The sequence below is a fragment of the Barbatula barbatula genome, assembly GCF_947034865.1.
Source record: "Barbatula barbatula genome assembly, chromosome: 13".
NCBI classification, from domain to species: domain Eukaryota; kingdom Metazoa; phylum Chordata; class Actinopteri; order Cypriniformes; family Nemacheilidae; genus Barbatula; species Barbatula barbatula.
In genome coordinates, this window is record NC_136776.1 from 23,543,845 (window position 1) to 23,663,036 (window position 119,192).

Below are 119,192 nucleotides of genomic sequence, written 5' to 3' on the forward strand. Positions count from 1 at the left end.
CAAGCACAGGCTTTGAGAATATGTAGTGGGTCGTTTAAAACATCGCCCATATCATCAATGCAGGTGGAAATGGGTGAAATGCCTTGAAGAATGAAATTAATGATGGCATACTGGGTTGATATACAAGGATATGTTGAAACACATCCGGTAAAAAGTGTATTAAAAGATGGTTGGGAACATAGTAAGACAAATGTGAGGGCAAGGATTATAGGACTACAGAATCTGAGTTACAGCAAGACGGTCCCAATTTCATTCATTCCCCCCTGGTGGTTCCCCTTACCAATAGTTGACTTCAGTATACAGCAGGAATTAAAAGGAAACCTTAAGCAAATTCCAGCAAGTTGTATAGTACAAAATTACCTTGAGAAACAATTTCCGGATTCTGTATTTATATATACAGATGGGTCAAAAGATCCTGGTACAGGAATCGCTGGTGCAGCAGTATATGTTCCAATTAATGATATTTATTTTAAGAAGAGAGTAACTAATCATGTGTCAGTTTACACAACTGAACTATTGGCAATATTATTAGCCATACAGTGGACAGAAAAGAGAAGAATAAAAAACAGTGTCATTGCATCTGATAGCTATTCAGCTCTGAAAAGTATTAGATCTGGAAGGTCATCAATAAGAATGGATATTATCAATGATATATTTAATAAGATGTTTGAATTAAAAATGAAAGGTATAGTTTCGTTTGGGTCCCTGCTCATGTAGGGGTAGAAGGAAATGAGAAAGCTGATATTCTGGCCAATCAAACGTTAAGAACAAAGCAAGTCGAACTATAAATTCCTTTGAGTAAAACTGAAGCAAAGACACTTATTAAAAATGATGCACAATGGGTATGGCAGGTAGCATGGAATGAAAGTGAAACAAGGAGACACTTGTATAAAATACAAAATCATGTTGGTGTGGGGAGAAAAGAGCATAGGAAAAGAAGGGAAGGAAACATTATAACACGGCTTAGAATAGGTCATACTGGGCTTAAGCCCCCAACGGGGAATGCACTTTTTGTAACCATAAAGAAACAGTTGAACATGTTATATTTCATTGTGAACAATGCAATGATAATAGAGTATAATTTTTCCGTTAAACACCATGATATTTCCTTACCAGGAATTTTAGGAAAAACAGGTGATAATATATACGACAATATAATAAAGTTTGTAAAAGAAACAGGGTTAAGCAAAAGAATATAGGTTACATATGTTGACACAGTATTTACTTTTTCATGAATAATTGTATTGTCATATCTTATTATTTATTAATAGTAGTAGCCGTATTATTTATTTTTTTAAGTTATCCATGTAATCCGTGTTCCACACTCCAGTCCAGTCGGTGGCGGTAATGCACCTTAAGATGGTTTGCCAACCGCCGTAGAAGAAGAAGTAGAAGATCATCCGCTTTAAAATGAAACATGAAGATCATTATAGTTCCTTTATTACTCGTGTGCGGTAAGTGACTGATTTAAATCCGGACACTCGTAACCTGATGAAGTGTGTGTAGAAACTGACTCTATTTAAGTAGTCGGTACCAATACCAGTAAAATGACACGGTTCTGAACCAAATCGAAACGCTATTAATAAGGCTCATTGTTAATATAAATGTATAAAAAGCGAAGCCAAGATCATTGTTGCTGAAACTGTTGTGTGTTCACTGAGGTCTTTCATGCTGATGAACATCCTCCCATACAGACAAATAGATTAAACTTCAGCAGGTCAAGTGACTGAACACACAAACATATGCAATATTAAAATCTCTGTGTCTTATTCTGCATTCACACAAGATTACCTTCATTAAGGTAAATATATATACTAATAATGGATGCAGCAGATTTTTCTTTAGTTTCAATTTGGGTTATCTATCCAAGACGTACACGTTGCTCCACATCTATTGTTTTCGAGCACATACTGTAGGCCTGTATAAAATAGGCACTGTGAACCCCACAACAATGAAGGTCTGGTGGTGTATTTAACTGGACATGGGGCACAGCTCTTGTGTTATAGCTACCAACTCTTTTTCATTTCATCTGGCCATAGACCTCAGTCCTGGTTGAAGTTCCAGTATGGCAGATTAATATGGTGGAGTTTGTTTTTGCATGAGAGCAGAAGATTTGTTTTTTGAACAGTGTCCTGAACAACTTCAACCATTTCCCATTAAATCCACTTTTCATTTTTGTAGCTCAACAATCTTTTGCTGGACATCAGAACCAATTATTTGTTTTTATCCATTGTGATAAATGATTAAGGGGTTTTGTGTCACTATAGTACATGAAGTCATGACTGGACAACAATGTTTCTTGTCACATTGGTGTGCTCAGAAAATTGTAATATTAATGGAAATATACTTGGCAGATATTCTAGGGATACCAATAATTGTGGTTAAAGTGTAATTTAAGAATTCAAATTGTTTTACTTGAATGAAATGATGGAATTTTGATTATTTTTTTTAATTAAAGATCAAACGAGAGCCAATGCAGAATATTTTTTACAGCCTCCTTTGCTCATATTTACCAAGCGTGCCAATAATAGTGGTGGGCACTGTATGCGAATTTAGTATATATGTGATAAGACTTGATGATGGGATGTGTGCACTAACAGATTTAATGTCTGAACTACTGTTTGTGTTTGTGTGTCTGCAGGCGTCTTTGGTGCTGCAGATGTAGTGAAGTCAGTGTCAGTGATGGAGGGACATTCTGTTACTCTACACACTGATCTCACTCACATACACACAGATGATGTGCTACGGTGGAGATTTGGAGAAGGCGAATCAAGGGATCTTTTAATTGATATTGTTAACAACTGTATAAGATATAACGGTCCATTTAAAGACAGACTGCAGATAGACAGTCAGACTGGAGACCTCACCATCACAAACATGAGAATCAAACACTCTGGAGTCTATGAAGCGCAGATCAGCAGAACTAACACAACATACAAGGGATTCAGAGTCAATGTCACAGGTACTGTAAGCACAATGAAAATGAATTGATTTAAAGTAATTGCTTTACATATTAAATTCTCAATGATCTCATTTGCATATGTGTGACGTCGTCGTCATGTTGCATTTGCTCTCAGAGTCAGACTAGTGTTGAGATATCTCTGAATATACTCTATTTAAATTGTATTTAAGTGCCCAATACGCTGAGTTGTTCTCATTTACATATTTTATTTTGTCAGACATGTAAATTAAGTTTAACATAGTAATTCAACGTGACTTAACAATAGTTGGCTACATGTTAACCGGCAGCAACTTCCACCAATTGCCTCATCGTCTGCAAAAATTTGCAGGGATCCTTTAAGGGATCCTTTACGCCTTCGAGTTGTTCCAAATCTTTATAAATGTCTTTGTTCTGATGAACACAGAGAAATATATTGGGGAGAATGCGTATAACCAGACAGATTTGACAAATGTCTTTCTCTGTGTTCATCAGTATCACTATCACTCTATTTGTTTAGTGCAGTGCACCCATCACCTCCGACTTGTTCTTATGTCTAAACAGTCAGTGACCCATTTTGGGAAAATGCTATTTGAGACATTAAAACACGATTTCTACTAATTTATTGAGAATTCAACTGTGGGGCTGTGAATTAGAGACAATCCCAAAATGTATTTTTCAGTTTAGGGTCTGGATTTTTTTCTCTTTCTGCTCATGTATGCTCCTTTGTAGCTGCGTGCTCTCTAAACTCTCCATACCTGCACATTTTCGTTCTGATAACATTATTATACTTTAACTAAAAATTATTATTTTTTTACATTTGAGAATCAATTCAGAATCTTCTTTGTCATCTGCATTTCATGCCTTAAATAATGGAATTGTTCCGCCACCCCTAATGCAAATGGTTGTTTGTAATGATACAATGTCCTTACATCCTCAGTCCCATCCCTTTTGTTTGATGTACAAAAACCACTGAAGTTACAAAAGTGAATCAGTCAGGAGCAGGGAGTGTTATGGAGATTAGTGTTCAATCTGTAGGAGAAGCAATTTAGCAGCAGAAGCGTACAGAACTGTGTAAGTGTATTTAAATTGTCTTGTTGAGTTTTAGTACTGTGTTAAACTGAGAAATCGCTTTGTATTTACTTCCGCTCTGTCACCTGTTGAAACCGCGTGTAGTTTCGTTCCTTCGTTCGTTCTTGGACAAGTTTAATTTGTTTGCTTTGTGTGCGCATGTCATCTGAGGGCGGGACTTGTTGAATTAAAGTAATTAGACGGGTCTTTAAAAAGCGTCTATCCACCGCGGCAGTCGGTCGCGTGCAGCCCTCATCGCGTGAAGACCGAAGAGAGTAAAGACATCGACTCTACCTGTGCGCGACCGAAGAGAGTAAAGACATCGACTCTACCTGCGCGCGACTCCACCGAGCCGGGACACACCGACAGGGCACTTGAGTATTGCACTTCTTTTGTACCCTTTTTTGTTTGTATCAACACTTGCACTTTTGGTCTTACTTGTTTGCACTAATACTTAATCCTTTATTGTTATCTTTAATGTTTCTCACTATTTTCTTTCTGCTTCTCTAAAATATGTGTTTTAAAGTCCTTTCTGTTATCACAACACGTAAATCATCTGCCGCATGCCGAAGGCGACGCAATGCTAATAATCTTCACAATGTATCACTGCTAGCAACTTCCCCTTCTACTCTCCCAATAGGATTGTGGAACGGCCAATCTGCTGTGAAAAAAGCTGATTTCATTACAGCTTTTGTTAAACATTCTGGTCTTTCCATTGTAGCACTTACAGAAAGATGGATCAAACCAGAGGACTCTGCCACTCCCGCTGCCCTCTCCCATAACCACACTTTCTCCCACAGCCCTCGCATCACAGGAAGGGGTGGAGGCACCGGTCTACTCATCCCCAAAGACTGGAAATTCAATTAGCTAACACCCATGTGTGACAACAGCTCCTTCGAGTTTCATGCTGTTACTATCACCCACCCTGTTAAAAGTCATTTTGTAGTTATATATCGTCCCCCAGGTCAGCTTGGACATTTCTTGGAGGAGCTGGATGTGCTTCTTTCATCCTTCCCTGAGGATGGTACTCCCCTGGTGGTACTAGGTGACTTCAACATCCACATTGGAAAGCCACAGGCTGCTGACTTCATCAACCTGACCGTATCATTTCACCTCGAGCAGGTTTCCACATCAGCAACCCACAAGTCTGGAAACCATCTAGATCTGATCTTCACAAGGTACTGCTCCTCTCATCACTCTCAGGTCACCCTGCTGCACACCTCTGATCACTTCTTCGTCACCCTCGACCTCACTGCTCCGGATAGCGCAGATGTCTAACCGATGGTCACCTTCCGGCGCAACCTGCGGTCTCTCCCTCCCTCCTGTTTTTTCTCTGCTGTCTTCTCTGCACCCCCCCCCCTCTGATGAGCTCTCTCTTTTGAATACAGACAATGCCACAGACACTCTGTGTTCCACGCTTTCATCCTGCTTGGACAACCTATGCCCTCTTGCACCTGGACCAGCCCGTGCATCCCTGTAGGCTCCCTGGTTATCGGATGTACTGCGTGAGCATCGCGCCAGCCTCCGGTCAGCTGAGAGAAAATGGCGCAAGTCAAAAGACCCTGCAGACCTCTCTCTCTCTACCAGTCTCTTCTCTCTTCTTTCTCTGTAGATGTCACCTCTGCAAAAACAGATTACTACCACTCGAGGATCTGCAACTCTCCGGACTCTCGAACGCTCTTCAAAACCTTCTCTGCTCTCCTCTGTCCGCCTGCTCCCGCACCTTCATCGGAGTTAACAGCTGCTGATTTTGCATCGTTCTTCGTAAAGAAAACCACTGCCATCAGCAGCCAGTTCTCTACGCCACGACCTGTCGAACCCGCCCACATCCCTGACACGTGTGTGCTCCCCGCCTTCTCTCCTCTGTCTGAAGCTGATGTCTCCAAGGTCATTGTTTCCAACCACCCTACCACCTGCCCACTGGATCCCATCCCCACCCATCTCCTCCAGGCCATCTCTCCAACGGTTGTGCCTGCTCTGACCCACATCATCAACTCTTCGCACAACATTTCCCACAGCGTTCAAAGAGGCCCGCATCACACCGCTTCTAAAGAAACCCACCCTGGACCCTACACTGCTAGAAAACTACAGGCCTGTCTCCCTTCTTCCCTTCATCGCCAAAGCCCTGGAGCGAGCTGTGTTCAACCAGCTCTCCTCCTTTCTCATGCAAAACAACCTCCTGGACAGCAATCAGTCTGGGTTATTCCACAGAGACTGCACTGCTCTCAGTCATCGAAGGGTAGGTCATTCGGAGTATCCTGGAGAGATGAGGTCTCCACGTCCCAACAGCTCAACACGGGGGTGCCACAGGGCTCAGTGCTTGGACCGCTACTCTTCTCCATTTACATGACATCCCTCGGCTCGGTCATTCAGAAGCATGGCTTCTCCTATCACTGCTATGCCGACAACACACAACTCTACTTGTCATTTCAACCGGACGATCCGACGGTCGCTGCTCGCATCGCGGCATGCCTGAGTGACATCTCGCTTTGGATGAAGGATCATCACCTGCAGCTAAACCTTGCAAAAACGGAACTGCTTGTTATCCCGGCCAACCCAAAGATTCACCACAACCTTGCCATTCAACTAGGCTCATCAACGATTACACCGTTCAGCACAGCCAGGGAGTGGTAATCGATGATCGGCTTAACCTCACAAGTCATGTTGCCAGCACCACCCGGTCCTGTAGATTCATCCTCTACAACATTAGGAAAATTAGACCTTTCCTATTGGAGCACTCTACGCAAGTCCTAGTCCAGGCTCTTGTCCTGTCCAAACTGGATTATTGCAATGCGCTTCTGGCTGGACTTCCTGCTTGCACAATCAAACCTCTCCAGATGATCCAGAATGCGGTGGCAAGAGTGGTCTTCAATGAACCGAAGAAAGCTCATGTAACTCCGCTCTTCATCAGGTTACACTGGCTCCCTGTTGCCGCCCGCATAAAGTTCAAAGCTATGCTCCTGGCCTACAAGACCAACACCGGATCTGCACCATCGTATCTCCACTCGCTAATGCAGATCTATGTTCCTGCCAGATCACTGCGGTCTGCAAAGGAACAACGACTAGTGGTACCATCCCAAAAAGGAAAAAAGTCACTCTCCCGTACCTTCTCTGGATCTGTTCCACATTGGTGGAATGATCTACCAGCTGCTACAAGATCAGCAGACTCGGTTGCCATCTTTAAAAAATGCCTAAAAACGCATCTCTTCCGTCAACACGTCGCTGATTGATTTTTCCTAATTCTCTTCCCTTTCCTTCTTTATAAAAAAAAAATATATATATTACTAACCTCACTATTCTTAGCTTTTATACTGTGCTAGGCTTTAATGGACTAGTTTGATGCACTTATGTATTTTGTTGCCTATGTTGTTATAATTGCTTCCAATGTTTCCTCATCTGTAAGTCGCTTTGGATAAAAGCGTCTGCTAAATGACTAAATGTAAATGAGTGTTAGGAGCAGGTAGTGTTTGTTTTATGTTGTATGATGAACATTCAAAGCTAGTGCATGGATCTAATGCTGTAACACATATGTGTTAGTTCCCCTACTGTTCACGTGCACTCAAGACATAACAGACTACTTTTACAAGGATACTTGCTAATATTTACATTTATTCATTTGGCAGATGCTTTTATCCAAAGCGACTTACAAGTAGAAGAGCTTATAAATTTTTTTTGTCATTTTTGATAATTTTGTGTGGATGTGCCCATTCAAGAGTAAGAGCAAGATGATCTCACACTTATCCCGGTCCATCTTGTAGATGCTCCAAGTGTTATCAGTCCTGGTGCAGGTGAAGTCATGACAGTGTCAGTGAATGAGGGAGATTCAGTCACTCTACACACTGATGTCAAAACACGGAGAGGTGATCTGATACTGTGGAGGTTTGGAGATGAAGGTCTTCTCATAGCCAAAGATGATAAAGAAGACAATAAGAGCTCAATATATGATGATGAGGGATTCAGAGGCAGACTGAAGCTGGACGATCAGACCGGATCTCTCACCATCAGTGATGTCAGATCATCAGTTTCTGGACTTTATCAACTGGAGATCAGCAGCAACAACAAACAAACCATATACAAGACATTCAGTGTTTCTGTCAAGGGTGAGTATCTACTCAGCTTTCCTGTATCTCAGTGGTAAGAGCATTGCATTAACAATGCAAGGTCATGTGTTGGATCCCAGGGGATTGCAGATACCAATGTATAGGATAATGCTATGTAAGTCGCTTTGTATAAAAGCGTCTGCCAAATGCGTAAATGTAAATGTGAATTTATATCAGTTCAAAAGTTCATCTTTTGCGATTTTGAAGTTTCACACACACGACAGTGTTATCAAAACGATCTGCATTTATACGGATCCAGGAGAATGAATAAAAATGCTGTATTCCCCTGTTTAGGCCTTTTAGGTTCCTCGCCGCCGTTTGCAAACTGGTTTGCCTGGACGGGGGTGCTGCTAGAATTTTATAGTTTTATTTAACTAACACGGCATATAGGAATTGATAGTATCTGATATCTGACCTGTATTTTGACTTGCATAACCTTATATGTTTTGCTTATAGTCAATATGTTTTCTTGTACAGCTGCTTTGTATCAATGAAAATAGTGAAAAGGGCTATATAAATAAAGCTGACTTGACTGTATTATGCATGCCAGGACAGTGGATGGCACTGTTGCGCTGTAAAGAAACACAATGTGTCTGTGCACATGCATACCCTGTTTTAAGCTTAAAGCACTTTTAATACACTTTGTCGGCATATACGTGTGTTTATGTTTGCCGTTTATAAATACTATAACTCCATTGTTCGTAGTGGTGCAGTAAATCTACTTTTTGCTGGAGAAATAATAAGTATGTTGCATAGTAGAAAAACACGATATGGAGGCCGACATTATTGTTTTGGGAATTCTCACGCATGCTTACAGACTGAACGCGCAATACACATCTGTATGATGTCATCGTTGTCGATAACACCATCATTTTCATAAACGTGCCCTTCGACACACGCTTTCAAAAGTTTGCGTTTTTTCTTCCCAAACATGGTTGCCGTGTAAAACACTGAAAAAGTTGAAAGTTTTTACTAGTTGAAACCAATGGTCTTATGTAAATTGCCCTTAGGTCTTTCATCTGGCACTCCCAAGCAAGAACAATGTTTTAAGATCAAGGCTCAAAAACATGGCAGAAAGCAGAGAGTTACTTACTCATTTTGATGCGTTTTTCACATTTCTTGTGTTTGTCTTTAGCTGTTATGACAGGAATATGTGTGTGTGTTTAACAGTGTGTTTATGAGTCTTGCTCTCTCTCTCATAACAGATCGAGGTCTATCTCCAGGAGGTGTAGTTGGAATAGTGTTTGGTGTCCTGCTGTGTGTTGCTGTTGGTGTGGTTGTGTTTCGCCGCATTAATTATGAACAACAGAAACGAACGGGTGAGTTTCATCTTCAGCTGATACTGTAATTACAAAACATATACACGTATATTTGATGTGTTAATATGGCTGAATAATTAATCTACCATAAACCACACGCGATTTGGCATATGTTTTTTGTTTTGGCTTCAGCAATAAATGAAGTTGTATTTGATGATTGTTTATTAATTAACTAAATTAGTTGTTTAACAGTCTGAGTAATTAAAGCTTAAAATCACAGATCTGCTGTTAAGTGTTATGATTGGTCCTGTACAGTTTACATGAAATTGTTCCGTTTTCATTTTTTGAAAACTAGAATACACTACACAATTCAACAGGTGCGTTCAATATTTGTAGTGCGGTTCTTTTGGTCAGGACCAAAAAAGAAAAAAAACGATTCAGTCCTGATTCGCTTAGCATTCAGACTAGCATTTTAACAGCAAACCTAAAGATATTGAACCTAACAGCTTACATGTAAAGTCGCATCGTGATTGGGCAGCTTTTAAGATATATATATTTAAATTATACTTACCGGACATCCAAAAAAATGCTGTGTGGTGGGTAATACATGTTCAGTGTATGCCTGAGCATATGAGGGTATTTTTAGCAAGCCGGTAATTCGCAAAGATCTCTTGAAGTGTTTAACGCAGTCAAAACGGCGCCAGGACTCCCTCCCGTTACATTCGCAAGCACAGATCTATAGATTAACATTCCTTTTATATTACCAAATCACGAGATTGTCGGGTCGTATAAAAATAAACTTCCTGGTTTTGGTTCAGATGCCTCTGGTCCGTGTTGCGTTCATGTTTAAATCGAACCGCGCAAGAGTTCGTTTGAACGGGGCAGAGACTGATTTTTTAAACGGTTTCTGTCCGTTTGTTTGGTGTGCATCGGCGTTCACACTTACACAAATAAACTACACTAACACAGCAACCGCACCAGAGTTCGTACCAATCGAACCAAATGGCGTATGAGAAACACTTCTAAAGGCTCAGGTGTTGCGTGTCACTTCCACCAATCAAAACGTACCACGTCATCGGAGTACCGCGTTCCAGTGGGGTAGCGCTTGACTAACTGCGTGCACCGATTGAGAAAACTGTTTGTCATCATCATCATCAATCAATGACTGATTAATCCATGCATCATTCCTTTTATCCTTATATTGGGTAGAGTTATCATGTGCGTGTGTAAGGTAATATTTTCAATAAATTTAAGTTATAGTACGAGATTTGTTTATTGCTGAGTACACGTAACAGGTGGCCTGTTATGCTGCATATATTGTTGGTTTTCCGTTAATATGGTCTTATTTACATGTCACGTGACCTAGGCCATTGAAGCAATTTTGACATCCTAGAGGTGCCTTCTGTTGGTAAAGTTATGCAGCAGCACACACTTGGGTTAATAGTTATTTATGTCGTTGGTGTTATCAATTACACAACGAGATGGGTATGTTAAGTAACACTTGTGATGATGCAAATTCCTGTACATTTTCAGGATGCTTATTTCTTTATTTATTTTTCATTGTTACAGAAAACCACAAACACATGTATATTCACCCAAACTTGAAGTAAGGCAAAGAAAATACTAAAAACAAATTCCCCTTATACTAAGCCCCATCTCACTCTGTTCTAACCGATTGCCTGCTGCGTTTTGCACCTATCCCATTAATATAATCCCAACCGCTCCATTTCAACACCCTTATTCGGGTGACTCATTTCATGTGTTTGTTGGATTCCTGCATGTCAAACCTATGACCTTGGTGTTACTCTGACAATGTCGATGATCTGGACCTGTACACAGAGTTCAAATGTTCATATTTCTCTCTCTTGTGTTTCTCTCTTCTATGTGCTGCCGTTACATCTTGAGTACCTCTCTGTGTTTCTCTCTTCTATGTGCTGCTTTGAATGACACAGTGAGTAAAGTGGAACACGGTTCTGTCACTTTATCCACCGGTGTTACTGAACTACAGTCAGATGATGTGATCCAGTGGAGGTTTGGAGAAACTCTCATAGCTGAAATCGATAGAAAGAACCACACATTGTCTACATATGATGACGTTCTTGGTGGGAGATTCAGAGACCGACTGAATCTGGATGATCAGACTGGAGATCTCACCATCACAGATCTCAGAACAGACCACACTGGAGACTATAAACTGAGAGCATGTGGTTCCTCTACTTTTGATGATGTACATTTGAACCTTCATGTCAGGGGTAAGCAAAGCTTAAGTTTATGTGATGATTATAATGTTTTTTGTATATGAGGTTCTTATGTTTTTCTTTTCTATATGCTGCTGTTGTACATGAAGAGAGGAGAGAAGCAGTCGTTTTGGGAGGTTCTGTCACTCTTTACACGGATGTTACTGGAATACAGACTGATGATGAGATTCAGTGGAGATTTGGACCTGATGAAACTCCCATAGCTGAGATCACTGGAGAGAATGAACCCTCATATGTCTCGACTGATGAGAGATTCAGAGACAGATTGAAGATGAACCCTCAGACTGGAGATCTTACCATCAGAGACATCACACCTGAACTCTCTGGAGATTATAGAGCAAAGATCCACAGCAGAAGAAACGAAAGAGAAAAAAGAAAATACAAGGTTGTCATCTCTGGTGAGTGCATTTGTTTTATTGATTTATATCCGACATGAGGATGAGAGATGATGCGATCTCTGGAAACAAACTGTAAACTCTCCAGCATAAAAACGGGGAACACGGAAATCATACTACTAAAACGTCTCTTTTTTTGCATATTTTCCTTGATTATGGTTTGATTATGGTCTATATCACCCACTGACATAGAGCTACAAGGCAGTAGGCAGTAGTTTGTTCAACAGAAACGTAATATTCTTTATTTCCAACAAGATCAGGGAAGAGTATGGGGAAAAACTAGAAGTTCTTTGAGTATTCTTGCAAGCTCCGTTTAGGTCTGGAATGGAAGCAGAGTAGATGAATTAGTGGAGGAGTTCAGTCTACTCGCATCTTCTTCTATGGGTGGTTTCTCCCATTGTTGGGTTGTAGTGAGGTTGCTAAATTGCTTGTTACATCGTTTTCTCGTCTCCATCTGTCCACACCTGTCCACACCTGCGACTTCTCGTCAGAAGCGAGAGAATGATTCCACCCATCATTCCAGGAGCTGTCCATGGTCCTGAAGTTCACTGCTGCACTCCATGGTGCATAAGTTCACTGGTCTTTTCGGGTGCTGCTCTCCATGGTGCTGAAGTTCATTGGTCTTTTCGGGTGGTGCTCTCCATGGTCCTGTAGTGCACTGGTCTTTTCAGGTGGTGCTCTCCATGGTGCTGAAGTTCACTGGTCTTTTCGGGTGGTGCTCTCCATGGTCCTGTAGTGCACTGGTCTTTTCAGGTGGTGCTCTACATGGTGCATAAGTTCACTGGTCTTTTCGGGTGCTGCTCTCCATGGTGCTGAAGTTCATTGGTCTTTTCGGGTGCTGCTCTCCATGGTGCTGAAGTTCATTGGTCTTTTCGGGTGCTGCTCTCCATGGTGCTGAAGTTCACTGGTCTTTTCGGGTGGTGCTCTCCATGGTCCTGTAGTGCACTGGTCTTTTCAGGTGGTGCTCTACATGGTGCATAAGTTCACTGGTCTTTTCTGGTGCTGCTCTCCATGGTGCTGAAGTTCACTGGTCTTCGGGTGCTGCTCTCCATGGTGCTGAAGTTCACTGGTCTTTTCGGGTGCTGCTCTCCATGGTGCTGAAGTTCGAATCGATCGTTTGTTTAAAATAAATATCCATATTGACAATGTTATTAACGTTGATGTCCAGCTTCTGTCACCTCTCGAATGCGTGTGAACCAGAGGCTTGTTTGTAGATGCTATCCTGATGGAACATCAATTTGAGTGAACTGTCTCTTAAAGGATATAAGAAAAGATGAATTAGTTATTTAATCACAATAGCTCACAGCTTCATGTGTTACTGACAGTATATTATCACATTGATTCATGTTTTCTGCGTGTTTCAGTGTTCGCTTACAAGAGAGAATCTGTCACTCTACACCCAGACATTGAAATACGGAGAGACAGTGAGATCAAGTGGATCTCGCAAGATAAAACCATTCTGGTAACTGGAAACAATGAAGAGGGAGAGATCAACTATACAGATGATGAGAGATTCAGAGACAGACTGGAGATGAATCATCAGACTGGAGAACTCACCATCAGAGGCATCAGACAGACAGATATGGGACTTTACACGCTACAGCAGATCAACAGTGATGGAAAGACCTCATACAGAATATTCCAGGTTTGGATCTGGGGTGAGTAACTCAAGATTTCTGAAAACGCATAAAACATCTCGACAGAAAAGAAAACCTCACCTCACACCAAATGCCTGGGCCCAAATGTCCTCTAAAAGTACTTCAAAAGGATCTAGTGATGCACTACCTCAGATTTCCAGTAGCAGGTCATTCCAGAGGCCATGTGCCGCCACCCAAAAAGCCAAAGTACCTTTAGACTTCAGCAGGATTAAGGGAACTTTGATAGGAGTTGGTGCGATGACCTCAGTGGCCGTTTCCAGAAAAGATGTATAGCCAACGGGCCTGTGGGGGTGACGTCTGAGGCTGAGACTGGTCTGAACCAGACATATTATTACACTTTTATTGTTTGTTATTTGAAGTCTGATATTAATAAGCTTTACAAATGTATATGTGATGTTATTAAATGAACTGATTCTGCAGCTGACTGAAGATATGATTAACATGTGCAGAAAAGACTTATATATGTTTCATTTGTGTATATGATTCTTAACAGCCGACCCTTTATGAATTTTGAACAAGCAGAAATCGAGTGAGATTGGGTTTGTTTGCTTTTCAACACTTTTCTTAAGTGACATTTGACAGCTGATCCACATGACAACTGTTTCTGTGCAAAACCCTTTGTTAAAGGGACAGTTCACTCAAAAGTGAAAATGTTGTCGTCATTTACTCACCCACCTGTATATGTTTCTTTGATCCTATGAACACAAAGGAAGATATTCTGAAGAATGTCAGTAAGCAAACAGTTCGTGGACCCCCCTTTACTGCCGTAGTAGGAATACTATTGGAGTCAATGGGGGATGAGATTTGTTTGCTTACTGACATTCTTCCAAATATCTTCTTTTGTATTTCTGCTTTCCTGTAGATCAGTGGTTAGGCACTTGCAATGCCAATGGCCATGGCATGGGTTCGATCCCAGGGGATTGGACATAGTCAGAAACAGATGTATAATACAATGCAATGTGAGCCTAATGCATAAATGTGATGTCAATGTATTTAGCAGAACCAAGAGATTCATACAGACTTGGAACAAAATCAGTTAACAAAGCACAAACTTTCACTGTAAAAACTGTGTTTTGAAGCTCTTACAGTGAGATTTCTGTCCTGAACAGAAAACAATGAAAAGATATTAGCTTGTGTTCAAACTATCCTGAGGTGCACACATCTAACATATGAGTGTGTGTTTTCTGAAAGGTGCATCAATTCACAAAATGAAAATATGAATGTTCATTTCTGCACTTCAGTGACAATTATTAAAAGAATGTAGAGATATAAATGTATACAATTAATCACTGTATACATTTATATTATTTTGTAAATGTCTTTTCTATGGCATATTGCTGTTTTTTCATCTCTTTACTGACAGATTCAGCTGGAACAGTAGTGATGCCTTTACTGAATGAAGCAGAAGATAGATTTTGATCAGCTGACAGCTGCTCATCATCACTTCTGTTACATCATCATCCACAGTAACAAAACTGTTTTACAACCTCATGATCCGTCCTGATCAAACTTGAAATAAACTCCTGTGTGCTAATGAGCTTTTTGAAGATGAAGTTAAAAGATTTTGATAAACCGTGAAACAAAAATTCATTTCATTTACATTTAATCATTTAGCCGACGCTTTCATCTTATGCGATTTACAAAGAGTTCAATAAGCGATATGTCATAAAAGAGCAATAATACAATAGGTGCTAATACAAAGATATTAGTTTCAACAAAAGCTAGACCACCACCTATTGAGAGAAGAGAAGGTTAGTTGTTAGTAGTTGTTGTTTAACTGAATAACTCTAACCTTATCACACTTTTTAAAGGGGGTCATATGGCACGAATAAGTGTTATTCTGAGTCTTTGGCGTGTCATAAGTTGACCATGCATGTATTAGACACGTAAAATTGCAAAAATGAAAGTATCAGAACAAAAGATGCCTTCTATCTTAAAGTGAATGTTCACCCAGACCTGCCTGAAATGCCTTGTGTAACCACACCCCCATAAATCTACATCAGTTCATGGTATGATTTGACTAAGACCGCACAAATGTTAATGCACGTAAGGTGAGTATACGTGTCAAGACAATTGAAGAGGAACCTGATGTTCCAAATATGGAACAGGCTTATTAGAAAATGTATACAAAAATAGAAATGTGACACAGTAATACTTGTATTGTGTTCTGCTTTGAATGAATCTCGTTTTAATAGATGTCATACATGTACATGAAACCGTATTGATAAACGTTTGTGCCTGATCAGTTTAATGGATAAAAATGTTTTTGTTTTAATAGTAAACATGCTAGTTTTTTTACATGATAGCTTTGATATGTGTAACCGAATATCATTTTTTTGCTACTTTAAAAAAGTTATTATTTATAGTTTCTAGATACCTCTCAGAAATAGTCATTGAATTAGTAACTGTGTTACATCATTATAAAAGTAAATAATTACCAGGGAAAGTAACTATTGCGTTTACTTAAAAAAAAATTCAAATATGTCACAAAACTTGGTTGCCCCATTATTAAATATGTTAAATGAATTAAATGAAGGCTAAAAAGTATAAATGACTTGCATAAAACATTTTCTAATCATGTTTAATCACGTCTACTAATGCTCTTCATGTTTTGACTGCTTTCCAGTTTGATGAATGTAAGATGGTGCATGCTTAAGATTGCATTTTAGGAGATTAAATATTTAATTACTCGCAATTCTTGTTTGACAGTGGAGCGCAAAGCACAGTTTCACTTTCACTTTGGAAATGTTATAGTTCAGTGTTACCCGCAGCAGCATAAGTGAATGTTTCAGGTCCTTTGGGTAAGAGACCTGCAGATGAAAACTGCTCAATTATTGTAATTCTGCCTTCTCTTATCAGTATTATCGGTTGATTACCCCTTACTGAAAAAAATGTATGCTGTTTATTTATAACGCCGTTATTTCCATCACTGCTGAAGAAATTAATAAAAGTTCAGTTGAAATTTGTGTTTTTGTGTTGGTGCATACACTCTGTAAATTCAGTGGAAAATCTCATATGACAGTTTTCAGATATTAATATGAGAGTAAAATGGATTGTGCACACAACTGAAGTTGGATCTACCAGTAGTTTCAATTAAATCATACATTTCAGTATTATGAATTACAATGGAGTGTTGTATACTGAAATCTATAGTTTACAGTGATAAACACACATTATTCATTTTTATGATCGTGACTACTTTAAGAGCATTAATGTAATAATTACAGAATTATTCTTTTCCTCCTTTGTACACCCCTTTCCATAAACTATCTGCTACATGATATAATTTGAATATCTTTTTACTTTTCTTTTTATCTTTTTATTCAAGTAAAACAGTTATTGGCAAGTTTAAAACTTTAGAGCATCAGTGATAATACATTTATGTGTATCACTGCACAATAAAAACTAACCCTAACCCTTAACAACGTAAACAAAACATTTAAACTGTTTGGAAGCAGATCTCCTAGATGTGGTAAATGCCTCACTTCTCTCTGGAAGTTTCCCAAACTCCCTGAAAACTGCTGTTGTCAAACCCCTCCTGAAGAAGAGCAATCTGGATAAGACCATATTAAACAACTATAGACCGATCTCAAATCTTCCCTTCATAGGTAAGATCATTGAAAAAGTTTTCTTCAACCAGCTGAACAAATTCTTAAGCTCAAACGGATACTTTGACAATTTTCAATCTGGGTTCCGCCCACATCACAGCACAGAGACAGCGCTCATTAAGATAGTAAACGACATTCGCTTAAGTACTGATTCAGGCAAATTATCCGTGCTGGTCCTACTCGACCTCAGTGCTGCATTTGACACGATCGATCACAACATACTTATAGACAGGCTGGAAAACTGGGTGGGGCTTTCTGGGATAATCCTAAAATGGTTCAGGTCATACCTAGAAGCAAGAGGTTATTATGTGAGTATAGGTGACCATAAGTCTGAGTGGACATCCATGACATGCGGAGTCCCCCAAGGCTCAATTCTTGCGCCTCTCCCATTAAACCTGTACATGCTCCCAATGAGCCAAATAATGAGAAATAACCAAATTGCTTACCACAGCTATGCAGACGACACACAGATATACTTAGCCCTATCGCCTAACGATTACAGCCCCATTGACTCCCTGCTCAAATGCATAGATGAAAAAAATAGTTGGATGTCCCAAAACTTTCTTCAGTTAAACAAAGACAAAACTGAAGTCATTGCGTTTGGAAATAAAGATGAAGTTCTCAAGGTGAACGCGTACCTTCACTCTAAAGGTCAAACAACAAAAAATCAAGTCAGGAATCTCGGTGTGTCTCTAGAGTCAGACCTTAGCTTCAGTAGTCATGTCAAAGCAATAACTAAATCAGCATACTATCATCTGAAAAATATTGCAAGAATTAGATGCTTTGTTTCTAGTCAAGACTTAGAGAAACTAGTGCATGCTTTCATCACCAGCAGAGTGGATTATTGTAATGGACTCCTTACTGGCCTCCCCAAAAAGACCATAAGACAGATGCAGCTCATACAGAACGCTGCGGCAAGGATTCTGAGCAGAACCAGAAAATATGATCATATCACACCAGTCCTCAGGTCTTTAAACTGGCTACCAGTTACATATAGGATAGATTTTAAAGTTTTATTACTGGTATATAAATCGTTCAATGGCCTAGGACCTCAATACATTGCAGACATGCTCATTGAATACAGACCCAGAAGAACACTCAGGTCATTAGGATCGCATCAGCTAGAAATACCAAGGGTTCTCTCCAAGCAAGGAGAGTCTGCATTTAGCTATTATGCGAGCCGCAGCTGGAACCAGCTTCCAGAAGAGATCAGATGTGCTCCCACAGTAGTCACATTCAAATCCAGACTCAAAACACATCTGTTTAACTTTGCATTTGATTAATGTGCCACTGTGCCTCTGACCGTCCGACTGTTTGTGATGTACTTTATTTTATTGATTATCTATTCTAAACTATATTTTATTTCATTTTTATTCTTAACTGGTTAATTTTTATTTTTCTTATTTCTTCTAAACTATGTTATTTTTTTTTTTATTCTTAACTGGTTACTTTTATTTTTCTTATTTCTTAACTGTTTTATCAAATGGATATTTTTTAATTTCTTCTATGTAAAGCACTTTGAATTGCCATTGTGTATGAAATGTGCTATACAAATAAACTTGCCTTGCCTTGCCTTGCCTTGCGAAACATTACTTCATGAAGTTGCCTTGATTCATATTTTTCTGCTTTAATATTTGTGTTGTGTGGCAACCATTTTATAAAAGCAATAAGGTACTACAAAAACAATTAGTAGGATTAATGTATGTCACTACTGGCCAATCAGAATCAAGTATTCCCCGTGTGATAATGACAGAATAGTGAAAATGCAGAATTAAGACACACAACACACACATGAATGATCTCACCGGTTCATGCGTCTCTCTTTTACAGAATGTTGGCGCTGCGTATGTGATCTCCTGCTCGCTGGTGTGAACTGTTGCAAAAACAGTGATGTATTAATACAAAGATTCTACATTAAGCACAGTGTCTTTACGAAACAATATTACTTATGCACATGGGTCAGATGTAGTTTCCACACACCATGTTGATCTCTTTCCTGTAGAAAAAGAGTGCGTTTCCTGTAGATGCAGAAGATCAGAAGTGCAGCAACAATCATCAGAGATCCAACCACAGCACACAGGAGAAGAACTATACTACTGACCGAGAGACCTGTAATAAATAATAACAGACATTACTGTAGTTCAATCTGTATGTTTAATCTCACATTAGTAAGTTAACATTAATAATAATAAATGTGCACACCTGAACACTTGTGACAGTCATCAGTGTTGAGATGTTGAGTCTGTTTGCTGACGGGATTGTTCACTACACAACTGTAAGAATCATCCAGACACTCCAGATGAAGAGAGATGCTGCTGATGTCACTGCGTTCAGACACACTGATGCTGGACAATAAACTCTTTCCTTTGTACCAGGAGAGACTCACATCATGTGACACATTCAGTACTGAACACAACACTGTACAATGTGAGCTTCGTGATAATGGTGAGACTCTTGAGATAACAGGAACAGGCAGACGAGCTGGAAAATAATGAAGAATAAAATAGACAAATTCCATTATTAAAACATACAGTAAATATAATCAACAATGTGTGATAAAGATTTATGCAAGAAACAGGTTGTAAGAAGTTGATTAGAAACATGAAAATGTGAATATATGTCATATTAATATATAAAACATTTATCTTACTCACCATAGACGGTAAGAGTAACTGTTGTGAGTTGTTGGTTTGTCTTGATGTTGGTCACTTGATAAAGTCCAGTGTGTGAGATACTGGTGTTTGTGATGGTCAGATCTCCAGTAAGTTTGTTTAGTATTAGTTTGTTTTTGAATCTTTTATCAGGTTTATCATCAGATATAGTGATGTGTCCACGCTTGATTTCAGCGATGAGACTTTCTTGAGCTCCAAACTTCCAGGAGATTCCATTCTTCATCTGTGTTTCAGTCAGATTAACAAACAAAGTAACACAATCTCCTTCAGTCCCCGACACAGAGACACAACCAAACACACCTGAAAAATACAAAACAACTCTTCTGTTAAGTCTGATCAGTCGGTGATCATCTGCGCAACGTGTCTTGACAAACTACACAAACTTGTATTAAATAACAACAGGTATTCTAATCTCATATTGTTGGTTTGGTTAATGAATGAACAGGCTCACGGATCAGTGTAATGTTGTCTGATTCGTGAGTTATTCTGCACTAAAATGAAGTGAAGAAATTAAAACAACTTACCAAACAGACTCCACAAACACAAACAGAAGAACCAGATGTGACATTCTGAAAAAGCTTTGATAACAAACAATAAAAAACCGAACAACAGATCGGATTCTGACATTTTGATAACTAATAGACCCCTTTACTGTCAGGTATGACTGCAGATTGCATTCAAGGGAGGAGTTAACCACACAGTCCTCAAGTCTCTCACTTGCTGCTTCTGAAGAGCATCATCTTATGACTCATATCTCTCTGAGGAGTTAGAGAACAGAAACGGTGAAACTAGACATAGCTTGACAAAAACTCAGCTAATTTTCCTGATACTTGATTTTGTATCTGTGTTATATCATTTATCAGTGTTTAAACCAATAAAAAAGAAACATAATGATATGTTACTATTTGGGATTCGAAAACAAATAAACGCAAATGAATTCATGCTTTTTATACGGAAACACAGCTTTCCTCCATGCAATATCAAAGTTCACACTACAGTCCAATAGGTGACGTTGTTTTCAGTTGTTTGTTCAGACTCAAGTTCATCATTGACCAGCTTACAATACAGTCATTCAGAAAGTAGACCAGACATTTTTTAATAAAAAGACGGCAAACATTATACAGAATTAAAATGATGGGATGTACAGTGATATTTGTATGGGTACCTGCGCAGGAAATTAAATTGCAAACAAGGCAGCAAAAGAAGCCATAAAAAAATGATATTAATATAAGTGTTAGTATTAGTAAGAATGAAATCAAGAGTATTGTTAAGGAAAGGTTGAAGGTAAGGTGGCAAAAACAATGAGAGATGGAGAAGAAAGGAAGGTGGTTTGACAAAGGAAAGAGGGAGAGAAAAAATAGAAGAGAAGAGATAATAATATCAAGGAAGAGATTCGGACATACAAGAATAAACAGCACATTTTATAAAACGGGTTTTGTGGGCAAGAAGAAACGGTGGAACATGTTATACTGTCAGAAATATGAGTCTGAAAGAAGGATCCAAAGGAAAAATCTAGAAAAAAATCTAAATGCAATTTATATTAGGAGATATTTGACAAAACAATTCTGTAAATGAATGTTATAGGTTTATATTTCAATATCTAAGAATAACTAATTTGTGGAAGAGGAAATAAGAAAAAAAGTCATTCTGATTCACACTCCATACCAGTAGGTGGCGGTAATACATCACTGTGTTGTTTGTCAACCGGAAATAAAACATTAAAGAAAAGTAAGAAAACTATACACACACGCTTCCTCTGAAATCATTTAACATGAAGATCTTTATCATTTATCTGTTTCTCGTGTGCGGTAAGTGACTGGTTTAAATCACTTTAACCCGATCAAGTGTGTGTAGAAACTGACGTCATACATTACTACAGCGTCCCAGTGAAGATGTCCAGGAGATTTGTTGTGAAATATATTTGCACTGGTCGAGGCCTCATTCATGATGATACTTTACTGAATAAATAAGATTCAACTTTATGATTATTGTCTTTACACATGTACAAGTGCAAGTCAACGAAACGAAGTTTACATTTCAGTGTCCGGTACCAATACCAGTTAAATGACAGGGTTGGTACCAAAGCAAAACACATGTCCACGCTCATTGAAACACGATTTTATTAATAAGGCTCATTGTTAATATAAATGTATAAAAAGCTGCTGAAACTGTTGTGTGTTCACTGAGGTCTTTCATGCTGATGAACATCCTCTCATACAGACAAATAGATTAAACTTCAGCAGGTCAAGTGACTGAACACAGAAACATATGCAATATTAAAACCTCCCTGTCTTATTCTGCATTCACACAAGATTACCTTCATTAAGGTAAATATATATACTAATAATGGATGCAGCAGATTTTTCTTTAGTTTCAATTTTGGGTTATCTATTCAAAACATGTTGCTCCACATCTACTGTTTTCTAGCACACACTGTAGGTCGGATAGGCCTGTATAAAATAGCCACTGTGAACCCCACAACAAATTAAAGTTAAAAGATAAGATATTTAATTAAAGATCAAACGAGAGCCAATGCAGAATATTTTTTACAGCCTCCTTTGCTCATATTTACCAAGCGTGCCAATAATAGTGGTGGGCACTGTATGCGAATTTAGTATATATGTGATAAGACTTGATGATGGGATGTGTGCACTAACAGATTTAATGTCTGAACTACTGTTTGTATTTGTGTTGTTCAGGTGTGTTTGGTGATGAAGTGAAGATCACAGTGATGGAGGGACATTCTATTACTCTACACACTGATCTCACTGATATACAGACAGATGATGTGATACGGTGGAGATTTGGAGAAGGCGAATCAAGGGATCTTTTAATTGATATTGTTAACAACTATATAAGATATAACGGTCCATTCAAAGACAGACTGCAGATAGACAGCCAGACTGGAGACCTCACCATCACAAACATGAGAATCAAACACTCTGGAGTCTATGAAGTGCAGATCAGCAGAACTAACACAATATACAAGATATTCAGAGTTACTGTCACAGGTACTGTAAGCACAATGAAAATGAATTGATTTAAAGTAATTGCTTTGAAGATTGATTTTGCTTTACAAATTAGCTTCTCAATGATCTCATTTGCATATGTGTGATCTTGTCGTCATGTGCAAGGGGTCAGATTTCTTCATAAATTGGTCATAAAATGTGTTCTGATCTTCATCTAAGTCACAACAATAGAGAAACACAGTCTGCTTAAACTAATACCGCACAAACATTATACACTTTCATGTTTTTATTGAACACAACATGTAAACATTCATAGTGCAGGGTGGAAAAAGTATGTGAACCTTTGGGTTTAATAACTGGTTGACCCTCCTTTGGCAGCAATAACCTCAACCAAACGTTTCCTATAGTTGCAGATCAGACCTGCACAACGGTCAGGAGAAATTTTGGACCATTCCAAATGGTCCAAAATGGCATGATGGCGCCAGTATGTGTGGCTTGCCGTCTGTCACTGTCTGTGCTGTTTGTGTTTGTGCTATTTCTTTCTCTCATTGCTCTTGATGTCGATGCTCTACTAGTATATGATCGCCAAACAATGCAGGATCTTTTATTTTTCGTCGAAGATGTAGTAACATGGGATGAGGGTGGACATGAATCTTTGCCCCCGTTTCTGGTGAGGGTCCCTGCACAATTTTGCTGTGCCCCGTTTTCACCTTCGCGCCGTAAGCGCCTCCGCGGCCGGGGTAAACGCAGCGGCCAGATGGATGGTTGAAGTCCCGTCTTGCATGTTCGTCTACGCCTGATCGGACCGAGATTGGGGTCGTGCATGGTGCCTGGCGGATACCTGTCGTTGGCACGGATGAGGTGTTCCAGCCCCGCGGCCCTTGCTCTACTCGGCCTCACAGGCACGGGGTAAATCTGGGTAATTTACGGACTCTGTGTGAGGCTTCTACGCCTTTTTGGACTGAGACTTGGGTCGTACCTAACCTCGTTGTTCGTCGACGCTCGTTGGACCCTGTCGACGCCTGGCAGATACCTGTCGTCGGCACAAAAAAGGTGTTACAGCCTTTTCACCGAATCACCGCAACCTGCAGCTCCTGTGTCGGGTTCCCCGGACAGTCAACGCCACGGTCGCGCCGGTTCCTGGCAGGATCGGCCTGGTAAATGCTAGATCGCTAGCAAACAAGACTTTTATCATAAAGGACTTTTTATGGCTCGTGAATTGGATATCCTCTGTGTGACTGAGACATGGCTGAGTGTTGGTGAGTCCAGCGCTTTTACTGAACTTCTACCTAGTGATTGCTGCTACTTTAACTCCCCGCGGATGTCGGGTCGAGGAGGAGGAACAGCGATTGTCTATAATAAACATTATAAATGTAAGCAGTTATTGTTATCATCCTCTTTCACCAGCTTTGAACTGAGTTTATTTGAGTGCGGTCTAGGGCTGTCAACTTTAGTCGTTTAGTCGACTAATCGGTCGATGCCGTCTTGGTCGACTGACATTCTCATTGGTCGACCAGTTGCCTATTTTTTTTTTTTTTTTTTTTTTTTTTTTTTTTACTTTCGGCTATTTTGTAACAGCGCCACAGTTTAGTGCACCACGTTGAACACTCGGGAACCACGTGTGGCTGCATGGCTGCATAGCTGCACTGCTGCTTCACGCTCAGTAAGGAATATAGGTAGTTTTGCTGTATTCATTCAGTTAGAACGCTAGTTGTTTTGGCTTTAGTGGACAAAATGTCCAAGAAATCTAAATCTTTTGTCTGGCTGCATTTTACAAAACAAGATGACAAGACTGTGGAACATCGCGTTTTTTTTTTTTTTTTTTTTTTTTTTTTTTTTTTTAGTCGACTGATCGCTGCGCAGGACAGGACTTTGGTCGACTAAGCATTTCTTTGGTTGACTACAGCCCTAGTGCGGTCGCTCTAGCACAGTGTTGTGTGCTGTGGTCTATCGCCCTCCTAAATACAATAAGGATTTTTTAGATGATTTTTCAGATTTTCTGGCTCAAATCATGCCTAAATATGATCGTGTTCTTATTGTTGGGGATTTTAATGTCCATGTGTGTTGTCCTGACAAGCCAATGGCAAAGGATTTTTTAAATCTCATAGATTCATTTAATCTTGTGCAATCTGTGTCGGGACCCACACAAGAACATGGACACACACTTGATCTTGTCCTATCATTTGGTTTGCCCATTTCGAATCTGGAGATATGTGATGCTGTGTTTTCTGACCATATGCCTGTTTTATTTGAGGTTGCTTTGGTCTGTAATATAGTTAAACCTAGTGATGTGGCTCGATGCTGTCGTATTATTAACCCTTCCACTGCTGCTCGGTTCTCGGATGCTTTCAGTAAGGACTCCATCATCCCAGATTCTGTGTACACTACAGAGAAACTTAGCTCATGGTTTCACTCCACCTGCCAAACTGCTTTAGACACTGTGGCTCCATTAAAACTTAGGCAGCCAAAAATTTAATCTGAGCCCTGGCTAAATGATACAACCCGTGTGGTCAGACGTGAGTGCCGTAGAGCTGAGCGAAAGTGGAAGAAGGACAAACTGCAGGTGTCTTTGCAAATGTTAAGGGAAGGCTGGCAGCTTTATCAGAAAACTGTGAAAGATGCTAAAAGTAAACATTTCTCAGATATTATCCTGTCAAATTGTCACAAACCTCGCGTTTTGTTTAAAACTATTGACTCACTTTTAAATGCACCGCAGACCGCCTGTATGGAGGTAACCACTGCTGTGTGTGAAAATTTCCTTCACTTTTTTATTGATAAAGTAATTTCTATTAGGGCTCAAATCTCATTTCCAGTTTATGATTCCTCAATCCCTGCCTCCTGCTCTGCTGTTTTTGATCAATTTGAGCCTGTGACCCTTTCCCATTTACAGAACATTGTTGATCAATTGAAGCCCTCAGGTTCTATAAAGGATACTGTCCCTCCCCGATTATTTAAAGAGGTTTTCCCCACTATAGGACCATCTGTTATTGCAGTCGTAAATTGCAGTCTATCCTCAGGTGTGGTCCCGGGAAATTTTAAACATGCAGTAGTACAACCTCTGATTAAAAAACCTGCTTTAGATCCATCTGTACTTGCTAATTTCAGGCCTATTTCTAAACTGCCTTTCCTTGCAAAAATCCTGGAGAAGATTGTGCACAATCAATTAATAGCCTTTTTGGAAGGTCACAATATTTTCGAGGTTTTTCAATCTGGGTTTAAAACCCTGCACAGCACGGAATCAGCTCTTTTAAGAGTTTTTAATGATATCTTTTAGCTACTGACTCTGGTGACTGTGTTATCCTTGTGCTTTTAGATTTAACCGCTGCATTTGACACGGTGGATCATGAGATACTGATCTCACGTTTGAAGCAGTGGGTGGGCATTGGGAGCATAGCACTTGAGAGGTTCAGGTCGTACTTGGCTGATCGAACTTTCTGTGTCAGCCTTGCTGGCTGTGTATCCTCCTCGGCTCCTCTTATGTGTGGGGTTCCACAGGGCTCAGTACTTGGCCCTCTTCTTTTCTCTCTCTAACTGATCCCACTTGGTTCCATACTTAGGAAGCATGGCATTTCCTTCCTCTGTTATGCAGATGACAGTCAGATTTATATACCACTGAAAAGGAAAGATTCATACTCTGCCAATTTACTACTTAAGTGTCTTGAGGACATAAAGGCTTGGATGGCTTTGAACTTTTTAAATTTCAATGATGAAAAAACAGAAGTAATGGTTTTTGGTAACACTCCTGGGGGGTCCCTGTAGATTTGGGTTCCTTTGGCCAGTACATTAAACCTAGCATAAAAAACCTAGGAGTTAAAGTAGACTTCCACATGAGGCAGCTGGCAAAAATAAAGCCAATACTATCAAGGCAGCATTTTGAAATGATATTCCATGCCTTTGTTACCACTAGACTGGATTACTGTTATGCACTGTATGTGGGGGTAAGTGGGTCCTCTATCGCCCGTCTCCAGTTGGTACAGAATACTGCTGCACGTCTTTTAACTAGCACACGTAAGCATGAGCACATTTCCCCCATATTAGCTGCACTTCACTGGCTGCCCATTCAATATAGGATTAATTTTAAAATTATTATTTTATTTGCTTTTAAAGCTCTTAATGGTCTTGCCCCGCCCTACCTCTCAGAGCTACTATGCCCTTATATACCCAGCCGCTCTCTCAGATCTGAGGATCAGCTCCTCCTGAGTGTGCCTAAAACTAAGCGGAAGCTCAGAGGGGACCGTGCCTTTGCTGTGTCGGCTCCTAAATTATGGAACGATCTGCCTCTTCATGTAAAGCAGGCTCTTCGTTGCCTGTTTTTAAGTCCCGTCTTAAAACCCATCTTTACAATGTGGCTTTTAATACCTAGTAAGATGTTGATTTTTATATACTCCAGTATATATTTCTTGTTCTCTGTTTTATAAATGTTTTTTATCGTTGTATTATATGTGTAACTGTGCAAATTGTGCAAGCTTCTAGCTTTTTAAATATAATGTCTTAATTTCTGTACAGCACTTTGGTCAGCTTTGGCTGTGTAAAGCGCTCAATCAAATAAAGTTGGATTGGATTGGATTGGATTCCTCTTTACAAAAGTGTTTCAGTTCAGCAATATTCTTGGGATGTCTGGTGTGAATCGCTCTCTTGAGGTCATGCCACAGCAATTCTTGATCGTAGGTCTTCTGAGAGCTCTTTTGTGCGAGGCATGGTTCACATCAGACAATGCTTCTTCAGAACAGCAAACTCAAAACTGGTGTGTTTTTTTATTAGACAGGGCAGCTTTAATCAACACATCCAATCTCATCACATTGATTGGACCCCAGGTTGGCTGACTCCTGGCTCCAATTAGCTCTTGGAGAAGTCATTAGCCTAGGGTTTCACATACTTTTTCCACCCTGCACTATGAATGTTTACATGTTGTGTCCCATCCCTTTTGTTTTGATGTACAAAAACCACTGAAGTTACAAAAGTGAATCAGTCAGGAGCAGGGATCCCTTGAGTGTTTGTTTTATGTTGTATGATGAACATTCAAAGCTAGTGCATGGATCTAATGCTGTAACACATATGTGTTTAGTTCCCCTACTGTTCACGTGCACTCAAGACATAACAGACTACTATTACAAGGATAATTGCTAATATTTACATTTATTCATTTGGCAGATGCTTTTATCCAAAGCAAATTACAAGTAGGAGAGCTTATAAACATTTGGTGTTTTTTGAAAATTTTGTGTGGATGTGCCCATTCAAGAGTAAGAGCAAGATGATCTCACACTTATCCCGGTCCATCTTGTAGATGCTGCAAGTGTTATCAGTCCTGGTTCAGGTGATGTGAAGTCAGTGTCAGTGAAGGAGGGAGATTCAGTCAGTCTACACATCGATGTCAAAACACGGAGAGGTGATCTGATACTGTGGAGGTATGGAGATGAAGGTCTTCTCATAGCTAAAGATGATAAAGAAGACAATAAGATCTCAATATATGATGATGGGAGATTCAGAGGCAGACTGAAGCTGGATCCTCAAATCGCATCTTTAATCATCATAGACGTCAGAGTCACAGACTCTGGAGTTTATCAACTGGAGATCAGCAGCAACAGCAACAAACTAACCCTATACAAGCCATTCAGTGTTTCTGTCAAGGGTGAGTATCTCAGTTCTCTCATATTTATGTTGAGAACTGAGTTCTACTCAGCTTTCCTGTATCTCAGTGGTAACGGCATGGGTTAACAACGCAAGGTTGTGAGTTCAATCCCAGGGGATTACAGATACCTGTGTATAAATGTATTGGATAAAAGCGTCTGCCAAATTCATAAATGTAAATTTATATCAGTTCAAAAGTTCATCTTTTGCAATTTTGAAAAGTTTCACGCACACGACAATGTTATCAAAACGATCTGCATTTATACGGATCCGGGAAAATGAATAAAAATGCTGTATTACCCTGGTTAGGCCTGGTTTCCCTCTGAGGTTTTTTTCTCCTCCAATGGAGTTTTGGGTTCCTCGCCACCTTTTGCAAACTGGTTTGCCTGTCCGGGGGGCTGCTAGAATTTTATAGTTTTATTTAAGTAACACTGCATATAGGAATTTATAGTATCTGATATTTGATCTGTGTTTTGACTTTTATAACATTATATGTTTTGCTTATAGTCGATGTTTTCTTGTGCAGCTGCTTTGTAACAATGAAAATAGTAAAAGCGCTATATAAATAAAGCTGACTTGACTGTATTATGCATGCCAGGACAGTGAATGGCACTGTTGCGCTGTAAAGAAACATAACGTGTCTGTGCACACATGCATTCCTTGTTTTAAGCTTAAAGCGCTTTTAATACACTTTGTCAGCATGTACGTGTGTTTATGGTTGGCGTTTATAAATACTATATCTCCATTGGTCGTAGTTGTCCAGTAAATCTACTTTTTGCTGGAGAAATAATCAGTATGTCGCAGTAGTAGAAACACACGATATAGAGGCCGACATTATAGTATAGGTAATTCTGAACGGGTAATATGCAATGCGTATGATGTCATCGTTGTCGATTACACCATCATTTTCAAATGAGATTTTTTTTTAATTTTTTTAGTTGAAACAGTCTTGTGTAAATGGCCCCTAGATCTTTCATCTGGCACATCCAAGCAAGAACAATGTTTCAAGATCATCATTTGAATTCTGTCGTCATTTCCTCGCCTTCGAGTTGTTCCAAATCTTTATAAGTGTCTTTGTTCTGATGAACACAGAAAGATATTTGGGAGAATGTGTTTAACCAGACAGATTTGACAAATGTCTTTCTCTGTGTTCATCAGTATCACTCTATTTGTTTAGTGCAGTGCACCCATCACCTCCGACTTGTTCTTATGTCTAAACAGTCAGTGACCCATTTTGGGAAAATGCTATTTGTGACATTAAAACTCGATTTCTACTCATTTATTGAGAATTCAGCTGTGGGGCTGTGAATTAAATGAGATGGAGAAGGACAATCCCAAGATGTATTTTTCAGTTTAGGGGCTGGATGTTTTTCTCTTTCTGCTCGTGTATGCTCTTCTGTAGCTGCAAATGTTTTTCATTCCACTATATTATACTTTAACATTATTTGTTTTACATTTGAGAAAATCAATTCAGAATCTTCTTTGTCATCTGCATTGTATGCTTTGAAGAATGGAATTGTTCCCCCACCCCTAATGCAAATGGGTGTTTGTAATGATACGATGTCCTTCCATCCTCAGTCCCATCCCTTTTGTATTGATGTACAAAAACCACTGAAGTTACAGAAGTGAATCAGTCAGGATCAGGGATCCCTTGAGTGTTTGTTTTATGATGAACATTCAAAGCTAGTGCACGGATCTAATGCTGTAACACATATGTGTTTAGTTCCCCTACTGTTCACGTGCACTAAAGACATAACAGACTACTATTACAAGGATAATTGCTAATATTTACATTTATTCATTTGGCAGATGCTTTTATCCAAAGCAAATTACAAGTAGGAGAGCTTATAAACATTGAGTCATTTTTGATAATTTTGTGTGGATGTGCCCATTCAAGAGTAAGAGCAAGATGATCTCACACTTATCCCGGTCCATCTTGTAGATGCTGCAAGTGTTATCAGTCCTGGTGCAGGTGATGTGAAGTCAGTGTCAGTGAAGGAGGGAGAGTCAGTCAGTCTACACATCGATGTCAAAACACGGAGAGGTGATCTGATACTGTGGAGGTTTGGAGATGAAGGTCTTCTCATAGCTAAAGATGATAAAGAAGACAATAAGAGCCAAATCTATGATAAGGGGAGATTCAGAGACAGACTGAAGCTGGACGATCAGACCGGATCTTTAATCATCACATACGTCAGAATCACAGACTCTGGAGTTTATCAACTGGAGATCAGAAGCAACAACAACAAACAAACTCTACTCAAGACATTCAGTGTTTCTGTCAAGGGTGAGTATCTCAGTTCTCTCATATTTATATCAGTTCAAAAGTTCATCCTTAGCGAATTTGAAGTTTCACGCACACGACAGTGTTATCAAAACGATCTGCATTTATACAGATCCGGGAAAATGAATAAAAATGCTGTATTCCCCTGGTTAGGTTTTTTTCTTCTCCATTTTTCTCTTCAACTTTTGGGTTCCTCGCCACCTTTTGCAAACTGTTTGCCTGTCCGGGGGGCTGCTAGACTTTTATAGTTTTATTTAAGTAACACTGCATATAGGAATTTATAGTATCTGATATTTGATCTGTGTTTTGACTTTCATAACCTTTTATGTTTTGCTTATAGTCAATGTTTTCTTGTGCAGCTGCTTTGTAACAATGAAAATAGTAAAAGCGCTATATAAATAAAGCTGACTTGACTGTATTATGCATGCCAGGACAGTGAATGGCACTGTTGCGCTGTAAAGAAACATAACGTGTCTGTGCACACATGCATTCCCTGTTTTAAGCTTAAAGCACTTTTAATACACTTTGTCGGCGTGTACGTGTGTTTATGGTTGGCGTTTATAAATACTATATCTCCATTGGTTGTAGTGGTGCAGTAAATCCACTTTTTGCTGGAGAAATAATAAGTATGTTGCAGTAGTAGAAACACACGATATGGAGGCCGACATTATAGTATAGGTAATTCTGAACGGGTAATATGCAATGCGTATGATGTCATCGTTGTCGATTACAACATCATTTTCAAAAACGTGCACTTTGACACCCCCTTTCAAAGAGTTGCGTTTTTTCACCCCAAAAAACTGAGTGCTGTTGTCATGTAAAACACTCAAAAAATGTATTTGTTGAAATGGTCTTGTGTAAATTGCCCATGGGTCTTTCATCTGGCACACCCAAGCAAGAACAAGGCTGTTTCAAGATCAAGGCTCAAAAACATGGCAGAAAGTTTACTATTACTTACTAGTTTTGATGCGTTTTTCACATTTCTTGTGTTTGTCTTTAACTGTTATGACAGGAATATGTGTGTGTGTTTAACAGGATCATGAGTTGCTCTCTCTCTCATAACAGATCGAGGTCTATCTCCAGGAGATGTAGTTGGAATAGTGTTTGGTGTCCTGCTGTGTATTGCTGTTGGTGTGATTGTGTTTCGCCGCATTAATTATGAACAACAGAAACGAACGGGTGAGTTTCATCTTCAGCTGATACTGTAATTACAAAACAAATATATTCATTGTATTAATATGAATAAGTTAATATGGGTGCATTATTAATCTACCATAAACCACACATGATTTGGCATATTTCTTTCTTTGGAAAGGTTTATTTGATTTTGCTGCAGTAATAAATTAAGTTTTTGATGATTATTTATTAATGAACTAAATTAAAGTAATTAAAGCTTAAAATCACAGATCTGCTGTTATCTACACAATTCAATAGACCGTTCAGTTAGGGTGCGTTCATATTTGTAGTTCGATTGTTTTGGTCCGGACCAAAAAAATTAATAAAAACAATTAAGTCCTGGTTCGCTTAGCGTTCAGACTGGCATTTTAACAGGGAACCTAAAGATATTGGACCAAACAGTTTACGTGTAGTCGCATCGTGATTGGACAGCTTTTATGATTTCAAAATAATGCTGTGTGATGGGTTATACATGCTCGGTGTATGCCTGCGCATATGAGGGTATTTTTAGCAAGCTGGTTATTCCCGAAGACATCTTGAAGTGTTTAACGCAGTCAAAACAGCGCCAGGATTTCCTCTGTTACATGGCAAGCACAGATATACATTTAGGCATTTGGCAGACGCTTTTATCCAAAGCGACTTACATAGCATTATCCTATACATTTATACATTGGTATCTGCAATCCCCTGGAATCCAACACACAACCTTGCGTTGTTAACACAATGCTCTTACCACTGATCATTTACATGTCATGTGACCTAGGCTGTTGAGGCAATTTTGGCGTCCTAGAGGTTGGTAAAGTTATGCAACAGCACCCATTTGTGTCAATAGTTATTTATGTTGCTGTTATTTATACAAACTACAGGGATTCTCGGCGTCGTTGTTATCAATTACACAACAAGGTGGGTTTGTTAAGTGACCCGTGTTAATGCCAATTCCTGTACATTTTCAGGATGCTTATTTCTTTATTTGTTTTTCATTACATTTTTTATTTTATTTGTATATTCACCCAAACTTGAAGTAAGGCAAAGAAAGTACTACAATGTTTGTTCCCCTTTAATGCCTGCTGCGTTTTGCACCCATACCATTAATATAATCCCAATGGGCCAGTTGTTTAAAACATTTAATCAAATAATCCGGATTTGTAAATCCCATTTTTCCTAGTCAGGATCAGGTAATCCGTTTTACTTTTATACAAGTTTTTCAAAGCAACATTGGACTGGATCACCCTGATCCAGATATACAGTTTTCAGGATTACCAGTGCTCTAAATGGGACAACGTATCACTATGTGGGCTACCAGCAATGTAAAGAGCAGGTAGAAGAGCCAACATGGGGTCACTGTAAGTGTTTTTATTTTGAGACAAAATATTATACGTATTATAACATAAGTTATGAATGGAAGTGGTTGTTTATTTTATGACCCCTCATCTGAGCCACAAACAATAAAAAACAAATATACATTAACAAATACATTGTGGATATTTTGAAAACTGCTTTGCTAAATGCCCAATAGTTAACAACATAAAGAATGTTCTTCATCTGAGGAGGAGAGACCAGCGGAGAAAAGCCCTGCTTTTAGGAGGCGGATCTGAAGTTTCGCTTTATAAAGCTTTATAAAGTTTGCTGTAGTTTGGTCAGCTTGATTTGTTCCTCTGCCAGGAGTATCTGTGCTTCTGCACTTTGAGTTTCTTGCTTAAGAGGGGATTCATAGGCATCATCATTATTATTCTGCAAAGGACACTTCAACACAGCTCAATGCAAAACAAGATGTACAATTGAGCGTTTAAATGGAGTTCTGAAGAGACGCTTTGCATGCCTTAACTACTTGAGAGTGAAACCACAGGCAGCATGCAACATAATACTCGCCTGCACAACATCGCTACCAGGCGCAATGTCCCTCTCTGTGATGATGTTTATGATGCACCTGAGCCTGTTGAAGAACCAGACCAACCTCTGGCATTCTGTCGGTCTGAGGGACTGACTGGACCTTTAGTTAGGGATGCAATTGTTAGACATTATTTTTGACAGGCTCATGTCTGATGATTGTTTCTTTGAAATTTATATACGGTGATGAATGTAAAAAACAATGGAATATACTAGTTTTGTTTGTGAAATCTGTTAGGGGGATTATTTCATGGGAACAAGATGTATCAAGATTTTATTTTTACTTTTAGTATTTATACTAAAATAAATAGCTGAATTGGTAGCCTATGTCTACTTTATCACTATTAAAACGGCTACACAAATCAAGCACAACATATAAATATATAAAGTAAAATGTAATATATACACTTAATGATACAAAGGTATTATTTGACCAATTTTAAAGTTTTACTACATTTTCTTCATGTAATCCAACTTGAAATCATACCCCCTGTTGGGATCAGGATAATCCTGTTTTTTGGATCAAAGTTATCCAAATCCTACTGACAAGTTTTGAACAACACAAACTGAAGGTTTGATCCAGATTAAAACTAGTATCTAATCTGATCTAATCTTGGATTCCTGCATGTCAAACCTATGACCTTGGTGTTACTCTGTGTCAAGTCAAATCAAGTCAGCTTTATTTATATAGCGCTTTTTACAATTTTCATTGTTACAAAGCAGCTGTACAAGAAAAAATGACTATAAGTAAAACATAAAAGGTTATGGAATTCAAAACACAGGTCAAATATCAGACACACAATAAATTCCTATATGCAGTGTTAATTAAATAAGACTACCAAATTCTAGCAGCCCCCCCGGCCAGGCAAAACAGTGCAAAACAGTATGCAAACGGTGGCGAGGAACCCAAAACTCCATTGGAGGAGAAAAAAAACCTCGGAGGGAAACCAGGCCTAACCAGGGGATTCCAGTTCCCCTCTGGCAAAAACTGCAGCCTCTGCACAAGCTCAACAGTGCTTGCACAACAAGGCAAAATAAAAAAAAAATTAGATTTAAAATTATCATTAATAATCTAATAGTGGCTGAAGTTTTGTAGGGACGTCACTTCCTTCGTCCAGCGTTTGTCAGGTCTAGGAATGGATTGCGCCCTGCCCGCTCCGCTCTTGTAACCTTGGAACAATGAGACAGGACTGGCTGAGAGTAGAGTACTGTTCTGCACTCTTTGATGCAACAAATGCATCAGTTGTTATTGGAAGTGTCCCTGGTTCCGGTTGATCTAACTAGTGCAGCCTAGATCTTTGAAATACATACATTATGATAATCTAGTGTATGCAAGATTAAAAAGATGCGTCTTTAGTCTAGATTTAAACTGACAGAGTGTGTCCGCCTCCCGGACATTGCAGGGAAGACTGTTCCAAAGTTTAGGCGCTAGATAAGAAAAGGATCTGCCGCCTGCACTTGATTTTGAAATTCTAGGTATTACCAACTGACCTGACGCCTGAGAGCGTAGTGCACGTGATGGACTATAATACGTAAGAAGTTCTCTCAAGTAGTGAGGAGCTAAACCATGCAAGGCTTTGTAGGTAATAAGCGAGATTTTAAAATTTATGCGATGCTTTATAGGTAACCAGTGCAAGGTTGACAGAACCGGGCTAATATGCTCATACTTTTTTGTACGTGTAAGAACTCGAGCTGCCGCATTTTGGACCAGTTGGAGTTTTTGTAATAGGCCTGCAGGGCAACCACCTAATAGTGCATTACAGTAATCTAGTCTTGATGTCATAAAGGCATGTATAAGCTTCTCTGCATCTGATGATGACAGCATATGACGTAATTTAGATATATTTTTAAGATGGAAAAACGCAATCTTACAGGTGTTGGCGACCTGGTTCTCAAATGACAGAGTACTATCGAACATAAAGCCAAGATTCTTAGCTGAAGATGAGGGTTTTATGGAACATCCATCAATAGTTAAACAGTATTCTTGGTTGTTACGTAGGGCGGTTTTCGGTCCGATAAGTAACACTTCAGTTTTGTCCGAGTTCAGTAATAAAAAATTGCTACTCATCCACTTTTTTATATCGACAATGCATTCCACTATTCGATGGAATTGCTGTGTTTCGTGAGGCTTCGAGGAAATATAAAGTTGCGTATCATCAGCATAGCAGTGAAAGCTTATTCCGTGTCGCTTTATTATATCTCCTAGGGGTAACATGTATAATGCGAAGAGCATAGGCCCTAGTACTGAGCCCTGTGGTACACCGTACTGGACTTGCGATTTGCGTGATACCTCATTGTTTATTTTTACATATTGGAAACGGTCGCATAAATAAGATCTAAGCCATTTCAGAGCTATTTCCTTAATACCGACATCATTTTCAAGTCTATGTAGGAGCATGCTGTGGTCAATGGTGTCGAATGCAGCACTAAGATCTAGCAACACCAATAAGGAGATACAACCTCGGTCGGACGCCATAAACAGATCATTTGTAACTCTAATCAGAGCAGTCTCTGTACTGTGATGTGCTCTAAATCCAGACTGGAAATCTTCATTAATCTCATTCCTTTGGAGGAAGGAACATATTTGAGTTGAGACTACTTTTTCCAGAACTTTAGATAAGAAAGGTAGATTCGAAATAGGTCTATAGTTGACTAGTTCTCCAGGGTCCAGATGGGGTTTTTTGACAAGAGGCCTTATAACAGCCACCTTATATGCTTTAGGCACATGTCCTAATGTCAGAGATGAGTTAATAATGCTAAGTAGAGGATCTATAATTTCTGGGAGCATCTCTTTCAGAAGATTTGTAGGTATAGGGTCTAGCATGCATGTAGTCGATTTAGATGATCTAATGATTTTCGATAGTTCATCGTGATCTATAGTAGAAAATAAACATAATTTCTCCTTAGGGGTGCTGTAGTAAGTCGTTTGTTCAGCGGGTTTCGCATCTGGTTGCATAGTTATAATTTTCTCTCGAATATCTTGGATTTTATTTGTGAAATAGTTCATAAAGTCATCACTGCTATGCTGGTATACAGCATCAGAAGTCGCTGACGATTTATTTTTGGTTAATTTAGCCACTGTATCAAATAAAAACCTAGGGTTATTTTGGTTTTCTTCTATTAATGATGAAATGTAGGCGGATCGAGACGTTTTTAGGGCTTTCCTGTATTTTTTTTTGTACTATCCTTCCAGGCAGTACGAAATACCTCTAATTTAGTCTTTTTAAAGTTGCGCTCCATTTTTCGTGCCGCTTTCTTTAGAGCCTGAGTGTGTTCATTTTTCCACGGTGTCGGTCTGTCATTTTTAATCTTCTTTAAGCGCAGGGGAGCAACTATGTCTAGCGTTTCCGAGAAGGTGGCATTAATATTTTCAATAGTAAAGTCAAGATCTTCAACGTTATTACTCATGCTAGAGATTTGAGACAATTCAGACAAATTATCAAGAAACGCATCTTTTGTAGTCGAAGTTATTGTTCTACAATATTTGTAACTTGGAGTTTGATTTGCCACCATTGGGTATTGAAGCAAGCATGATACCAGATAATGATCTGAGATGTCTTCGCTCTGCTGAAGGATTTTAACATCGACCACGTTTATACCGTAAGACAAAATTAAATCTAAAGTATGATTACGAAGGTGAGTAGGTCCTGACACATGTTGACTAACGCCCATGGAGTTAAGAGTGTCTTTAAAAGCCATTCCTAAAGCATCTGTATCATTATCTACATGAATGTTAAAGTCCCCAGCAACAAGGACTCTGTCTGCAGACAGTACTAGTTCTGATAAGAACCCACCAAATTCTTTAATAAAATCTGTGTGGTGCCCTGGAGGCCTATATACAATAGCCAGAATACATTTTAAAGATGTTTCGTCCTTAGTATTAGGTATTGATGCATCAAGTACCATGACTTCAAAAGAATTGTATTTAGGATTAGACTTCTGAGAAATGGTAAAAGAGTTACGGTAAAGTGCAGCAACACCTCCCCCTCTGCCTTTTAGGCGAGGCTCGTGTTTATAATAATAATCTTGGGGGACAGACTCATTTAACGCAATATAATCATCTGGCTTTAGCCATGTTTCTGTGAGACAGAGCATGTCTATTTTATGATCTGTTATCATATCATTAACAAAAAGTGCTTTATTAGAGAGAGATCTAATATTTAGCAATCCGAGTCGTAACAGTTGATTATCTGTAATATGTTCATGTTTAGTTAGTTTAACGTTAACTAAATTACCTTTGAGATGTTTACGCTTTATTTTATGTTTACTAATCCGGGGGACAGACACAGTCTCTATTTTATGATGTTTGGGAGAAAGTATTATCGCATGTTGTGTATTATGTGTGTTCTGCAACGTGAGACGGCAAGCAGACCGTTGGTTAAGCCATTCAGTCTGCTCCCTGACCTGGGCCCCAGTGAGTCAAGTTTTAGCATTAAGACTATGTGCCATATTTCTAGAGAGTAGAGAAGCTCCAGCCCAGGAGGGGTGGAGACCATCTCTTTTCAACAGGTCAGGTCTGCCCTCAAAACTCTTCCAGTTATTTATAAAAACTATATCATTCTGCAGGCACCACTCAGACAACCAGCCATTTAGTGATGATACTCTGCTATGTATCTCATCACCACGATAAGTGGGGAGGGGGCCAGAGAATATTACAGTTTCTGACATCGTTCTTGCGAGCTCACACACCTCTTTAATATTATCTTTCGTGATCTCCGATTGACGGAGTCGAACATCATTTGTGCCGACGTGAATAACAATCTTACTGAATTTACGATTAGCCTTAGCCAGCACATTTAAATTTGACTTGATGTCAGGCGCTCTGGCTCCCGGTAAACATTTGACTATGGTGGCTGGTGCCTCTATGTTAACGTTCCGAACAATAGAATCACCGATAACTAGGGCACTTTCAGCAGGTTTCTCAGTCGGTGTGTCGCTGAGCGGGGCAAACCTGTTCGAGACTGTAGTCGGAACGTTTGAGTGATGTTTTGACCTGCGACTACACCGTCTCACAGTCACAAAGTTTCCCAGCTGCGGGGGATGTTCAACCGGAACCGAACTGTGCGCGCTAATATTGCTCGCATCCAAAGTGTTTTCTAAGCTCCTTACATTCTTACTATCCTCAGATAAAGATTGGATGCGAGACTCTAATACTGTGATCTTCTCTGTCAGCCTAGCTATTTCCCTGCATTTATCGCATGTAAAGCCCTCACCGCTGACAGAGAAGGCTAAGCTAAACATATGACATGAGGTGCAAGTGACAACAATAAGAGAAGAAGCCATAACTCACCGGGTTTGAAGAGTAATTCCAACTTACCAAGGCTGCTCGGTGATTCTTAGTATATACGCTTTAAAGAGAAACCGTTAGCACACAAGACAGCTAGAAGGCGAGATGATATTTAGCAGTGTAAACAGAAAGTCCGCTAGCACGCTTGTGCTATGCTAACGGCGCTGAGTGTTTTGGTTTAAGATTTTCAAGTAAATAACCAGGAGAGGTTATTGAGATATCAGGATAAGTTAGCAACGACAGTGATAATTAACAATGTATGCTATGAATAAAATACACTAATATGAAAGAAGTGCAAGTTAAGTGATACAACAACCTGATTCCGTGTTGTATTAGAGGGGAGAGGTGAAGCACGTTTACTCGCACGTTTACTCGCACCCAAAATCTTGCTTTACACAACGTCTGTGTAAAGGTCCAGATCATCGACATTGTCAGAATTTTCACATTTCTCTCTCTTGTGTTTCTCTCTTCTATGTGCTGCTGTCACAGTTAAAGAAAAGACGGTACTTGTGAACTGGAGTTCTGTCACTCTTCAGTCTGGTGTTACTAAACTCCAGTCAGATGATGTGATCGAGTGGAGCTTTAGAGATCAAGTGATATACAAATTGAGTTCGGACAACAAGATCTTTACTGATGAAGAGAGATTCTTGGACAGACTGCAGGTGGATGATCAGACTGGATCTCTCATGATCAGAGACATCAGAACAGAAGACGCTGGACTATATAAAGTAAAGATCAGCAGCAGCAGTCGAGTGAAATCATTCCTTCAGCTCCTCATCAGTAGAGGACCATCATACCATCAATTAAGTGTTATTGTCACAGGTAAGATGCCCCGGGTCTATTGAAATAACTCGTATGTTCTATTTGTCTTTGTTAATACTAATCTGATGTTAATCTTGTGTACCTGTCTGTGTTTCTCTCTTCTATGTGCTGCTTTGAATGACACAGTGAGTAAAGTGGAACACGGTTCTGTCACTTTATCCACCGGTGTTACTGAACTACAGTCGGATGATGTGATCGAGTGGAGGTTTGGAGGAACTCTCATAGCTGAAATCGATAGAAAGAACGACACATTGTCTACATATGATGATGTTCTTGGTGGGAGATTCAGAGACCGACTGAATCTGGATGATCAGACTGGAGATCTCACCATCACAGATCTCAGAACAGACCACACTGGAGACTATAAACTGAGAGCATGTGGTTTCTCTACTTTTGATGATGTACATTTGAACCTTCATGTCAAGGGTAAGCAAAGCTTAAGTTTATGTGATGATGATAATGTTTTTTGTATATGAGGTTCTTATGTTTTTCTCTTCTATGTGCTGCTGTTGTAAATGAAGAGAGGAGAGAAGCAGTCGTTTTGGGAGGTTCTGTCACTCTTTACACGGATTTTACTCAAATACAGACTGATGATGAGATTCAGTGGAGGTTTGGGCCTGAAGAAACTCCCATAGCTGAGATCACTGGAGAGAATGAACCCTCAAATATCTCGACTGATGAGAGATTCAGAGACAGATTGAAGATGAACCCTCAGACTGGAGATCTTACCATCAGAGATATCACACCTGAACTCTCTGGAGATTATAGAGCAAAGATCCACAGCAGAAGAAGAGGAAGAGAAAACAGAAAATACAAGGTTGTCATATCTGGTGAGTGCATTTGTTTTATTGATTTATATCTGACATGAGGATGAGAGATGATGCGATCTCTGGAAACAAACTGTAAACTCTCCAGCATAAAAACGGGGAACACGGAAATCATACTACTAAACGTCTCTTTATTTGTATATTTTCCTTGATTATGGTTTTTAAAGAGAATTGGTTGTCACATTCGGGTTGGTGTTTTGTGCATAACATGCATATTGTCACCCACTGACATAGTTACAATACAAGAGGCAGTAGTTTGTTCAACAGAAACGTAATATTCTTTATTTCCAACAAGATCAGGGAAGAGTATGGGGAAAAACTAGAAGTTCTTTGAGTATTCTTGCAAGCTCCGTTTAGGTCTGGAATGGAAGCAGAGTAGATGAATTAGTGGAGGAGTTCAGTCTACTCGCATCTTCTTCTATGGCTGGTTTCTCCCATTGTTGGAAGCTCACTGGTCTTTTCTGGCGGTGCTCTCCATGGTGCTGAAGTGCACTGGTCTTTTCAGGAGGTGCTCTCCATGGTGCTGAAGTTCACTGGTCTTTTCTGGCGGTGCTCTCCATGGTGCTGAAGTGCACTGGTCTTTTCTGGCGGTGCTCTCCATGGTGCTGAAGTGCACTGGTCTTTTCAGGAGGTGCTCTCCATGGTGCTGAAGTGCACTGGTCTTTTCAGGCGGTGCTCTCCATGGTGCTGAAGTTCACTGGTCTTTTCAGGTGCTGCTCTCCATGGTGCTGAAGTTCACTGGTCTTTTCGGGTGGTGCTCTCCATGGTGCTGAAGTTCACTGGTCTTTCTGCTGGTGCTCTCCATGGTGCTGAAAGTGGTTCTGTGAGAGACAACATTGACTCACCACAGCATTCATTTATGAATATTTATCAGTACCAATGCTTGTTTAAATTCTCTTAAACTCAAATATTAAAGGGATACTTTACTAGCAAATCTAAATATTTTACTCGCCATCAAGGCATTCTGACTGAATACGGCTTTCTTCTTGAAGAATAATCCAGTCAGAGTTATAATAGCCCGTATCATTTTGCTTCCAGCAGTAGAATGGGAGTGAAGGGGCTTTTAAAAAATGTAAGCTTCAAAAAGTGCATCCATCAATCAAAGAACTGCACAACAGATCCATCACACTACTAGCCATCACGCTCTCTAAGATCTCAAAACTCAGGACTTTTGATAATACCTAGAATAACTAAATCCACCAATGGGGGTCGAGCTTTCTCATACGTAGCACCTAAACTCTGGAATAGCCTTCCCGACACTATTCGAGGATCAGACACACTCGCCCAATTTAAACCTAGATTAAAGACACATCTTTTCAGCCAAGCATTCACTTAATGCAAAATATGCCAAATAAACCACCAGGAGACTGCTGACATTAGATATTATTTACTAGAGTAATTTAGCTTGTTCTGTAAACACCATGTACTGTGCTGTGTTTTACCTTTTTTGTTTTTCTTATTTTCTCCTGTGAAGCTGCTTTGGAACAATGCACATTGTGAAAACCCCTATACAAATAAAAAAAATGTAATTGAACTGCTCGACACGGCTCCGTGGTCTTCTGAAGCGAAACAATGCGTTTGTTTAAGAGAAATATCCTTATTGACAACGCTATTAATGTTGATGTCCAGCTTCCGTCATCTCTCGAATGCGCGTGAACCAGAGGCTTGTTTGTAGATGATATCCTGACGAAATAAAAGGGAAAATGTAGCGTTTGTCACTGGAACTTACTGCATTGTCTGGCGGAAAAAGCAGCCTCACGTGTAACCGCGGGATAACGAAAGTTAGGCATAAAACTGGATCAGTAGCTTGAACTCAATTGACGGCGGACGGCGTTAATGATATTAACAATCTATATCATGTTGAAAGGGGGGCTAGTAACTATTAAATACACATACAAATATTGTCTGCTTATTGTTACAGGCAAATTCGTTTTTTTGCCGATTTGAGTGAACTGTCTCTTAAAGGATATAAAAAAAGATGAATTAGTTATTAAAACACAAGACCTCACAGCTTCATGTGTTACTGACATTGATTGATGTTTTCTGTGTGTTTCAGTGTTTGCTTACAAGAGAGAATCTGTCACTCTACACCCGGACTGTGAAATACAGAGAGACAGTGAGATCAAGTGGATCTCACAAGATAAAACCATTCTGGTAACTAGAATAAATGGACACGACAGAGAGATCATCTATACCGATGATGAGACATTCAGAGACAGACTGGAGATGAATCTTCAGACTGGAGATCTCACCATCAGAGGCATCAGACAGACAGATATGGGACTTTACACGCTACAGCAGATCAACAGTGATGGAAAGACCTCGTACAGAACATTCCAGGTTTGGATCTGGGTAGAGTAACTCAAGTTGTATACACCTGTATACATTTCTTTGATCCCATGAACACAAATGAAGATATTCTGAAGAATGTCAGTAACCAAACAGTTCTTGGACCCCATTTACTACCATGGTAGAAATACTGACTTACTGACATTCTTCCAAATATCTTCCTTTGTATTTCAGCTTCATTTTGATCTCACAAGAAAACGTAACACTTTCACAATATGGTGTTTTCGTATGAATTTGTACAATGTCATCCCTGCCAAAAAATGATTAGTAAAAAAGCTAGGATCAAGCATCTAAACCTCACCCGCCAACAAATCAAAAGCAGTACTTAAGAATGTAAGAAATTTACGAATGAGATTGTACAAATTCATATGAATTGTCACTATATAAATTAAAAATGTATTTGTTTTATAAGAAAGATAAATGATGTTGTCATAACACACGGAATGTATTATCCTCATGCTGCAAGAGAAAAGGCTTTCTTAGAATACACCAGGCTGCTAAAGTAGATCTGACAGTTTGTCTTGTGATCAGATCTGAGTATTAAATGTGTTCTTAAGTCAGATGTGACTTGTGTAAATAAATAATAGACTATCTTGCTTTAGCAACCAACAGCTTGTTCCCTAATGATTATCTGCTCATAGTCATCTGTATATATTGTTCAAAGTACAAATCTACTGTCAATTGCTCAGAACACACCTACTGTAAAATATTTTCATAGGCCATGCCCACTGTATATATTTTTCCAACATTGTATTCTTTATTTATTGACTGTATATCCTGCACTTGCTTAATTGCACAACTACATTTTGTTGCACTATATTTGTATATGACAATAAAGTTGAATAAAAAAACATCTAAACTAGCAACTTAACATATCATTACAATTCATTAAATGAGACTTTTTATTCAAGTAATACAGTTACTGGCAAGTTAAATACTTTAGAGCTTCAGTGATAATACATTCTCCATTAGCATAACAAACAAATGAATGAACAGAAGTGTTCAGGAATAATCTCAGAATGTTGATGAAGAGTGTCTTCACTGAAAACAAGATCATCAGACTATTTTTTACAAGCTCATTTTCAGACTTGTTTGTACTGCAAGTATTTAAAGTAAGGGATAAACCACAGCTAGCAGTGCATTAAAGAGTATTATTACACGGCTCGTTGAAATGCTTGATTCTGATTGGCTAGTCAAGACATTCGCAGGTTTGTTATTCCCAGATAACAACCTCTGAAAACTAATAACACACGGTAACCCAGATGCAGCAAATCATCTTGACAGGTTTTTATGGAAAAATATAAATATGTCTTTTAATAACATATATGTCATTATATTTACAAATGAACATCGTTTCTTCAAACGTAAGTAAGCAGCTTTTCCTCATGAAAAGTCTGCATTCGGTAAAAATGAGCTAATTATTAGCAAATATTTGAAATGCACATTTCATGTCCATTTTTTTTCTCATGTGTAGGGATAATGCACAAGCAGCCGGCTGTTATCGCCAAATAAGCCCCTTCAGTGTGATAATCTGTACGTTATCCCTTACTTAATACATCTATCACATTTTTATTCTAGCAGGTTTAGGAACTTTCTTTGAGTTTGTCAAGCCACTGTATAATAATTAAACATCCGTCCCTTCATATGTGCCCAGAACAGCTTCAGCTCGCTCCTTTGGTTGAACTGAAAGTACAAGAGAAAAACACAAAATGATCATTTATTTTAATATTCATATAGACGTGCACACATGTTTTCCTATTAATGCTTCTTATTTGATAGACCGGTCTCTTTCAACACTGTATGCATCAATGTGTCAAAAGAACAAATCATTTAAAGATACATACTGTAAAATAAAACCTAGTATCATTTGAATAACATTTACTTCATTATGTCCTTTTAACTTCATGTTAATTTACAGCTGATTAAGTGAAACAGTCAAAAAGTGGTTAGGAGTCAATCATTTTTCTGGAATTGACTCTGACTTTAAAGATACAACGAGTCAAGGAATTAAGAGACGAGTGCCTTTATTAATACGTCTTAGTTTGGAAAATGAGTTGCGTTGTATAACCGCTTTTTATCCCCACTAGAGTTTCCAAGCGCCTATCCATGTACACCATGTGTAAAACGTCATTTCTGTCAGGTGTTTATTTTCTTTCTGCCAATTCCATACATCAGCTTTGCGGCGGAGGCGGTAAAACGGTTCCCATGGTAACACTGGTGAAATATAATATTGCTTACATGCAATCTACAGTACGCACACACTAACAAAACATTTGCGTCAAATCACATGACAAAATACACAAAAAACCCTGGTGTTCCTCGTACACACGTGCGTTATCCGTGTGGACGGAAGGAGAGAAAAAGATGCGTTTCAATTTTTAAACGAAAACAGATTAGTGTTGACTAATAGGTCAAGATACGCAAAGTACCGCTTTGAGGGGAAACGTCCACTTCTTCCTCATCTGATGGCTTGTCACCCCCTTTCCATTTAGAGAACAGAGCTGCGATAGCACCTTGATTCTCTAGACTGTGAGAGGAAACAGAATGAAAGAAAATATTACAACAAAAATACCAAATTGGTATCAACCAATTGCCAGTTTAATACTGAAGTGAACTACTTAAACTAGTAACAGTTTCACTCTGCATTTAAATAGTTATGTGGTCAATTCCAGATGTTATGATGAGCAAGAAGTATAAGATGGCGCAGTATAATGCAGTAAAGAGAAGAAAACCGTAGGTTTTAATGATATCCCATCTACTATATCACTACTATAGTCAATAGATTTAAAGGGTCAATTCTACAATTGATGTTTACTCACCTCAGTTCACAGTTTGAGCCCTTAAGCACTTGACGAAGCCGCTTCAACTCCTTTATTTTATTGTCACTCAGATCAAGCACCCTTAAGAACTTTAATGCTTGTGTCTGAGCCAAAGTATCAGCTAAAGCCGTAACATCTGTAATTTTACACTTATTTAGGCTAGAAGGAGAAAAACAAACAAACAAACAAACAAAGGGAGATTATTTGATCTCTTTTACCAGATCGCAAAAAACAAATGCGACGCATACAAAGTGAATTGAGCTTTTTTGAGTGTTTTGTTTTATCCGTATAAAAGACTTAACAACAAATCTTCTCTTATGAAACTGTTGATCATTTAAATGACAAAAAGCTTGAAGGAAAACTATGTATTTAATTTAATGACTCACCTCAGTTGCTCCAGTTTGCAATCTGAATGTTGAAGTAGACGACACAAGAGATTCACTCCGTTGTCCTTTATTTTATTTCCACTGAGGTTCAGTTCTCCCAGGTGTGAGGGGTTTGAACACAGAGCTGATATCAGCTTGTCCAGCTGTGTCATATTAATACTGCATCCACACAGACTGAAGAGAGATACAGAGTAAGAGAGAATAAAACTAGTCACGTCTTTAACTAAACTGCTATTTGTTGTTTCTAAAAGTCTTTATTACAATTATACACTCTTACAATCTTACCAAGGTCAATCGACAGAACACAAAAGTATTTTAGTCAAATAACAGATCAGTACTGCAATTCAGAGCCATATTTTACATTAGCGTTCTTATGCTTATAACAACAAAACTTACTCTATGAAACCGTGTAAGATAATAACTAGTCACACAAACTGTATGCCGAGTTTGGGATAATTTACCAATCACAGAATCAGTGAATGAATTTGTGTTTTTCACATTAAACGGTCTCTGGGTTGAGGTGCAGGAGGACTAAACCGGTCTGGTTTTTCCGCTGTGTATAATAATTCAGATCAGGATTTTTTTACTTATTAGAAATTCACGATATGGCACCCAACACTGCCCTGTCATTATCATTGCAAAGAGGTCAGATCAAGCGCCTAAAGATGTCAGCGAGCATTGATCGTAATGGATTGTTTTCCCCACGTCACAAACAAACATGACGTTTTGTGGCCGTTCCCATATATGCCGACCAAGTCTATTTACGATCTTTGATCTTTCTGACGGATGGGAAGGTATACAGTGAGAATTATTCATTGCTGTAAACAATGCAGGATCGTGTCACCAAATAAATCTAAAGAGTAAAGTGTTATGCTGACTGTCACTAGTGTAAAGTATATATTGTATGTCACTTACTCAAGTGTTTCCAGTCTGCATTGTGAATTACTCAGAAGAGCACAGATGTGTTCGACTCCTGAGTCTCTTAGTGGATTTAGACTCAGATTCAGCTTTCGCAAGTGTGACGGGTTTGAATTCAGAGCTGAAGTGAGAGCAAGAAAACCTTCATCTGTTAAACCACACGCTCTTAACCTGCATTGAGACAAAGTGAGAGAGAAGAAATGAGGAAAATAAATAAATGACAGCATGAGGAAGAGTTTTGCTAGATCACACAATTATAATGTAAATGTAGGACTTAAGAATAATTGACACCAGTTTACAAGCAAATATCTCAGTTTTTCATAAGACAATGCTGTGACTGTCTGTGTTTGGTATAATAACAGCTGTTGAAGGTCCTTGTCTCATCTCAAACGTCATGACCACGGACCGATGGCTGAACGTCTGAACTTGCTGAAGTACCTTTTTAGAGATACTCTTATCAGAGAGATGGGAGAGTCTGTAATACTTACAATTGGAGAACCTGTAACAGCTAACAAAACCCATTGACACCCATTCAGAAAACTAACATCCGGTCTCTTTTCCTGCGTTCCGCTGAAGCTAGGGCGTTAGCATAAGCCGTTTTTGCAGCCTTTCCTTATAAAGGGCTTCGGCCTTATGCATCAAAGTCGTTATCTGATTGGTTGAATTCTACGGGATTTCAGGATTATTTGCTATTTAAACAAAGCCCGGTGTACGATAGGGCCCTAAATGTATAAATCGATTTTTATTGACATGCATTGTGTTGTGCGACTGACGTCATATGCGCTCGTCTGGGAAACCGATGTACTTCCTGTTAGCATAAAACCGTTTAGTATTCCATTTGGGACGATACCACTCTTCTTCAATTCATACACTAGGTGGTTGAGTGCATAGTGCATAGTGTATAGTATGTCATTTGGGACACTACTACAGTTTTCAAACAGCATACTTGTTTAATGGGATATATAGGATAAGACTTATAAGAATTTTTCTTAGGTGTTAAATAACTGGACTTGGAATTTATAGAAATTCCACCATTCCTGGACATGCTGGAATTCAACAATAGAATTTGTCAAAACACTTTGGATCTGACAGGTCATTGATCAAGTTGGATCTAACAACATTGTAGTCCATCAGACAGTCAGAATAACACATTCAACTTTGTTGAGGTACACATAATTTCCCAGAAACAATAAAAGATAGTTTTCATATCTGTTCATTCAACTACCAATTCCCGAGATGTTTTAATTGTACTTACTCAAGTTGATCTAGTTTGCAGTCTGAATGTTTCAGTAGATCACATATGCGCTTAATTCCTGAGTCTCCCAGTTTGTTCTGACTGAGGTTCAGGTGTTTGAGCTGTGACAGGTTTAAACACAGAGCTGAAGTCAGCTTAACACATTGTGCCTCTGTAATACTGCAATCACACAACCTGCGGAGAGACAGAAATAAATCAACTCTGTAGGCAAATATTGTTTTATATATGATTGGCAATCAAAACCACATTCTAACTGACAAATTTAGAGTAAATAATCATCATGATAAGCACATAAGCCAAGCTCACGTTTGTTGATATCTTGGTTTGTTTTAAATGTGACTGACTAAACTGAGAACTGGATTTAAATGTGAATTCTACAGTACTGTACTGATGACCTTCTTACTTTGTATCAAGTTTTTATTAGCAAAAGCGTACAAGCCATCTCTTACTGTGTGTAAATTACATAGAAATTAAATGCAAAGACGCAACTATGCGGTGACGCAAATTATGCCACTCGAGTGGCGCGTTGGCTGCTTGTTGAACATTTTCAACTGGAGCGGTAAATTTGCATGAAAGGCTGATTGACACATCTGGACTCGTGAAGAAACAGCAGTAACTGATGAGCTCTACTCCTAAAAGTCGCTCAACATTTGCATAAAGTTGAACAATTCTCAACTTTCTAACTTCACTGGACACGCCCACATCCGGTCACCAACGGTCACTGTCGCTCGTGTCACAGGAGCTTCCATTGAAATGAACTAGATCACGTCACTCTGCCGTTGCTAGTCGCAGACGGCGTGAACATGTTCGACATAAGTAAATGATGTATTGCTAAATAAATTTGAAATAAACAATTTTAAAAACAATTGGTGAATTTCTGTTAAAATACATATAATGTTTATTCTATGTGTACTTTAGTATGGTTCAAATTCGCTACAGTATCTAGCAGTTTTCTATTATAAATAACTAAGTATAGTTCAATATTTTTTACATTACATTTTTTCATGGCTATTAAACAATTACGTTCAGTCCCGTTGAATGATTTTCAGTCTATTACTACATACTTTAAGTTTAAGGGTTGTTCTACATAGTGTAAATGACTAACTCCATTGTTCCTGGCTTGAAAAGGCAGTTTCCCAGTAAAAAACTGAGAACAGAAACTCCAGAATCTCCTAGTTTTTTTCCACTCAGGTTCAGGTGTCTCAGGTGTGAAGGGTTTGAATGCAGACCTTCTTCTGTCAAACCACACTGTTCCAAACTATATTGAGAAAGAAAGAGAGAAGAAAATACAGAAGCGGAATATGAACATGTGATTCTTAAAACATCTTACAATGACTGCTGTCTGATATTGCGAATAAAAATTTGCTTTGCAAAAAGAAGTGTGTGGGGTTTCAACAACTTTACACTGGCCTTCATTAAAAGGTTTCTTGTGTCCTGTTATTGTATTATCATGAAACCCTGGCTCCATTTAGCGTTAATAGCAAACAGCACAGAATGTTTGATAGACAAATGACGTATATATCTTCTCACATGATTTGTATGGAGGACCGGTAGAGTCGTGTGTAAAATAAATAAGCGTTTCATTGTTTAATAACTAATTCAACAATAAAAATAGGCATTAATACATTTGTTGACAACTTTATTTATTTATCCGCGAACTGACAAGCTCATTCATTATTTAATATTTTAATGGTCAATAAAAAGTGTGATTATAAAAATTCTAATTAGAAAGGAGATAATAAGTACATCATTTTAAAGTGAATTATTTATTTCCTTTATAAAAGTGAAATTTCAAACATTTTATAAAATAATTGGATTTACAAATTAAAGAGTCATTTAAAAGACAATTTATTTGACCCTTTGCGGTTCCAATTCCCCGCTGCCTTTAAGCTTATCAAATAGCAAATTGGAAAAGCAGTCTTTTAGCTTTCCTTTACGCCTCTCTATTAAGCATTTCCCTGACACTTTGGGACCTTGCATTGGTAAAACGAGGATAAACAATGCAAACTGGCTATGGAGAGAGAGATGTAACAAGCTCTCTGATTGGCTAGTTCCTTGTACGTCATGTTCAGAGGTATGTTAGATGAACAATGGAGAAGAGGATAGACATGTTATGCCGTTAAAGTGATATAAGTAACAGTGCTTATGGATTATTTTGAAAAATTAACAGTTAAAAAAAAATGCCAGGTGATAAGCCTTGATGTATTGGCCAATCAGACTTGCTTAGTCAATTACAACTTAAGTTACACCTTTTAAAGAGCTCTGAAAAGAAACTATACAAAGAAACTATACATTTTAATACAACATAGAATTGAAGCTTTAAAGTAGAATCACTATGTATTGAAGGCCTCACATGAGTTTGTTGAGTTTACTCTGGTTTTCCTTCAGTAGATCACAGATCTGTTTCAGAGTCGAGATGTTTAGTTTATGATCACTCAGATTCACTTCATCCTGGAGTGAAGGATTTACACCAAAATCTATGTGCAGATACTCAAAGGCTTTCAGAGCAGCATCACTTTTCAAGACCCTGCAGAAAACAAGAAACAGAAAACATCAGTGCTGATGAAAAACATTTGACTCAGTGACGTAACAACAGAATCACTATAACAATGTCTATACGCATAATTCAGCATGTGATTTATTTTGTATTATTTCAGCACGTCCCACCTGACAGTCTCGAGTGCACACTTTGAATTTTGTAGTAACTGATAGATGAGTTTGACTCCTGATTGTCCAGGATCATTTCCTCTGAGATCCAGCTCTATCAGATGTGAAGGGTTTGATCTCACAGCCGTAGATAAACATTTATAACCTTCTTCTCCAATACTGCACTCGGACACACTGGAGAACAGACGATTGATAAACACATCTATTATCATCAGTGTTTATTATAAAAAACATAATTATAATTATTACTGCAGACAAAAATCTTCAGTAATTAACAGTAAATTTGTTGACAATAGAGAAGGTTTGTCATGATTTAAAACACATTCATTCAGTTTATCCAGTTACCTGAGTTTCTGGAGTCGACAGTGAATATTTCCTAATCCCATCTGAAGTTTCTTCACTCCTGAATCCTGTAGATTATTGTTGCTCAGATCAAGCTCCGTCAGACAGATGTTTGAGGATAAAACTGAAGCTAAAGCTGAACAACTTTGTTCTGTTAGACCACAATCTCTCAGTCTGAAACATTAAACAAGACAAACATCATTCAACTGTTATCATGTGTGTATATTCAGAGACTTTACAAACAGGTTTCACTTAAACACAAATCTCACAGTTAAACTGCTCATCTCTTCAACAGTGTAATAACATGATGTGCTTCTCTCACATCCCCATATAAAACATTATGTCAAATGTTCTCAAGGTTTTGGATTGCAGCTATAACGTGTCAGAGGAGAACTGGCTCTCACAGCTGATTCTAGTTTATCACCATTTATACATCATTGGAGTTTTGGTTTCTTCCAACTGTTTTCAGTTTGTCATGCTATGGTCCATTTCATGGTATTACTGCAAGATCATTATGAATGAGTTACCCTCCTGTTCTGGGAAATACATGACGCGTGTTATCTATCATATTAATGGACTATGTCCTACATAAATGTATTGATTCTCCCTCATTTCTGCTTTCTGTATTTTTCCTTAAAACAATGTCTATTTCAGTCCATTTCTAAACATCCGAACATAGATTTTACCCTTACAACAATTAAAATGTAATATCAAATAATACTACTGTATATAAAGTTTTAAGATCAAGTTCTCACATGAGTGTGTTGATGCGACAGTGTTTATCCTTCAGAAGATCACAGATCTCTTTCACTCTTGACTCGTCTAGTTTATGATCACTCAGATTCACTTCTCTCTGGAGTAAAGGATTTATACCAAGAGTTTCTGTCAGATACTCAAAGGCTTTCACTGCAGAAGAGCTTTTCAAGAACCTGCAGAAAACAAGAATTATATAATATACCAGTTTAATGTCACAATGTTATATTACATGAAGATTAAAGCCTTAAAATCATAATTGTTTGTGAAAACTCACCTGACAGTCTTGAGTGAACACTTCTGATCTTGTATTAACTGATAGATGAGTCTGACTCCTGTTTCTCCAGGATCATTTCCTCTGAGATCCAGCTCTATCAGACATGATTCAGGGTTTGATCTCACAGCTGAACATAAACATGTATAACCTTCTTCTCCAATACTGCACTCGGACAGACTAGAGAACACAGCAAACACCTTTTATTAGCATCCAATTTTTTTAAATGACTCTTTGTTCTTCAGATGGAAATCACTTCATGCACATGGGGTTAAAATTTATAATAACTAAACTTGATTCACAAAGCTAACATTACTTAATCATTGACCCAATTTCAAGGTAAACGGTCTTATATGACCATTGTTGTGTAGATGATGTGATATATGAACTCACTTGAGTATCTGGAGTTGACAGCAAGGATCCTTGAGTTTGTCACAGATGTGTTTGAGTCCTGAATCCATCAGTCGACTGTTGTTCAGATTCATCTCTTTCACGAGGGTTTTACAGGAGAGAACAGCAGCTAGACATGAACACTGATTCTCTGTCAGCTCACAATCATTCAATCTAAACACAATAACACAACATCATCTCAATGAACATTACCTGTCTGACAGTCTGTACTGTATGAAGTTCTTGTGTGTATGATACTCACATGATTTTGGTCACTTTGTTGTGAGAGTCCATCAATAGAGCCGAGAGTTTCTCTCCATCCAGATCTCCCAGTTTATTGTGACTCAGATTGAGTTCTTTCAGCAGTAATGGATACACAGCTAGAGCTTTATGGAGATAATCACAAGCTTCTTCTGCAGCACAACTCTTCAGAAATCTACACACAGAAGATCATGTGTTCATGCACAGCACTTCACATGTGTTAATGAATGAAACAGATTCAAGAGGTGTGTTGTGTGGAACAGACAGTATGAGTCTGCTGGATTAAGGATATTCAGGATGAACATTATTTATTTAATACTAAATCAATTTAGCCTAAAAACATGATCCACAACTGTAATGAATTTGATATAAAGTCATATATATAAACACTGCTTGAGAAATATCTGATAATTCTTTTCTTGTGCACGATTTCAATCTGTTTTCATGACTGTTAATATTTTAAACACAACTGAACCTAGTTTAGATAAATTTGTCTACATTAAGAAAATAAATATTTTCCCATTCCACATGAATGAATACGGAGCCCCACAAGGTACATGGTGGAAAAATATGGGAGAAACATTTGTTGTTCATCTCTCATTCACTGCAAATTACATTTATTTTGTAATCACTCCTTTGATCTACAGTATGTAATGTAGTGTGATATGTCAAACTTAATATATATATAAGTTTTGAAAGTTTTCATCACCTGACAGTTTCGAGCGAACACTTCTGATCTTGTATTATCTGATAGATGAGTTTGACTCCAGTTTCTCCTGGATCATTTCCTCTGAGATCCAGCTTTATCAGACGTGATTTAGAGTTTAATTTCACAGCTGTCGATAAAGATTTATAACCTTCTTCTCCAATATTGCACTCGGACAGACTGGAGAAAAGAAGTATATTAGTTACACTTTATATTCGTTCTTAAGTTTTTTGGAGGATCAAAAAGGTTCATCAAAGTTGTCCTATGATAAGAACAATAACCATTCTTGTTAAATCGGTTTTGGCCAATAAACATTATGGGCCATGATTTATCATGCATCCCCAATTTTATTTCACTGAAGTAAATGAAATGAGCATGAACGTAAACACATACTTGAGTTTCTGCAGTTTGGATTTTGAATTTCTCAATAGATCAGAGATCTTCACCATTCCAGAATCTTCTAGTTTATTTCCACTCAGATCAAGCCGTGTCAGATGTGCAGGGTTTGATTTGAAAACTGACATCAGATCAGCACAACCTCCTGCTGTAATACTGCTGTTACGGAGACTGTAGAAAGAGAACACAAAGAAACAATCATCAGTTTAAGACAACATTTGCATTTAGTCATTTTGAAGACGCAATTATACAAAGCGACTTACAAAGAGATCAGGGAACAATAAGCGATGTCTTACAAACAAATATTTTATAACAATAATGTAGACACTACAATTTAAAGCAGATATAATGTTTTACTCCACAACATTTCATAAACATGTTTATTTTTTAACCTTTAATACATTTTTAAAATCTAGTACTTTTCCATTTTTAAAAGCAAAAATGTTAAAAGCTTCAAAATTTTTACAAAAAGATATTCGCAAAAAAGATCACAGTGCCTGACAGTACCTTCAATTCTAATTTAATATAGTCTCCAAATTTGTATTCTTATCACATATTGTATATTGCAAGTAGCATATGTCACATTTACTAACTAGTTACTTATTACTTAAGTCTAAGAATTCTTACTGAACACAATTAAGCAAAAATAAACATCAACTTCATCATAATCCTCTAAACCTTCTACAGAAAACTTCTTCATGATCAGAACCAGATGTTGAAAATATCACATCACACAATCTCAGATAAATAATCAAATATGAAACTGTATACAAATCCTCACATGAGTGTGTTGATGCGACAGTGTTTATCCTTCAGTAGATCACAGATCTGTTTCACTCTTGACTCGTCTAGTTTATGATCACTCAGATTCACTTCTCTCTGGAGTAAAGGATTTATATGAAGAACTTTCTTCAGATACTCAAAGGCTTTCACTGCAGATTCACTTTTCAAGAACCTGCAGAAAACAAAAAATAGATGTAATTAACCAAGCTTCATATCATACAATATAGAACTTGCTTAATTGTACTTCATTTTCCTGAAAACAATATAGTCATTTTGTGGTTGTTTCAAAAGTATTCACAAGTTTCACAAGTCTTACCATAAAACACAGTTTTAGCCCTGGACTTGAGACTTTTGTCAGATATTGACTTGAAAGAGTTAAGAGAAATTCTAAAACAAAATGTATAAAAGCCACCAAGGGACTTTAGCACATATCCATTTTTAACTTGAATGTGTCCATGATCAATTTTTACTACTGTATTTTATTTGAAGATTTTTCCTATTTCCTTTTCTTTGATATTATAAGAAATAGAAAATAAAGACTATAACAAGTGTTGGGTGTAACTTGTTACTAAGTAATTTAATTGCTTTTCTCCTGAAAAAGTAAAGTAAGAGGTTACGCTTATTTTTTCTGTAATTCAATTGTAATGTAATTGAGCTAAATTTGGTGTAATACATGCAATAGTGAAAAAGTCTCATTTTAAAACATATGCTTTAATGTATCCTTCTCACATTTGTTATACTTTGGTTCCTTAATAAGGATACGTTATGTAGTTTAAATTTGATTTACTAAAAGAGCCTTTTTCATGCCTACCCTTGTATCACTTCAATCAAGGTTGAGGTAGGATATAGAAAGTAATTAAATACTTTTTGGAGAAAGAAGTACTTTATACAGTAATCTAATTACCCTATTGAATATGTAAGCCTAGACAAGACAGGACAGGAGAATAACTAGGTGAGTCTTAATATCAAAACAAGACTAGATAGCTTAACTAGAGAGTCAGCATAGCGAACTCATGCAAACGGGACACAGGACAATAGAAACACAGGGAATATAAAGGGAAGGAAATCAGTACACAAAACGAGGGACAGGAGGGGAGAGAGTGAAACAATGAAAAGGAAAGGTGAGGACACCTCGTTTTCAGACCAAAACACCCTGGCATCGCATTGCGCAGTGTGTATGATATGGCCCATTGTGTAAATTGATCACTAATGTAATGTCCATATTGAAATATTCAGCATCTATTTTTTGTCGTATTTCAGCACGTCTCACCTGACAGTCTCGAGCGAACACTTGTGATCTTGTATTAACTGATAGATGAGTCTGACTCCTGATTGTCCAGAAAAATTTCCTCTGAGATCCAGCTCTATCAGATGTGATTTAGGGTTTGATCTCACAGCTGAACATAAACATTTATAACCTTCTTCTCCAATACTGCACTCCGACACACTAGAGAACAGAACATTTTATATTAGTTCGCAATATTTCATTTCCAAAGTTATGATTATGAATATAATATAAAAATCTGACACCGAATGTCACTCAAAGACACATGTATGAAGGATTTAAACATTAATTTATTTCCCTAAAAGGAATAAAAGGAACATGAATGTAAAGACGTACTTGAGTTTCTGTAGTCTGCACTGTGAGTTTCTCAACAGATCACAGATCTTCTTCATTCCTGGATCTTTTAGTTTATTTTTACTCAGATCTAGATGTGTCAGATGTGAAGGGTTTGATTTGAAAGCTGACATCAGATCAGCAACAACCCTTACTTTAATACTGCTGTTATTGAGACTGCAGAAAGAGAACACAAAGAATCGTTCTTCAGTTTATATCAGACACGACACACATCTACATCATCACATCCCTGTTAAGAGCCAATCCGAAGCAGATGTTACAAGTCCTCACATGAGTGTGTTAATGCGACAGTGTTTATCCTTCAGTAGATCACAGATCTCTTTCACTCTTGACTCGTCTAGTTTACGATCACTCAGATTCACTTCTCTCTGGAGTAAAGGATTTATATGAAGAGTTTCTGTCAGATACTCAAAGGCTTTCACTGCAGAAGAGCTTTCCAAGAACCTGCAGACAACAAGAATTATATAATATACCAGTTTAATGTCACAACGTTATATTGCATGAAGATTAAAGCCTTAAAATCATAATTGTTTGTGAAAACTCACCTGACAGTCTTGAGCGAACACTTGTGATCTTGTATTAACTGATAGATGAGTTTGACTCCTGTTTCTCCAGGATCATTTCCTCTGAGATCCAGCTCTATCAGATGTGAAGGGTTTGATCTCACAGCTGAATATAAACATTTATAACCTTCTTCTCCAATACTGCACCCGGACACACTGGAGAACAGAAAAGATCATAGATGAGTAATTAGTCATTAAAAATCTTTATAATTAACTAATGAATGTGGAGGAATTTTGTGAATAAGCCAGACATCAGTTCACCTGAGTGTCTGAAGTTTACAGTTATTCTTCAGTCCTTCAGAGAGACGCTCGATTCCTGAATCCTGTAGATCATTATTGCTCAGATCGAGTTCCTTCAGAGTACTGGAGACTAAACTGAGAGCTGAAGCCAGAGCTAAACAACTTTCCTCTGATAGATCACAATTACTGAGCCTGAAAAAGACAAAAAAGGGTTTGTGTTTAACCCTTAAACCATACTGAAGTAAACTATCAGACTGGAATCTTTGAATCCCGAGTTTTTCAGAAAGGTCTGTTTTACGCACAAATGACTCATTTACTGAAATGTGTCATGAGTGAGGCCCAATAAGTGTTAAACAAGAAAAGTGAGAAAAATTTGAACATTGCAATTGCCAACATACCTTAAGATCTCCAAATCAGACATTTTTTTGTTTGTTTGTTTCTTAATTCCATCACAGAGCAACTTGACTCCTGAATCCTGTAGCCTGTTATTACTCATGTTGATCTCCTCCAGACTGCTGCCTGATCCCAAAACATTAGCCAGAGCTGGACAACTCTTGTCTGTTAAATTACAATCATTTAACCTACAAGGACAAATTTATTGAAAAAAGAAAGTATATATTTTATATCTACAAATATGAAATAATGTATAAATCCAATAAAACATTCACTTTATTTTTATTGTACTGCACTGTGCTCACGAAATAGAAATGTACGGTTAACTGAACTAGATTCACTCCCCCAAGGTTTGTATAGGTTTCGGAAAGTTTTTTTCTAACATGGAAAACCATTATGTAACATCTTTTCTTAGTCCCATATTGGTCAATTCTCCCGATAACGCTCAACCTTGGCAAGGCTAAATAAATAACCCGCCAAATAGTCAACCGATGAGCGATAGGAAGGCCCGCCTACCATCAAGATTGGCTCCGTTGTGTCAAGATTGGCTGCACTGTGGGCCAGCAGCTGCACCTCCCTACTCTTGCGATAGTGACAGAAGTTGAGGTGTGTTGTTTGTTTGTTTGTTTACGGCATTCCAGTGATTGATGTTATATAAACGCTGGATATAGCGCTGGATTTGCAGATGGTTGAAGTGATAAATAGGAGCCAGACATGAACCGCACATGGCAAGTCAAACTGAGTCATATGTCTGCATCTTGTTGGCAATGGGTGCGTACGTGCTTTAGTTCCGCCTACCCCAACAACAAGACAGGACAGACTAGAGAGTCAGCGTAGCGAACCAATGCAAACGGGACACAGGAAAAAAAACCACAGGGAATATAAAGGAAAGGAAATCAGGACACATAACGAGGAACAGGAGGGGAGAGAGTGACAACCACCAAGCCCCCCCACGCGTCTTATGTTTCCATAAATAATCGTACCGCTGTTTCTGTCTTTTTTTAATGTGCTCAAACTAAAGACTAAAAGCGTTTTACGGATATTTGAAGGGTACGATACTATTCTATAAGTACTCAAGATTCACATGGGATATGCAGAAACTGTCCAAGATACGGCCACTTTAAACATTTAAGACTAACAATAAACATTTGTTAATTATTCCATTACTTACAGAGCTTTTTTGGCAGTTTTAACAACGGGTGACAGCCTAATGAGACATTCGTCTGATTTCTTGAATTTCTGAAGATCAAACTCCTCCAGTTCCTTATCTGATGTCAGCAACACAAAAGCGAGAGCAGACCACTGAGCAGGTGAGAGGTCAGCAGATGACAAACTTCCTCCTTCTCCAAGATGCTTCTGAACCTCTTGAACCAGAGTTTGATCATTCAGTTCATTCAGACAGTAAAACAGATTGATGGATCTCTCTGGACATGAATTATCTTCTAATTTCTGCTTGATGTACTGGACTATTTCTGTGTTGCTCTGCTTATTGTTCTCTTCCTGTGACAACAGACCTCTTAGAAGTGGCCGGTTGGACTTAAGCGACAGGCCGAGGACGAAGCGAAGGAAAAGATCCAGATGTCCACTTTCACTCTCAAGGGCCTTGTCCACTGCAATCTTCAGTAAACCAGTCATTGTTTCATTGGTGTTTTCCTTTTCTGTTTTCTCTTGAACAAATAAAAATGTCTTGTTCTTGTCTAGAAACAGATGTGCATACAGAGCTGCGATAAACTCCTGAATGCTCATGTGAACAAAGCAGTAAACAGTACCAAGAATGATCCCTGTCTCCTGTTTAAAGATCTGAGTGCACATCCCTGAGTACACAGATGCTTTAGAGACGTCAATGTCACAGTCCTCCAGGTCTGACTTATAGAAGATCAAGTTGTTTCTTTGCAGTTGTTCAAAAGCCAGCTTCCCCAGTAAATAGATTGACTCTTTATCCCAGGAGATATCAGGCGAGTGTTCTCCATCATACTTCCTTCTGCTCTGTTGAATCTGAAAGCGAAAGAAGTGGGTGTACATTTGTGTCAGAGTCCTAGGAGTATCATCAGTGTTAAAATCCTTCTGAGGTGTTTTGGTCGTGTCATCAAACTTCTCCTTGTTCTTCTCTTCCAGAATGTGCTGGAGCACAGTGGCTGAAATCCAGCAGAACACTGGGATGTAGCACATGATAAAGAGACTCTTTGATTTTTTAACGTGATCAATGATTGTTTTGGCCATGTTCTCATCTGTGAATCTTTTTCTGAAGTATTCTTCCTTCTGTTTCTCATTGAATCCTCGGACCTCTGTCACCCGGTCGATACACTCAGGTGGAATCTTACTGGCTGCTGCTGGTCTGGTGGTTATCCAGATGTTAGCTGAAGGAAGCAGATTTCCTTTGATGAGGTTTGTCAGGAGAGCATCTAGAGGAGCAGGTGATGTGATGTCTCTCCATATCTCATTGCCATCAAACTTCAGAGGAAGACGACATTCATCCAAACCATCAAGGATGAACAGAACTTTAAACTTGTCATTTCTTGTAAGGTTTACTCTTTTCATCTCTGGGAAAAACTGAACTATGAGATCCATCAAACTCAGTCTATCTTTCTCCTTCAAGTTCATCTCTCGGAAAGGAAGAGGAAATATGAAGCTGATATCTTTGTTTTCTACTCCTTCTGCCCAGTCCAGAATAAACTTTTGCACCGAGACAGATTTTCCAATGCCAGCAACTCCTTTTGTAAGTACAGTTCTGATGGTCTGGCCTTGTCCAGGAGGCTTGAATAAATGTGTACATTCAATCTGTATGTCTGTTGATTCTAGATTTCTGGAAGCAGCCTCAATGTGACTTAACTCATGTTGTTCATCTCCACCCTGAGTGATGTAGAGATCCGTGAAGATCTCATTTAGAAGTGTAAAGTCCCCACGCTTTGCAATTCCTTCAAAAATGCGTTCATATTTAGTTTTTAGGTTTAATTTTAGTGGTCGCTGATGAATGAAGGCCAGCTCATCTAAATCACGGAAACAAATATACAAGGATTGTCAAGAGGGTACATTTTTAATAATTAAAAACAAGTAAATATAGATATATATTTTTCAATTGTGATTAATGACCCTGTTTGTGCGTGATTAATCATGATTAAATAGATGTAGAATTACTCATTTAACCAAATCTTAGATTGCATTTTAGGCTTGCAATAATTGTTTGGCAGTGGAGTGTGAGTTAAGTTTATGTCATATGTTACATGCATTGTAGTCACATGTAGCTTATCGACGCTTTCTTTGGCCAAGGCATGCCCAATGGGCCATACGAAGCGGCTCTGTGGTCTTAACAAAGGTCTTCTGAAGCGAATCGGTGCGTTTTTTTAAGAGAAATATCCATACTTACAGTGCTATTAACATTGATGTCTAGCTTCCTTTATCCCTCTGTTGCACGTGAACCAGAGGCTTGTTTTTCCGGCAAATGACGCAGGAGTGTCATAAGTTCTGGTGACAAACACAGCATTTTTTGTTGTGTTCCAATAGGATGCTGTCAGGACTCGGGTCTGATCTGCACTGGTGTCGTTCGTTTGTTTTGTTTTTGTCGATCGCATGGGAACCATGTGGTTGGAGTCCGTGTCTGCCCCGCCCCAGTGTTCCTCTGTCTCCCTACACACCTGGTACTCTTTTCCACTCATCTCGCACACCTGCTTCCACTCTACGTATTAATTCACCTACTATTTAGTCCCCGCCAACAGTCACAGTCACTGTCAGATCGTTTGTTTATCCAGCGTATTGACCCGTGGCTTTTTAGTCGCAACTCTTTCTTGAATAAATTACCCTTGTCTAGGAAACCTCGTCTTGCCTAAGATTTCGGTCGTGTCTAGTTTTGGATATCATTCGTGTCTAGTTTTGGATATCAGTCTTGTTTTGAGGATCATTCTTGTCTGGAAGTTTGTTAACTATTTTTCAGGACTCGTCTTTCTGTTAGATCACCATCCGGTATTTGGAATTTCTCCCGGTGTATGAGTTGCCCCGACACGTCTTCGCTACGTATTTAATCGTTGCCTTGGACTCTGCCTTTTCAGACTTCTAGCCCATTAACCAGACTCCAGCGCCACCATTATCTACACGGTGTCACCACATCTTCCACAACCATCGCGATACCTACCGCACCTTGCCCAGTTCGCTGACTGCCTCGGTCGGATCTCAGCTGCTGGTCGCTGCCACACCACTCGGACGGGAGTCATCGATCATCGCCTCCCGATCTACGGAGGAGACGGCTTCTCGTTTCATCTGCGCGGGTCTTGCGTTGCTGACGGCTGAGGAGACCCGAGCCTTCCTCGGATTTTTGCGTTCTTTGGATTATCCCTCTCAGGCACATTCGAGAGGTTGTGCTGGCACTCTACTCCAGGAATTACGGTACTCTGACTCATTGCGAGAACTCTTACCCGTGTGCTTGCACGGTGGATTATTAACGAGTCCGGAGCGGCTGACATTGTGGACTGAGCGCTCGGTCCTTGTGATTATTGCTGTGGGGATCCCCTTTTGGAATGTTATTTCATTGACTGCCTGCATTGTCTGAATTCTGTCTGTGATTGCACCAGATAATTATTGGAATTAAAGAAACCCTTGACTCCTGCATCTGACTCCCGTCCTTGTCGTAACAGGATGCCATCTCCACTGCGTGGCAGCTTTCGTCAACGTCATTTGCCAGGAAAGCAAGGTTTGTTGGTTCACGTGCAAGTACCTCTGACTGACTGCAAGTAACAGATACTTTGCAAACACAACCGCTCTAAACACAATGTTAGAGATTTACAGTATATTATAGTAAGAAGTGTACAGTCATTTGCGTTAAATGATAAAACTGATGTTATATACTAATCCCACTTTAATCTCCCACGTTCGATAAGTGACATTATAAGCCTCTTACCTTGCAGAGTACGAGCAAGTTCCTTTTTGTTCATACTTCTGAGAAAGTAGAGTGTGATATCAAGAGCTGCTTCTTTGATGTTCTGTCTGTCCGCCAGAAAGCCCTTCACATGATATTCTGTGTTTTCTTTCAGCAGTATCTTCTTAAACCATTGTTGCTCATTCTTTATGAATGTGATTATTTTATTCTCAAGATCCTAAAATTAACAGCTTTGTTTAATAATGTACATTTGTTGTTATATTTTCCCAAAAATGTGAGTGCTTTTCCTACCTTAAAGATCCAGATATGATCTTCCTTTACTTGTTTGTGGAACCTGTCCTTCTTGAAGCCGGCATCCGATGTCTCAAACTGAATCCTGTAGCCAGTCAAAAAATATCTTATCTTCTTATTTTGTGGAAAATTAACAACATTTTCCAGATTCTGCAAAGTGTATGTAAATATTCACAAATATTCAAATAAGTATAATAACTTAGAAATAGGGCTTTCAAACGATTAATCACGATAAATCACATCCAGTTTGTTTATACATAAAATATGTCTGTGTACTGTGCAAATTAATTTTGTATTTATAAACACAAACACATACTTGCATATATTTAAAAAAAAGTAAAATAAAAACATTAATAAAAATTCATATATCACTTCAATTATTGGTAAATATAAATAAACACAAGTAAATATTTCCTAAATATTTATTATGTGTTTATAAATACAAAATGAATATGCTCAGGGACCCGTTTCAGAAAGCAGGGTAAGTGCAAACTCAGAGTAATTAAACCCCAGAAAACGGGATACTCTGGGTTTTCAGTTTCAGAACGCGAGGTATATCAAACCTGTGACCGCGGGGTAAGTCAAGCCTGTTTCAGAAATCAAGGTATCTTATACTTAGAGTGAGTAACCATAGTAACCTACTCTGTGAACCTAACCTGGTCGGGAGCAGGTTTTGTTCCACTAACCCGAGGTTTGTTACAATCTCCGCCCCTTTTAGAAGCGCGAGCGGTGTTGAAATTTCCTTCGCCGTTCGTTTTTTCATTCGTTTTCCTTAATCGCGCACAAGTTCGTAACACAGACATTAAATGTCCGTTTATTCAGTACCCGTAGATGAGGAAGCTGCATTCATTCAGAGAGAGTTAAATTTACGTCGGGAGAGAATATATGGTGAAGCCACGTTTGGATGTTTTATCATATCCGGAGGATTCTTTATTTGAGAGGCACAGTTTTTCTTTACAGTCCATTAAATATATTCACACTCTGCTTCATCCTTACATCACAAACCTCACTCGTCGTGGCTGCGCTCTTACATCTGAGCAGATTCTTTGTATGGCTTTACGTTTCTTTGCTAATGGAAGCTTTCTATATAACACCAGAGATGCAGAACACGTTAGCAAGGCAACTGTATGCAGAGCAGTAAGAAAAGTGTGCATCACTCTCAAGCACTTTCTATACATTTGTGTTAAGTTTCCTGTGAGAGTCATCAAAGAGGAGTTTCATAGGATTGCAGGTGAATGGTGAACGTCTTTCTGAATAAGCTGATCAAATAAATGTGCTCTTGCTGCCAACTCTAATAATTCAAATACCCTTTAGGATTTCCCAATGTGATTGGGTGCACATTTAAAAGGTCCCACTCGCCCCGCTCTGCGCGGGCTTCGAACTGCGGGCGCTCTAACCACGAGCCTAACGACCGCAGTCCCTATTGCGTCTGTCGCTAGAGCATCTCTAGCTGGCCTCCATTACACACAGCTGGAGCAGGGGCAAGCATGGCCAGTTTTTTGTCTTCTATAGCCACAGTGCTCGGTTCTCATATCCTCATAACTTTCAAGGCCAGTTTATTAAATATATCAAACATTTCCCAGTCAGGCATCCTACTAGCAAGAACATTTAAACTCACCGGACTGAATGATGTTTTTATATTTCATTTCCAGCTGCTGCCATGTTCTTTTTATTGCAGAAGGATTGCACCTACATGACAAAAAATCGTAGGTATATATGTTTATACATATACGATACGATATACATAATATATATATATATATATATATATATATATATATAGTTCCTCCAATTCGACTGGCGAGAAATAAACGGAGCGTTTTTTGTCACGTGGCGTTGCCATGGTGAATCGTGTTATCTTCGCTCAATTGATGATGGCTTTTTAAAGCCGCGGTGAACACGAGTAACCTCGAGTAAACTTACTCAGAGTGGATTGAACTGATTGAAACCAGCTGTTCTGAAACAGAAAACTCAGAGTAGCGATTATCTGAGTAAATCAACTCAGAGTTCATATTTTAACTCAGTGTTGCTTGAACCTCCTTATTGAAACGGGTCCCTGTACACAGACATCATGTAAACACAAACTTTTATTCTGGATGCGATTAATCACGATTAATCATTTGACAGCCCCACATAGAAGAAGTGAAAAGCAAATCCTGAGAGCCAAGATTAAAGTGGTGCCATGCTTTTTCTTTAAAGCTATGTACAATGTACCTGCAGTGGAACATTGGTTTTATGTAGATTTTGTTATTATTTTGTGTTTTATGGTAGGGCTGCAGGGAGGCTTTGTTGGTATATGAAAGTATTTGTGTTCTCACTTGTTCAGAAGATAAGAAGCCACTTCTGCATCGCTCTTTAATCCCTTCTGTTGTTTTAGTGTCTTCCACCGAGTGATTTCTTCACCAATATTTACTAAGGTATTCTGCCTACGAAAACACAAACCCAAATATGAAAAACTTATACAACTAATACAGTGTCCTACTCAACCGTAACACCACAAAAATAGATGGACAAAAGCTCTAAATAGCATGTACAGTAACCTTACATATGTTTATTAATGTGATTCAATTTTGCATCATTTCTGGTTAGAACACGGTGGCGAGTATTTCTTTCAAACATCATTAAAGGACCTTCTAACCTGAAGCCAACTGCTGCTCAGTTTGTGATCTCTTATCTTTTCATTCTCAGATTTGTTTTATGGGTTGTAAAATGTGTTTATGGTTGATGCGTAATTGTTCATGAAAAAAGATTGACCTTTAAACATATGCATAGGCTATGTCCGGGGCACCAGCCAAATGAGTGTCTCCAACACAGAGCCGTCTGATCAAAGAAGTAAGCTGTCATGTTTACATCAGTTGCTATAAGAATTCATCACGATCGACTAAACGCTTCATTCTTAAAAGTTTGTTTGCCCTGACAAAAGACGATACATCAAAAAACGAATGTTAACATTTTATTTTCAACACTGTTCCAGAGAAGTACAATCCAAATGTTCTGGTTTGTGCAGAGCATTTCACCAACGATTGCTTCATGAATCTGAGAGAGGTCAAGACCGAGAATAAAAAATAAAATAAAATGTTAGTGACTTGGTAGGTTCTTATCATATGGCCGGCTTTGTGAAACATGTAAAGAAAATCAACATTTAATTGATTCATTGTTAAATACTACATTTTTCCTAAAGGAAATTCAAATATTACCCAATGTTAGGAATAGGCATTTTGTCCATCCATCCCTTCCACTGGTGTTTTTTGTTATGACCATTGTGCCTGTCTATTGGATAACTGCTTTTGGATTACCCTCTTGTTATGTTGTTTGGTTGGACTGTCTCATGGTTTTCGGATTTACCTGCCTGCCCTTGGCTACGATAAACCTCTTTGGTTTATTTGCCGATTGGCTTTTAATAATCAACCTGCACTTGGAATCTCTACTTTCTGCTGTTTCTCACTTGTTACGCCCTTGAAATACCTTTTGGTAGCTGATGGTGTTTTCTCCCTGAAGTTTATTCCGAGATCTTTGGAGTCGTCACTCTTCATAGATACACAACTGGATACATATGAAGCTGACCTGTCACTTATGACACAAAGAACAGAAAATAAATACATTTGACTCATCTGAAGAGATTTGGTCAACTGGGCTGGTAAAAATCCACACGTGGGTATTAATAAAAACACTTGAAATACCTTTTGGCAGTTGATGGTGTTTTCTCCCTGAAGTTTATTCCGAGATCTTTGGAGTCGTCACTCTTCATAGATACACAACTGGATACATATGAAGCTGACCTGTCACTTATGACACAAAGAACAGAAAATAAATACATTTGACTCATCTGAAGAGATTTGGTCAACTGGGCTGGTAAAAATCCACACGTGGGTATTAATAAAAACACTTGAAATACCTTTTGGCAGTTGATGGTGTTTTCTCCCTGAAGTTTATTCCGAGATCTTTGGAGTCGTCACTCTTCATAGATACACAACTGGATACATATGAAGCTGACCTGTCACTTATGACACAAAGAACAGAAAACAAATACATTGTCATGATTCTGCCTGCTCTTGTCTTGATTTTCTGGTCTAGGGGCAGAATCATGACAGACCCACGTGTTTTATGTGGAGAGGAACATATTATGGTCAATCAGGACATAATATGCGTTCTCTCCTGTCTCGTCATTTGGCCCTGCCCCTCTCGTTTCTAGTATTGCTCTCCTCCTGTGTCGCATTACCCACACCTGCCCATCGTTATCCCCTTTGTTAGTCTCCCTATATAATACCCTCTTGTCTATTGTCTTGTGCTCGTTGGTTGTACATGATCCCTTGCTTGTACTCCTCACTGTGTCCTTGAAGCCTTGTCAAGTCAAGTAACGTATAGTCTAGTCTTAGTGTTTAATATTGAGTTCTTGTTGAGTGTTGAGTAGTCCGTTATCATATTCGTTATTGTGTACTGTTTTGTTACTCCCTCGTGGGTTTTTGTTTTGTTCCTGTTTTATTATTTATTAAAGTCTTGTTAACCCCTTCATCTCCTGTTGCCTGCGCTTGGGTTCGTTCTCTGTGATTCCTGACAGAACCAACGAGCCACTATAGAACCCAGCAGGCATCCATGGATGGTGCAACCTTTCCCCGATGGCCGTGCACCTCCGATCCTGAGTGGTGGAAGGATATGGTCTCCCAGTCCCAGGCCGGAGGAGGCCCATTCCCTTCCCAGTGCCAGCGTCCCTTGCTGGACTACGCCCGGGACATTGAGGCCAGGAAGGCATCCCTTCCCGATGTGCTGGTCCGGGCATACTTGGTGGCTGGGATGGACGATCCTCCGCCTTTTCCGGAGCGGGAGCAGATGGTGTATCAACCGTTCCCGCGCTTGGTAAAGCAGCTGCAGCTTCGAGAGGAGCTACGTAGAAGCTCCTCTTCCAGTTGCTATCCAGCCTCTCGTTCCGGTCTGGCGTCTGTCCCGGAGCACTGTGTCCTGGGTGTGGCCACCCGGGGAAGGTCCACTCAACCACCTACAGCCTCCCCACCCGCAGTCAGCTTTGGTGGAAAGCGTGGGAGACGGGAATCCTGGGGGTCCTCGTCCGAGGCCTCCAATCCCGAGCCGCCCGTGCCCTTCTCATCATTCCTTCAGCCGACCACCAGGCGGGTGGCTCGGCTGAAGAAGAAGAGGCAACGGAGGGCGGGTCGAAGTCCGGTGGTCCCGGTGGTCCCGTCAAGTCCGGTGGTCCCGGTGGTCCCGTCAAGTCCGGTGGTCCCGGTGGTCCCGTCAAGTCCGGTGGTCCCGGTGGTCCCGTCAAGTCCGGTGGTCCCGGTGGTCCCGTCAAGTCCGGTGGTCCCGGTGGTCCCGTCAAGTCCGGTGGTCCCGGTGGTCCCGTCAAGTCCGGTGGTCCCGGTGGTCCCGTCAAGTCCGGTGGTCCCGGTGGTCCCGTCAAGTCCGGTGGTCCCGGTGGTCCCGTCAAGTCCGGTGGTCCCGTCAAGTCCGGTGGTCCCGTCAAGTCCGGTGGTCCCGGTGGTCCCAAGTCCGGTGGTCCCACCTGCACCCAGTCCAGAGTCAAGTCCTGCCCTGCCGGCCTTCCAGCCGGCGTCAAGTCCTGCCCTGCCGGCCTTCCAGCCGGCGTCAAGTCCTGCCCTGCCGGCCTTCCAGCCGGCGTCAAGTCCTGCCCTGCCGGCCTTCCAGCCGGCCTCTCCCAGAACCTCTGGGCCTTCGCGCTCTCGAGCGCCGCCCCCCAGGGTGTACCCTGGTACTCCGCGCTTCCGAGCGCCAGGGACAAAGACTGTTCCCCCTTGTGCCAATCCCTTCGGATTTACCCCCCTGGACTCTTGTGTTCCCTCCATGAACTCTTGTGTTCCCCCACCCCCCCTCCCCTGTTTGTTATTTTTATTATGTCACCCCAACCCATTGATTATTCTTGCCTGTCTGCCCTTGTTATTTTTTACCATGTTTTGTTGGATGTTGTCCGTTTCCCAGTCAGTCTTGTCTCGTTAGTCTGCTCCTTTGGTGAACGCCAGGGGGCGTTCATTAAAGGGGGGGGTCCTGTCATGATTCTGCCTGCTCTTGTCTTGATTTTCTGGTCTAGGGGCAGAATCATGACAGACCCACGTGTTTTATGTGGAGAGGAACATATTATGGTCAATCAGGACATAATATGCGTTCTCTCCTGTCTCGTCATTTGGCCCTGCCCCTCTCGTTTCTAGTATTGCTCTCCTCCTGTGTCGCATTACCCACACCTGCCCATCGTTATCCCCTTTGTTAGTCTCCCTATATAATACCCTCTTGTCTATTGTCTTGTGCTCGTTGGTTGTACATGATCCCTTGCTTGTACTCCTCACTGTGTCCTTGAAGCCTTGTCAAGTCAAGTAACGTATAGTCTAGTCTTAGTGTTTAATATTGAGTTCTTGTTGAGTGTTGAGTAGTCCGTTATCATATTCGTTATTGTGTACTGTTTTGTTACTCCCTCGTGGGTTTTTGTTTTGTTCCTGTTTTATTATTTATTAAAGTCTTGTTAACCCCTTCATCTCCTGTTGCCTGCGCTTGGGTTCGTTCTCTGTGATTCCTGACATACATTTGACTCATCTGAAGAGATTTGGTCAACTGGGCTGGTAAAAATCCACACGTGGGTATTAATAAAAACACTTGAAATACCTTTTGGCAGTTGATGGTGTTTTCTCCCTGAAGTTTATTCCGAGATCTTTGGAGTCGTCACTCTTCATAGATACACAACTGGATACATATGAAGCTGACCTGTCACTTATGACACAAAGAACAGAAAACAAATTGTATTTGACTCATCTGAAGAGATTTGCTCAACTGGGCTGGTAAAACTCAATCCATGTGTGATAATAATAATAAAACGATAAGTATAAAACCTTTTGACAGCTAATGGTGTTTTCTCCCTGGAGTTTCGTCCATCGTGTTTGGAGTTGTTCTTCATAGACACAGAACTGAAAACAGGTGAAGCTGACCTGTCACTTACAAACAGAAAAACATCTTACTACTTTTGCTACTACAAAATAAATCTCAGACTCATTTAAGGAAATCATTAGAGGATTGCAGAGATGACCCGGAAGTGAATTATTCTCAAAATCTATGTGTTTTTTTAATGGGTTTTTGGTAAATAAAAAAACTTTCAAAAGGTTTGTGGCTAACAAAACCTCTTAATATTTTTTTTACATTTTATTCTATGACACACACAGTTATCGTGATTTTTAAAGCTTTATCTTGCCTTAAAGGGCTCCAGTTGCCGGAATCCATTTTTTAAAACAGAGTGTATAATATTTCTGCATGGGTATAAAGAAACGTCTACAAAGTTACAAAACTCAAAAGTTCACTGAAAGGAGAGATATCGGGTGAACACTTATCTATCCCATGATGCCACGGGAGCTGATAACGGTCAAATTAAAAAAGTAAATCAAATAAATATAGCAGAAAACTTTAAGGCGGACGTCGGTTATTAATGTAAGTGCCAATAAATGAATTTCTCGTGACTAAATTATCGCCGCTCACGTGTAGGTTGTTGTTAAAAGTCATAGGTCAAAGAGCAAATGGGTCACATGACCATAAAACATGGGGGACGCAGTACATCCGAAACGTATTCATACTACTCCCACTCATTATGTATTTCGGAGGGAGGGGTTCCATTTAACAAGGAACAAAACGGAGCGTTTCTAGGAGGCAGGGCACAGCGGTGAACAATAAAGGTACATTTTTGCCAAATATTGATTTGTAAAAAACAAAATGTCCTATTGCACCCAAAAAAAGATGTGTCGTGACGGTGGTGAGAATGGACAGAGGAGCCAGGTGCAGATAGCGGGTAAGAGGTGAACACGAGACATTTAATAATAAATGCAAAACAAAAACCCACGACTGGGTAAAATAACAGAGATACAAACATGACAGATAAACAGGAACATGGACTAACTAAACTAGACAGGACTAAAGGTAACTGGACTAGACTAGACTAGACTTGTCTCTGGAGAACATAATCAGGGAGAACAGAACAGGTGTGGGGCAGTTCACAACCAGGTAAACTAATAAGGGAACACAGGCAAAATAGAGAAACCGAAACTGTGTCAGGAGGCTTGGTGGTGGTGACGTTGATATCGAGCGACTGTACTGTGGTCAGTATGTTAACGTTCTACTTCTGTAAACTTCTAAGTATCATAAACCTTTGGGAAAAATCCCTTACTTCTGGGATGGCCTATAAAAATAAGTAATCTGAGGTACTATATTAAAATACAGTTCAAAAATTCTAACTATTTACAATGATGTATGTGTTTCTTTATTTGAAAATAAATCTATTAAATAAGGACATTAGAACTATTAACATTGACATGATGGTTTTATTTTTAGCAACTATAAAAGATGTATATACATTTGTATAATAATAATATCTTCTGTTTGGTTTGGAAATTTTTGGTGTTAGTTTTGGACCTTTTGTGTTGAGGTTGTGCTTTCTGTTCTATTCCTGTGTTTAGCTCCTGTTTGCCTTGGTTTCCTTATTAGTTTCCATGATTACAGTGATATTTGTGAAGGAGATCGGTCGATTGAAGACTATATTAAGGACTTTGAGTTTCTCACTTGACAGAATTTGATGAGGTATTTGATTTCGAGAGGGATATCTGAGCCGCTCAGTGTCCTCGTGCCCTTGCATGAACCGTTTTGGACTTTGGAGCAATACATCAATCTTGAATAACAACTGAGCGGCTCTGTTTATTTTGGCGGAGGTAACCATAGTGGTGAAGAGTAAAGGTTTTACTTAGGTTAGGGACGAGCACATTTATGCCTTTGCATGTATCCAGCTTTACTCAGTGAGAAAATACTCTGCAAATGCTGTAAACCCTCCGTTGCTCCCTGCTAGCATCGTACATTACATGAGGTAAAAATAAAGATGATCATTTAGAAAAATGTTGCATTGAAGCATTCTCATTTAATTGGCTTAACACAAATGAATTACATGTATCTGAAATTAAGACTTAAGATTTACTCGTCTGTACAATTCACCCAGTTTAAATTCAGATAAACCAAAAATAAAGTTAATCCTAGGGAAGAAGTGAATGAAAATATATGAATGATATCGGACACAGACGTAATATAACCTGCGTCTGACAGTACTGTCACGGAAATTCAACATAGCGGTTATATTACACCTGTGTGGCTCCATGGATTGCTTAATATGGTAAAGTTCATTTTCACCTTATTTGTCACGTTTTCATATTATTTTTTTAATAAAGAGAACATTATTTGACAGCTGTTTCCATTGAAGTGATGACACAGTCTTACCTCCGTTCCTCTGAAAGACTCATCTCAGAGGTAAAGTTCAGTCCTAGACCTTCTGATAATATTCAGTGAGCTGCTTTAAGCACTGATGTATTTGTGTGAAAGACAGTTATTACCTGAAGATCACAATATAAGTGTTAAATACAAAGAGTGTTCATGAAAATAAAGGGTAAAGCAGAAGACTGTAAAAAACAAAAATGAATAGATTAGAACTATAATGTAATGAATCACAACTATACAACGTTTTGATAAAAAAAAAATTATGGAATAGGCCTATGATTACGCAGATTCTTAAAGACATTGGTATTATTGTTTTACAACCCCATAATTCAAACTTATATTAAACCGTTGAATCTAAACACAGACATATTTATGGAAAATCATAAATATCACAAAAACTGTGGTAAGCTAGTCTTAAAGTCCCCGTGAACCGGTTGCGATCGTTTTTACTTCCGTATTCTGACACATTTCAGAGTGAAAAGGAATTTAAAAGGAGAACATTAGTGTGCGTGGCTTGCGTTCTTTACTGCGAATTGATTGGATGTGTAAAACAGCCGTTGCATTAATTTTTAAATGAAGCTGACAGCAGACTGACAGTTGAAGGGGAGGAGTTAACGGATGCTCCAAGCCGTCTAATTTATGTCATTTGAGATGGAAAGGGGGGGATCACACTTCTCAGCCTTCCCGGGAAAGTCTATGCCAGGGTACTGGAGAGGAGAATACGGCCGATAGTATAACCTCGGATTCAGGAGGAACAGTGTGCTTTTCGTCCAGGCCGTGGAACGGTGGACCAGCTCTACACCCTCTACAGGGTGCTGGAGGGTTCATGGGAGTTTGCTCAACCAATCCACATGTGTTTTGTGGATTTGGAGAAGGCATTCGACTGTGTCCCTCGTGGCATCCTGTGGAGGGTGCTTCGGGAGTATGGGGTCTGTGGTCCTTTACTAAGGGCTGTCAGGTCCCTGTACGGCCGAAGCAGGAGCTTGGTTCGCATTGCCGGCAGTAAGTCGGACTTGTTCCCAGTGCATGTCGGACTCCGGCAGGGCTGCCCTTTGTCACCGGTTCTGTTCGTAATTTTTATGGACAGAATTTCTAGGCGCAGCCAGGGGCCGGAGGGTGTCAGGTTTGGGGACCACACAATCTCGTCTCTGCTATTTGCAAGGGGTCTTGTTCACGAGTGAGGAAAGGATGGAACGGGAGATTAACAGACGGATCGGTGCAGCTTCTGCAGTAATGAGGTCGATGTACCGGTCCGTCGTGGTGAAGAAAGAGCTGAGCCGCAAGGCGAAGCTCTCAATTTACCGGTCAATCTACGTTCCTACTCTCACCTATGGTCATGAGCTTTGGGTCATGACCGAAAGGACAAGATCCCGGATACAGGCGGCTGAAATGAGCTTCCTCCGCAGGGTGGCTGGGCGATCCCTTAGAGATAGGGTGAGAAGCTCGGTCACCCGGGAGGAGCTCAAAGTAGAGCCGCTGCTCCTCCACATCGAGAGGGGTCAGCTGAGGTGGCTTGGGCATCTGTTACGGATGCCTACTGGACGCCTTCCCCGGAAGGTGCTCCGGGCCCGTCCGACCGGGAGGAGACCCCGGGGAAGACCTAGGACACCCTGGTGGGACTATGTCTCCCGGCTGGGCTGGGAACGCCTCGGTGTCCCCCCGGAAGAGCTGGAGGAAGTGTCTAGGGTGATGGATGTATGGGCATCTCTGCTTAGACTGCTGCCCCCGCGACCCGGCCCCGGATAAGCAGAAGAAAATGAACGAATGAATGAATGAATGAATGAATGAATGAATGAATGAATGAATGAATGAATGAATGAGATGGAAAGTCTTTTCAGGCTGGAAGTGCATTTTCTGATTTGAATAGAAGATTATGAGGGCACGTTTATTTTAAAAAGAAAACGACCCACATAGATAAGCTATTTAGCTACTATAAACGCTGCATAATTTCATGAAAAAAAAATTGTCACTTTTAATTTCACGGGGACTTTAACCAGGAGTTGCGGATTGTTATACAGGCGACACTTACGTTACTATAATTAGAAATATGCCGTATAAAATAATATTTAATTTCTTTTCATCTTCATTTTTCAATAAATTACTAAGACTGTTTCTGACGGACATTTTCACTGTTCTTTCGTTTTCTCGAGGAAATCTCGCAGCTGACTGAGAATATTCCAAACCTGCCCGCACATGACGCACAATCGCGACTCTTACGTCTTTCAATACGGATATAATATAAATCTGTTGTATGACATCCGGTGTAATCTGCAGAGGTATATTTCTCGTAAACTGTGTGATACGACAAGAGCTGAAAACTAGTCCTGTTCATGATTGTATTCATATCTTCTGTATTTCAGTTTTTATCCGTACTTTGTGTACTTAAATTCATTTATCAAAATATATCTAATGAATATAATCCTCATATAATATTTTTTCTTTAATAGAACGTTTTCTTTTTTTATTAGTGTAATTTAACCAAGACAAATATTTAACAAGCGACTAATACAAACCATAAAGACTATGATGTCTGGGTATGTTGCTGGCTAATTTGTTTTGCACGGTTTATAAGGTTTTATTGATTTAAAAAACAACATGTTTGTTTGTCCACTTGACCTGTAAACATAGTAGGTCTAACCAAAAAATGACCATACAAAGGTTAAATCACAATTACATGTAGAATATAATTATGAACTTACTTTGACAGTTGCTTCCCCGTTTACTGACATGCTGCTTTCGATTTCTGATGCATGCAGGAAGTACAGAGCACTGAATACTAAAAAAAGTCTGTGGTTAAGCTCGACATCGCCCAATAGCATCTAGCTGCAGACGAGATGCACTGTAAGACACAAGCACGCTCAGCCGCGCATGCGCACTCGTCACATGCACGCTCAGCCGCACATGCGCACTCGTCACATGCACGCTCTAACGAGGTGAACTGTAAGATTCTATTAATAAAATGTAAAGGTTACTGCTTTTTAAGAGTACCGTGAATACTGGTGGTTCAGGTCAAGGCCAAGTATTTATTATAATTATAGCTGAAATACATTACTGAACATCACTAATAATAAAAATACATCACTAAATAAAACCTTTTCTTGTACACGTATTCTTCCGGCCTAAAATTATAAACAAACACACATATATACATAAATGACTCCTTCTACAATAAACAGGTGCTTGTTAATCAATGATTTAATGATAAAGTTTTATTATGTAGACATACTATATATATATATATATATATATATATATATATATATATAAAGAGCAGGACGGCTCACATCTGTTTTTTGCGAAATTGAGGCTTCCATATCAGTTTTCAATGCATATGTGGCATAAAATCATAACACAAAACAAAAAATGGACAACACTGTTCAATTTTGTACTCGACAAAAGACTCTAAGATGCATTTTGTCCACCACATTCTCTAAAAATGTATGCATCTCCTGCATAAAAACAAACATCAGAGGCTCTACACTATCATGTTCAACTGTTCCAAGGCCTCTGCAGCTTCATCATCCTCCATGAACTGAGCCAAGAAGATTCCCAGAGAGTCAGTTGTGATTAGAAGATTGCTGGTTCTAATCTCAGTGCCAGAAGGTCATGACTGAAGTGCCCTTGAGCAAGACCCCTTACCCCTGATTGCTCTGCAGTAATGTGCCATTGTAAAAAAATAAAAAAATTACCTGTAGGTCGCTTTGGATAAAAGCATCTGCCAAATGAATAAATGTAATGTAAATGTTCACCAAGCACCACTGACTGGCAGTTTTAAGATCCGTCATGACATGTTCATGACACGCTCCTAAGAAACAACAATGTAGAAGATGATTGTGAGGGTTCTTCCACAAATTTTCAGGAGGCATTCATTTAAAGTTCAAACATTGGCTTTTATTCACCGCCAACTAACCCACTATTCATAGGTGTGTACAAAAACAGAACAAAATAAAATTGAAAGGACAAACTATAACACTGGAACCATCCGCCTGGAGCCCTCACCAGAACTAACTCACCACCGAAAATTCAACTCTCTTTAAACACATGGGCTAAACCATTTGCTCATTGCAGGGGTCTCAGTTCAATAAATCAACCAACCATTAAATGAATACCTCAATAAAGAATATTAAAACCCGTATCTGTGTAGTGATTTTTCAACACTAGCGTGCACTCTAGTACTGAAATGTTGTCCCGTTAGTAGATGTTCAATGCGCTCATACAGACAACATGCCACTTACAATAATGGCCACAACCTCTCTTACAAAACCTACTTTTCGTGGAGACTGAAAACGGTCGCGATATTTTTCACGAATATTGAACGTCAAGGGGGTTTGTAGAGATTATAGAAGTTTGTGTTTGGATCTTTGAACTTTCATTTAATCTAACAGTTTACTTACATTGAACAGCTATGTTTAAAATCATTACATTAGCGACACCTTTTGGCCTTTAGAGGTTTATTTTGGGACACCTTCTAACGGAGTGACGTAGCGCAGCATCCTTTGCAGAGATCACGTGACGCAGTCAGACTGGTCCAGTGCATCAATATCAGTGATCTCAGACAGTCTGAGAGCACATCAGATTAACATCAACATAAACAATCTCTTGCTACTCTTTGATCCTGAACGGTGAGTGTCATTTATTTTATTGCTTTCATAAATTGAATGATTGAAGAAATGCGCATTTCTCATGTTTAGCCATTCATAGCTACTACTATTTTTTATTATTAGTAGTGTTAAATTTAAGTTGTGGATACAGATTAATAACAGTGCTTGGTTTAGTTTAGTTGTGTTGACAGAAGTGTGTGTGTGTGTGTGTGTGTGTAGGGGTGTTTGTTAGGTGGGGTGAGTCAGAACACAACAATAAACAAACACAAACTAACTCAACAATACAGTTAAATATGATAAAATAGACATATAACAAATCCTTTAATTTAACTGAAAGCAGATGAATAAATGTACTACTGGTGTTCATGTTTATGCAGAGCAGAACCTCAGGGTTCGATTTGTGGTCGGGTATTGTTTTCCCTTTATATGATTCCTTAAGGGTCTATTTTTAACAAATATGGGGTCTTTTTTCATCTATATACAGATGACACCCAAATGTATATCCCTTTGAAGCGTGATAATAAGCAAGCCTTTAAATCTACATTGGATTGTCCGGAGGAACTAAACTTTGGCTTCCAAGGAATCTTTCATGCCTCAGCGAGAGTAAAACTGAGTTTATCGTGTTTGGCCCGAATGAACAATGTGAATACGATTTTGAAACTACTGGCCCCGAAATTATGCAATATAGCCTCCCATTTTATATTAGACCTGCCCTGTCTCTATCTATTTTTAATACACCTCTTAAGACTTATTGGTTTTCTCTGGCATAATAATCCTTGATATACTGTTTGAAGCCTTTGTTACAGCTTGTGTGTTACTGTTTTATTCATTTAAATTATGAGTTTAAAACTTTGATGAACTTTTTGTGAAGCACTTCGGGTGTTTTTAAATTGTGATACATAAATAAAATAGTAATATATTATATAACAAATGTGAAAATCCATTACAAGATCTATTAACACTTGTGATTCTGTGTGTGTTTCTTACAGGTTTGAATAAAAATACAGCGAATGAGGCCTGTGAAGAGTTGAACAAGCCGTCGAAATTATATAATATACTTTATATACACTTTTAATAGTGCTGATCACAGTATTACTCATTTCACACATGGTCATTAATAAGAAACAAAACATGAATTCAAGAAATATTTAAATATTTGTATTTTGATTCAACATTTTACACATTTTGCTCTACTACTGAATGGCCAACAGGCCAAAACCACATTTGAAAATAGACATTATAATAGACATTTTGTTCAGTGTCTTAACTGAGGTCAGTGACTAACTCTTGTTCTGTGTATATGAGGAAATATTGATGTTCTGCTGTATACATGATGATGAGGGTATTGATCTTACTATTAAACTGAAACATTAGTGCTCTCTTACATGAAAGGCATGAACATTTGAAAGGTGAAATAAACTCAATTTCAGCTAAAATATTTAAATATATTGATGTTGTGAGGATCTTTTACTTGACATTAACAGCACGTGAAACATCTTTGCAGTGAGAGCGCCCCCTGCTGTTCACATTATGTTACTTTACAAACACATATTTGATAAATAAGTGCAAAAGAGAAATGTGCATTTTTTTAACGCGTGAGCCTGAATATGTAGCCATTTCAAAAAGCATAACATTTGATAGTTTAACACTGCCGATCAGTGGTGGTTGTTTGAAAATTTAGTAAACTCAAATGTTTTTAGATTAAACAAATAACATCCGAAAGACTTTAAAATTCTTTATAATATCATAAAACATTTGTCCTTTTGGGGGTTTATAGAGTTTGGAGATGTTTTTGTGACCTTTATCTCATTCGTTGATTCTCATTTATTTATTCTTAACAGTAGTGATGACTTTATTAAGATCAATTGGCATTAATCTCGTTAGCGACACCTTGTGGCCCTTTGAGGTCTCGGGTTTATTTCAGGACACCTTCAAACGGTGACGCAGCGCAGCATCCAGTCAGGCTGGTGTGGTGCATCAGTATCACTGATCTCAGACCGCATGAGAGCACATCAGAGAAACATCACCATGAAGAATCTCTTGCTACTCTTCTGTTCTTTGATCCTGAACGGTGAGTGACCTTCATTTGATAGTTTATATGAATGGATTTGTGTGGAACAGTTCCCATCCAAACTATAAATATGAATAGTTTAAGTAAGTAAGTTGTGGATCATGCATGACTGGCGATATTAAACAGCACGTTTTATCCTGTAGGAGTATTCTGCTGTGTGAGATAATTGTGTATGTGTGTTTTTAACAGCAGATCAATCCCTCTGAAAGTCTCGAGCGCCTGAGATAAATATTGCGCATTTCTTTTTTTGTCTCTCGTAAACGTTGTCAAAACAAACGATTTGCTGTTTTCTAATATTAAAATAGTAATGAAAAATAATTGTAAAATGTAATTGTGTTTTAGAGGGTTTGAAGGTGCTAAACAGGTTTTGTGTCTCAGGGGGGTGCGGCTCAGTCCTCAACTGTCATCATTTCTTCTTTGTTTAGTCAGATAATGATGAATTTCACTGGAATATAAACACAAATATATGAATGGGATTAAACGTATTTTAATTCATTACTCAAACACGATACCGTGACAGTCTTGTTTATTGAACATTCAACACTTTCAGTTTCGCTCTCCATCGGATAAAAGAAAAAAACACATTTACCGTTACACAATCGTCGTTCCTGAATGCATTGAAAGGCTGAGATTTATATCTGTACATAATCCCCTTTACACACCTGATGCCTTGAAAGGCTTGTATCTTTATCTGTACATCACCCCCCCCCCCCCTTATAAAGGCTACACCTGTAAACGTTTTGCAGATTTGCGGAAGTCAGACTGTAACATGTAACAAGTTTGTACTGTTGTAATGTGATGCCGTCTGCAGGTGAGAAACTAAACTACAGTCACATGACCTGCCTTTATAAACACAGGTTTACTGCAGGCAACAGAATAAACACTGTGTATTCAAATGAATTTAGAAACGCAATGATGAAGCACTATACGGTCAAGACTGTATTTCTACAGCACATATGTAACAATACAGTGTTAAACAGGTTGATCTTTTATTGAATTGCAGTGTGTGTTTGTGTTGTTCAGGTGTGTTTGGTGTTGATCTAGGTAACGTTAAAGTGTCAGTGATGGAGGGAGATTCTGTCACTCTACACAGTAATGCTGCTGATATACAGAGCGCTTCTAATCTAGAGTGGAAGTTTAAAGACACACCTATAGCGACTATTGATATAGAAGGTAACGATAGACCATCAGAATACCCTGATGAGAGATATACAGGCAGACTGAAGCTGGACCGTCAGACCGGATCTCTCAACATCACACACATCACATCTGAAGAAACCGGAGACTATCAGCTACAGATCCGAGGCAGTGGAGAGATAAAACACAAGACATTCAGTCTTTCTGTCAGTGGTGAGTAATTTGTGTTTTTTCTTTGAAGTCTGTGAAGTGTTCATTATGTTCAGGAAAAAACACAATTGTTTGCATTTATAAATCAATTTTTGATGTTTTATTTTATTTTGTTTGTTGAAAGATCAAAATATGTATTTGCAACACAACAACAGCAGCAGTGTGATTTCGACAGAATAACTTAACAGCAAATGCTGTGATTTATGACTAAACAAAGTTTGATTTCAGTGTTTAACCTTCAGTGTGTTTGTGTACAAAAAGATTTCAAGAATTTCCAACAGTTTCTCGTCTTCCTTTCTGCTCAGCTAAGAAACATCAGTTATTCTCACAACACCACCCAGTGTAGACTACAACATGTCCAGTTATGGAAAACATCAGTAAACACATCAAACAGCACATTCATTTAAACATATTATGATTATATAAAAAATGTAACATGGAATCTTTTGAATATTTTAGTATTTACAATTCACATTTAATGGCAGCACTGCTGGAGCTACATGATCCGAACCTGATAGACGCATGCAGTGCACACAATATGGCACATGCTACACAGTGTAATAAATATACACATTTAGCTCAGTTTTACACAAATTGACAATTTACAATACCTTAATTATGACCATTTAGATTTGAATGTTGCTTGGACCCTACGGTACAAGTTAACTTCAACTATTTGGAATTGATTGACAATTTTATAATGTATTTCTGTTTGTTTGTTGTTGAGACAGAAATGAGCACAGTGTCATTGATGGAGGGAGATTTTTACGATCTGCAACCTGGTGTTAAAATACAGACAGATGATGTCATACAGTGGAAGTTCAATGGCGATGATTTAATAACATTAAATCACTCAAGATGTCCGAACTGTAACGTGAATCATCAGACCGGAGACCTGAACATCGCAAACATCAGACGCGATCAGTCTGGAGAATATGAAGTGACGATCAACGGCAGAAGTTTGATGTTACACAGGACATTCCGCATTAATGTCACTGGTGAGTGGGTGACTTGTTTGTTGTTTAATTGTTGTTTTAAAAAAGAATCACAAACAATCGTCACGTGGTGTGTGTTTAGATAACTGACGCAGTTTTCAAGAACAAACTTGAGTGCAGATTACGCGTTTGACCTCGATTGCAGCTGCGCAGATAATACCGCGAGAGCATTCAAAAGCTTTGCGTTCTAATCGCTCTCGCGATACTTTGATGTAATACGCAATCGGTCTGCGCAGCGTGGCGTAGAGGTAAAGAATCTATCCGACGCATCTTCGGTTCTTTCGGCTTTTTTATAACATAAAATAACATAAACAATCTCTCCATGCAATCATAATGTACTTATAAACACATATAATGCAAAAACGGAGTAATCTGCAATGATTCTTGTAAATTGAGCACACTTTGAAAGCAGGAGATCTCAAATACTTTAGATTCAAATGTTTCGTATTAAGTAACTTGAAAATAAAACTTACAGAATTTTTAAACTCTAAAACAGACAATTAAAAGGTTTAGATGCAACAAAGTGCTAGAAATTTGGATTTTGTTTTATCATGACGTAGGCAATTTAAACATTACATTTACATTTAGGCATTTTGACAGACGCTTTTGCTTTAAGCTAATAATGTACAAGAAGGATCTTCTTAAGCTGGTGTTAGTTAGTATTTAAATAGTAAGAGGGGAAAGATCCCGTCCTCTCATGTCTCATTCACCGGTGTAATAACATTGCAATATGAAATGCATAACATTATTATAATAAACGTTACCTATTTACAGTTATTGTTAATTTAAGTGGTTTTGTTAGCTTTTTTATAAATTTTATTTCACACACTTGAGTTGATATTACTGGTTGATAATTTATCAACATTTACATGTTTCCACATTACACACTGACGTTGTTCAACTACAACACAATTTCTGCTCTAAACCGTCCACAAAGAAAGCATCTATGATCAGTAGCTTATATGAGAAGTAGGACGAGTATTACAGCTTTCAGTCCAACCAGAAATACCTACAATAACTACACATTTATCATTTATCATTTTACATTGACATTTCAGAAGTATCTCTGAGGTATTCTTAAGATAAAATAAAAAATCCTGTCATCATTTACTCATCCTCAGGCTGTTCCAAACCTTAATACATTTCTTTGTTCTGCTGAACACATACATTTATACAGGTTTGTATTGAATTACATCCCTTTAATTTGTTATATCCAATGTCTCTGTCATTATGAGTTAATAGAAATGATGTCAGATGTCTGTCTGTGAGGGAGTTAATATACTACAGAGAATCAGTCAGTTACTTCAGCTTCTGTAATGGGTTTATTTATTCTTGATAGGTGAAGTTACACAAGAAATGTGACTCTGAATCTGAACAGTTTTGCATCACTGCAGCTATATTAGAGAGATCCATAAAGTTGAATTCTTTAGTTCAGTAATTGTTTACTGAAATGACTGCCATGAAGTTTAATGTTTAATCTCTGTGGATTTTGTCTCTGTGTGTTTGTGACTGAAGAACTGGACCCATTATCAGTGAATGAGGGCGATTCTGTCATTCTGCACACTGATACAGAAACACAGGCAGATGATGTGATACGGTGGAAGTTTGAAGGCACCGTCATAGCTCAATTCAAAAGAATGTCCAATGACGTCTCATATGATGCTCCTGATGGGAGATTTAAAGACAGACTGATGCTGAATGATCAGAGTGGATCTCTTACCATCACAGACATCAGATCTGAAGACTCAGGAATTTATGATGTAAACGTTAATAACAGCAAACACATCATTCACAAGAGATTCAATGTCACTGTCAAAGGTGAGTATCTTGTTTTTATTTATCATGTGTCTTTAAATCTGTACTCATCAAACTATTCAGATGACTTCTCTGTTAGCACACATACATCTGTTTAATGTCTGCATTTATATCTGCAAGACATTGTTTGCTCATCTGCAATACGTCTCGGAGACGTCTGTTGTCAGATGTCATATATACAGTAGATCTAGAAGATGATTTAGAATGGATGTAAAATGGCTCTTTCTAAAATGTTTAACAGATGTTTTTTCATGGCAAATATGTTCTAGACCTCCAGCAGACGTCTTACAGACGTACCTGTGCTAGCTAGAATAAGATCAACACAGATTTATATGTTTGTTACTTTAGTGCAGCTGTTGTACAAATATCAAACAGAAGTTGTGTCACATTCATGCACTTTAGCTGTGAACGGAGCTCTGGAAACAACAAAAGAAGTTCTTATAGAAATTATATTTACACTGCTGAACATCACATCAGGTTTATTATTCTCTTTACTGATCTTCATCACATGTGAGCTGTTTCATGTCTACTTTATAAACTGATACAGACTAAAGACTATTTTAGATTTAAACAACACTGATCCAAATGCACACTACACAAACATCACAACAAACAGAACTTTTAGATCTAAACAAAAATGATAATCCAACATATTCAAGATTTAACTAGATATGTTATACAAAACAAAAACACAAGGTGCTTCTGAACCAGTGGATTTATATCTTGTAATGGTTTTTATAGAGTACCAAAGAATACTCTTAAAGATATGATGAGAATATGAGAATAACAAGAAGATGAGAATAACAGAAGCAGAAGTGATGAATTGAACACAATAACACAACACAATGCAGGTGTTGTGTAGTCTGTTGATTCTGAAGGTTGTAACTTGTAATGTATTTCAGATGAAGCTCACTGAAGTGACAGTGAGTTTGTTAAAGGGTTTTGACACTGTGATTCTGTGAGTCTGAAGGTGAGATGTGACAGCATAACCAAATAGTCTTACATGTGATGGGATTGGCTAGTCAGTGTGATGTGACTCGTGATTGGCTGATTGAAGATCAGATGTGATGTTCTGGGAATGTTTAATGTTCAGTGATTGAATCACATCAATGTAAGATCATCTCTGAGCTACTGTCATTGACAAGAACCTGTTTTGTTCATAAGAGCTCATATAACCACTAACCAGAGACTCCCAACATACAGTAACTAACAAGGGAATAATGTCAAAGGGCAGGTGAGGTAAATTAAACACCAATGCAGAGAATACACAGAACACAAAATACATGATACTTCTGACAACAAGGACAGGATCATGACAATAAACGAGTGTGTAAACATTTAAACAGAATTATTTGTGTAACTGCAGTTAGTATTTTGCCATGTAAATGTATTTATTTATTACACTGCAGTTAATAGAAACAAACAACATGAAACCTTTGTTCTCTCTCAAAGGTTGGATCAGATCTCCATTGTAATAACTATTTTATTGCTGAGGATCGCATCTGCAAGTGCCATAAATGCTATAATGCTAAATGCCATAATACTTTTTATAAAACGTTTAATTCATATGCATAGTAAGGTTTCATGAAGTTAAACACAGCAAATATTATGTAATTATTTTAATAGAAATATATTCTTCCGCCAAACAAAGTAGTTCCTCAGAAACAGCGGCTGCCAAGCAACACAGACGCAGAACACAATGAAAAATGTGCCTAAAGACTGTGGTGTTTATCTATTAACATTAACATGTCTCTATTTTTATACATGAACAGTGTTTTAAAGTCAATAAACATACGTGTAACAAAGTTCCATAAAAGGGAAGGAAGGAGACGGGAACCGGCGAACATAAACGAACTTTTAATTAATAAATAACTCACACGTAAATACCACACCATAAAACCCAGGCCTGTTCCTCTCTCACTGACAGTCCGATCGTTCGTCCTTTAATATGCTCCACAATCTCCTCCGTGATGCGAGACCGTCGCACGTACAGCTGACGCTCGTAAACACTCACGACACGCACCGGCCTCGCATCCCGACTCTCATCCCGCCTACCTCACTACAATACCTTTTCCATCACACCAGGACACCAGGACTGAAAACAACCAACAGAGCACATAGTCTGTTTATGAGTATTCACCTCATTTCTAGACTTTTTGATGTCTTCAATTTCTCTTTCATTAACTTCAGCGTGTCGTCTTTGTTATTGGTCTAATTTGTCTGTCATGTCAATCTCTTCACAAAATCGGACATTTTGACAATCATTTCGCTGTACGTAACAAGAGTGGCGCAGTGATTCTAGGTAATGCGGTCAGCCGTTATATATCGGGGTATTTTATAACGGCTTAGATCTCCGCTCAACCAATCAGAATCAAGGACCAGAACTGACCGTTTTATAAGTTTAATTTGCATGTGACTATTTTATTGCTGAGGATCGCATCTGCAAGTGCCATAAATGCTATAATGCTAAATGCCATAATACTTTGTGTAAATGGAACTGAATGACTATAGTTGCTTGGCAGCAACTTTTCTCCCCCTGTTGTTGACCTTTGCAACTGTTCACAAAACCGTACTGTAGCTCAAGGTTAAAAATACAGCCTTTTAGATGTTCATTATTTCATTTTCCCAGTTTAAACAAAATAGAAAAAGGTAATAATTTCCTTTTTATTTTGTGAAAGAAATATTCAAATGGTCGTAAGTTACCCTGATTACCAACATATCAGTACCAACATATTTTGATTTGTGAATTCTAGAAACAATTTGGTAGATTATGATCTGTGTTACAGTGATATTTAGACAGAATCAAATTCATATTATTGTGTATTTATATACTTCAGATTGACAAGATCGGTAACACAAATTGTCTTTCTTTAACCATTCCAGAACCCATTGATATATACTGGAAGAAGATTGGTCCAGGATTATTGATAGGACTGATCGTGCTGGGGATAATCGTGTTCGTGCTGGGGATAATCGTGTTAAGTCTGGTTTCACATAAATACATAAGTGTCGCAGGAACAGTAAGTAACATATTCAATTACATTATTACATGTGATGTGTGAGACCAGATTAACAACCATGTTTGTTTAATTTTCATTAGATGAGTTTAGTTGTGTTGACAGAAGTGTGTGTGTGTGTGCGTGCGTGCGTGCATGTGTTTATTAGTTGATGTGATTTAATGAGGTGATAAACAAACACAAACCAAAACCATTGAATTTGCATATCATAAAATAAAGATTTAAGAACCAGACATATAACAAATCCTTCAGTCTAACTGAAAATAGATTCATGATGTCACTCACACTCCACTGCTGTTCATGTTTCTGGTTTCTTTCGTTCCATTTTTCTGTGGGATTTTGAAATGGCAGTTTGGGATTTATGAGATGTATAAGGATAAAATGCTCAAACAAAAAACAATAAAATTGCTAACGTGATCTAACACCTGTGATTCTGTGTGTGTTTTCTTACAGGATTGAGCAAAAAGGAGGGGAATGGGAAAAATTGAACAAGCCGTCCTTCAACACCAACGACACAGACACTCAATATAGTATATAGCAAATATATATAACTTTTTTGCTATATATAGCAAATACAAAGCGATTTGTTTGATGTTTAGGCGGTTTGTTGTAAAACTGCCATATGTCAATCACTTTACACAAGATCAGTAACAAGAACCAAAATATAATTTCAAGAAATCAAGAACATTCATTTGCAACATTACTTCTCACAGTGGATTATTTGATTCTTGAATTTTTCCCCAAAATGTGAAACGTTTCAGCTCACCCCGTCTACTGTATCTGTGACACATCAAACATCAGTTTGTTATTTTGTGTGAAGTGAGGTCCGTTCTGTATATATGAGAATATAATGATGTTCTGCTGTATGTATTATATTGAATATGGTCTGGCCTTGCCTTTCTGTTAAACTGAAACCTTACTGCTCTCTAGTGGATAAACACTGTCATGAAAAGCATGAATATTCAAATGATGAAGTCAGTGTAAGCTCTATTAAATCCACATTGTGGAATATGGGAATAAAATGTATGAAATAAAAACCTTTATGTTGTCACTTTGTCTTCTGTCCTGCTTAATTCATTTAGAGGAATCAACAAACCCCATATGCGCTGGATTTCTCATGTGTACATTTTCTCATTATGTTTTAAAGTGTATTGAGAAACATGAGTCAGAAAGATCTACACGTTGTTGTAAAATTATTATTTCACAATTGAGGTTAAATTAACTGTGAAACTAAACTCACCTGCAGACGTGTGAAAGATTTGATACTATACGGGTCAGTACTACAATATTTTAAACTAAATTGCAAGACGACTGGAATTCAATGTAGACTTCAAGATTTTATTTTTCTCAGAACAATTTATGACTGTTGTACATATGCTACTGGTTGAATGGACAACATTAAAAGTGAATTAAACCATCAACATGTTAGTCGGTCGATATGAGTAGGTCTGAAATTTTAACATAAAATGAAAAGGAATAAAGGAATAATTCAAGCAAAGAGCAGCAAACACGCTAAATGAAAACAGTACATGTTGACGCAGGTCATGTGTTGCCAGCTCAACTTGTCATATCATTACCAAATATAAATAACTGAAGTGATGACAGAAAGGGAATAATAGACACACATACTGTACACCTACCAACAGTAAAATAAATCCAAACTGCATGCTGAAGAAAACATGTGTTGTTTAATCGCTTTTCATCGCCTTCATGAATATTCAGTTATGTAACACACAACACAGCTGCATAGAAAGGAAAATAACTGCAACTTATTTGGTGCATTTCTTTACAACACTGATGGATTCAATGCTTGGTTTGACAGTAAATATGACTGAACACTGACATTATTTAAATGATAAATAAAAGCTTGGAGGTACATGTAAATTAACTGGTTTGAGGGCACAAGCATATAAATATTAGCCACGGTTTATAAAAGTAAAAGTGTAGCCTAACAGTTTTCTATATTCAAGGAGAACACAGTGAGTTAGTGCCGAGGTTATACTGAGTCCCTGAATCCGTCCTGTAGAGATGGTGAAGAAGAGGAACATGACTCTGGTCACTCCAACAATCAAAACAAAAACTGCTTTAAAACAGAGGAAAGCTTATAAACAATATACTGATGTTGTAGAATGTCATTCATCACAGGTCTCTGGTGATTTTCTCCTCTCTTCATCTCTTCTGGATCTGATGTCATAACCCAGAATAATCACAGCAGCCACAGCAGCGACGCCCATAATGGCAGTGACGACCAATCGCATCAAAGCTTCAACAGTGTCACAGCAGTAGATATTGTCTGAGGGTCATGTTTTAGATAAAAAGAAGACATTAATATACCAGCGATATGACAGACCCTCTTTTTACACTTGGTTAAGCTTAAACTACTCGATGGTGTTATACGACCAGAATTGAGTCTGCTGAAAAATGAAAGCCATTAAAATGTACTTGGTTGCGGCATTTTAAACATGTAAAGGGTCATGAGATTATCTTAATTATTCTTACACTATATATCTTATTTTTTTACTGTGAGAGAATTGAGATACTCACTGAAAGAGAACTTGAATGTCTTATATTGTGTCTGTCTGTTGTTGCTGCTGATCTTCAGTTTATAAAGTCCAGAATCTGATGATCTGACATCACTGATGATGAGAGATCCGGTCTGATCATCCAGCTTCAGTCTGCCTCTGAATCTCTTTTCATCATCATCATCATATATTGAGCTCTTATTGTCTTCTTTATCACCTTTAGCTATGAGAAGACCTTCATCTCCAAACCTCCACAGTATCAGATCATCTGTGTGTGTTTGGACATCAGTGTGTAGAGTAACAGATTCTCCCTCATTCACTGACACTGACTTCACATCACCTGTACCAGCACTGATAACACGTGGAGCATCTGCAAGAACCAGTTTTAAAAACAGAAATTACAGGTGTAGATCAAACACTTAACATACAGAATGTGTCATGATTCTCGTGGTGAGACACGGAGAGAGGACCCAGGTGCAGACAGCGGGTAAGGGGTTAACAGATAATTTAATAAATAATAAAACAAAGACCCACGTGGGGGTAACATAACAAAACATGGATACATAACATGACAGGACTAAGACTAACTACACTGAGACAAAACTTAAATTAACTCTTTGACATAAACTACACATGACTAAACTAACATAACACAGGAACTCACCACACAAACCACAATGAACCAGCACAAGACAGAAGACACAAGGGCATTAAATAAGGGAGCAAATCAAGAGGGAAACAGGTGAAGGGCATTACGCAATAACGAGGGTAACGAGAGGATGGGAACAGAGACGAGACCAGAGAGAGTGTATGTAAGACATAATGATTGCCTCTCTCCACATTAAACATGAGGTTCTGTCATGATCCTGCCACTATACTAAGAGAAACATGACATGATGCAGCAGAATCATGACAGAATGATAGAATAAGAATCTTTATTTAAAAATATTATTTATTTTCAACCCAGAATCGGTTTAAAAATCATTTTACAATCTTCAAAACAAAAAATTATTATATATATATATAATATTTATACTCACCAACGACGGTAACTCTGTAATTCTTGAATGTTATTCCAGTGAAAGTCATGATCTCTGCTTGATATCGTCCAGAGTGTTTGACTCTCATGTTCTTGATGGTGAGATCTCCAGTCTGATTATTCACCTGCAGTCTGTCACTGAAACTCCATTCATCATCAACATTGATCCCATCGACATATATTGTTAGATATCTTCGAGAGACCTCTTCTAAATCTCTCCATCGTATCCTCATAACTCCCTTCATATCAGTGAGATCAGTGTGTAGAGTAACAGATTCTCCCTCCATCACTGTGATCTTCACTTCATCACCAAACACACCTGAACAACACAAACAAAAAACACAGAAGTTAGGAGACTAAACTAGACTGCTGTCATACACAGACCTGAGCTCTGATAAACATGATTCTGTTTGATATGAACAAAGGATGGCCCGCTTATCTACTTAAAGTAGCCTTGTTCATTCAGCAACTGACAGACATACTTTTATGCAAAAGCAACTCATGAATGAGAAATAAATTATAAGAGATTCATCTTAAGGTGACATTTCACCCAGGCTGAAAGTTTACGTAAATGAGTTGTTTCCCCAGATATGTAAACGTTATCAAACTGAAATGAGCCAATTCTTGAAGTGATAGCTCACACAAAAATAAAAATTGTAAAATGTATATTGCATTAAATGCGTAAAACCCAAAGTATTGTCGGAAGCATTATACTTCGCAATGCTGCGCATTCGTCATAAAATAATAAAGAACAGACGAGATTTGTTGGTACCCCAACAGAAAAAACGAAGGATGCACAATTTTTTCTGAAATAATTTGAAATTTACTAAATGAATTGCCATCCACCATTGTTTATTCCACATTTAATAGAAATCAGACTTTGCATTTGATTTTTTGTTCAACATAATATTGTAAATAATAAAACAAATGTAAACCACTGTAGCAGCTCGCATAACAGCCTGCCTAGATGACATCTCGGCTTGGATGAAGAAACATAACCTGCAGCTGAGCCCGGCCAAGACAGAGCTGCTTGTGTTTCCGGCACATCCCACGGTGCAACATGATCTCACTATCCAACTTGGCAATTACACTATCACTCCCACTCAGCCAGACCTCTGAGTCATATTTGATGAACGATGTTCAGGTCATTATCCTGTTGGAGGACCCATGACCTGCGACTCAGACAGAGCTTTCTGACACTGGGCAGTTTCGCTCTAGAATGCCTTGATATTCTTGAGATTTCATAATGTTCTGCACAGATTCAAGGCATCCTGTGCCAGATGCAGCAAAGCAGCCCCAAAACACAACCGAGCCTCCTCCATGTTTCACTGAGTGGTGTTCACTTCTTTGAATGCTTGTTTATTTCGTCTGTGAACATGGCCAAAAGCTCCAGTTTTGACTCATCTGTCCAGAGGACTTTCTCCCAGAAGGATTTGGGCTTGTTAATATTGAATTTAGCAGTTCCAGTCTGACTTTTGAATGACTCCTCGTGGGTCTTCTTCTATGGAGCCCACTTTTGCTCAATAAGCAACGGATGGTGCGATCAGAAACTGACGTACCTTCACCTTGGAGTTCAGCTTGAATCTGTTTGGCAGTTATTCTTGGTTCTTGTTCTTGTGGCCTTTACCATGCCGGTCTGTTATATTCTTTCTGAGCTCCTCAGACGACTCTATCCTTTGCTTTCTCTGGTTCATGTTCAGTGTGGGTCACACAATGATACCAAACAGCAGAGTGACCACTTTTCTCAGTTGAAATAGGCTGAATGACCGATTACAAGATTGGATACATGTGTGATACTCATTAAAGAAACTTATTAGTTTGAAATTTCTTTATAATCCAATGATGTACATTCTTTTCTAAAGGGGAACCAACAAATGTGTCCGGGCCCTTCTAGAATATCTTTGTATATTAAGCATTTGCATTATTCTATGACAGACCAAAAGCATGCAATAGCTTTAATTTCATTTTCAGGAGGAATGAACAGTATTTCAATCATCAGTAAATGCATTGAGACTTGATAAACTAATGCTAAACCAAACAATACTGGGAAATAAGAGGGCTCATAATCAGGAAGTTATTTCTTAGCACCACACCCGGGTACAGTGAATGTTTTTAGAATAAGATTAAACACTTACCGCACACAAGAAATAAAATAAAAGAGTCCCTCATTCTGCTGTTCATTCCAGTAAGTTTCAGTTATTTCAAATTTGGAGTTTATAGCCAATAATCTCATGGGCTTGCATCAGTTAGCGGCTTCCTCGCTGAATGACAGGGCTGGTCAAACCAAACCTCACGAAGAGTTTCAGTTCACACTTACAGGTCACATGACCACCATACTGTCAATGGATGCAGTTTCTGTACCATACACGACTGACATGTGAGATGCTTTAATCCTTTTATTCATTAAATCAGCTTTATGAGTGAATGGGGTTATATGAAATGAAGGAATCTTGTTGTGACTTTTATCTTGTGTGAACTTAAAATAAAAACAACAGAACAGAAGCTGATAAACATGAATAAAGATGTATTGTTGTTTTGTTATGTCATTCAGCAGATGTTTTCTCTTCATCTCTTCTGGATCTGATGTCATGATGTTTGTGTGGTCTTTGGTCTCTGTCCTTGGATTTTGTGTGATTGGTACAATAATGATGTTGCTGGTGAACAGAAGCTTCACGGCTCTCTCATAGACACAGTGGCGCAAAAAGTGGGTATGCGCTATATGCGGTGCATATGGGCACCAACGCGATGGTTAAAACATTTGAAATAGTAAAAGTTATATACATTTTCATACATTTTCTATAAGTTATTGTACATATAAAAAGTTATATACATTTAAGAGGACTAACAGGCTAGGCCACACCGGTGCCCTCATAAGATCCATCATATAATTTATTTAGACATAGAAGGGTAACCTCGCGAGTGGGCGGGGCGCCGTGAGTTACGTTAAGTACGCAGTAACGTTAGTGAGTTGTTGTTGAAATTTGAATTTGAAAAAGATGGATAAACCAAAAAAGCCTTCGGGGGCTAAAAATAGAAAAAGAAAGATGGAAAAAGGAGACGGCCTGTCAAGGGATGCGACAGCAGCTAAATACGTGGATGGTGAAAGGCTACAGGTAGGATTTAAAATGTGACGTCTATTCTTGCAAATACAATATTCATGTTAACAGATTAACGTTAGCTAGCGACCGTGGAATCATGAATAGATTTGCTACCAAACTTGGAGGCTTGCAAATATTACTATTGACTGGCAAGTGTTTGCTAACTTAATGCAAAATAATGTTGCTGCTGATATCTACATTTAGATTTTGGTTAAACCCTATTGTACCAATGCCATGCATGACTTATCTCAATTTTATTAAAGTAAAATAAGAACTGGTAAATATAAGGTAGCATGCACGATAAATGACTAGAAGCTGGAAAACATTACTTATGCAATAAGGCTGGTTTATCATTTAATTTTATTTTACCATTAGCTTCATGTTAGCTCAGCTGTGCTGTCAGACATACAGGCTACTTTACATCTGCTGGGTGACACGGAAGCTGTTATTAGGGCCACATTTCTCTCTCTTTAAAGATCCGTGCTAAATGAGTATGTATGTATGTATGTATATGTATCAGCACAGACCTTTAAAGAGAGAGAGATGTGACCTTGTAAGGACTTTTCTATATGTATGTGTCATATTTGTACTTTTTAAAATCCCAAATGATAATGTAATTTCAACAGCAGCACAACCCTACTGCATAATAGTTGTCTTATCTGATGCCATAGGCTGATTTAAACATTTAATTTAGGCTGCTATATTTAACAGCGAGTTCTTTTTATTCAGGTGTGAGGATGGTGGATCAGGAAAGCAACAGGTACATTAGGTGGAAGTGTAGAGGGAGTTTGATACCAACAGATAAATTAAAGAAAGAAATGGCAGAGGAATTTCCATGAATACATTTTTATATATTTGTGTCCATATACCATATAATTATGGTAGGCTTACAGTAGCTGTCTGATATACTTTTAAAATAAACCTTTATTATTTCAAGCCCATACATGATGATGTCCGGCACACTTTTTTATTTAGCAGGGGGGGCGCCAAAACTGTTTCTGCATACCCCCCTAACATTGGGTAGTTGCGCCCCTGCATAGACAAACACTGACGTGAAGGCATGCATGAACTTTATCATTTAATTAAAAGTTAAATCCACATGATATATGATTGAGTCATCTGAAATTAAAAAAGGATCGTGTTGTTACTTGGTATTGAGTTTATTAACACTTCTGTCCTGCTTTCATCAGCTTATCTACAGATGTTAACTAACTGTATGTAGGTTTCTTATTATAAGAGTTTAAAAATAGTGGCTTTCCTCAGTTCAGCTGTAGAATGAACAAACATATTTTAAATGTGCACCATGAGTTTTGTTACACATCCTGGAAAATGTTGCTCTTGGTTTTGTATTTAAATCAGTCAGTGAGTCAGCGAGAAACCAGATGTGGTCTTGAGAAACATAAATGTGGTTTTATCTGATAGATGGACAAACAGGTTGTGTGTGTGTGTGCATGTGTGTGATGGGTTCTTCCGGTCCTGTAAACATGAACCACAAACACTTTTACATCACAAACCTGTAGTCTCTTAATAACTAATAAAAGCTGACCAACATGTCTTTTATTCATGTAGTTTTCATGTAGTTTTTGATAATTTAAGCAGCTATTAAACAGTGTTTAAAGAAAATGTAACCTGTATATCATGATAATGAAAAACCTTCATATAACTTTAAATAACAAATAATGAAAGGCTAGGCTATACAACTAAAAACAGTCTTTGGAAGTGAGAACTCACGAAAATCTCAGAAGAGGTACGGAAATCAACCAGAAGAAATCCTTCAACTTTATACAGCGCTGCGCAAATCAATCAGCGTATGAAGTCAAAGTATCGCAAGTGTCATTGTCTACAGTTAGCTTGAGCATATAGTCCTTCTTTCTAAATCATCTTTATTTGGGATGGAGTTTAACTGGTCTACTCTTTCAAACATTTAAAGATGCATTTGATTTATTTTGCATTTGATCTTTATTAAGTGATGCGAGAACTGCCACATATATGAAATAAAAAACTAAAGTAAGCATTAATAAAATGAATAAACATGAATAAATGTGTATCGTTGTTTTATTGCGTCATTCATCAGACGATGCTGTTGTTGGTGATGTGTGTGATTTTCTCTTCTCTTCATCTCTTCTGGATCTGATGTCATAACTCAGAACAATCACAGCAGCCACAGCGGCCACGCCTATCACAGCAGTGACGACCAATCGCAGTACCACAAATTCAACAGTTCCACAACCATTGACCACGTCTGTGGAAAAATAAACTGCGTTAAAAAAAACAATCATTCAGGTATAACTAGTGTAACTGAGATAAGACACTGCTGACCTGAACACGGCCGACAGTGATCAGCCAGACAGAAATGTTTGGTCTGGTTCCTGATGGGATTGTGGACCACACAGCTGTATGTGTTTGTATCCTGATGTTCCACCTCCAGAGGAAGAGAGATGCTCTTCTGTTCAGACACACTGATGCTGGAGTGGGTGTGGCTTCCATTATACCAGGAGAGCGTTACGTGTCTCACATTCATCACCGAACACAACAACACACATGTTAAGCTCGAACAGTGAGATACGTCACTGGCAATGACAGGAGTGGGCAGAGGAGCTGAAAAACAAAAGAACCATTATAGGAAATTGAGTATATAGTTTATATAGCTTTGTAGCCTGCAAACAAATTAAACAAAGTCAAAATGTCCAACTCACCATAAGCTGTAAGACTGAAAGCCTTGACTTTCTGTTTATTCCCAGTAAAGATGTTGAGATGATAAAGTCCAGAGTGTTGAGATGAGACGTCTGTGATGTTGAGATCTCCAGTCTGATTGTTCATCTTCAGTCTGTCTCTGAATATATCTGTCTCATCATATGAGGGATTAATATCCACTGATCTCTTGATTCTGGCGATGCGGATGTTATTAAACCTCCACTCGATCTCATCATCTCTCTGTATGTGAGTGACATCAGTGTGTAGAGTAACAGAATGTCCCTCCATCACTGATATCTTCACTTCCTCTTTGTCACCAAACACACCTGCAGACAGATTTGTGTTAGTACTGCAATATTTTAAACTTAATTGATGTTAAAAACAATGAATAGGTCTGTAACTTATCACAAAGCTGTAATTTAACATCAAATGAAACGTTAAGGAATGGGCTGATGAAAGCCCATCCTAAAAGAGCAGCAAACGCGCAAAAATTAAAACTAAATGCATATATATGTTTACGCAGGGCATCTCAGGTCGTCATAACATTACTAAATAAAACATATCAAACGTGACGTCAGAAAATGAATAATAAACACGTGTGTACTGTACACTTACCCAAAAGACAAAAACACATCAGAATAAGCGCGTGAATCATATTCAACAGTAAAATCAATACAAACTGCTGCTGAAGGAATAAAAGTGGAGTTTAATCGCGTTTCATCGCCTTCGTGAATCAAACGAGATGTCGACTTGGAGTCAGAAGTATCAGCGCGCTTCCGTGACAAGTGCGCGCCCGCGAACGCGCCCTGCGCTCCGAGACACTTTACCAGAACACTGTTTACTAAATTCATGTTTTTTAATATAGTGGTATTGCGTCCATTCTTCTTGTATACGCAAATGATCATGCAATAAAAAAGTAATGTAAGAAACAATAGAGCTGCATAGAAAGTAAAAGAAGTGCCACTTCTGCACAGACGCGGATGTGTGAAATATCTAAACCTCAAATAACAGCTGATGGATTCACTGCATAATAAGACAGTAAATCTGACAGACAGTAAGACAATAAATCTCTTGTTTAGCCAGAAACCCACAGCAAACACGCAACACATTCAGGAGTTTGACCACACAAGACAACAGTTCAAATTCATGTGGGTCACTGAAGTATAACACTGACCTGAATAAACTGACCACAGGTTTCATTTCAGTGACTGAGCATCAGGCACAGACTCACACACACGCAATGAAGTCACAATCAGATCTCATTCTGCACATCCGACACCAAAACAACCGATTCAATGCATTTCATCACTTTGTGTGTTATTTGGGAGTCAATCTTTTCACTCTTTATTTTCAAACAGATAAAGATGAATTGGATGCGAGTTATTTTAAAATAACATCTGTTTCCGATAAAGCCTAAATATGATGCTTAAGTCCCAGATCCTGAAACATAAAGTCTTGAACACGTCTGAAATCCTCAGAGGCATTGCATGAGTTTATCTGAGAGCATTAGACCTGAGGTGTACAGAGTTCACCGAGATCACACCTGATGTTGTTTTCGCACTTAATTCTGTGGTTGTGTCGCTCAGCTCCCACCTCACACTCAATGAGCTTTATCTTTGTCTCTTTGAGTTCCATTAGCAGACCACTTCATGCACACAAGAAAATAAAACACGCTGCACTCTCTGATGATAATGTTATTGACCTTAAGATAATGATGAAATGCATTTGTTCATTGAAATAAAAGTTTATAGTGTGTTGTAAACTGAGCAGCCAGACTGCACGAATCACATACACACTGTCAGAAGGAAATCAATGATGTTAGAACTCGTTTCCATTCATAAGAGATTCATATTTCACCTTCATTTAATATAATCGCTACACATGGATGCTGTCATCACATCTACTGCAGTTTCCTCATCTCACCACCAGAGGTCACAATACCACACCTGCGCTTAACACACATGACAGAACAACAGTAATACCGAGTTCAGAAGTCTCTGTATGTGGACTTGTCTCAGATGATAATATTGTTTTAAAGATTGTGTTCAGTCTCGTGCCTTATTTTGGGTTTCATTTTAGGACACTTGAGAAAAGAGTTTGGCATAGCGCAGCATCATTTGCAGAGATCACGTGACGAGGGCGCATCAGTACCACTGATCTCAGACAGTCCGAGTGCGCATCAGCATGAGGAATCTCTTCATGCTCTTCTGTTCTACATGAATTAAATCAACCTCCTGAAAGTTACCCCAGAGTTATAATGGATTTGCATTAGAGGAGGAAGGTCCTTTAACGATACCACTTTATACAAGTTTAGCCTATCTATCTTCAAAAACTGTTTGTGTTCCTTCCTCAGGTGTGTTTGGTGATCAAGATGAAGTGAAGATGCTGATGGTGATGGAGGGAGATTCTGTCGCTCTACACACTGACATATAGAGACATGATGTGATACTGTGGACGTTTAATAGCAAAACAAATGAGATGTCAATAGCTTTCAAGGAGAAGATCATCAGTGACAGAATGAAGGTGAAGGATCAGACGGGAGATCTCACCATCACAAACATCACGACGTCAGACTGAGAATATCAGGTGCAGATTAGACTCAACAGAGGGACAAAAAAGACTTTCAGAGTTTCTGTCATTGGTGAGTCTTTCAATGTGATCTTGATCTGCATTCAGTGTAGCTTTAGTGTTTGATTTGTTGATAGATGTTGAATTCAAACCTCAAAGTTATATTCACATTTCGGAGAAAATGTACTGGGATATATGTTAACATCAGAACATGCCGTATTGTCACGAATATAAGATGACCCTGTTTCAAAATATATAAAGACAAATCTTTCTCTCTCATATCAAGGAAATGCAATTTGCTGAAAATAATTCATATTGTATATATTATTGTATATATGTATATGTACGTAAATATTGTAAACAAAGTATGTTAAATACTATAGTCAAATGTACCAACAATCACTTTAAAAACACTTTACACCAAACACTGTTTTTTAAATTATTTTCCTTTATTATCCACATATAATTCAAAAAAAATCCTGTCAGTTTGTACAGTTTTTTCAGATTTTAATATAATATTTAAAAACGTCAAGGTTACAAGAAAAAACTGGTAAATACGTCATTTGAAAGGGGATTTATTTAATTTTATGGTTAATTTCTGACCGAAAATTCTACGGCGTAGCATCAAAATAACCTGTAGTACAATTTCATATTATTCAGGATATTCATCTCAATGTGAAAACCATGTAGCCTACCAAAATGTAATTAAAAGAGAAGTGAAATCTTATCGTAGTCTTGTAGTTTGCAAGAGAGACAAACAGATTTGAGTCTTTTTTATGTCTGTTAGCATTTTATTGGTGGCTTCAGTCCTGGGTTTCCTGATAGTCTTATATTCTGAACAGTACGGGAATTTTCAAATACAGTTCTGAAAATCTATAAAGACCGACCCAAACCCAGAGACTGGGTCAGTAGTTCATGTGTATTTTGTGTGATTATGTGGAAGTTACTGACAATATTATAAAGTCAGTGTCTGTTTTGGAACTGTTTACAACAGTGTTTCTGTTTGTTTTGTGTGTGTGTGTGTGTGTGTGTGTGTGTGTGTTTGGTAATCCATGATGAAGTGAAGTTAGTGATGGAGGGAGATTCTGTTACTCTACACACTGATGTCACTCACATACACACAGATGATGTGAAGAAGAGGCTTAATGGCACTGATTTAAATGACTCAAGGTTCACAAACATTGATGTCAATCATTAGACCGGAGACCTGAACATCACAGACATCACAAGCCATCAATCTGGAGAATATAACATAGAAATCAACAACAGAAGTTTGATATAACGCAGGATATATTGCGTCAATGTCAGTGAGTGAGTGAGTGACTGACACTGGCAACAAACGCATCTTTCTGCACATGTTTTTTATTATGTTATCGTGTTTTTATTGTGTAAGTTAGCTGTATTTTTTGAGGTATTATGGCTTAAAACAAACCAACTGCAGTTTGACTGATATGAAATGAAATGCACAATAAAAAACATGATGTTTGAAAATCTTTAAAACATGAGTTCTCATTTTGGAACCAAACTCTTCATATACACTATCATTTTCATATTATTACTATTTATAGACACGTACATGAGGACATGGAAACATATACACATTTGTTTATTGACAAGCTCCTTTAAAACAGCCAATGAAATCATTCTGTGTGGATTTCTGTCATGATTCTGCCTTCTCTTGTCTTGATTTTCTAGTCTAGTGGCAGGATCATGACAGACCCACGTGTTTTATGTGGAGAGAAGCATGTTTTTGTCAATCTGGACTTAATATGTGTTCTCTCCAGTCTCGTCATTTGGCCCCGCCCCTCTCGTTCCTAGTATAGCTTTCCTCCTGTGTCTCATTACCCACACCTGCCCATTGTGATCTCCTTTGTTAGTCTGTCTATTGTCTTGTGTCTTGTTCTCCTTCGTTGTACCTGTACCTGTACCTGTACCTGTACCTGTACCTGTACCTGTACCTGTACCTGTACCTGTACCTGTACCTGTACCTGTACCTGTACCTGTACCTGTACCTGTACCTGTACCTGTACCTGTACCTGTACCTGTACCTGTACCTGTACCTGTACCTGTGCGCGTGTATATGTTTCCTGCACTGTACTTAGTGTTCCATGTTCCTGTACCTTGTATGTATATTTCCAAGTTCCTTGTTTGTTTTTCCTGGTTGTTTATTTTTGCCCCCCTTGTGGGAAGTATTTGTTTTGTATTTTGATATTTAGTTTGGTTAATGTTTTTCCCCATCGTGGGTGTTTGTTTTGTATTTATAATTAAAGTCTGTTTACCCATTCATCTCCGCTGCCTGCACTTGGGTTCTTCCACCACGTTCACGACAATTTCGCTCATAAAGTTTCTGTTATGTTCGTGTAGCTTCAGTGAGTCATGTCCATGTGAGATCCCATGATCTAATAACCCCTGTGATTCTGTCTGTGTGATCTCAAAGAGACACGTAAAGAAGAGGAGAAAGAGACAGACGTATAATAGACCTCTTAATTCAACCGCTCATATTCTGATACAGATCATGACAGAAGTTTGGATGTAAATATTGCAGGATTCACAACATTCTTCACTGTGGGTAATGTTACATAATATATAATGCATACGTTCTTTTTTGCAAACAACATGTATTTTTGTTTGGTGTGACTGACTTTGTTCTTGAGGTTGTCCTGAAAATGTGAAATGTTTCATCTCTTGTGACCTGCTTCTGTAACAGATCAGAGTTTTGTGAAACTTCATTTTACCATCGTAATGGTATTTATACTGTTTAACATTGGTTTTATTTTTATATATTGCTTAACATAGAAGGATCTATGTTGACCCCTGAAAGAACAGGAGTTTTCTTTGTTAAATGTAAGGTGAGATCTTATATATATATATATATATGTATACTTATATATATATATAAGTGTGAATGAGTTTTGATGTTCTTCTGTATGTATAATCTAACTGAGCTCAATCACTGTTTGAACTCACTTTATGTCTGTATTTCGGCCTCTTCTGGGGATGTTTGGCACGTACAATACTCTTATGGGGCAACTGATGTCAGCTGAGACGTTTATTCAAGACAGGTGATACAGACTATAAGAGACAGTTGAAACGCTTTAGGAAAAGAAAAGAGGAGAAATGTTGAAAGAGAGTCAACACAAAAGAAATGAGTAAATGTGTGGGATTGAGTGTTGCAAAGAAAAGAATCCTAAAGTGTGGAGAGGTTTTACATAAAATGGTTGAGAAAGTTGTATGTTAGTGTTGAAGAAACAGGTTGTGTGGTTTGAAAAAAAGATAATTCTTATGATGGGATTTGAAAAGGAGTTGATATATTGAGTCTACTCTATATTGAGAATCGACACACAAAAGTGTTTTTATACGTTATTCTCCTTTATTATATCTATCTGATCTAATAGCACACAACATCTGGCAGATGTCCATTTGAGATCGGCATTTACAGCTGCAATACATAGTTTGCTCATCTGCAATACGTCTCAGAGACATGTGCTGTCAGATGTCATGTAGACGAGACGTCTAAACAGCTCTTTCTAAGATGTTTAGTAGGTTCCCAGAATGCTTTGCATGAGGCGGTTATGTTTTTTTTAATACTTGTTAATGTATAATATGAATTTATCCTTAAACAAATTTGATGAATATAAATCTACAGTAAGTCACTGGCAAAACAGCATAACTGGCAAACATGTTTACAGTGCAGATGTTTACATTCGTTGGGTTTGTTTGTTTATGGTTTCTGTTATACAACAGATAATAACAATAAATAAGTTAATGTTCCATTACAGTAACTACTGATATACTGATATACACAACTGATAAGGAATAGGTCAAAGTGAAATGCACACAAGTGGTCGCTAGGCGGAGCCGTCGCTCCAGTAATGGCTTGCATACGTCACCATGTTTAATCAAATAAAACATTAGATATAACATATGGGTGTCTAAAGACTAACATACTATTCTAACAACTAATATATCCAACATTATAAAAGAATATTCCACCAAAATGGGTCAATTAAATGAACAGTTTAACAATTAAAGCAGGCCTGTAGACTATTGACCCATGTTTATCATCATTCTTATGAGCTTGTCCAGATCACATTCATGAGGGTCACTGCACTCCAACATTGACTTTAATAGACTCCACAGCACAAGGAAGCGTCGTCATTACACAAAGAGTCAAGTGTTCATCATTCAAAACCCTTTCAAAAGGCCCCTTGAGGTGTCCAGTTGAGCCCTTCGGTTTAAAATGACCCTTCAGTGTGGCGGCCATGATTGTTTTCACTGTCAAGTGCCCGGTAAAGGACCTGTGATGACACATCCCTGATAGCACACATACATCAGGCAGACGTCAATGATGTCTGCATTTACATCTGCAAGACATGTTCACTTTTATTGTTTGCTCATCTCCAATACGTCTCTGAGACGCTGTCCGGCGTTTATAGACGTCTAGAAGATTTAGAATGGCTGTAAAACTGCCTTTTCTAGTTTATCAATAATACAATATATTTTCATATAATTTTACTCTAATGGACATCTTGTAACTCGTAACAGAATGTATTTAATGCAGAAATAAAATCAGGCCATGAGATGTTAGGAACAGACGTCCTTTATACACAGAAAACCTTTCGCCTCAGACATGAATAGTTCGCGTGTTCAGTATGTTTCAGTTCTTCTTCTCACTCGCTATTTTATCTTTAACTCACACCTCGATGTTTTTTCACACATTCATTCTGTGTTTGTGTTGCTCGGCTCTCACTTCTCATTTCACACTAAATGAACTTTATGTCGCTTTGAGTTCCAATCGGCTTCGTGTACAGATGTTCAACAGTTGCTTTGAATGTTATAAACATGTAGCTATAAGTCGCAGAATTAAATTGTGTCTTTTGTCTCTATACATATATTCATAATATTTCACCTCTATAATATAACCACATGCAGTGCAGTTTCCTCATCTCGCCACTAGAGGTCACAATCACACCGCGCTCAGATTCATCTTCTGTTATGGATGATAAACATCACAGCCGTATACACTTCACTAATCCTTTAATAATTAAACCACACGATTAGCTCTTTTCGCTGTCTGTGTTTGAACTTTGACCCTCACAATAAATATAAACAAAACTCACGTAGATCAAAATATAAATGAAAAAGAATAAACATTACTATTGTTATGATATTTAAAAATGTTACTGAAACATGTTTCATCCTCCACTGAGATCATTTGAGAGAAAGAGAAACACAAGAAGGAAAGAGAAACGCAGCCAAACACAACAGAATGAACCGCGTAGCAGCCCACGCAGGTAGGACATCAACAACTGCAGAGCGCATGCGCGGCGCGCTTCCTGAGACGCTCGAGACTGCAGAGTTACAGTGCAGCACATGTTCATTAATATTATGTGTCTCTCTCTCACTGACTGACGTGTTTACAGACTGTGTTTCAGCAGACAGACAGTTACTGCTCAAATCTGCGCTGTTAATAAGCTTCATGTGTTTAGTTGAGGGGTAAAGTGAGGACATCGTGTTTAAACTGCGTGACGTAGCGCAGCATCTTTTGCAGAGATCACGTGACATGTTCTGACCGCTACAGTGCGTCAGTATCACTGATCTCAGATCGTCTGAGAGAAACATCAGACAAACATCAACATGAAGAATCTCTTAATACTCTTCTGTTCTTTTCTTCTGAACGGTAAATATACATTTATTATATTCATTTCACTTTAAGCCGGAAAAGGAAACTGCGCATTTGTTGTTGGCTAATCCTAAAGTTTTCTCATTTATTCTAATATAAACACACACTATTGTGTGTATGCTGCAGAAACACATGTGTGTAACATGCTTGTGTTCATGAAACACTTTCTTTAAACCATGTTCAGTCTTTTGGTTTAATACTTTGAGGAAGTGGGTTTTGGCAGTGGACCAATAGCGTAACAGTTTTCTCAGAAACATTAGAAGATGTTGCGCATCTCATTTCCGTCTTTTGCGAACACAACTGTATTGTTTACAGTTTTATCTTCATAACAATAATGATGAATAATAATAATGAATGTGATGTAATTGTGTTTAAGAGGTGATGACGTTGTTACGCAGGTTTTGTGGGGGTTTATCTCGGTGGGTTTGGGTGCGGTTCCTCAAACACACGCCGAGTCCTCATCTGACCTCAGATATCGATGAATTATCTTTACAGCAATATGAACACATATATACCGATGACGTGTTAACAGGTTTAGTTCTGTCTACCCGCACGATGATTTATATTCTTGCTCGTTTATATTCATCACTTTCGGTTTCGTTCTTCACCGGATAACAGAAAAAACACATTTACAGTAAAACACTCGAGCAGTGTGCAGCTCCAGACAGATATGAAATAATATTAAATTAAATTAAATTTCACACTTAAAGTAATTAAAGTAAATGTATTATCAGATTATCAGAATGTATTATCACATCTCCTAATGAGGTTATTTTGTCTGTATACAGTCCACTGTCTATGGTGATCATCTAAAGGGAAATTAATATTAGACATTATTTCTGATTTTTATAGTACTGCACACTAAATTAAAACACAAATTTTGACCTTCAAAATCAACTTAGAGAATTGAAAAGGAATTAAATTACTGTAATGATTTACTTACAAGGAATAACACAAGAAATGGAAAAAATCAAATTTCCATCAAAGTGTAAAAAAATAAGATTTTTTTGTGAACATTTTTAAAAACAAGTGATTTTGCCTAAACTTGTGCTGGACGTATAACACACAGACTATATGACTCTCGTCCGGTGGAATTATGGCACAGATTTGGTTGAGTTGTGACTTAAGTGAAAGAGATTTAGGACGACATTCACTTTCTTAAGCGGATCACAGTTCTCTGTCAAAGGAAATCTGCTGACTGTGTGTTTGATATCTGTGTGATTTACATTTATTCATTTGACAGACGTGTGATATTTAACTCTTTAATGCCGTTTATTTAAACTACTCATGAATAAAAATAAATTGGGTTTATTAACATTTCTGCTAGAATACTACAGTGGTCACACATGAGATGAAATAGGAAATGAAATGAAGGACACGTCATATTTAGACATTTAAAAACTTTCGTCATGGACTTTAAAATCTTTGCCAGATTGAGATTAATTTGAGCATATAAGGAGAATGACTAACTACTGTATGTTCAATATTACTAAAGTCAGTCTGCAAATAAACAAATAATGACACAGTTTATTATTCTACAGTAACACTGTACTCTGTTTAACCGCTTCATCTGTCGGTCATGTGATCTCTTGGGCGGTCTTTGGACATTTAAAGCGGCCGTTGCTGCCAGACCTTCAGTATGAGACTAGATCTACAGTAACACGAGCTGCTTGTATAAATACAGCATTACTGTAGACAACTGAATAAATAACTGTATTTATCATCTGATATAAAGAACACTGTCATTTATCAACACCATGATGAAGCTGAAAACAGCGGACAAATTCATCACTAGTCATTTAACAATACAGTGTTATATAAAATTATATTTGATTAAATATCAGTTTGTGTTCCTCAGGTGTGTTTGGTGATACAGAAGTTAAAGGCAAAGAGGGAGATTCTGTCACTCTACATATTAATCCCCAGGACCTAATCGGAGTTACTGATCTGGCTTTGAGTTTCAAAGACAGATTAATAGCAAACATTGATATAGAGAACAAGAATAAACCACCAGTAGTAACCAATGAGGATGTGAGATTCAGAGGCAGACTGGAGCTGGACCGTCAGACTGGATCTCTCACCATCACAAACATCACACCTGAAGACTCTGGAGAATATAAACTGGAGATCAGTAGCATGGGAGGGATCAAACACAAGACATTCAGAGTTTCTGTCAGTGGTGAGTAACTAAAGTCTTTCTCTTCATCATTATCTGCCATCAATGTATTAAAACAGGTATTTGTTCTGGATTAATCAAGATTTATCATATGAACAATAATTTTGATGTTTTATTTGTTGAAAGATGTCAAATTCAATCTTTATTTTTTAAGACGCAGTATACTGGAATATATATCCGTCTACATCAGAACATTTAAACACTAACACCACGAGCAGCAGCAGCAGGGCTGTGTTTTAAATGTGATCACTGAATGAAGTAAATAAAGTTTCAGTTCAGTATTTAATCTTAAGAGAATAAGTGATAGTTTGATTGAACTCTTTCATGTATAGACGTCAATACTGTGGACATCTATACATAAAGTTAAATTAAATATTTAACATGGATTTTAAATGGTTTTAATATTTGGTGTTTTAATCTTTAGCTTTACTGACAGCAGCTCATGACCCACATTATCTAAACATGATTTTCCACGTTTCATTTGTTTTATTAAATCACAACTTTGTATTTTATATGAAGATGTCATTGTTTAGTGTGGCCTCAAATGCTTGACTACACAGTTTATGTTTATTTTGTGTAATTATGTTGAAATTACAGTCAATATTTCAAGTTCAGTCTTTGTTTTGCAACCGTTTCTGTTTCTTCTGTGTGTGTTTACTGTTGATACAGATAGAATGAACACAGTGTCAGTGATGGAGGGAGATACTATAACTCTACCTGTTACTGATGGAAAGATAGAGGATGTGAAGTGGACGTTCAAGGGCACTGTCTTAACTGGCCATGACGACAAGAGATTCAAGAACAGTGAAGTGAATCATCAGACCGGAAACCTGAACATCACAAACATCAGACGCGATCAGTCTGGAGAATATGAAGTGACGATCAGTGGCGGTAGTGTCACCTTATACCGAACATACCGCGTCAAAGTCAGTGGTAAGTGACTTATTTATAACGTTTTGAGCAACTTTATTCACGCTAAATTAAATAGAACAATTTCCGTTTTTCAACCGGAAGTGTATGACCCGATTCACATCTCGCGTCGTATTACACCCCCGATAAATGTGCGCGTCGCCTCCTATTGCGCCCAACTGACAGAGAGCGCAATTGACTAACAGTCAAAATGACGATTTTAAATAACCAGTTTTTAGTTCACATGTGTGTAAATTAATTGTTACATCAGGGGCCCGTTTCAATAAGGAGGTTCAACCGAGTTAAAGTGTGAACTGAGATGATTTACATCGACATGAGTAACTTTGAGTTTTTGTTTTCTGGACAGCTGATTTGACTTCGTTCTATCAACTCTGTGAAGACTTTTCTTGAGTTAAGCGATTGCGACACAACTACGACAAGCCATCATTGATGGAGCTCAGATATTACAATTCACCAAATAAAGCAACATGGCGGCAGAAAGCACTTGAGAGAGAGAGAGAGAGAGAGAGAGACACTTTCTGCTCTGCATACAGGGGATTTACTAATGTGCTGAAAATGACTTTAGTTTAAATGAATAAATAGCTAAATGTACCAATAGACAAATAAATTAATCATTAAATGAATAAAGCAACAGAAATTAAAAAAGTGAGAGGCTTATAGACAAGACAGGGAGGAGATTCAGCATTTCACAGATTGGTGCTCTTACAATTATCTGGACCTAAACATTAGCAGAACCAATGAAATGATTTAGGTCAGGAAATCCAAATATACCGAGGATTCCGTCCTCTGCATACACAGAGAGGGGGTAGAGAGGGTAGAGAGCTTAAAGATCCTCAGCCTGACAATCTCGGCCGACCTCACCTGGTCCACACACACACCTCTCCTAGCAGGTGTGAAAGCCCAACAAAGACAGAAGAGCTGCTAAACTATTTTTCATTGTTTCCCTTAACAATGACAATAAAGTTATATTTTATTCTATAAGCCCTAGACTGTCTACCGCAAGTGAGCCGCATAATGCGATGCAACATATGACTATAGAATTCATTATAATAAGACCTTTTGACACTGTTAATGTAATCTCTGCTTAATCTGTTTACATTTTTAGTTTAAAAATTATACATATTTATTGTTTAAGAAATAAAAATGTAAAATAGCAATATATTACAAACTAGTTTATTTGAGATTAGTTTATTATTTTCTATTAATAAAAGATAACCATTCATTTAGATAAGATAAACTGACCTTGAAACTAAATAATTGATTCTTTAGCCTATCGTTACATCGTTTTTTAATTGCTTGTAAATCTTTTAGGATGATGAGTGAAGAGTAAAGGCTAAGGGTGTGTTCACATCTGGAAAAGTTGAGTTTAGTTTTGTCTGATTTTCATTTGTGTTCTCTTCAACTAGTTTTAGCACTTCAGTGAACACCTGATGATATTTTGGTTCACATTTATTCAGAATTATTGTAAAATTCTAAAGGGTTCACAAATTTACAAGCAGGGCCTGTACAGTTATAAAGACTCCAGAAGCTGATCACGGTTTGTTCTTTCCATAGACAGATGTAATGATCAGATTAACCTCACAGGATGTTATTCAGTAGGGCTGTCAAGATTATTCAATAATCGTCTCATCGTGATTGTTTCAGATCATCGCAATAACTGCACATCTCTATAGAAGACACAATGGGGCGCTGTAGTGCATATTTATTTCATATGGTGAATACTGTAGGCTATATTGTACCTAAAGTATGATAGTACTGGTAAAATGAACTAACAATCACTTTAAAAATGTTTAGTTATTCTGGAAATGTGTCTATGAACCCAAACAAATCAGCAGTTCTGCTGCATAAATGAGAAATTACTATTCAAATATATAAAGTTACATGTTTAATGAAATACATTTGTTTGGTGATTATTTACTGAAGTGACAGATTATGAAGTGTATAAAGTGTAATGTTTGGGAATCTGTTTTTTTCTGTGTATTTGTTTTTGATACAGGTGAAGTGAAAATGTCATTTATGAAGGGAGATGATGTTACTCTACACACTAATGCTACTCGCATAGAGACAGATGATGACATACAGTGGAAGTTTGGAAACACTCTCATAGTTCATTTAAACAAAACAGCCCCTTACATCACATATAATGATGTTGATGGGAGATACACAAACAGACTTAATCTGGATTGGACTGGATCTCTCATCATTAAAAGCTTCAGATCTGAAGATTCTGGACGTTATGATGTATACATCACTGGCAGCAAAAACATTCACAAGACATTTCATGTTGCTGGTGAATATCCTGTTTTTATATATCTTATCATTGTCTGTACATCTAAGCTTAAGGTGACATCATATCAACACAGATTTATATTTGCTTTAATATGAATGTTACAGAGATCATGTTAAACAGATGTTCGGTGTGAATGACAGTAATTCATCGACTATAGTAACTGCTGTTTGTCATGATGAACACCTCTGAGCAGTAATCTGGGTCTTAATCTGAATAACTGCAGTAGAAGCTATTAGAAAAAAATATATTTACACTGCAGATGAGTTTTATTATTCTCTTCATCACAGCTGAGACGTATCATCTTTACAAACACTTAAAACTGACAACAAACATCAAATAAATATTGTCAAACATTTTTGACATGGTAATATGTGAGGTATTTGTAAAATATATATTCGTATTTGATATTTGGATAACTGTTACGCTGACACTGGACGAGCTGATATTAGTTCCATGTTTAAATACCTCTATAGACACTGTAACTAAACAACACACTATTTTATATTGCCATGAAGAAAATGTGTTCATTTAACAGATACTTTCATGTTTTGTTGTCAGTTTGTAGATGTTCAGATGAAGAATGATGGACTGTCAGTTTTGGAAACATATGTAATAAATTATGATCTGTATTACAGTGATATTATAACAATCGTAACATGTGTTGGTTTAGATGTGATTGACAGGAGCAGTTACACTGATAACTCATGTCTCTCTTTAACCAGCATCCAGTCAGAGGTCAAACGGGGAGAAAACTGGTCCAGGATCATTGCTAGTACTGATCCTGATGGGGATATTCATGATGAATTGATCATCTGAAATAACAAAAAACACTGCAGGAATAGTAAGTAACGTTCAATGACATGAGTTTTGACATCTGTGTTTAGTTTCAGCACTTCAGCGGTGTGTGAAGACAACACGGTTAAATGAATGTGTCTCTGTTCAAGCCAAATAACACTGAAAATGTCTAAAAGCTTTTTCATGGTCAACATATGAATGTTTGGACTCAAACTAAAATATAATGACTACATCTACTGTGTGGTTTTATTTTGACTTCTGGTAACTCACTCCTAAAATCTTTAGAAAAGGTAAAATCTTTAGTTTTTTTAATTCAGCACAAGAACAAAAAAAGTGAATACAGGTTAACATTCAAGATTAGAATTATAAAGAGCATCAGCTGAAAATCATACATTTATTGTTATTCATGTACATGAAGCTTTTCAGGTTGTAGCTTTAAATGGAAAAGAATGTTCTTAAGCCATTATTTCACTTTACAATAAGGTTGTATTTGTTAACATTACTTAATGCATCAGTTAACATAAAACACATTTTCACTAACATAATATAACAATGAACAATATGATATGTTAATTAAAACACAGGAACCGTTATCTTTAGTTAATACACAGTGAACTAACATGAATAAATGAAATGACATTAACAAAAATGTATAAATGCTGAAAAACTATAACAGTACTTTTAGAATACACTGACAGACAACTAAACAAGCGACATCTAAGGAATAAAAAAGAGGAAACAACACAATGCAAAAACATACACATTAGTTTATTGACAAATAATTACATTAAATTAAATGATCACATTAAAACAACAATTATTTGACTGAAAAGCTAAAAGATGCAAATATTACCTTGTGCTGATTATGCTGTTAGTTTCTGTCATGTTTTATCTTTGTGTAGCTACAACACTGTAAATGTGAGATCACATGATCTATTAACACCTGTGATTTTGTCTGTTTTTACAGAAAAATGACGAACATTTGAAGATTGAGACTTCCAACAATAGCTCAGTCACAGAATACAGATTTAGATAAAAGTTTCTTCAAATCCAACGTATATTTTGATTTATAAAACTATCAGTTCTGGTCCTTGATTCTGATTGGCTGAGCTGTTATGAAATTCCCTGATTTATAATGGCTGACTGCACCTCAAAGCCTCAATATCATTTTATTTTCTTTATTTTATGAAGCCTTGCTGCACGCATATGGAATAACCGTTTTATTACATTTACATTTGGCAGACACTTTTATCCAAAGCGATTTACATTGCATTATCCTATACATTTATACATAAGTATAATCCCCTGGGATCCAACACACAACCTTGCGTTGTTAACACAATGCTCTTAACACTGAGCTACAGGAAAGCTACTATAATGCAATAAACCCCTTGAAGCTTTATTGACTCCACTTCACGTCTTAGCTGTGAAAATGCACAGTAACCCACTGCTTCACACGACTTACTGCTTTATTAGAGACATGACACCTGTTAAACAAATTTCACTGGATTTGGTGTTTTTGTACCTTTTGGTTAGCATTTAGCTTGTTCTTGCTTAATCCTGGAATCAAAGTATGTTCATGTCAATCTGTGTGATTTTCATTGCAATAACTCGAATCAAAAATAGACTTGATGTGTAAGTGGTCATTGCTCTGTCTTGATCTCGCTCTCAGAAATGTTACTGCTCATGGACAAACAGTGATATATTTGAACATGTAAGGCATGTACATTTAAAATGCAAATCACAAAGTCCATGTTAGTTAGAAAAATTGAAGTAAAAGTTCCTCAAATGTTAATGTTGTCAAGAATGTTATCAGGAGTCACACTGAACATACAGTAGAGCTATACTGAACATAAGAGTTCACTGAGGACTGTTTTTGTGTTGATCTGCTCTCACTTCTCATTTCATTAACTTTATTTTTATTCACTTTATTTCCAATTGATCTCTTCATGTACAAATATTCAACAGTGTTGCTAATAAATGATGGTCCAGTGATCCGAGTGTAATGTTGTTAACAACATCAGCGTAGGACTAGAAACACACTTAGACCCCTTCATCTGTCTGGTACCAGTAAATGACATTATGATCATTCTAAAGAAGTCATTAATGTACATTAAATTAATTATGATTATTACATTTATGAAACATTACTGATTATGATTCTGTAAGGTTTTTTTATCTTTATGGTATAACAGCAAAATCTGCAATGTCAAAATCAATTTATTTAAACAATATTTAAATGTAATTTTACATAAAAAAATGTAAAGACAATAAATGTAAAAAGAACACTCAAAGAAAAACTAAATTCACACGTAAAATTATATTTCAACAAAACAAAGAGTAAATCATAGTAACTGTGATGAAAACATGATTTATATTTGATAGATCAGCGTCTTGTGACGACACCTGCATACACCACCTCATCCTCTTCTTTATCTCTCTGTGAGAAACACAAACACACAAGATCAAACACTAGATATGAAGCACTGAAGGAGGACATGGAAGTCATTTAATGGAATGATGATCTTGTATTATTATTTGACAATGGAGACTGATACCTACTCTTTTCATTAAATTAGCACACATGTAGAACATTCTGGTATTGCTCAAAATAATCCAAACTTGCGGTTTGTTCAGCCTGATCTTACATTTACTATTTTTAAAGATGGCTAATTCATAACTATATGGCATAATTGAATCTGTCTGGTGTGAATCATAAGAAAAAAGCAATTCTGAAATGCCACTTCTGGTATAGAAGATCTATAGAGAGAATCATTATTTACCCTGTTGTGTGCATTTGGTTTGTAGAATGTTGGATCAGCATACGTGATCTCGTCGTCACGAGTCTGATCTGTAACTATACAGAGAGATTACAAGTACAACAAAACTCTCATTCTTCATTAGAAGTCTAGAAGAATGTTTACTTTGCCATGATCTCTGATCATCTGTCATTTACCTCGATGTTGTTGTTGTTGTTGTGTGTTTGTGTGTTTTCTGCAGATGAAGAACATCAGAAGTGCAGCTACAATCATCAGAAATCCAACAGCACAAGAGAGCACAACTATATAAACCACATGTGTTTCTCCTCCAGGATGAACATCTGCTGCTGCTGTGATAATAAACAACAATAAACACTTTTAGTTTTAAGAGTGAACACGTCTGATCTGTAAATCTGAGTTTATGTAATTCAGAGAATATTCACCGTCATCATGTTGATCAATGTGATGTTTGTCTGTGTTTAAAGAGACCAGAAACCAACACATATTAATAACAGGCTGCAAAATATCAATGCAATATGTTTCTGTATCTAAATGTTCATTTATATATGTGCAACATTTCAATAATATACAAAACAATTTATATTTGCCAGTTCCTAATCTAGTCATAATATTTAAATGAATATTTTAATACAAATTTCAGATAAAGTTTTAGAATCAAATATAATGTTTTTTACAACTAATGGAAGGTTTTCATTCATGTATGGTCTGCTATCTTATTATTACTATCTCATAATGTCTTCATCTTCTTTAATCTCAACAAAATAAGACATTGTGAGTGTCATTTAATGTCAATTTCATCATATCAGTCAGACCCGAACGGCTGCTGTCAGTTTCAGTGTTCAGACAAAACATGAAAATTATTTATTTTTATATATATATATTTGTAAGTGCATTTTTTGCTTTTATTAGACATGACAATGTGTAGAGAGGATAATCATCTTTAGGGTGGATTGAGGGGAACGGGATCAGCAAAGGACCTCGAGCCGGTTTCAAACATGCACACTGGTGCTACATGTCTTCATTTATTCATCCTCATGTCGTGTCAAACCTCTTTGAGTTTCTTTCTTCATCAGAACACATCAGAAGATATTGTGAAGAATGTTGATATCAAACAACACTGAACCTCATTGACTTCCATTGTATGAACACAAAACACTGAGACATTTCTCAAGATTCTTCTGTTGTGTTCTACTGAAGAAAGACTCACACACAGGTTCACAAACACACGAGAGAGAGAATACATGAAGAGTTTATTTAAAAAAACATATTTGACATAAATCATGTTTTAAATGTGCATTTCAAGTAATATCCATAAAAACTAGTTGGATAAATACAGTTTACACAATAAAAACATGGCAACACAAAAACATGAGTTATGGTTCTTTGAGAATTTGTATTTTGTGATTTATTTATTAATCCCATTCCAGCATCTGTGGTTTTATTCATACTAAAAACTAATTAATAATCTTGTGGAAGGTGGTTTAGTATCACAAATGAATCTTGACTTGCGTGTCTTTGACTGTGTGACTATGAAATGCAAACACCGCCAAAGAAAAATAATTTCTCTTTCCCAAAAGAACCTTCCAGTCAATAAAGAGCCATTTCTTTATTCCTTTAGTCTGAAGAGCTTCTTGTGAAACAGACAGATGGATCCATACAGATAAAAGTCCTTTAATGTCATTGTTTAGTGTATTTATCCTTAAGAGTGTAGAAGAGAAAACATGAACACATAGATGATCTAGTAAAACTCTCACCATGAACAGTAAGACTGAATCTCTTGACTGTGTTCTTGTTAAGAATGTTGAGATGATAAAGTCCAGAGTGTTGAGATGAGACGTCTGTGATGTTGAGATCTCCAGTCTGATTGTTCATCTTCAGTCTGTCTCTGAATATCTCCGTCTCATCATATATGGGATTAATATCCACTGATCTCTTGATTCTGGCGATACGGATGTTTTCAAACCTCCACTCGATCACATCATCTGTGTGTAGTTCAGTGACATCAGTGTGTAGAGTAACAGAATCTCCCTCCATCACTGACACTGACTTCACTTCATCACCAAACACACCTGAACAACACAAACAGATTCATATTTAAAGCTGTTAAAATCAAACAAGTCATTGTTGTGTTGGAGTGAGTTTAGTTTAGGCACCGCTCATGACTTTATTACACGGCTTGGTCCAATATTTCCCCAGCATGGCTGAAAAACCACCAGCACGTTTAAGAGTGAGCTCTGTTGTGTTTGTGATGTTGAGAGAGAGAATATTCTAGTCTTTACAGTACATTATGGATTACACTTCATCTCTCAGCACGGTGTTGAATGCTGAACTGTAGTCTATAAACAACATTCTCTTATAATAGTTGCCATATTCTTTTCCATGATCTGCTTTTGCTTCAGGTTCTAAAGGGGTCCTTTCACAAACTGAAGGAAAAACACTTCAACTACAAACGTTCCTGCAAAGCATTGACACACATCATTTCTGAATCATGAATCCTTTCTTTCTTTCTTTTCTTCCCACTACAATGGATCGTTGTGAAAGTTTTCACAGTTGCTAGGACACTTCTCAACTTTTGCAAGTCTTTTTTGCAAAATACAACTGCAGATCATTAATCGCTGCTAACAATAAATAAAATAAACTGTGAATAAACTGTTGTGCCAAGATGAAAGCTGTAAACACCTCTAATGAATCTTTATTCTTCTTTAATGTAGAAAAGATTATGTTAAGTACATTTATTTTCAAGAGCGTATTAATAGTGTTAAAAAAATGGTAAAGCACTCAAAATATTGTATTATTGAATAGTGTTGAATCAGTTTACGGACACAAACACAGAATGTAAACCACAGAACCTCATCTGACATTATGAATTGAGATTTGCAAAAGTAAAACAATTGCATATATAGAAATAACATAAACCAAAGTAAACTTACCAATCAGCCACGAGCACAGACAGAACACAAGTGATGTGTGAAACATTTTCAGATGAAATGCGAACTGAACTCAATGAAGACGTTTCTTTCAAAACACAAAATGAAATGTAATGTTGTGTGTTTACTGAAGTGAACAGGAGGTGAAGAGGTGTGGCTTTAAATGTGTGTATGACGGAGAGAGAAAGAGGTTCGAGGGATCTTTAAATGGTTTAAAGGATGTTTAAGCATTGTAACAAAAAGTTGACCAAAACTGCTAAAGTCTCAATTCAACGACATATTTGCAAGTGACAATTTAAAACCCGACATCAGCTCTGCCATAACATTTGTGAAAAAAACCTTTCTTGAGGTCACTTCAGTCACTGCACAGGCTGACATGCGCTTCACTGCAAGACTTCCATCAGAAGAGCATCAATATGGAGCGTTGCATTCCCGTTGCATTAAGAATATACATGTAAAACTGTATAAGACTGCAGCGGTATAATGTTGAGATGACTGCAGTTGCGTGTTTGACTTATCAGATCATCATGTGTGAACCCTCCTATCTTTAAAAAACGTGTGAACTGTATTTTGAGCTGTGTTTGCAGAAGTGTTTGTGTTCTTGTATTTAGGTCCGAGGTCAATGTGTTCCAGAAGCTTTTTTAATATGTTAACATTGGAAATGTGCTTATTATCATTCATATGTGCTCAAATAAAAATGAAATATTCTCTTATCATTCATTGGGTTTGCATTGCACTAGAAATGTATGTATAGGTGTATGCATTTAGCAGATGTTTTACATTTTATCAGCAGTGGTGGTCCCTTAGAATTGAATCCACAAGTTTTTGCACAGATAATGTCATGTTCTACCGTGGGAGCTTGAGCACCTCTTGAGGTCGGGAGTAAAGTTTAACCTGCAGCGCTCTCTTACATCAGCTATCCTCCGTTACACACGTCACATATTGATTCATTGGATTGAATATTGAGTTTATCATATAATATCATTCTCATTCAGTGTCAACAGTTCGAGTCGAGTCACTTATCAAACCACTGATGAAGTCTGTACAGGAGTTAGAAGAGCTAAAAGAAGGGTTAAAGGTCATCAGAGCAGATGGCAACCGCTAAACAATCACAAACATCTTCACAGCGTTTCTGTCACATTATTTTCCTGTGGAACATTTAAACAGAGAAGAAACACAAAACACATTTACTCAAGACTTTTAACCTCTTAATCTAAGAGTGGGGATTAACATGATCATTTTATAATATAAAACACATTAATTTTCATTTGGATGTTGCCTGAGAGGGATGATGCAGAACTCTTGGGTTTCAACATATATTGTGAAAAAAAGCTTCTTCTTATCTGAACGATCAAAATAAAAAAGTGTCTTCAGGCGATCACGTGTCTTCAGGAAGGTGAAGCTTGGCCAAGTGGGAGGAGTTTCACGCAATGATTGAGAATAGCAGGAAGTCGAGACAGTTATGAAAAACTAAAATGATTTAGATTTGTTGAAGAATTTGAGTTATTATAATACACTGATGTTTAGCAGTTTAATTGTCGTTTTCTTCTCTTTGTTTGTTTTATTTATTTTCACTCTTTTGTATTTCACGTTGTACTTTTGTTTGTTGTGTTCATACGTTTATATATTTTGTATGTGCTCTGTATTCCTCATAACTTCCTATTTCATTTTGAAATGCCTCATTTTATTCAAAAAGTAACGAAAAAACTTTTACTTTATCGAAGTTTAAACATTTTATTAAAATGTGTTCAAATGCAACGAATGAATGTACAATAAAGCCAAATCGAAAAACAACGCTATTCATGTACAAAGCACATTTTACTACACGGGTAGTTCTATGTGTAGCCTAACCCAATAGAACTGTTGTGAATTATTTATAACACATTTTGATGGGTTTGTATATGGTGGGTAGGGTTGCCACCCGTCCCATGAAATACAGAATCGTCATCAATACAGTATTTTACATTGGTCCACATAATGCAGCATCACCTATGCAAATCATTGTTATGCAAATCATTGCAAATCATATGCAATTTCATATGTTGCCTATTAAGAAATAATGTTAATGTACAATTATCATGTTATGGTATGATTTGTTTATTTAGGTTAAGTTGTACAGTCAGACTCATAAGCATTACTCTAAGAGATAAGAGAGATATATTTAATACATATTTAATAAAATATAGTACCTATGTGAATAAAATAAACAAGTAGGCTATTTGTTCTGCTTAACCAATTTAAATAATTGCATGATTCAATACTATAGAATTAACAATAGACTATATAAAAACTGAATAAATAAATACATAAATATATTTACTTAACAATAATACAAATGTTTTTAAGTGTTTTACTTAAATAAGAAATGTTTGTAGATATTGTTATGTCATTTACAGTTATTTAGGCGTGGTTTCACTGTTTGGATGGTGTCACTGCAAACAATGACAAATATTTTAAACAAAATCTTTGTTCACAACACTTTATAAAAATACACTGTGTGTGGGATCCCTGTGTGCGTGATCCCTGTGTGCTGGACCTCTGTGTGCTGGACCTCTGTGTGCGGGATCCTTGTGTGCTGGACCTCTGTGTGCTGGACCTCTGTGTGCGGGATCCTTGTGTGCAGGATATCTGTGTGCGGGATCCCTGTGTGTGTGATCCCTGTGTGCTGGACCTCTGTGTGTGGGATCCCTGTGAGCGGGATCCCTGTGTGCAGGACCTCTGTGTGCTGGATCTCTGTGTGCGGGATCCTTGTGTGCAGGATCTCTGTGTGCGGGATCCCTGTGTGCAGGACCTCTGTGTGTGGGATCCCTGTGAGCGGGATCCCTGTGTGCAGGACCTCTGTGTGCTGGATCTCTGTGTGCGGGATCCCTGTGTGCAGGATCTCTGTGTGCGGGATCCCTGTGTGCAGGACCTCTGTGTGTGGGATCCCTGTGAGCGGGATCCCTGTGTGCAGGACCTCTGTGTGCTGGATCTCTGTGTGCGGGATCCCTGTGTGCAGGATCTCTGTGTGCGGGATCCCTGTGTGCAGGACCTCTGTGTGTGGGATCCCTGTGAGCGGGATCCCTGTGTGCAGGACCTCTGTGTGCTGGATCTCTGTGTGCGGGATCCCTGTGTGCAGGATCTCTGTGTGCGGGATCCCTGTGTGCAGGACCTCTGTGTGTGGGATCCCTGTGAGCGGGATCCCTGTGTGCAGGACCTCTGTGTGCTGGATCTCTGTGTGCGGGATCCTTGTGTGCAGGATCTCTGTGTGCGGGATCCCTGTGTGCAGGACCTCTGTGTGTGGGATCCCTGTGTGCGGGATCCCTGTGTGCAGGACCTCTGTGTGCTGGACCTCTGTGTGCGGGATCCTTGTGTGCAGGATCTCTGTGTGCGGGATCCCTGTGTGCGGGATCCTTGTGTGCAGGATCTCTGTGTGCGGGATCCTTGTGTGCTGGATCTCTGTGTGCGGGATCCCT

General features: G+C 38.1%; 7 protein-coding genes across 16 annotated transcripts; 4 read left to right on the forward strand and 3 right to left on the reverse strand.

Annotated features, from left to right (window-relative positions):
* The first annotated feature begins 1,337 nt into the window (after window positions 1–1,337).
* On the forward strand, window positions 1,338–16,632 carry LOC306902723 (uncharacterized protein). The gene is made up of 7 exons (XM_079471538.1): window positions 1,338–1,454; window positions 2,642–2,962; window positions 7,768–8,109; window positions 9,315–9,428; window positions 11,321–11,620; window positions 11,716–12,024; window positions 13,386–16,632. The coding sequence occupies exons 1-7, from the start codon at window positions 1,418–1,420 to the stop codon at window positions 13,685–13,687; spliced, it is 1,725 nt and encodes a 574-aa protein (XP_079327664.1). The 5' UTR covers window positions 1,338–1,417; the 3' UTR covers window positions 13,688–16,632.
* Window positions 16,633–21,657: 5,025 nt separating this feature from the next.
* LOC306902721 (uncharacterized protein) lies at window positions 21,658–44,044 on the forward strand. Of its 2 annotated transcripts, XM_079471535.1 has the most exons (9): window positions 21,658–21,767; window positions 22,659–22,970; window positions 28,213–28,557; window positions 30,499–30,843; window positions 31,906–32,019; window positions 39,680–40,012; window positions 40,139–40,438; window positions 40,534–40,842; window positions 42,896–44,044. In XM_079471535.1, exons 1-9 carry the CDS (start codon window positions 21,731–21,733, stop codon window positions 43,198–43,200), a joined length of 2,400 nt encoding a protein of 799 aa, XP_079327661.1. In that variant the 5' UTR covers window positions 21,658–21,730; the 3' UTR covers window positions 43,201–44,044. The 2 variants fall into 2 exon arrangements, with proteins under 2 accessions (XP_079327661.1, XP_079327662.1); XM_079471536.1 differs by lacking the exon at window positions 28,213–28,557 and having other exon boundaries at window positions 21,677–21,767; window positions 42,896–44,029.
* On the reverse strand, window positions 43,931–75,239 carry LOC306902720 (NACHT, LRR and PYD domains-containing protein 9-like). 7 transcript variants are annotated; one of them, XM_079471529.1, is made up of 34 exons: window positions 75,089–75,239; window positions 72,393–72,505; window positions 69,980–70,075; window positions 69,756–69,860; window positions 67,027–67,131; window positions 66,812–66,916; window positions 66,597–66,701; window positions 65,450–65,557; window positions 63,132–63,216; window positions 62,862–63,057; window positions 59,145–60,960; window positions 57,979–58,161; window positions 57,602–57,772; window positions 57,323–57,496; window positions 57,048–57,221; window positions 56,760–56,933; window positions 56,409–56,585; window positions 55,137–55,310; window positions 54,353–54,526; window positions 53,963–54,139; window positions 53,255–53,428; window positions 52,996–53,166; window positions 52,606–52,782; window positions 52,331–52,504; window positions 51,579–51,749; window positions 51,234–51,407; window positions 50,920–51,093; window positions 49,672–49,824; window positions 48,567–48,740; window positions 47,309–47,482; window positions 46,394–46,567; window positions 46,008–46,166; window positions 45,618–45,715; window positions 43,931–44,871 (listed from the first exon to the last, which is right to left on the reverse strand). In XM_079471529.1, the coding sequence occupies exons 2-34, from the start codon at window positions 72,413–72,415 to the stop codon at window positions 44,813–44,815; spliced, it is 6,528 nt and encodes a 2,175-aa protein (XP_079327655.1). In that variant the 5' UTR covers window positions 72,416–72,505; window positions 75,089–75,239; the 3' UTR covers window positions 43,931–44,812. The 7 variants fall into 7 exon arrangements, with proteins under 7 accessions (XP_079327655.1, XP_079327654.1, XP_079327656.1 ...); XM_079471528.1 differs by having other exon boundaries at window positions 69,980–70,081; XM_079471530.1 differs by lacking the exon at window positions 66,597–66,701 and having other exon boundaries at window positions 69,980–70,081.
* Window positions 75,240–76,942: 1,703 nt separating this feature from the next.
* Window positions 76,943–87,286, forward strand: LOC306902724 (T-lymphocyte surface antigen Ly-9-like). Of its 2 annotated transcripts, XM_079471539.1 has the most exons (7): window positions 76,943–77,011; window positions 77,980–79,061; window positions 80,085–80,411; window positions 81,140–81,406; window positions 82,919–83,221; window positions 86,102–86,238; window positions 86,689–87,285. In XM_079471539.1, the coding sequence occupies exons 2-7, from the start codon at window positions 78,992–78,994 to the stop codon at window positions 86,692–86,694; spliced, it is 1,110 nt and encodes a 369-aa protein (XP_079327665.1). In that variant the 5' UTR covers window positions 76,943–77,011; window positions 77,980–78,991; the 3' UTR covers window positions 86,695–87,285. The 2 variants fall into 2 exon arrangements, with proteins under 2 accessions (XP_079327665.1, XP_079327666.1); XM_079471540.1 differs by lacking the exons at window positions 76,943–77,011; window positions 81,140–81,406 and having other exon boundaries at window positions 78,941–79,061; window positions 86,689–87,286.
* Window positions 87,287–87,552: 266 nt separating this feature from the next.
* Window positions 87,553–92,054, reverse strand: LOC306902728 (uncharacterized protein). 2 transcript variants are annotated; one of them, XM_079471544.1, is made up of 5 exons: window positions 91,932–92,054; window positions 89,798–90,115; window positions 88,780–89,127; window positions 88,353–88,528; window positions 87,553–88,255 (listed from the first exon to the last, which is right to left on the reverse strand). In XM_079471544.1, exons 1-4 carry the CDS (start codon window positions 91,975–91,977, stop codon window positions 88,368–88,370), a joined length of 873 nt encoding a protein of 290 aa, XP_079327670.1. In that variant the 5' UTR covers window positions 91,978–92,054; the 3' UTR covers window positions 87,553–88,255; window positions 88,353–88,367. The 2 variants fall into 2 exon arrangements, with proteins under 2 accessions (XP_079327670.1, XP_079327671.1); XM_079471545.1 differs by lacking the exon at window positions 91,932–92,054 and adding an exon at window positions 91,356–91,522 and having other exon boundaries at window positions 87,555–88,528.
* A 2,369-nt stretch (window positions 92,055–94,423) lies between these two features.
* Window positions 94,424–96,575, reverse strand: LOC306902729 (CD48 antigen-like). The gene is made up of 4 exons (XM_079471546.1): window positions 96,204–96,575; window positions 95,591–95,914; window positions 95,214–95,492; window positions 94,424–95,136 (listed from the first exon to the last, which is right to left on the reverse strand). The coding sequence occupies exons 1-4, from the start codon at window positions 96,241–96,243 to the stop codon at window positions 94,958–94,960; spliced, it is 822 nt and encodes a 273-aa protein (XP_079327672.1). The 5' UTR covers window positions 96,244–96,575; the 3' UTR covers window positions 94,424–94,957.
* Window positions 96,576–103,469: 6,894 nt separating this feature from the next.
* On the forward strand, window positions 103,470–110,076 carry LOC306902726 (inactive tyrosine-protein kinase 7-like). Its single transcript, XM_079471542.1, has 5 exons — window positions 103,470–103,836; window positions 105,698–106,018; window positions 106,685–106,948; window positions 108,942–109,235; window positions 109,958–110,076. The coding sequence occupies exons 1-5, from the start codon at window positions 103,794–103,796 to the stop codon at window positions 110,041–110,043; spliced, it is 1,008 nt and encodes a 335-aa protein (XP_079327668.1). The 5' UTR covers window positions 103,470–103,793; the 3' UTR covers window positions 110,044–110,076.
* Window positions 110,077–119,192: the final 9,116 nt, after the last annotated feature.

Bases quoted from the DNA above. Each gene is read 5' to 3' on its own strand.
- LOC306902724 (XM_079471539.1), top strand. From the start codon at position 78,992: ATGAGAGCACATCAGAGAAACATCACCATGAAGAATCTCTTGCTACTC. The intron at 80,412-81,139 runs GTGAGTAATTTG...TTGTTGAGACAG, and splicing joins ATTCAGTCTTTCTGTCAGTG to AAATGAGCACAGTGTCATTG. The intron at 81,407-82,918 runs GTGAGTGGGTGA...TTGTGACTGAAG, and splicing joins ATTCCGCATTAATGTCACTG to AACTGGACCCATTATCAGTG.
- LOC306902723 (XM_079471538.1), top strand. From the start codon at position 1,418: ATGAAGATCATTATAGTTCCTTTATTACTCGTGTGCG. The intron at 8,110-9,314 runs GTGAGTATCTAC...CTCTCATAACAG, and splicing joins ATTCAGTGTTTCTGTCAAGG to ATCGAGGTCTATCTCCAGGA. The intron at 12,025-13,385 runs GTGAGTGCATTT...TGCGTGTTTCAG, and splicing joins ATACAAGGTTGTCATCTCTG to TGTTCGCTTACAAGAGAGAA.
- LOC306902729 (XM_079471546.1), bottom strand. From the start codon at position 96,243: ATGATTCACGCGCTTATTCTGATGTGTTTTTGTCTTTTGG. The intron at 95,915-96,203 runs GTAAGTGTACAG...ATCTGTCTGCAG, and splicing joins GATGTGTTTTTGTCTTTTGG to GTGTGTTTGGTGACAAAGAG. The intron at 95,137-95,213 runs GTCAGCAGTGTC...ATTTTTCCACAG, and splicing joins TCACTGTCGGCCGTGTTCAG to ACGTGGTCAATGGTTGTGGA.
- LOC306902721 (XM_079471535.1), top strand. From the start codon at position 21,731: ATGAAGATCTTTATCATTTATCTGTTTCTCGTGTGCG. The intron at 22,971-28,212 runs GTACTGTAAGCA...TCCATCTTGTAG, and splicing joins ATTCAGAGTTACTGTCACAG to ATGCTGCAAGTGTTATCAGT. The intron at 32,020-39,679 runs GTGAGTTTCATC...CTGCTGTCACAG, and splicing joins TGAACAACAGAAACGAACGG to TTAAAGAAAAGACGGTACTT.
- LOC306902728 (XM_079471544.1), bottom strand. From the start codon at position 91,977: ATGAACAGCAGAATGAGGGACTCTTTTATTTTATTTCTTGTGTGCG. The intron at 90,116-91,931 runs GTAAGTGTTTAA...TGTGTTGTTCAG, and splicing joins TATTTTATTTCTTGTGTGCG to GTGTGTTTGGTGATGAAGTG. The intron at 89,128-89,797 runs GTGAGTATAAAT...TGGTTCTTGCAG, and splicing joins TTACAGAGTTACCGTCGTTG to ATGCTCCACGTGTTATCAGT.
- LOC306902726 (XM_079471542.1), top strand. From the start codon at position 103,794: ATGAAGAATCTCTTAATACTCTTCTGTTCTTTTCTTCTGAACG. The intron at 103,837-105,697 runs GTAAATATACAT...TGTGTTCCTCAG, and splicing joins CTGTTCTTTTCTTCTGAACG to GTGTGTTTGGTGATACAGAA. The intron at 106,949-108,941 runs GTAAGTGACTTA...TTTTTGATACAG, and splicing joins ATACCGCGTCAAAGTCAGTG to GTGAAGTGAAAATGTCATTT.
- LOC306902720 (XM_079471528.1), bottom strand. From the start codon at position 72,415: ATGAGTCTTTCAGAGGAACGGAG. The intron at 70,082-72,392 runs GTAAGACTGTGT...TCTGTTTGTAAG, and splicing joins AGTCTTTCAGAGGAACGGAG to TGACAGGTCAGCTTCACCTG. The intron at 57,222-57,322 runs GTGAGTTTTCAC...TGTTGTCTGCAG, and splicing joins TGTTCGCTCAAGACTGTCAG to GTTCTTGGAAAGCTCTTCTG.